Source organism: Ctenopharyngodon idella, chromosome 1 (assembly GCF_019924925.1).
Source record: "Ctenopharyngodon idella isolate HZGC_01 chromosome 1, HZGC01, whole genome shotgun sequence".
NCBI classification, from domain to species: domain Eukaryota; kingdom Metazoa; phylum Chordata; class Actinopteri; order Cypriniformes; family Xenocyprididae; genus Ctenopharyngodon; species Ctenopharyngodon idella.
This window is the reverse complement of record NC_067220.1, coordinates 19,235,093-19,379,271: the sequence shown is the minus strand read 5'-3', so window position 1 is coordinate 19,379,271 and position 144,179 is coordinate 19,235,093. Positions and strand designations below refer to the sequence as shown.

Genomic DNA, 144,179 nt, shown 5'->3' with positions numbered 1-144,179 from the left:
GCCCAATTAGCCATTTTCTCTCCCCGGTGTCATGTGACTCGTTAGTGTTAGCTCAGGTGTGAATGGGGAGCAGGTGTGTTAAATTTGGTGCACTCTCTCATATTGGTCACTGGAAGTTCAACATGGCACCTCATGGCAAAGAACTCTCTGAGGATCTGAAAAAAAGAACTGTTGCTCTACATAAAGATGGTGTAGGCTATAAGAAGATTGCCAAGACCCTGAAACTGAGCTGCAGCACGGTGGCCAAGACCATACAGCGGTTTAACAGGACAGGTTCCACTAAGAACAGGCCTCGCCATGGTCGGCCATAGAAGTTGAGTGCACATGCTCAGCGTCATATCCAGAGGTTGTGTTTGGGAAATAGACATATGAGTGCTGCCAGCATTGCTGCACAGGTTGAAGGGGTGGGGGGTCAGCCTGTCAGTGCTCAGACCATACGCCCCACACTGCATCAAATTGGTCGGCATGGCTGTCGTCCCTGAAGGAAACCTCTTCTAAAGATGATGCACAAGAAAGCACGCAAACAGTTTGCTGAAGACAAGCAGACTAAGGACATGGATTACTGGAACCATGTCCTGTGGTCTGATGAGACCAAGATAAACTTATTTGGTTCAGATGGTGTCAAGCGTGTGTGGCGGCAACCAGATGAGGAGTACAAAGACAAGTGTGTCTTGCCTACAGTCAAGCATGGTGGTGGGAGTGTCATGGTCTGGGGCTGCACGAGTGCTGCCGGCACTGGGAAGCTACAGTTCATTGAGGGAACCATGAATGCCAACATGTACTGTGACATACTGAAGCAGAGCATGATCCCCTCCATTCGGAGACTGGCCCGCAGGGCAGTATTCCAACATGATAACGACCCCAAACACACCTCCAAGATGACCACTGCCTTGCTAAAGAAGCTGAGGGTACCTAAACCCTATTGAGCATCTGTGGGGCATCCTCAAACAGAAGGTGGAGGAGCGCAAGGTCTCTAACATCCACCAGCTCTGTGATGTCGTCATGGAGGAGTGGAAGAGGACCCCAGTGGCAACCTGTGAAGCTCTGGTGAACTCCATGCCCAAGAGGGTTAAGGCAGCGCTGGAAAATAATGATGGCCACACAAAATATTGACACTTTGGGCCCAATTTGGACATTTTCACTTAGGGGCCCAAAGTGTCCATCAGTTGATCCCTTGAAAATCCTTCATTCCCATGGGCCCTTTGGAGTGGCCAGTTTTAAGCACTTCGGTTTAGAATGACCCTTCAATATGGCGGCCATGATTGTTTTCATTTTGAAGTGCCCTTCAGAGGGCGATATATCCCGTTTGGAACGCACCAAAAAGCATAAGGAGTTGTATGCTCTCCAAATGCTCTCGCGGTACTTTGATGTCATACGCCGATCGGTCTGCGCAGCGCTGATGCATCTCGAGCAAACCTAATAACTTCAGGATTACTAGAAGGCTACAGGCAGGTGAGTTTCATCAGGGTTTAAGCTAAACTCTGCAGGACAAAAGCCCTCCAGGACTGAGATTTTTTTAAGCCTTTATTTGTCTTACAAAAAGGCTGTTTGCAAACACATGGCTAAATTGTACAAGATGTTGCAATCACGTTCATTGTTGTAAAAAATATATCCAATCATATATTTAAGCAAAAGTAAAGAGCTTTATGGATATTGATTCAAGTTAAAAGTAGCTCATTAGAAAAAAAATACTTAAGTAAAAGTGTTAAAGTAGGCCTAACTGATATCAAAACTACTTAAGTATCAAAAGTGCATGATTTTGTTTATAAATAAGGCTATACAATGAGGTGGATTTTAAAGATTTATAGTTCATCTCAAAATTCTTATTCTTTTAAAAATAAAATTCTTTTATCAAAAACATGGAAAAATGTCATACCTATAGAACAGTCTGGCTAAATAGACCCTAATGCATTACAGTTTTATTTTTAAATAATTTGTGTGTGTGAATCAGGTTTTATATTATGGGGATCAAATTATATATGAACATTCTAAATGATCTAATTAAAAATCAGGAAGGTTTCTTCTGTGAGGTTTAGGGGAAGGGGTACATACCCAGTATAAAACAACGTCAGTGGAAAGTTCCCACAGTGAAAGAAAAACAAGTGCGTGTGTGCGCGCGTGTGTCGGAGCTAAAGTGGATTACTCTGTGGAGCCTCACATGAACCATATGGTGAGAGTAAAGTCATGTAAACAGATAAAGACCTTTGCTTCTGCTTCAAACTGCCTCTAACAGACACACATACAAGCACAGATGTTCATAAGAATAAAAAAAAATCCAATGGTGAACAATTAATAATAATAAATCACTGTTGTCATTTTATTTTATTTTATAATTTTCAAAATAACATGCATTTTATTTTAATTTTATTGTATTAAATTATGCTTTATCAGTGACAGCATTGCCTTGTAAATTATAACGATCGATGAAGCCTGAATTCAGTCAAAAAATGTCTGCTGATAGTAATATCATCAAACTACCACCAGATGGCAGCACACTCTTAACCATTAACACGTGGCTAAAATGGACTCTGAAACGGATGGAGTTTCATCAACAAACGTTGTCTAATTGTGTACTCGTGCTTTTAAGAATCAGGTGAGTGTGGTCTGGGGTAAAATTTGAATTCTGAGCATCACAAAATGGACCTCAGGTCAAATGTAAATCATCAAGAGGAAATGCATCAAGCTTTCTTGCTTTTTTTTGTTTTGTGTGTTTATATGTTAGTTTTTTTTTGTTTTTTTTTTAGCTGTATTGATTGGATTGTGTTTGTTCTATTGTCCTAGGTTTGAGGATTCTTCCTTTCTCTCTTACCATCATTCTTTCTAGGTAATTGCTCAGAGATAGCATTGTGATTTTAATTGTATTTTCCCTCTACACTAATAGGTCTCTTTTGATAGCTAGATTGGAGCCAACAGACCATTTTAGAAAAGGGTTTTTTTCTTCTTTTTTTAGTATCCCCTGATTACAATAATGCAGGGTCATAATAACCACTTGGGTTAACAGAAAACAACACAAAAAAACAAAGATATAAATAAACAGAAAAAAATACATTTAATTAAATTAATAAAAAATAAATTAAATAAAAACAGTACAAATAGTAAACCACCAAAGTCACATGATTTCAATAAACCAGGCTTCGATATAACTAGCTTACTTCAAAATGTAGTTACTGTATGTTACGCCATGTTAACCCATGAACCATTTTCTCTATATGATAATGTAGACATTTTTAATTACATATTTGTATAATAAAGAAGGAATAGCAGTTGTCTCTTATTAGCCTGATTAGCAAGCCCTCTAAACACAAAACAAGCCCTATAAATTAACAACAACAAATTAAGAACACCTATCATACAGACACTTAATGTTTAATGGTATTTGATTTGCGATTGCATTGAATAGATTACACTTTTAAGAAAACATTTGAAAATGGTTGGGCAGGTTCGTAAAAGGTATGTTTTGTGCACGTTTGGACTTTCAGTTGCATTTACACCGTTTTGACCAGCAGGTGCCGCCAGTGTGTGTTCGTTCCAGACAGACTCTCAGTGGTGGGGATTTTCCAATGTCTCTTTGTGCAGGTTATATCATTGCGGGAGTAGGTGGTGTCAAGTAACATTGAATCACTGACGAGTCATTGAATCATTGACTCAGCCATTTGTTTAATAACACTGAGTCATTCAGGAACGAATCACCACTGCTATAGTATATTATGCATGGAGACGTATCAGTTGAATACGCTTGGCTTTGTTTGGAACTATTTTTGTTGTTGGAGCAAAACTAGACAAAGTAATTGGCCTAAAATGTAAGTTACTCAATAATGACTTTTAAAGAGTTGTATGAAAACAATATCACACTTACAATCGTGCTCTTGGTCTGAATATCATTAGGACTGTGAATACAGCCAAATTACAACAGGACTTGTGATATTCCTATATAATAATCGCAGTTGTGTGTGTTTATATGCAGTGTCATGAGATTTAACATGTAGCTACATGTCATTGTTATAATGCTATATGTTATATATGTATGTAGCTGTAACAGTATCTGTAATAGTTCCTTTTCTTCATTCTGTCTTTCTTGTTTTCCTTTTCTCCCCCATCTCTCTATTTGTGTCTGTCTGTGTCTGGTTGTTTCATTAGTTTGTATTGATGAATGGATCAGGAGATTTAAGTGGATGAGTTGCATTGATCTGTGCAACACACACACACACACACACACACACGTCACCTCCATAAACTGCAGTTTCAGAGGAAAACAACCTCTCTGCTTTCCCCATCTCTCTCTGTCTCTCCTCTCCTCCTCCCTCCCATCCCTCTCTGAACACCTTTCTCTTTTTAATCATGATGATGATTACACTCTTTTTGTCTGCCAGTAAAAGCCTTTTATCACCGACCTCTCAGATAACTGGAAAGTCCCATTATTCCCACACAATCACACACGCAGTATTTCCAGGAAACACACACTGATTCTCTGCACACACCTGTTGTCATAGGTTTAGTTATTCTTTTGCTATGCCACATCCCTAATTCTTTTTTACATTCTTAATTAATGGATGAACCCAACTGACCGTAAAACAACATGTGCCTTTTGTCAAATGTGATATTATTTCAGATGATTACACACAATGATTTTGATTGCAAATTTGTTGGCAAAATTTTAAATTTAAAAATCGACTCGCTTTCATTTTTATTTTATTTCATGAGTTTGAATTTGAATTGACCACAATGCAGGATTTTGGATTGGAATTTGAATAAAAATGACTGGAAAAGAAAACTCTAAATAAATTCACACAACAGTGGACTAAAACCTTATATATAGAGGAAAAAATATTTAAATGTGTTAAAAAAATAAATAGGCTATTCACATATAATATCAAAATTTGGTGTAAATTATAAATGTTTGAAAATGGGTGTATTCTTACATTGTAGCCCACAAAAAGTGAATATATAAAATATGGAAGATTACAAGTTAAATACAAATTTAATTTGTAACTTTGTAAAAGCAATTATATGATTAGCTAATTATGGACAGATATATGGAATACATTTTTATAAATAGATGCATTTATAATAATGAATATTAATATCATGAACCAGAGTATGTTTGGAAATGAAGTGTAGATTTATAGCAGAAGCCGTCAGGTTTTGATTTTTCATCTGTTGGTATTTGATAGAATCCATGATACCATGTATCTGAACAAGATGTCCAGGACTTCCAGCAGAAAAATAGGCCCACAACATTAAAGATCTAGCAGTATATTTAACCGTGGGCATGGGGTACTTTTTATTCATGTGTGCACCAAACCCATCTGGTGGGTTTGCTGCCATAAAGCCCTTTTTTAGTTTCATCTGACCATGGAAGCCGGTCCTGTTTGAAGTTCCAGTCTTGTCTGACAACTGAATATTCCTTTCATCCAGTGGCTCAGTCTTTCTGATGTGTGCTTGATGCAATAAGGTTTGGTAAAAAACTAAAACATTACTGTTCATTTAATTTTTGAAATTCCGTAAGTATCAGTGAGGTGTGTGTCTGTCTATTTAAAGACTCAGAATTGGACAAAATGGCATCTGCTTGAAGTGTGCCATCAAGTAGTTACAAACTACAACTCTCCTCGGTCTTCTGTTTGCTCTGGTTGCTAAGCGATGCTGGAAATAGTTTATCACCCAATGCAATTCCATCTCCATCAGTTTTCTACTGGGAACTGTACATACACACATACACACAAATAGATCAATATGACCCCTAGGGAAGGTTAGAGACAGTGTTTTGCATTTACAGTAAAATCTGTGCTTGGGTGAAAACCCATTTAAAAACCGTTCTGATAAAAACTGCAGAGGGCAATAATAACAGAAACTATGAATCGATGAGCAGCAGAGAAGAGTCGTGTTTGCCATGTGCCTACTTCATTTTTAATGGGATTCTTAAACGCTGATATGAGCAGAAAAAAATCCGCTAGCTTGCTCCACACAAGATAAGGGAGGTGGAACAGTCATTGATCGAAGCTAATGATTTTCACATTAAATTGGAGGAAAGGACAGAGACAAAGAGTCAGAGAGAGAGAGTGAGAACGGGGGTGGGGGGAAATGTTTCTTCCTCTTCTAATCCTGCAGTTGAAATGACACAAAGATAAATCCAGCAGCAATGCTCAACAGTGCTCAGTTAGCTAACAACTCAGGCCTAGTAGGTAAAACAAAATACTTTACATTGCTTAATGTGAATGTGTAATTGTTAGTTTAAAGGGTTAATTCACCCAAAAATTAAAATAATGTCATTAATTGCTCACCCTCATGTCGTTCTACACCCGTAAGACCTTCGTTCATCTTCGGAACACAAATTAAGATATTTTTGATGAAATCCGATGACTCAGTGAGGCCTCTATTGCCAGCAATGTCACTGAACCTCTCAAGATCCAGAAAGGTACTAAAAACATATTTAAAACAGTTCTTGTGAGTTCTACCTTAATATTATAAAGTGACGAGAATACTTTTTGTGCGCCAAAACCCCCCCCCAAAATAACGACTTTTCAACAATATCTGGTGATGGCCGATTTCAAAACACTGCTTCAAAGCTTTTGTTTTGAATCAGTCATTCAGAGCGCAAAAAGTCACCTGATTTCAGCAGTTTGGCAGTTTGACCATTTATGAGTTTGATACGTGATCCGAACCACTGATTCGAAACAAAGGATTCGTTAAGCTTAGAAGCAGTGTTTTGAAATCGGCCATCACTAGATATTGTTGAAAAGTTGTTATTTTTGATGCACAAAAATTATTCTTGTTGCTTTATAATATTACGGTAGAACCACTGTAGTTGCATGAACTGTTTTAAATATGTTTTTAGTACCTTTATGAATCTTGAGAAGTTCGGTGACATTGCTGGCTCAGTGAGGCCTCTATTGCCATTGGATTTCATCAAAAATATCTTAATTTGTGTTCTGAAGATGAACAAAGGTCTTACGGGTGTGGAACAACATGAGGGTGAGTAATTAATGACATTATTTTTTTATTTTTGGGTGAACTAACCCTTTAAGGATCTTTTTAAACCTGTTATGAAAATTACTTGGTTTAACAACAAAACATTTTTAACGGTCTTAAAGGAATTGTTCACCCAATACGAAATATACAATATCAAAAATGGCACATTACACTGGGTGTGTAACTAGTAACCGAACACAACATTTCCTTTTTGAATTATAGACACAAATGTGTACTAGAAACAAGCTAATATCAAATAATATAAATAAACCAAAGCCTGTAGAACAGAAGTCATATGCACAACTTTTAGGATGCTTTTTTGTACTTTCTGGAGATTGACGATCCCTTATAAAAGCTAAAAAATGTTGATAATTTTACAGAAAATGACAAAAAATGCTACAGTAAAAAACTGTTTATTGGTTAACTGTAAAATACCATATACAGTGAAAAATGTAAAATGATTTAACATTGGTCTATAATGTGGTTTAATGTATTTTATGTTATTAAAATACTGTCCAATTCATGTAAGTAGAAACAAGTAAAAACTATGAAATACAGTACCATGTCATAGTTGTGTGCATCACAGATCATCACATAGGATTATATTTTCTTTAAAAGGTTTTGTTTCTTATTATTATTGTTATTAGTAATGCACATTATGGAGTTTTATGTTTTATTATATTAAACTCATCACTTTTAAAAGTAACTTTCCCCAACACTGGTTATCAGTACATTTTCAAGTGAAAAGCAGATTTTGATTAAAGTAAATTGGTATATTAACATTATGTTAATAAAGAAATATAAATATATAATATATACACAGACATGGACAAAATTGTTGGCACCCTTGATAAATATGATCAAAGATGATTGTAAAAATAAATCTGCATTGTTTATCCTTTTGATCTTTAATTCATAAAATTAGTAAAAAACTAACCTTTCATTGAAGGAAAAGAATTGAAAGTGGGGGGAAAATCACATTATGAAATAAATGTTTTTCTCCAAAACACGTTGGCCACAATTATTGGCACCCTTTTATTCAATACTTTTTGCAACCTCCTTTTGCCAAGATAACAGCTCTGAGTCTTCACCTATAATGCCTGATGAGTTTGGAGAACATCTGACAAGAGATCAGAGACCATTCCTTCATACAGAATCTCTCCAGATCCTTCAGATTCCCAGCTCCACGTTGGTGCTTCTTCTCTTCAGTTCACTCCACTCATTTTCTTTAGGGTTCAGGTCAGGGGACTGGGATGGCCATGGCAGAAGCTTCATTTTGTGCTCAGTGACACATTTTTTGTGTTGGTTTTAATGTTTGTTTTGGATCATTGTCCTGATGAAAGATCCAACCACGGCCCATTATTGGATTTCTAGCAGAAGCGGTCAGGTTTTAATTTTTTATCTGTTGGTATTTGATAGAATCCATGATACCATGTATCTGAACAAGATGTCCAGGACCTCCAGCAGAAAAATAGGCCCACAACATTAAAGATCCAGCAGTATATTTAACTGTGGGCATGGGGTACTTTTTATCCATGTGTGCACCAAACCCATCTGGTGGGTTTGCTGCCAAAAGGTCTTTTTTTTTAGTTTCATCTGACCATAGAAACCGGTCCTGTTTGAAGTTCCAGTCTGAATATGCTGGAGATTGTTTCTGGATGAGAGCAGAGGATTTTTCTTGAAACCCTCCTGAACAACTTGTGGGGATGTAGGTGCTGTTTGATAATTTTTTTTAGGCTTTCTGAGACTCAAGACTCAACAAATCTCTGCAATTCTCCAGCTGTGATCTTTGGAGAGTCTTTGTCCACTCAAACTTTCCTCCTCACCGTGCATTAGGACGATTTAGACACACGTCCTCTTCCAGGCAGATTTTCCAATAATTAAACGTGTATTGGAGAAAAACATTTATTTCATAATGTGATTTTTTTTCCCCTCACTTTTAATTCTTTTCCTTCAATTAAAGGTTAGATTTTTGCTAATTTTATGAATTAAAGATCAAAAGGATAAACAATGCAGACTTATTTTTACAGTCATCTTTGATCATATTTATCAAGGGTACCATATATATAATAAAATAAACAGGCACAAATATCCCATGCTGAAATACCTGAAACATTTTCAACATCTTTTAAACCATAAAATTAACAGGAGATATATATATTTCCCCCACATAAAAAAAAAATAGCATCCCGAACGACATGGGGGTGAGCAAATAGACCGATTTTTCATTTTTAAATTAACTATTCCCTAAACTACATTATATCTCATCTAAATGTCTTAAAGATATTCTGCAATAGCTTGATACAGCATATTTGGGCATTATTGTCTAAATTCAGGTTGTTCCTCATCAAACTGAACAGTCTGAACTGCAATGAAAAATTCATTTAGATCAAGGCCTTGTGTGTTTCCAGGGAAATTAAATAGGTCTTCATTCAACTAAAGCTTAAAAATGTTGCTATTCATTTTTAAAGAGGCTAAGGGTCAGTGCTGTATGTGTTGATGTGCATCTGGATGTTTTGTATTTCAAGCAGTTTCAGGCTGAAATGTTTCTCATCTGGCTAATTTGTAAGAGAATTTCAATCTGAATCCTCTGTCTCTGTGAGATTATGAGGAAAATTTATTTGGTAATCTTGAAAACATAAACCAATGATCCATGATCACCATCACCTGTAAGAATAGTTTGTTTATTGTTTTTTTACTACTTGCAAATCTTATAAGCTATACTCTATACTTTCCTCGCATTTAAACCAAACTATATTTGCATTCTGGATGCTTTGTGTTTGTGTGTGTGTGACTTCAATCCAAAGCCAGCAGTAGTGTGATTTTCTATGACAGGAAGGGGAAAAGCTGTTCAATGAAATTTTTGTTTATTCAGTTGGTTCCTAGTACAGAGCTACTGACAGACACACACTAATATACACACACGTTAACACAAAAACACTCTCACACATCCTTGCATTACACACACGCATAGTATGATATGCAAAACATATTTAATATGTGTTCAAGTAAGAGCTGCAACTGTTTCCAAGCCATTGGTTTGTCTTAGCATCTTATTTTTAATTGAATTTTAGATATGTATTTTAATTCAGTGAACTACAGTGTAAATTTGATCCAGACACACGCACATAAGTTGACAGGCACATGATTGTGTTTAAATGATTAAACAAGTGTTCAACCCCACAGATGCCCTATTTAATGTGTGTTGTGTGTGTGTTTGAGACTGTGTGTGTACAGATGAGAAATTGTGGCATATAAAATATTAAAATTGCATTTATACATAATGCAGCACGAACCAGACCAGGCACACCAGAATTCTCTCTCCATCTTTTTCTCTCTCTCTCTATCTCACACACACACACGCATATAGAATTACTGTACGAAAAACTCTGTTTTGGTCTGTGTAACTTTATTTGAGCAAATTATATGTATACTGTAAAAAACAAACAAACCAAAAAGTGTTATCTCTATGACAACAGCTTGACAACACTGATAAAGGTGGTTCCTTTGACCTCTGTAACTGATTATCATAAACTCATTCAACCAAATAACTTTTTTTTTTCTTCAGAAAACACCACAATGTCCATAGAAGTAAATTAATATTTTCATATGCACATTATGAAAACAAATCTGACAGAAAATGCAAAAGCACTGAGGGACGAGGAGAATAAGTGACAGCAGCAGCATCTATCATATGATTTGTCGTCTACAGTAACATATGCAAACTAACTAATCATGTCCACTTTCCCCTATAGACAAAAACAACAGAGAACGTGACGCAAAAACCTCTCGTTTTTTTAGATTCATATGGCAGTCAAGTTCTACATTCTAACACTAAATATCTCCTTCTCTCTTTTCCCCCAGACCTCTCTTCCACCCGTTCCTCCATGTTGCGTCAAAGGCACCTCATGCCCAAGGACTGCCGAAGTATTCACAAGATAAGTGTGTGTGTGTGTGCGCGTGTAAGCCTCTGTAAATATCATTACTCTGTCCTCTCGTAACATCGACTGCAGTCACATCTATTTTATTGTGTGTGTGACGTGTGGTCACTCCAGGCCGCGTCTTGGCCATTTCAAACAAGTTTGCTCTAGAATGTCCACTGTTACATATCAAATATTGATATAATTTGATAATTCATCTGTAGTTTTAAGTATTCATTCTGCTAATGAAGAAAAAAAATCTGACAAATCAATGTAGGCATGTGATTATGGCATTATGACATGTGATTATAACCGTTAATGTGGGACTAAATGTGTGAAAATCAACGTTAAGCTCTCATGACATGACTGTAAAATCACATCCTAGCAGGTGTAAAGAGTTACAGAGCGAGTTGCTCATAGAATCATGTAGTCAAGTGTGTGTATGCATGTATTTTGTATGTTTATTTGTGTGCATGTTTATAAGTGCAAACATTTAACCCTCATTAATCTCTCATCAAACCCGCTTATGAATTCCTGAACTTCTAGGACTGTCAATACACTTGTTCACTTTGGATGAATATAAGAAATATAACAAAAATGAAACATGGTTATTGAGTATTGGTATTAAGTTTGTACAAATGTTATACAGCACAAGGGGTAGATGAACCCTTTAGTAATGTTAGTACTGCACTCTGCCGAGGTCACCTAGAAACGTGCTTTAAGACCAAATGAAAGTCTGTTTTTTATTTGGTTCCTTCTTTTTAAATGTTTTAATATAATTAAAAAAACAACAACAAAAAAACGGATTATGACAGGTAACCATACTCATCATCAACTTGTTCATATTCATCATCATCATCTCCCATCTCCTCTTCATCATTTGCAACATCACCATCCTCATCGTCTGAGAGCAGAGAGTCACCACTGCCAAAATCTCCGGAAGACTCCGCGGCTGAAAGGAAAAACAGTAACTCTTTTGATTTCTTTAGCTCTTAAAATGAACACAGTTCATTGTTGTTTTTGAACTGTTGTTGACTTTTATTCAGCAAGGATGCATTTGATTGATCAAAAGTGAAAGTAAAAACATTTATAATGTTACAAAATATTTCTATTTCAAATAAATGCTGTTCTTTTGAACTCTGTTCATCAAAGAATCCTGAAGAATGACTGTTTCCACAAAAATCTTAAGCAGTACAACTGTTATCAACATTGATAATAATAAGAAATATTCTTGAGCAACAGCATATTAAAATGATTTCTGAAGGATCATGTGACACTGAAGACTGGAGTAATGCCTGTTGAAAATTCAGCTTTGACATCACAGGAATAAATTACATATTAAACTATTAAAATAGACAAGTTATTTTAAATTGTATTATTTTACAATATTACTGTTTTACTGTATTTTTGATCAAATACATGCAGCCTTGGAGAGCATAAGAGAATTCTTACAAAACATTAAAAAATCCTACAAACCACAAACTTTTAAATGGTAGTGTAGTAATAATGTCAAATGTTTTAATAATATTAAAGGGTTAGTTCACCCAAAAATGAAAATTATGTCATTAATTACTCACTCTCATGTCGTTCCACACCCATAAGACCTACATTAATCTTCGGAACACAAATTAAGATATTTTTGATCAAATCCGATGGCTCAGTGAGACTTGCATTGCCAGCAAGTTAACTTACACTTTCAGTGCCCAGAAACGTACTAAAAACATATTTAAAACAGTTCATGTGACTACAGTGGTTCAACCTTAATATTATAAAGCGACGAGAATACTTTTTGTGCACCAAAAAAACAAAATATCGACTTTTCAACAATATCTAGTGATGGGCGATTTCAAAACACTGCTTTGAATCTTTTGTTTCAAATCAGCGGTTCGGATTGCATCTCAAACTGCTGAAATCACGTGACTTTGGCGCTCCGAATTACTGATTCGAGACAAAAGATTCAAAGCAGTGTCTGTAGTCACATGAACTGTTTTAAATATGTTTTTAGTTCCTTTCTGGGCACTGAAAGTGTAAGTTAACTTGCTGGCTATAGAGACCTCACTGAGTCATCGGATTTCATCAAAAAGATCTTAATTTGTGTTCCGAAGATGAACGAAGGTCTTACGGGTGTAGAACGACATGAGGGTGAGTAATAAATTACATAATTTTCATTTTTGGGTGAACTAACCCTTTAATATAACCAATCAAAATTATCTAACAATATGCCATTTTCAATATTCTGTTTGTTTCATGAGGCAATATGTAATACTGCAAGAACAACAGCTGCGTCTGTAGCTACATCAGTATACGTTCTTGTGTTTCGTCTGCATAATTGATGTCAGACTTTTTTTTTTTTCAGCATCTCACATATGAGCTGAACAAAGGTGCAACTCTCATTCTTACAGAGCTCAAACTTTATTAATTAAAAAACATGACACATTTCGGCCATCCAAGGCCTTCATCAGCATTTTTCAGGATCTCATGCCATGAACACGCCATGTCAAGTTAAAAACTTGAAATCCAAGGACTCCATTTCGTTGCGTTTCATTTAATGTAACTATTATTGAACGCAAGAACTAATACTCTGAATATTTTCACAAATACTTGGTATAGTTTGATGGTCAGAATACTTGTATGCATTGTAAATTCCAGATTGTAAGATTTAAAAAAAAAAAAAATAGATACTATTTTGTGTCCACTGATTGTTTTCTAGTTTATTAGCTAATTTAAGGGTTAGTTCACCCAAAAATGAAATTTCTGTCATTAAGTACTCACCTTCATGTCGTTCCAAACCCGTAAGACCTTCGTTTATCTTCGGAACACAAATTAAGATATTTTTGATATATTTTTGATCCCCCATGGAAAGCAACACAATTACCACTTTCAAGGCCCAAAAAGGTAGTAAAGTCATCGTTAAATTAGTCCATGTGACTACAGTGGTTCAACCTTAATTTTATGAAGTGACAAGAATATTTTTTGTGCGCAAAAACAAAAAACAAAACAAAAATAATGACTTTATTCAACAATTTCTTCTCTTCCGTGTCAGTCTCCGACTCTTTTCACATTGTAAACACAGTGCAGCGCTTCCGGGTTCTATGTCAGAATGCCGTCTCATTATTGGCCGGCTCCTGCGTCAGAATCACACGCATGCAACATACTGCTCACGTGAACAGCGTCGGAGACTGACACGAAAGAGAAGAAATTGTTGAGTCATTATTTTTGTTGTTATTCAATTAAGGTTGAATCACTGTAGTCACGTGGACTATTTTAACGATGACTTTACTACCTTTCTTGACCTTGAAAGTTGTAATTGCATTGGGATCAGAAAGCTCTTGGATTTCATCAAAAATATGTTAAATTGTGTTCAGATGATGAATGAAGGTCTTACAGGTTTGGAACTAGATGAGGGTGAGTAATTAAAGAAAGAATTTAAATTTTTGGGTGAACTAACCCTTTAACTAGCCACTCCAGTTGGAAGGTTTAAAATGCGAAACGTAAAATGATTGGTTATCGTATCAGCCCAGAAATTCTATATCATTGCATCCCTATACTTTACATATTAAATGGATTACTAATTTGACTTTTTTCTCATTACTAGATAATGAATCTAAAGATGTGAGGTTACGTAGGCTTACCACAGTCAGCAGGCCCGTGGGTATGAGACCCTGCAACCTCGTTTCCATAGCGGTCGACACACCAGCACTGACCACTGCTACCATGACACTGGTGAGGCCTATAGAAGCCATCCTCATCACAGGAGGGGATGTATGGACCTACACAAACAACACACACACATTAGCATCAGTCCTAATGTCAGGAAACATTACATCAAAGACAAGATTATAGACAGCCACAGAGAGTGTCTCACAGCCACACTCACACAGATAGGGAGATGATATATTCAATGTCAGAGAACATAACTGTCACCTTCGAGAGCTTGCTCTCTCTCTCTGTCTCTCGCTCACATTCATTGCTTTTCAACTTCACAGCTTCTTGCTACAAAATCACCACAGTCAAGCTTTTTTTTTTTTTTTTTTTTTTTTATCTTTCTCTCTTTTTTTGTCTTTTTATAATTCAGTGCCGGAAGCCATAGAGCCGTCACTGTGCGTTCCACTCAGGGGAGAAACAGCAGTTAAAAATATCCTTTTTTTCATGTCCAATTTCCCCTCATCTCATTCCCCTGCTCAAATTAAACACGCGACCTTCAGAGAGAGGGAAAGAAACTCTGAGTGATTTCTAGCTTTAATAGAATTAATGTTGGCTTTCCTCTCGCTGTATGGCACCCTGGTTTTACTGTAACTGTGTTCAGGTTGTGATGACATTGAGATGGCTTTTAAATGCTAGTGCTTTATATATGAACATGGTATAAAATGCTGAGAAGAAGGTTTAAAATATTTGTAACTACTGGTGTTTACAGCTGTAAATCTGGAATAGATTTTAGTGTGTAATGCTACTGCACTTTGTGTTTCAATAAGGTATATCAAAAAAGGGAATAGACACAGTCTGTTTATTCAGGTGTAAATGACAATGATACAATTTTTTTTTTTTTACTACGTGTCATGCAATGCATCATTTAGCCACTATTCAGTTTGAATCGGTTTAAAATTTAAGATGCAAAATTACTTTTAAAAAGTATGCTGTAGACAAATGTAACTGTAATTTTTACAGAATTAGGTCAATAGTTTTTTTGATTTGGGTTATGAATGTGAAATACATTTATTATAGAAATAATAATAAATTATACAAAATTTAGAATATACAACATAAGATTGATGCATCAATCTAGCTAATATAGATGATAAAATTAGCCATGAAATTCTTACTCCAACTTCATTTATTCAGACAATTGAAAATGGTTATCAGTCAAGGCTGATAATCTCAAAATGGCCAAATACCTGATGTCAAAATATTGGTCTGTCACTAATCATGATTCTGCATTACAAACATGGACCCCTTTTTTCTGTCTTTGAGAAAGTTACATAAACGAAACACGAGAGAAAGGACTCACCCAGTAATTTCTTCCCAGCTTGCTGTTTGTGGATGATAGTGATCTCTGATTGGCAGGGAGCTTCTGAAACACATTGATTTCAGATCAGAAGTGAGAAAGAAACCTTCATCATTATTCCACTGGTAGAGAGATTTTAACTGCAGGCATTATATCATTTAGTATATAAATATCTCAGTACTACATTACCCCACTATGCAAAAGGGAGAATAAGTTTCATGATTGCTAGAATGTATTTCTGTCTTAACAGTTAATGAGACTTAATGTCCTAATTTTCTTTCTCAGATGAACACACCAGACTATACACAGGCTTGTATACAGTAAGGCTGTATATGGTAGTATTAGTAAGTGAGGATAGCAAAATAAAGTAAACTGTGACATATTATACCCAAAAATTCTTCATACAGTGGACTTCCAGTAAAATTGATAAAAATTTGTAAACAAAAATTATTCAGACACTTTGACCTGACCATGTTTTGCTTAAGTGTTATCTGACATAATTAAGATCATTTTTTTTCTGAAACAGTTTAACTCTGAGATCTTGTCATATTTTATTACCATTTCTTTTAAACTATAGTGAATGAACTGTATTAATGAATGAAATGTTCAAGGTGTCTGAATAAATTTTGGTGTGACTGTACAGTATATTAACATTCACAAGATAAATTAAAAATGTTAAATGTCATTAAAAGTTGTGTTATTTCATAACTAATTTCAACATATACAACTTTAATATAACATTACCCATATGCTCTGGAATACTTCATTCCCATTGGTAAATTATGGAATTGACTGGTGAAATATTTTTGTATAATGACCTCTAAACTATATTTGAGTGTTGTCCATGAAAACATACTGGTTCTACTTTCATGTCTGCTTTGCTTCAAGGTCCTTGATCTCTCTGTCAGGGTTTATTATGCCTTACGTAACTGTGCTATAATGTTCATGTGGTTAGTTCTATTAGGCAGTGTGCTTGTGCAGGTTTCTTAATAATACAGTAAATGAATAGACTTTTAGTTTTGACTGAGGGAAAGTCCTCTTTCTCAATTCTTGAAAGCATGTGGAAAAGTTTGTTTACAGGAAGTTTACTGTACCTTGATATCTCTGAAAGCAAGAACACCACTCCTGGCTAGAAACGAGCCTGTCTCTGTCTGGGTCACATGACCTGAGGAAGGCTTTAGTGCACACATCACTCTTCTCTGAGCTCAAGCTGGACAGCTCTGATTGGTCGAGTTGAAGGTCAAAATTTGTGTCCAGCCTGGAGAACATCCAGCCCAGAGAGTCCTTACAGAGGGGCACCTTACTCATGTCCACCTCTAAACAGACAGATAGAGAGGTTGTAGAAAGAAGTTTAATTTCATTTTATTTATTTTTTTTTGTCATAAGTTAGCAGTAATATTAGCCGTTTTGATGTGGTGTGTGTGTGTGTGTGTGTGTGTACTCACTCCTCTCTGGCTTCTGGAACTTGTATTTCTTGCTGGGATTGCCACTCTCATGAAGAACCGTGATCCACTCTCGTAATCTGCTGACCACTTCAGTCATCTCTGCATTACCACACTCTACACAGACAAACACATGCAGAACATCCATACATACATAAATTAAAAGACTTCAGTCGAACACAACAGTAAGGTTTCAGAAGTAAAGAGAAATCAGAAATCTGAGGTTAAAATATGCTTCTGTAGCAGTCACACTTCAGTAGGATTTTATTTTTAAAAGACTGTTTAGTTGCCTAATTTTCTGTGAAAGACTACACTAACCATAATCGTGAAGAAAACTCAACTAATCAGAGTATTTACTGTTAACATGGAAAGAGGAATAGTGCCAAAGGAGCTCAGCAGTGACTGTCCACTCCCATAAAGTTTTACAAATTACTTAAAACAAATTACATATATATTTGTGCAAGTGCTGTCAATTGATTGCATTTTTCAATCAAATTATTTGCAAACCTGCACATCAACAACTGATAGGCCCTAAACACAGGGGGCATATGATTTGAGTATACAAATGTTTTTTATGTGCATTTTAATTTAACTTAGAGTTAGATTATTTTAATATATTAATAATAATATATTAATTTAAATATTTTCAGTCATCCTGCAGCCTCCTTGGAAGTTTGCTGAGACCCCCTGGCTGAGAACCACTTTTATAAATTAACATTTTAAATGCATAGCCCTAATTTTTACATATTTTAATATTCTACAATAATTAAAATATTTTTTATAATTACACTCTTTTATAATTATACTCTCTAATGTCTTAATGTCTAATAGTCTGTAGATTTATGGTGACTTTGATTACATAATAATGGCAATACATGTAATAGTCAGTCAGTCAGTCGTGCTCTTTGTCAGATGTGAATTCTGATTACTGGATTAAACTTGGCCTAGTTTTCTTTTTTTAAAGGTTACTGGTTCTGCACACCATTAAAGCTTAACTGATTGATTGCCAATAAAAGATTATGCACAACACACCAGTTAGAAGATAGTTTAGAGATGCTTTGTACTGTAAATAAATGATAATTTTTAATCTATGTTCTGAATTAATTATTTTCCTTTGTTTGTTTAATAAAATTCTGATATTGTCCAAAACCCCACTTAGCTAAGGAATTTGCAAAAATTTGGAGCTTACTTTATACAGTATCTTACTGTCATTTATGGGCCTGTTTATACCTGGTCACTTCATGTGTTTTTTCTGATTGGATCAGACTGTGAAAAAAAGACCAGGTATAAATGACCCCGTGAAAAGCTTTTGAGATGGATTTAAATCCGATCACTCAGACCACTCCAGGAGGTGGTTTGAGATGCATTCCAGACAAAACTGGACAAGTGTAAATGCATCTGGTTGTTGAAGCCACGTATGTTAATTTCACTCCTTCCTAAATGGTAAAAAAAGAAAAGTGAGAACATTACTCCGTTTCTCCACCAGATGCGACGGGCGATACGACATGACAAAAGCAAATAGACCCAAATATAATCAGCTATCTACATCCGCTGTCTACACTGAATGCCCCCCGATGTCACACAACAAATTCCAGACATTAAATTGATGCCCTGTTCTATTTTTGACGTACTCCATGCGCTCGTGCTACTTCTGACATGAGGAACAAATAGATTAGCAATGGTCACTTTGTCGCATCCAGTGTAGACAGCCTCAAGCTGTTGTGGCGTGGTGTGGAACTGTCACTGTCCCGATCAAGCCAGTGCAGCATCATCATGGAAGTTTGTCATTTGCACGTTTTTAAGCCTTGCCAATTTAAACATGAAGCACAAGAAGACATGAAGGAGAATTCAATTTGGTTCCCGCTACTTATTTGAGAAGACTGCGAATACTGATTTGAGTTCTTTTTCACATCGTCTTGCGTTTGAATGGACAAACTCACACAAAATTTTCAAAATGATTAAAAATGAATGAATAATGAATAAATCTATATTTAATTTATACAGTCATGACTTACATTTGATTACTTTATTCAATTTCTAAACCTGAAAACTACTGTTAGACTGGCCTGAAAAGGCTGAAAAGCACTGTTTTATTTCATTTGTATCTTTGTTCAATTGTATTTATTTGTGCTATTGCTTGTAATTTGATTATTTGTTCTTGTTTTATTGCTCACTGTTTAAAATGCAGCATTAAAAGTTTGAATGGATTTGATCTTGAAATTAGCTGATGATAAATAAATTGCAGCTCTGTTGCTTTTCCTGATGTGAATTTGCATATAGCGAGGGAATTGAAGATCGGATTTATTAGTTTTGCGGAGGCACATTTATGTGACCAAGTGTAATGAAGTCTGGGACAAAAATGCATGAAGTGACCAGGTGTTAACATACCCTATAATTTGCTTGTGTCATTTGCAATTACACACATTTTTTTGTTTATTTATTTTTATTTAGAATCAAAGGATTCAAATGTGATTTATCACATTTGTTTATTTGATTCAAGGCTTAGAACTCTTTACTGAAAAGTCTTATAAAAAAAAAAAAAAAAAAAAAAAAAATCATGCTTGTGGAAAGCACCAGGCATTTAAACTATTTTAATGAATGGGAAAAATACCAGGGATACTGAAAAAGTGTGCATTATCTGTTGGACTCTGTTGGCTTATAAGAAATTTACAGTTTTTCTCAATCACTCAGTTCTTGAATGAGATTTTTTTTTCTCAAAATAGTAAGTTCAGATATCTGAACAATTTGTTTCTTTTTCACATCAGATTTGAATTTCTTATAGATTTAAGCAAATTGCATGTTATCACGTGTGCAAAAGAGCAATTGTCTGCAGTTTGCACAATAACTAAATGCACATGGCTTGATCAAAACTGATGAGTTGATTCTCAGTGCAATCACTTCACAATTTCTAAACATTCTTTCACCATGTGAGCCTTCACATGCAAAACGATCCATTCAGTTATCATAACCTGTCAGACATGAATATTCCATAAATATCTGACATGGAATGTTTGTAATGTCTGATAAATTGGCAAATGGCCTGCCATTGTAATGAAATGGGAATCAATTTTGAACATGGAGGAATGTCACAACCCTAGAGAGCAGCAGCTACAGCAGTACTGTATAAATACATTTGTATTTACATTCTTGTATAGTGTAGAAAGGAGTCAGTGTCAGCAAAAAAAAAAAACAAAAAAAAAAAGAGAAAAAACATGGAATTTGTATATAACAAATATTTCCATAAACATTTGACCAGTGTGGCTCACACGATGACAAAAACACTTTATTTTTAATGGCATTGGCCAATTTACTGACACAATAACTAGGTTTTGAAGCATAAATTAAATGTTTGGGGACATGCAATAGAGTTCTGATGTTCCAGCATACAGTTGTGACAATCGCACAAGTTTTTTGGCACATTTTTTGAAACACTCTTAACATTGTCTAAACTGTCAGTGTTTCAAAAAATGTGCCAAAGCGATTGAGGAAAAACTGTAAAGTATACATGTCTAGCTTTACTGATCCCAGTTAAACTTGATAAGTGTTTTCTTTAAGAATAGAAAAAATGTGCTGGTTATTAAGGCTCATCAATGAACTGGAGAGAGACTCAACAGCTCTCTCTTTTTTCTGCCCTTAAGGAAGGTACTTAAGTCCAGGTAACCCTCAAGGTGAGGGCAGTCCCTGCTATTATTGTCCTGTAGCAAGTACATACTGTCTGGTGACACTGCAGGCTACAAAACCAAATATTGGATAACATCAGCAATAACTGTGCCTGTGGGTGAGATTTGTACTTATCCAATGTATAAATAATTTCCAATTTACTTGATTGTATTTTCTGCATCCAGTGTATTTTGTTTTGATGTGTTCATTAGATTTAATAGTCTGTGTATTTTGTTTGGGGATGGTTTGGGGCATTTGATAAATGTAGTTTTGTTTTAGGTAATTAATGAGCGTAACTGATTGAATTCTTGTAGCTAATGCATCAGAAATCTGTGTTGATTGTTGATAAGATGCAGTACTGGAAAGAAAGATTGGCTGGGGCTTTGCATTCAGAAGCAGCTGCCAGGGGTTTTATTCAAGCTCTCTAATTTTGGATGTGTTCTTTTCCTATTCTTATGCAGTGATGAAATGTTTATAGAATTCAGCAGAGAGACACATCGGGCTGTGTTATGTTTCCTCTGACATTTTGTATAGATGTGTATACAGGGTGTGTAGCTTTTTTTGCTTGTTCTTTAATTTGCTGTGGATAATTAAAATCCAAAGTTTAACAGAGACTCGCTTGCTGTCCGGACGAGCCTTAAATGAAAAATACTCGCATGACTTTCTAGCATTCATCAACAGGGACATAACCATAAGATGGCACTTAATATAGTGCTTTATAGCGCTTATAACGCACGTCTCAAGTTTAGGATAATTTGGATCATGCACTTTTCCTACAGCAACTCATTCTGTGTCCTCCGTTATTTTTCAGATGCGTTTGCAACAACAAATTATATCGATATTAATGGTATTGTTCCATTCTATATCAATTTCGTTCCACACACACGGAAGTTCAACACATGCAGTGGTTAAAACAACGCTGCATTCATTCAGTACACATGCATGCCAAACCAAAAGACCAATACCGAAAATTTGCAGTACGTGTACCATTACACCCCTAAAAAACAATCAATGCTTATGGTTTAATATCTCCTGATGGCTAAAAAACAAGATTACAAATAAAAACTCAACAGACCAATACAAGCCCTTGTGGACACACAATTGACATGACAAACAGATTAAAGCAACAAGACTTTAACTACAACCCCCCCTCCAAGCACCAGGCCTGATGCATTTATTAAATTTGGAAACAGCAATTTGATAAAAGAGACAAATGTTCAATCTAACTTTAATACTAATAAAAGGAATAAACAATTCTTCCCACCAGTAACATAGTTCATTAGCCAAACTGTATGCTGTTGCCTAGCAACATAGCACATTAGTGTACAATCCATGGTGTGAGGGCGAGCATACAGAAGGTCATATAATGAGATTTTTAAAGACTAACCTATTAAATATGGTTAACCATTTCAATTAGGTCAAACAAAGACTAGCAGGAAGTAGACCATAGTAAACATAGTAAATATAGAGAATGGCTTCAAGGACCAGTTCTTCTGTGAAGAAAAAAAATCTGATTAAACTGAAAAAAAATTTAATCAAACTTATGATTTAAAAAAAATCACAAATCAGTCAAATAATTACGAAGCATACATGGAAGCAATTCCATTTTGATAAACAAAAAGCATTGATCCTTAAAAACGCACAAATCTTTATAGTTGAAATTTAGCTACTATACAAACCAAGTATGAGAGAAATTTAGCTCTACACAGACCTCTCAAATGTGTCAGATACAAATTACACTACTGTTCAAGAGTTTGGGTTGTTTTTTTGTTTTGTTTTTTACAAAAAAAAAAAAGAAACACCTTTTATGTTTTTTTTTTAAACAACATATCTTATGCCGACCAAGGCTGCATTTGTTTGATCAAAAATACAATAGATACGTTTTGGTTAAGACTGTAACCTTGGTTCCCTGAGAAGTAAACGAGTCGCTGCGGCAGAATGTTGACGCTATGGGAACGCTTCTGCGTGATTGTGTCTGAAGCACAAGTGCAATCACTCCAATCTCATTGGTGAAACATCATTCCGTGACAAACATAAGCACTTGAGATCCTGGCATGGACTCTGAATCCAGGCTGAAGAATCTGATAAAAGTGTACAGAGAGGCACCACCTGCCGCATCACAAACCTCTTGAAGGGAAACCCCTGACAACAAAGCCTTAGAGGCAGCCATACTTCTTGTAGAATGGGCTTTTATAAATAGAGGTGAAGGAAGGCCACGCGTCTAATAAGCCACAGAAATAGCCTCAATCCACTTGCTTATCCTTTGCTTAGATGCTGGGGAACCCCGTCTCGGTGAACCAAAGCATGCCAGCAACTGGTCAGTTTTACGCCACTAGGCAGAACGGTGGATGTACTGTAACAATCAAGCGCCCTAACTGGGCAAAGCAAGTTAAGCTTCTCTTGGTCTGCCATTTGAAAAGGAGGGCAAAAGGCCTCCAGAACAATAGAGTGTGCTACACTGGTAGACACCTTAAGCACATAACCCAGTCTAGGGTGTAGAAAAGCTTTTACCATGCCGGGAGCAAACTCTAGGCAGGAGGCGACAGACACAGAGCATTGAGAGTGAGGAATTTCTCTGAGACTGACTCTCAATAGGCTCAAAGGGTGCCATAGACAATCCCTCTAGAACTGGTTCCCAGCCTTTTTTTCCAGGAGAACCCTATTTTAACCTTCAAAATACTTAATGACAAACACACTTGCAGACATTTCATTAACTGACAGGGATTACAAAATCAGTTGTTAATTTTTTAATAAATGCAACAACAGCAGAAACATTAAAATAATAGCATTAACAACTACAGACAGTTTTGACTTACAACATAATGTTATCTACTAACATGTACTAAATGTTCAAATAATGTATTGACCAAAATATTTTAAAATAATTTTCTAATTATTTTAAGAAACCGGATGTCAAAATGATTATAGGTATTTTATCAGCTCAATGAATAATTCAAAATTTATTATTATATGAATTTATATTTTTTGAATACACATTTAATTTCCATTAACTGTTTTACAACAGCGCATAAAAATGTGGTCTGAGTTTCACAAACAAAAGTCGCAGACAGGCCGAATGAAAATGTAAATCCACTCTCTCTCAGTAGGTGGCGCTTATGAAACAGTAGAAATAGATCTGTTTCCCAGGTAACCTCTGTACACAAAGCAGCGCGGCACTTATAAACACTACAGGTGCGTCCCAATTCTTGTACTTATGCACTATTCTATGATGTTTTTAAGTACAAATAGTGCGAGTAGTGCGTTCACACAGAAAATTCCAAAAAGAAAAAGTACACTTTAAATACCCGGATGATGCACTAAATTAACGGAAAAAACGAAGTGTGGAATGTTGGACACTTCATGCACTCAACTGTCGCAGCTTTAATTACGTAGCGGAGGGAGAGGGGGCTATCAGACTCTGCTGTTAAATGACAAAATAACCTTATATAATTCGGGATGCAACTTACGTGTTACACGGAGGGAAGAAGAATGAAAATGCAATCGAAACTTTTCTCAAGGAACCGACCCTTCAGAGATACATTCATATAATTCATTCATACTTAATTCACATAATTTCCCTCAGCTCTCAGTTGTAAAGGATGTAAAACCTCTCACTTCTTTCCACCATTTTTTCAAACAAAATGAAACCTACTGCGTGCTGTGTCTTTGTGAGACTGTTGTTTACTTTGCTTAATACTGGACAGTATTTACCATAAGTTTTACAAATCCTGGCAATGAAATACAGTTTTAATGATGATTCAAATATATAACTAATAATAACCATTGGAAACTGCATCATGTTTTATCATCAAACTGGTAACCGTTTCATCCCTAAACCTCAAACTAGAGTGAGCTTGGCGACCCCTTGTAAATCTTACGAGGCCAAGATCCCCAGGTTGGGAAACACTGCTCTACAACAATGGCCAAATACCAAACTCTTGCATGACTTGCAGGCCTCAGCAACATAGCACCACGTAGGAAACAAGATACCAATGATCACTGCCCAAAGGTGCAGGGTAAGCAGCAGTGGCTGCCATGTAAACCTTTGGAGTGGAGGGGGTTAACCCAGCAGAAAAATTATCCTGAAGTAACTCCAGCACTGAACCAACAATGGCCGTTAACTGGGTCCAACTGGCATTCTCTGCACTATTAAATGAAGGCATACAGTTTCCTCAAGAAGGAAACCAACTCCACCGTTTGGTGGAGTCTCCATTCCCTGGGCCTCGGCCCCTGCCTTGACAGGATGTCTGCTTTCTGATTCATGTAATGAGATTTAAGATGATGTGCCAGTCTGCAAAGAGGGCAACCACAGACCTCTCTAGTGTATGTACGAGACTACCGATGTGTTGTCTGAACGGACAAGGACATGGTTGCCTCTGAGATCCGGGAGGAAGTATCTCAGTGCTAGAAATACAGCCATCGTCTCCAGGCAATTTATGTGCCATGAAAGATGATGACCTCTCCACAGACCTCACATCGAGTGGCCATCTAGGACCTGCCCCAGCCCATGAGCGAAGTGACTGTTATAAGCCTGGACCAAGAACCAAAGCTTCTTCCATATCACTAGGGTATGAAGGCATCTGCACGTAACTGATTATGCAAAATTGGTCTTGGTTTTGAGCCACCACTGCAATGGTCTCATGTACAGAAGGCCAAAAGGAATCATGTTGAATGCAGCTGCTGAGTCCCAACGGTCTCTGAAACTCTTACTGTGACGGATTGGCCTTGCCTAAGAGAATCGACTCAATACGAGCAGGAGACAGATGTGCTTGCATCATAGTCGAGTCCCATACCACCCCTAGAAAAGTAGTTCCCTGTAGTGGAGAAATCACACTCTTCTTGGAGTTCAGTCTTAACCCCAATGTAACAACTGAGAAAAATCAGACACAATTATTTGTTATATTTAACAAATAATGTTTAAAACTCACTCTGGGGTCTGTAGACCCATCCACCAAAAAGACTAACTTGGGCAAGGGAATCAGTAACCATGGATACTAACTGATAAGATGGTTTATTGCTGGCTTATTGCTCTGTAGCCACGTGGAAAAGCAGAGCCCATCGGAAAAACCCTTAGCCCTTTCAACAAACGTTCCTGCATTAATCTATAGACGAACTGATCTATTAATGAACATGCATCCCAGGACATTGTGTGTTTGATTATGGCTGTCTTGTGATGTGTCTTTTGTATGGTATTTTGTTTATGCATATTTTATGATGATAACCAATGGTTAATGTAACCTCACCTATACCAAGTTTGGAGTCTACAAGTTTGTATTTTGAAGATTTAAATGATTGCGTATATGATATGTCGATACCTGTGCAACATATCAGTATTACAAGAATCTTTAATAGTTTCTTCTTCAACAATCCAGGCAGTTACATATACAGATGCCCTGCTAGAAAGACAAACTCTCGTAAAACGGCCCCACAGATGAATTTCCCACTCGGATCTCATTGGTCAAGTCAACCCTAAGAGGTGTGACTTCTCCTAGACTTTAAAAGCCACTGTCAGTTTGACTCTCTAAAAGAGAGAGAAAACTCTTCCCCACTAAAAAACTAACCATGCAAGTTCGTCATCATTTCTTCACTCAACGCAGGAGGAATTGATTACAAATTCAGTACCATCGGATTGAACTCTCAGGACTTTCTACTGCAACAGTATATTCGGATGCTCTTCAAACAGCTGAGGCATAATGGTAGTATTGTACGATATACTAAATTGCTGCTAGTTAAGTTGTGAACCCCTTTGTTAACAAAGGAGCTTTGTAGTGAAAATCTCTTTCTTTCCTGATTATGACTCTTTTCCATAGCTTCATTTCCTGTTCCCACTTCTGGTTTCACTCTATCACTTTTCATTTTACCTATGTACGCATGATTTGTGTGTATGTATGTTTGTTAGTTTAGTTATGTGTTCATGATTTAGTTAATAAAACTTGTGCACAATACATATTTGGTTCTGACTCCCTGCCTGCAAATAAATTGTCACTTAAATGATTGATCTTGTTACATGCTCTAAGCGCTGTAAATGCTAAGAAAGAATTATTTTTCTGTGGCCATGAAAAATACCCTTCTCTTAGAATTAATTAATAATCGATACTGAGTGTTCACAGGATGAACTGATTGATTGATTGTAATGTGAATTACATGTAATGTATATTCCATAAATGTTAATCTGATTAACTGATTCAAATATTCATAATTAATCATAATAAGTTATGAATAATTTTTAATATTTCCCCTTTGAGCTAACTCGCTACACCAAGCACCTCATATGCGCGAGGATGACATCTCGAATCGCAAGGGGCGTGTGCCTGGCCACTCTTCTCGAAGAGGGCCAGGTGGGAGCGGAGCATCCTTAATGGCAGACTTCGCAGTGAACAGTCAGCTCCCAAGCAGACCACAGAAAGATCATGCATGTCTCTTCCCGTAATATAACATGGGGAGGGAGACACACAGTCTAAACTGCTGCTTATTTGCCATACTAGTTTCCTATGGGACAAACAACACAAAATAGAGTCAGATACACACAGAGCGCTTATTGAAGGCTTCAAAAGCTGACAATGTTTGGTCCGGGTATCCTTCATAGCTTCCGTGGTACGCCGTCAAGCATCACAGGATGTTTCGCCAGTGAGACTGCCATGATTTCACACAGAAATCAGTGATTTCACACACGCAATAACGCAGAAGCATTCCCATAGCGTCAGCATTCTGACGCAGTGTTGAGTTCCCTCAAAAGGGAAACAGTAAAATTGTGAAATATTATTGCAATTTAAAATAACTTAAAACAACTAATATATTTTCATATTTTATTTATTCCTGTGATAGCAAAGCTGAATTTTTGCTAAACAAATCATTTGCTGATTTGGTGCTTAAGTATTTCTTATTATCAGTGTTGAAAACAGTTGTGCAGCTTGATATTTTTGTGGAAACTGTGATATATTTTTTCAGGATAGATACTTTTATAAACAGAAATTTCATAAGAACAGCATTTATTTGAAACAGAAATCTTATTCAATCAATTTAATGTGTGTTTGCTGAATGAAAGCATTAATTTCTTGCTGACCTCAAACCTTTGAATGGTAGTGTATAAAGGAAGAGTTTTGTATTGCTGATATTTGGTAACTGGAAAAAACAACATTCATACTTCTCACACCTTCAAAAATCTATTATGCCTTTAGTTCCATGATCTTAAGTTTAGTTTAGCAAGTTTAGTTTTGCATTGCTTTGAGCTGTAAGGTATCATTGACAATCTTTTGATGGTGAAGGTGAGTGATTTCCTCTACAGCCTGAAGCAGAGCATCTGAAGACAGGACTTATGTTCATTGGGATAATGATGAAAACAAACATTATCATGCTGTCTTTCTCACACATATACGCATACACACACTGACAGAAACAATCTGGAACAGCAAACATTTAATAAGTTCCTAAGGGATTCAGCTTTGAGATTCTACACAAAATAAGACTAGTTTGGTGTAATGAAATCTCTTTGCTGCTCTTATTGCAGCTGAAAACATGCCAAGTACCCACCCTAGAGGGTACACATTCCTTTCCACAGCTACTGAGATAAAAGATTGGATTTATATATAGACTAATTTGGTTCATCTAGTAATGACATGAGATATTTATCATTACCATTTATGAGGGCTTAAGGGAGAAAAATCACATATTCATAATAGCATACTGCCATACTATACTTACTACGTAGTAGGGGTGTAACGGTTCTCGGTAAAAAATCAAACCATACCGTTCTCCACCCATGGTTCGGCACACACTTGCACCGCGGTTCATCTTAAATCTGACGACGCATCTATAATATGGTTTGTTGAAAATAACAATGCATAAAACAGACCAGCAGGCTTCAGGCTAATGTATGCGGTGATCAAAAAACATGGACAAAACGGTCTCTCATTGTAAACGTTGTTCAATAGGAGTGCTGTATGCTCTAAAGGCCAGTCATTTACACCGTCGTCACCCGGGTGTTGATATTGTGCGAGTGCAGGTGAGACCTGAACAGCACACATTGCTATCTGTGTTTAAACTAAACTCATTTAAGCCTTACCATTTTAAACATTGAAGTGTAAGCGCATGCTGTGAGAAGATTTGTGTGCGCACTCATCCGAAGCGTGCACATGGAAAGCCGCGTCTCAGACAGCGCTTAAATATTGAGTTCTCTCTCAAGTCTTGCTCTTGAACGGACAAATACAAGAAAATTACGTCAACATGTCCGTCTTGACGAGTATCCTAGCAAAAATAGTAGGTTATGTCATAAGTGAATGTAAACAGTCGAGAAAGACAACACTGTGTATCTGTATCAGTGTATAGGATCCGAGCAGTCTTAAAGTGACAGCAGCCTAATATTCCTGCTGTCTATGTTTTTAATGTTCATCAAACAAAAGACAAGGAAATTACTCACTGCTATTGACTGTATAGCTTTTGTAACTTTAATAATGATTAATCTTTAATTTCTACAGTGAAGATTATATGCAATGTTGTTTTACATTTGATTACTTCAATTTCTGTACCTGAAAACTACAGTTAGATACCTAAATAACCTGAAAAACAGTTTATTTTATTTGTATCTTTACTCTATTGTATTTATTTAGTGCTGTTGCTTGTAGTCTGATAATTTGTTCTTATTTTCATTATTTTTATTTGACAGTCATTTTTTTCTGTGACCCTAAAACTGTGATAAAAACCGAACTGTTAGTAATTTGAACCGTTACACCCCTACTATGTAGTATGTACTGTATATTGTGTCCAGTGTACAAATTGTATATATAGAATATCTGGATGACCAACTAAATTTGCTTAAATATGCATTATACAACAAATAGTGAATACTGTAAATTGTCTAGTGTGACGAATGGACCAGAAGTAATATCAGCTGTGATTTTGTAATCTCTCCTCGTTGACTAATTTTTCGACCAGACTGGTAAGACTGCAAGAATTTTTTTACACAAAATTGGATTTCCAAGCTGATAACTAAACACCACTGGCTGAAATAAGCAATTAAAGTAATGAGATCATGTGATCATAATGTAGCATATGGGCTAATGACAGTGTCCGGATTTATTAAATTATAGATCATCATTGACTTGAATACACCTTGTCTATGATGGGCATGTTTTTAATTTCTACATTAAAATTTATTTTGATATGTTTTGGGGGCATAACATGTAAAATGTAACAGTGACTCAACTGTCCTGATATATAAAAATATGAATAAAAATTCATTAAAAGAATACAATTTTTGAAAAGAAAACTTAAATAATCTTTCATTATTGTTTCATCAGTAAAGCAGGAAATTATGTCAAAGTCTGTAAAGGTCAATAAGGTTTGAGGGGAAAAATTTAATTTTTACTTGATGGTTACACCACATTACTTTTTTAGCGTCATTAAATTAATTTTCTTTAAAATGTTTTTCAAAATCAACATAAATTTAAACTATATATCTACTTTGCATGTGTTTTAAACTAGAATTTAAAAGATTCATTATGGATATTCTTATTAGTCATTGACCTATAAGTTTATCATCCATAATTCATATTAAATGCACTCTGTATACTGTACAGCATGGGATGGGCAGCTTCGGTCCTGGAGGGCCACTGCCCTGCAGAGTTCAGCTCAAACCCTGATTAAAAACTCACCTGCCTGTAGCTTTGTAGTAGTGCTGAAGACATTGATTGGCTTGTTCATGTGTGTTTGATTAGGGTTGGAGCTAAAATGCAGGACAGTGGCCCTCCAGGACCGAAGTTAACCATTCCTGCTGTATAGTATGCAATAATCAGTGCACATATTCCATTCCAAACAAAGACAGTGTTTGTGTGCAAGCCTAATAGAAATAAACTGCATTGATAAAGGGCATGTACCTCTCTTCTCTGCTGTATTTCCTGAAAGGCAGGGACACTGTCCTGGACACTTCACAGAAATCTGCTTCCCAGAGATGCAAGCTTGATATTCTAGTTTACACTACAACACACACAAACACAGGCACACACATAAAGCTCAGATTAGATAAGTAAAGTACATCGTTGATCAGGGATTAATCTCTTGGTTGAATACCTCTGTGACAGCATTATGAAAAGCAATTCAGACTGTATACACGTACAGAAAAACACACACAGTGGCAGCTCTCACAAACAGGTAGCATGTCTGTTACCTTGGTGGAGTAAGTGTGTCCATCTGTTCCACAAACAGGTGAAGGGTGCACAACTGGACATCTTTTGCATTTCAGCAGTGGTGAGTTCAAATTCATGTCCTTAAAACTGCACACAGAAAGAGAGATTGCTCTTCTAACACAATGAAGAAGCCAAACAATATTGCAGAAATGCAGCCTGTTTCTTCTACTATCCTCTACTGCACTGGTTCTGCACTGGTTTGCTTACCTCATTTAACATTGGAAACCCAGTGGTGACCCAATACAGTACAAAAAAGTAAACAAAAAATTCCCTAAAATCAATTGAAATTTATTTAGATTTAAAAGAACTGCATAGATCCAATAATATGCAACATTATATGACAGAATGAATTGGAAAATTGACAATTTTGCTTTAAAAAAAATTCTCTTTGATGGTTTCAAATAAACACACTATCGTCATTCTGGTCAACACAAATCATATTTATTCTCACTTTAAGTGAATATTTTCATAATTTATTTTCCCTTGCTTAGTTTTGTTCATGGGTTTTGAAGATGAGATGTTAAGAACCTCTACATGTTGGAATCTGCCTAATTGAATAAGAATGAATCGCTGGGTTGACAGCAAATGGATTTTTAAATTTGAAATTAGATTCCAGAGCCGTATTTGCCAATTCAGAATGATTAAATTTTTACATAATTTGATTTAATTAACAACATTTTTTGATTCAGTACTTTATTAAAATGCATTTATAGGATTCTTTGATTTGTCTAACTTCTACCAAGTAACAAATGAATGTGCGTCTAATAGTTTTATTGGCCTCTAATGCTGGGTACATGCTGCACGATTTTAGCCCCGTGAGTGACAATGTGAGTGACAATCGCATAGTGTGTATTATCAAAGACGTGATCTGACAGAAGCACTGTTGCATCGCTGTTACCTGTGAGATATTTAGCATAAATATCTGGACCATGTTGTGGACCATGGAATCAAAAAGGTTGAGAACCACTGCTCTAACTTTACCTTTGGATGGGTTGCACTTGCAGCCCACCAGTTGAGAATCCAATGTCGTTTTTTTTCCTACTTCTGTTATTTATTTTTCTCTCTTTCTGTTAATTTCTGTGATACTTTTCTTGAACAAAGGGAACTTTTCTCCCTTTGTCTGTTTCATTGGGCCATTAAAAAAACATTTGTGTTATGCTATCACCCCCAATTCACTAAATGATGAGTTTCATAACAACAATCATTGTTGACAACAGTAGCTTGTAAAATCCAGGTCAGTCTGTGCCTTATTTTCACCTCGGTCAAACACACACACACACACACACACACACTCTCTAATTCCCAGACTTTGGCAGGCAAGTTTGCCCAGTTAGTTCCAGGATAGGTTGACTGGGTAAGAACATAGAACAGCCCTTGTTTCTTCTCAAAAGATTTTTTTGCCATACTTAACATCAAACATGCAGGAAAATGTACCATGTAAAATCAATATGAATAAAATATCCCAAAATGCCAACAGCAAGTCCTTAACTGGATAAAATGGTAACTTACTGACATAGTCCATAATGAAATCAATTGCAGTTGTGACCTAAAATATTAGCACATTTCTTTTTCTAAATAAAACATCTTTTGTTATCCACATATGTGTTTGTTTAGCTTGAAGTGGAAAAAAATGCGGAATTATTACAAACTGAAAGCTGGATCATATTATTGGCACCATAGATTTAATATTTGGTGGAACAGCCATTGGACAGTTCCAAAGCCTCTAATGACATTCAGTGCATTTGTTAACAGTTTTTTCAAACTGCTGTTTTCAGATTTCTCCAATGGTTTTCAGTAGAAATTAGTTCTGGATTCACTGCTTTCCGCTGAGTGTTTTGTTTTCCACTCTTCCTGGGTGTTTTGTGAAGTGTTGATCTTCGAATGAGATGCAACTTTCTAATGCTCCAAAATGTGTATGTAATTCAAGATGTCATGCACTTATTCAAGCGTGGCAGCAAGTGTGCCAATCTTTTTGGCCACGTCTGTTGGCCACTGTTTTTACTACTGTTTCTGTAATGAGTCAGACCAAGCAGAGGACATTTACCTCATCCTGCGTTGACTGACACAGGTGGGTGTTTGGTAATCCTCAGCCACACACACTTTATGGCGGCCACATTTCATCTTGAGGCACGGATCTTTGGCAGGGTCCAGAGCTGAAACACATGCAAAAATAAACAAGTATATACATGTTTATGTATACAAACAATGAAAACAGATAAACATATTTGTGTCACATTTAGCTATATGCTTCACTAAGAATGAATTCACTAAGAATGAATTGTGCACACTGATTTGCACAAGCTGTATGCGTTGTTTCAGAACCCGAGTTACTAGAAATTAATTGTGTGTTTTGTGAACCAGGCGAAATCTATAATAAGGAGGTGTGGTTATACTAAAAACAATGACAATGACTTAAAGGGATAGTTCACCCAAAAATCATCATTTACTCACCTTCAAGTTGTTCCAAACCTACTATATATATACATATTTCAATTGTAGTATTTTAAAAAGGCATCTGAAATAATAAACTAAGTGCAATGTAGTGTTGTCAAAAATATATAATTTTCCATACATATCGATACTGAAATATCTGAAACGCTTCCAGGTGCGCTTTCTTGCTCTCTTATCTCTATGACAGCGATTTGACACACAAACCCTCCTTCCCTCACTCACTCGTTTCATTTGCTCTGGATGAATATTGTTGGTGTTACGTGGGATCGGCGAGGGATTACATGTATTGGCCATAATTTTACTCATTCCCGCAGATTTTGTGCTCACACACAAAGAGCACGCACCTAAAGCCGCCTCTCAGTACTAAATTGAGTTATTTTTCGCTGCTTATTTGTCAAAATGCTGGTCTTGGCGAGTATTCACGTAAACACAGTCAGTTATGTTTTAAGTGAAAGTAAACAGTAGAAAGAAAACGCATGCGTAACAGTAGAATTAAAAATATAAACCCATGACAACAAAGTTCTGTTTACGTAAATAATCCATTGTGTCATTGCATTCATGATCACACATACCACTGTAGAAGATGTGATTAAATATGTGAGATTGTGCACATAGTATACACAGCGCTGGTTCACGTTTATATCATTACAGTAGATGAAATATGTCCGTAAAACTTGAAACACGCTCGATGTGAACTGTGATCCGTGCTGCGAGTATTAAACTTATCGTGGTGTCCAGAGCAGAAAACACTATCATGCCTGTTCTGTGTGTACATGTAAAATGCTTTTTACAGACATATTTTCCTTATGTGTTGGTAGGTAGGTATTGTTTGTGTTTGTGTGTGTGTGTGTGTGTGTGTGTGTGTGTGTGTGTGTGTTATTCACTGAAACACAAATTTAGCTGTAGCGAAGTGACTTTGCGTAACCCACCTTTTCCCACTCTGCGACCCACAGTTTGAAAACCCCTGCTCTACAGTATGTCAATGTCAATGCCTTTACATTGTCTTTTTGACACTTCAAAAAGTTAATCATTTTCAATAGCGGGACAGAAATCTCTCAGGTTTAATTAAAAATGTCTTAACTTGTGTTTCGAAGATGAACTTGTGGGTTTGAAATGACATGAGGGTGAGCAGTTCTGTTTGGATGAACTAGCCTTTAAGGGTGAACTAGACTTTAAGCACTATTTTATCACATTTAGCACCTGGTTAAGCTGGATTGGTGGTGGTTAGTAAATAATGCGCAGGCTTTTGCACTGAAATACAGCATGCAAAAGTGGCGTAACTCTTTAGTGGATTTGCCCAGTGAATAGTAAATGCCCTTAACTAAGAAACCACTAAACTCCAAAAAAGTTGTTATCTGTCTGATTTCACTGTGTGTGTAAATAAGGATTCTATTTCTGTTACAGCCTAAAAATGGGGCAGAAGCTAATGCTCTGTGACGAAAAGATAGAGAAGGAAGGAAGAGTAGAAAAGGAGAGAGAGAAAGGATAAAAGACTTCTAATGCCATTAAGTACCTTTATAGTCCTAAGAGGCTCACGCACATGCACAGAGGAAGAAAGACAATATCTCACAAACATACTCATTCTTTACCTTCCCCTTGTCAAAGCACAAACACACACACACAGCCACACTTCGAACGCTCTCTGACCTCACATGGTAAGAGCCTTAGTCAAATCCTGCACAGGCTTTAGGGCTTATCCAATCCCAATCTCCTCAGCACCCTCTGAGTCCATTGTCTGTGGGTGTGTGTGAGTTTGTGTGTGTGTGTGTGTGTGTATGTCAAAATTTGTGATTGATTTGTGCATCATCATGTCTGAGTATGATCAGAATCCATTTTAAATTGCTCTACTTGCTCTTTTTGACTCACTCAATGCTCCATCAATAGTCATTTGCATAAATATCAAACTTGTGTGATGAATATTCAAGGGGCTTCTAATGACTTTCGAATATGCATAATCTCGTAAGATTTACTGCACACTGAGAGCTTGATGTGATAGAGTCTTAAAAAGCAGTTTTCTCATTTTCTCAGATGGATGTAGCGTGATGATATGGGTATTAGGCCACAGCATGTGACTGTGAATTCACACAACATATATGCCTGATTAACATCCACTCAACACTGATAACCAGCAAGACGCTATGGCTCAAAGGAGAAGAGATACAGATCTTTCCATTTCCAGTGACCTCAATGAAATGAGTAGCTTATAACATAAAACATTTTCATCATTAAGGCAATTCTTCTGCCATTTGTACTACTAATAAAACATAAAAAAAAAGTTGTGATGTTAGGATTTCATGGCTTTTTATGTTCTTACTGCCTATAAGCACAAATCCCATACATAAAGTATCCCTATACCACAGGACTGTTGAATCTTTTATACTGATTATTTGACAGACATGTATGTTATTTCTCAAATTAAAGTTTCAAAATATTGCATTAAAGAGCCATCTACTTTAGCAAAATATTTTATTTTTTATTTTTGGAAAAACTGTTCAAAAATTCAGGGTCTGTAAGATTTTTTTTTTAAAATGTTTTTGAAAGAAGACTCTAATGCTTACCAAGGCATGCTGAATGTATATTGTACATATACAATGTTGTATATGTACAACATTGTAATTTATTCCAGTAATGGAAAAGCTGAACTTTCAGCAGCCATTATGATTTTAAAGGGTTAGTTCACCCAAAATGAAAATTATGTCATTAATTGCTCACCCTCATGTCGTTCCACACCCATGAGACCTTCGTTCATCTTCTTAACACAAATTAAGATATTTCTGATGAAATTCGATTGCTCAGTGAGGCCTCCATTGACAGCAAGATAATTAACACTTTCAGATGCCCAGAAAGGTACTAAAAACATATTTAAAACAGTTCATGTGACTACAGTGGTTCTACCTTGATATTATAAAGCGACGAGAATACTTTTTGTGCACCAAAAAAACAAAATAACGACTTTTCAACAATATCTACTGATGGGCGATTTCAAAACACTGCTTTGAATCTTTTGTTTCGAATCAGTGGTTCGGAGCGCCAAAGTCATGTGATTTCAGCAGTTTGGCAGTTTGACACACGATCCGAACCGCTGATTCGAAACAAAAGATTCGAAGCAGTGTTTTGAAATCGCCCATCATTAGATATTGTTGAAAAGTCGTTATTTTGTTTTTTTGGCACACAAAAAGTATTCTTGTCGCTTTATAATATTAAGGTTGAACCCCTGTAGTCACATGAACTGTTAAATATGTTTTTAGTACCTTTCTAGGCACTGAAAATGTAAATTAACTAGCTGGCAATGGAAACCTCTCTGAGCCATCAGATTTCATCAAAAATATCTTTGTGTTCTGAAGATGAACGAAGGTCTTACGGGTGTAGAACGACATGAGGGTGAGTAATAAATGACATTATTTTCATTTTTGGGTGAACTAACTCTTTTATACTTTACAAACTTCTAATTCTATCCCCTAACCCTAAAATTAACCCTTACAAAAAATCATTATGCGTTTTTACATTTAGGGAAAAAAAACACATTATTTATGATTTATGAAATGTTTTCCTCATTGGGACCACAACTTTGGCCCTACAACTTCAAAAATTTCAGGTTTTACTAGCATAGGGAATTCCTGGACCAAACACACACACACACACACACACACACAGGCTTGTTTTGCTATCAAAGGGAGGACATTCGATAGGTGTAATGGTTTTTATTCTGTACAAACTGTACATTCTATCCCCCCACACTACCCCTACCCCTAAACCTACCCATCACAGAAAACATTCTGCATTTTTACATTTTTAATAAAACATGGTTTAGTATGTTTTTAAAGCTATTTTAAATATGAGGACACATGAAATGTCCTCATATTTCATGTTTACATCATAATACCAGTGTAATACCCATGTCATTACACGAATTTGTGTCCTCATTAATCACAAAAACAAGCACACACACACACACACACACACACACACACACACACAGAACCTTGTTACTCCAATAACTGCTTAGAAATAGCGAGGATTTGGGTGATGCTTTCAAACTAGTGATGTTAGAAAGAAGTTGTGCACACAAGGGCTTTTTTAAGACCAAAAAGTGTTTTTACATTTAGAAAAAAAAAAAAAAAAAAAAAACATTATTTAGTATGATTTATGAAATGTTTTCCTCATGGGGACCACAACTTTGGCCCTACAACTTCAAAAATTTCAGGTTTTACTAGCATAGGGAATTCCTGGACCAAACACACACACACACACACACACACACACACACACAGAGAAGCTTGTTACTCCAATAACTGCTTAGAAATAGCGAGGATTTGGGCGATGCTTTCAAACTAGTGATGTTAGAAAGAAGTTGTGCACACAAGAGCTTTTTTAAGACCAAAAAGTAGAATAACTGACTTTATTCTTTTGCACTTTTGAAAATTATTAATAATGAACACTCCCCTAATCCTTCACTTTTTAAACAAATAGTCCCGCCTCAAACTCACGCCATTGGTTAAGCAGTTGTTGCTGAGTCTGGCTGGTTAGGAGAAAGAATTTTACTAAAAAATGAAAAAACACACTTCAGTTTTAGAGTTTTCTTTGATCTTAAAAAAACAAAACAAAAAAACACAATGATGTTGCTATTTTTGGTTGATGGTCTTACCTTGATCGAATGGTTTTCCTGGACTCCATGTTCCTGGTTCCTAAAACAGAAGTTGATAAATCAACAGTCCGCATTTGTTTTCTTTTCTAAAATTGTATATGTTATTATACATAAAGTAATTTTTGCTATTTAAACTATGCAAGTACATATTATTATATTGCCTTGCTTGTAGTTACACATTCAGCTCAACATGTACTTACAAGCAGTTACATTCAGTGCATGTTGCATATATTATCATGCAACTACAGCAGTATTAAAGGACATAAAACTTAAACTTGGAAGGATTTCCTTTCAGACAAACAGGCAGATTAGCAAGACTCTGTTTCAATGGAATAACAAAGGCACAATCATACAAACCTCCACCTCCTGATTGTAGAGGAAGCATTGTGGAGAAAACAAATAAACATTAGACAGAACATTAAACACAGATCACTTCAACAAAACAACACAAAATGGATGCCATAAACAACAGAATATGCCATAAACACAGAAATAATAATGAAATGCATGTATGACTTGGCATTGTGCCTGTTTATACTGGACTGTTTGTTGTCTGTCACATTCAGTAATTGGTCCTCACTTGTATTCATGCTTAATTAATTAAGACAGTTAATATGTCAGTTTCCATCATAGGTCCACTGAAGACTGATAGCACCATATGGTTACACACACACCCACAGAAATGGATATGACATGGCAACAGTCTGGCCTTTTGCAATTTAACATTTTTGATGACTGCCATTTCTCTCTCCTTTCTCTAAGTGTATGTTTGCGTGTGTGGCATGCAAATGCATCTTGGGATAAACAACACCACATGAAATCCATTACAGAGTCTCCGTTGGTCATTCATATCCTTTCCCCTTCTTTCCCGCTCACAAAGAACTTTATCTCTCTCTCAGCCTCACTGTGTGTAAACACAGTCATTGTTCTTTTTCCTCTTGATTGTGCCGCTATTTGAGCAGCTAAATACAGTTGACACCCAATCTACACCTAGATCTCTCTTGATTTTGTGCAGTTGTTTTTCTGTCTGTCTTTCTTCTTGTACAGATTATTATGTTCATCTAAGACCTACATAGAGAATGTGAGGGAGCACAGGATAGAAATAGAATAGCCTCCATTATGTTACAAGCATCCTTTATATGAAAGTCATGTGATAGCATGACTGTGTGATAGAACGGGTCAACTGTGGTCCTCCTGTCTTGCTTGTACTGCTGATGCTTTAAACACTAACATTCACATACTTTCACCAGAAAAGAAAGTGACACAAAATTTCAATTTTGCTTGATCAATTTAGATATTGAAAATTATTAAAACTTTATTAAAAAAAAAAAAAAAAAAAAAAGAATGTTGTCTGTTAGGGGTGTATTCGTCCCAAACCATATGGTACGTACGTCACGGCTCAGTTCATGCAGTCACACTACAGTTGGTCACATTATATAAATAATTTGGGCTCTGTTGTTAATTGTAACCTTTAATATTATAGTAATGTCTAAGTAAGGGCTCCCTGTATATAGTTCACAGCATTAGCTAAGATAGATTTTTTAAATTTATTTTAATTATAATTGAATTTATTTAAATACAGAGACACATTTGTTCAAAAAAGTTTAATAACAAAAAAGCAATTTTATGTTTAGTTCCCCCCTGCTGTACCAAACCTGTACCGGACTGTGACTTCAGAACCGAACCGTCATGTTTGTGTACCGTTAAACCCCTATTGTCTATGCTGTTTATTTAATTTAGTACTAAATAAAAAGTATTATTTCATTTTGGTTATTACATTTTGTATGGCAGCAAAAACAAAAAAAACCAACAAAAAAAAACCTTAGGTTTCTGTTTGGTAAAAAGCCCCATAAATATATGTGGTAATATAGCATGTAATATATTATTAAAATATTAGGTCATATTTCTGATTCTGTATTAAAGTAAAGTTTGAATCGTACTCGGTCCTAATTAATCCTTTGCCTATATGAAATGAATTCAATTTAATAAGTCAGTTAAATGAAATCAACTCACTAAGAATTTAAGTGCAAAACAATTTTAATTAAATGTGTTTATTTATTTAAAGGTATATTTTTTTTAACGCTCAGTAGGAAACCATATACTGACAATCTTTATAGATAAAACGTTATCAAAATGATACCAGTTCACATGGATCCGCGGAAACAACTAATAATTCTGTATTATGCGGGCCAGATAAGTAATTTGTCACTTTGTAAAAAAGACTAAAGCTGGGGAAACACTTAACGACTAGCTAAAACATTCTCAACACACAAAGACTGTTTCCTTCGACTGAAGCAGATTTAAATACTTACACACGGAATTTAAACACCGACTGTAAACACAGACTGAACGCAACTGGCTTTGACTCGGCGTGTTTGGGCATGATCAGTCATAAGTATCAAATTACATTCATAATTGGCCTTACAATCGTTAAGTCAGCGTCTGCGCACATACGCATTCAAACGCGCATACCTATAGACTAAACATGTAAACGAACGACAAGAACGCATTAAAAATTTTCTGTTTTCAGTTAAAAATGTGTCATTTAAGCGGCCTCTGAGTTAATAATTAACGATTTTTACAACGGAAATCATTCAATCAAAAACTTACTTTAGCTCGATAACTTTTTCCTAGAGCTGCTGTAAAGCCAAAATAATCTTAATTTTCATATCACTGTGAAGCTGCTTTGAAACAATCTGTATTGTAAAAAGCGCTATATAAATGATGACTTGACTTGACCAAGTAAATATTTATTGGATATAATCCTGAATTGAACAGCATTCAAACTGTTTACATGTCATGTTACACTTTTTTCCTGGCCTGAGTAAATGTTTCAGTCACTTCTGATGAATGTATGTGAATTTGTGTGTGTGCGTGTGTGTGCGCGCGCGCTGCATGCTCCATTAAGCCAGAGCCTTTCTACAGCTCTGATATTGAGAGTAATCTGTGCTCCTCCATTGTCTGCTGCTACACATCCCTCACAATCAAGAGCAGGAACAGCCTCCAGACCATAGTAAACATCTGCTCTGAAATCACTGGAGTGGGTTTATGAAGTCTAGACACTATGAACAGCAGACCAGGAGAAGAGGCCCATTAAAGATGATAGCTCTGAGCTGTTACTAGAGATGCCCTCATAACACCAGACTACTTCAAAAGTTGACTATTAAGGTCAGATTGCAGATATTATTACCGTCTGCTATTTATAGCATGATAGTTTGTAAAATGTATTTATATTTTATTCAGATTATTGTGCATACTATGTTGCATGGTACATTCCATAATATATTTTTTATATATAAATCTTTTTCTTTAAAAGAATTAAAATATTATCATGACTAGATTCTGAAATATGAGAAGCACATTTTTAATAACAATTAGCTGGTCCTGGAAGACATTTTAAAGTAACAATCTCAGCTTATTGAATTCCCATTCTGTATTTACCTGTGCGCCCAGCGTCTGTTTGCCTGATCCTCCCTGTACCAGAACTAAATTGCTTTTCAGGGATTTATAAAGTCACATTATATTTTATTGTAAATGCATCTAAATCTATAGTGAATAATTTGAGTGTGCATTACCGATTGATTTCATTTAAATGTACTCTCTATCACCACAGTTCCAATGCTTCAAACACACATAAACAAACAGATTACCATAGACTGAGTACAATAAATCATGATTATTTCCACTATAATCACTTTAAAGGCATTTCTCCGCATACAGAGGGATTTCCTGGGGTATTATTAGAAGGATTTTAAGCATATGTTAAATGAATAACTAATAAAGAAACAGCACAACATTAATCTGTTAATATTAAGAGAAGTACAACAACAAAATCAATGACAGTGGACAGTAAGTACAGCAAAATCCCATTCTTATCATCACCACGCATATTTAGTATATTGAGGAGTAGGGCTGTGTGTGTGTGTGTGTGTGTGTGTGTGTGTGTGAGAGAGAGAGAGAGAGAGAGAGAGAGAGAGAGAGAGAGAGAGGGCGGCCAGCATGACAGCAAGGCGGCTGTTCTCTCATGCAGAAAGTGCCGGAAGCGTCTCACCCTTCTGACATCATTCATTCTTTATGACTCTCTGCCCCTCTCTCTCTCTTTTCCTCTCTCTGTCCAGTCTTTACCACATACACATTCACAAGGGCACCACAAACAGGCACATGCAACCATACAGAGAGAGCAGAAGCTTCATACAATCAGAACAGAATCTGTCCATGCCACTCTAACACCAGATGCTACGTGATATGAGCGATAAAAGCAAACTCTTCAGGGGCTTTCAAGCTGACAGCAATTTACAGTGACAAAGCGGCCTGAAGTCATTCATTTTTAAAGAGAGTTGACGATTTCCGGCAAGATGAGTGACAGCGACTGTTGCCAATGCTTTATGCAAATGAGAACCGATTTGAGCAACTCCCATTGGGAGTGCAGACTGTGATCACTGCTCAGTGCTCAGTTGAAGCTAATTTGAAATTGTAGCTTTTAAGTTTAGTCAGCTATTAATTAGACTACTATTTAGAGTATAGTTGAGCTACTCTTTTGAAAAAGTTGTTAGCTAACCACAAGCTCACAAAAAAAGTATCTATTGGTTTTCAACCAGGGGGTCAGGACTCGGGACCCACTAGGGGCCTTAGCACACTTCAAAGGAGGCCACAAGTTGGTTTAAATATATTAATAAATATATTAACATATATAAAATGCATCTATCTATTTTTTTTATTTACAGTCTGTCACTGCAAAGCTACTATTTAAAAAAAAAAACGACTCTCATGCAACAAAAAATGTAGCTAATATATTATCATGATTCTGATTCTAATCATACCTGCAGTCAATGAGAGATTTAGCCTAATCAGTGTGAACATTTAATTTTAAATCAGATATTTTCGTCCTGCTTTGTTGGGCTGCATAGCCCCACCCACCATAAAATCTCATTGGTGCAAAATAACTCCACATAACTTTACATTAAACATCAAATGTCTTCTGACCGGCTGTAATTGTGTCTTGTCACACAACAGTTTTGGTTTGCAAAGCAAGTTAAGTTCAGTTGACTTCATGATTAGTAGTGTTGTCAAAAGTATCGACTTGGATACCAAGTCGATACTGAAATTTTAAAAATATTACGCTTTGAGCGGATTCGTAAACACATCTGATTGGCCATTGTGTTCACACGCTCAACATACAGTATATGTCTGTGATTGGCTACAATGATTAACACACAGAAGTGTTTGAATTTGAAAGCGTTTTGAAAGGACCGGTCCACTGATGGACGCCTGCTTTCAAGCGCTCCCGTGTGTATCTGTGTGTACACGCGGTGAAGAGCGTCATTGATGGCTATTTACAACATGTTTTTGAAGCGTTGATCATTGTAGCCAATCACAGACATATATGTTGAGCATGTGAACACAATGGCCAATCAGAGGTGTTTACTAATTCGCTCAACAGCGCTCAAAGCGTCACATTTTTAAAATCTCAGTATCGACTTGGTATCGAAGTTTGTACTTTTGACAACACTAATGATTATTATCAGCTGTGTTAGATTTTGTTGAAGGAGAATGAATGTACAGCATTAACATCACTCAGACATAAGTTTGCCTGTGTTTGTGTGTCCACGTGGATTGTCCTAAGGACTATTTTCATAAACATGGCATAATTTCTCCTCTCTCTCTCTCTCCATTAGCTCAAGGCCTGGAGCAGACTGCCAACCTCCATTCCATTAAGAGGACAAAGAAAAGAGGGTGAATGAGAGAACAGAGCGATAGACAGAGACAAAGCTGCAAGGATGAAAGAAAGAAAGAAAGAAAGAAAGAACGAAAGAAAGAAATACAATTCAGAGTACAGAGTATGAATTGGTTATCTTCAGTTAATCTATATTCTTCAACACAATCTCTCCATAGGTTAGTACAGGAGCTTATGAGACCACAGTGGAATTCAGCATGAGTTACAATACAGAATGGATGAACAATGCACAAATGTCTAAAAAGCAAACACAGTTATTTGACCTTAGTGTAATATCTGTAAATTACATTTTCATTTTCTGTGATATTGTGTTGTCATTTCTCAATAATATTGGTAATGTCTTTGTGGGGAAGATCTAATAGTGATTTCCCAGGGGGACATTTTTATTGCAACATTCAAAATTGATCAACAGTCCTGCAAATGAATAAATAGGAATATTTACTATACTTTAAAGCTGTGATTCTCAATCCTTTGTACACTCAAAGGCCCCCCGTTTTCCAACACAATACCCAAAGCACCCCTACCCATTAACCATGATTAATTTTTGTGATTACAGACATTTCAGAAACTGTATATCCTTCAGTAAGAACAATATTCTATTTTATATAGAAGTAATTGGGGGGAGGGGAATATGATTGCAGTTCAAAATCTTGATTTTATGTTTTTTTTTTTTAGAATTTAGATTATTATTATTATTATTATTAGATTATTTTAATATATTATTAATGACTTAGTAATTTAAAGACTTTTAAGTCAACCTGCGGGCTCCCTTTTTCTGAGACCCCCTAGTTGGTCCCAGCCCCCTGCTTGAGAACCACTGCTTTAAAATTCTTTCATTAATACTATCATCTCACCATTATGTTGTTCCAAACTTGTTTGCTGATATTTTTTCAATGGCACATAAAAAGTTTTGGTAACACTTTATTTTACAGTGCCGTAGTTACACGTTACTTCATGTACTTACTATAGTAATAACAGTAAACTATACATAATTGCAAGTAACTAACCCTAAACCAAACCCTAACTGTAACTCTATAGTAAGTACATGTAGTTAATTAATAGTACTCAGTACTTACTTGAGTTATTACAATGTAACTACGGCACTGTAAAATAGTGTAACCAAAGTTTTTGGTCAATTTTAGTGTTTGACAGATGTGGTCACTATGAATTGTTGCTGTATGGAAATGTGTAAAGAATCTTCAAAGATTTTCCTTTTATGTTCCACATATTAAAAAAAAGCATATTATCTGGGAACAACATAGGGTGACTAAAATAATGACAAACATCTCATTTTTAAGTAAACTATTCTTTTTGTGTTTGAGGCCAAAAGTTCAAATCTTGGTTTACTGGAAATGTTATTGATAAACTTTGTCAGCAGAAGTAAATCAGTAACTGTGGCTTTTATTTTGGTATTTCACTAGCTATGTTAACAAGCAACCAAATAATCCATTAGTACTCGCCTCAATCAATCTGACTGAGCTCAATCAGAATGAAATTTCAATCAGATTGGATGGGGTGGTGTAGACCTAAAATAATCTGATCAATAGGAAAAAAAAATAAGCTTGTAAACACCTGAATCTGAATATTTTCTCTGTTGGATTTAAAAATACCTTGCATGCGCATTGCCGTATGTGTGTGTTTTACGTCTTACAAACATGCATATGTTTTTCTTTTACGTCTTACGAACTAGCAATTGGTGGAAAACTGATGCTGCATCCCAATTCGCCTATTTATACTATGCCCTAAAAGTATGTACTGTTTTTGTGAAGAAAAAGTACATACTTTTGAGTGAATAATGAGAATAGTAGGCAAGCTTTGGGACATACTACTTTATCATAATTGCATCTTTAACGGACGCTCTGTTGCTTAGTTACATGCATCCTGTCACCGTTTAAACTGCCCTGTCAATCATCTTGTCACAGTTAAAATCCTCCACATTCAATTTAATTTAATTTCCTACCGTTTCAGAGAGAAATCTGCCAGTCATGGGTCTTTCATGCTGAGAACTCTCCTCATGTTTGCATAATGATGCATTTAAAAGTTAATGACCAAACACATTGGTATAAAAGTTCACAATGCTGTTGCAGATTAAATATAATGTGGATAACATTGAATAAATATCTTTTCATCAGGTTAAATACTGATTATTAATCACTCAAACCCCTTTATCTAAACCACTCTGCTTAACCGTCAGTCTCGCACATCCGTCATGTTTGTAGTTTTTAACCGGAAAAACCGCTTCTAACCGGAAAAAGTAGACCATCCGGGTTTATTTGGAATACTCATTTCAACATACTACGATTTGAGATGCACTAATTCTAATTTCGAAAGCTATTTAGGATGGATAGTATGCGAATTGGGACTCAGCATGAATATTTACTAAATATTGCTAAAAATAAAAAAAAAACTCTTCACATACAGTATCATCTTTCTTTTTAGATATGTCAAAAATTACAGTTATACTCAAGGTAGCTCTGGTGACATTATCGTTGTGGCTTTATTCGATTCTGAATGCGGAAAACATGTAATGCACATGTAGACGAATATGTGAATCAGACTGCAAAGTTTAGGGTTAATATAAACAGAACTTTCAGAATCTGAAATTAGACTGGATACGTTCGGATTGATGAAAATTAGTGCATGTAAACATACTGAAACAAGCCATTTTTCTATTATCTTGAAGTGTTTCACACTGCAGCTTTTCCTTTTTGTAAGATCTAGTCCTTCTTGTCACTATGGTAGTTCCCAGATCTGTCCTTTATACTGAAGTCAAACACACGATCGTAGAATGGCTGTTTCTCATTCAAGCCTCCCACAAAGTCATGAAATTCTCCATACTCTTTTCTTACCTCCTCTGGCAGCATTAGCCTGAAGTTGATAGAGCGTTAAAAATGTCACTATAGCAGAGCTGACAGTGAAGTCAAGAGTATGTGTATGTGCGTGTGAGAGAGACAGAAGATGTTTGACACTGCAGGGGGATCACTGATGGCCATTTTCAGCCTGCCAATCTCACAAAGCCGCACACATACACACACTTCACCAAACAAAAGCTTGACAGCCCGTGCTTCCCGTACATGTTCAGCGTCTTAAAGCTTAAATGTGATTGGGGGGTCTGTGATTTTAGGGCTCAGCGTCTTTCAGTAATTGCTTTGCTGTAAGGGCCAGTTGATTACGGGAAAAAATCTTGTAGAGCCGTGTTTGCTGAACAACTAATCTGCATAAATCACTTTCTTTTTACTGATGGCCTGAAGTGTCACATGGAATGTCTAAATAATCTTTGATGTGCCTTTAGCTGTGAAGCTGGAAAGAAAAGAAGCAAGAGAGGGTTGATTGAGAGTGAGTTTTCAGTATGGGTACAAAGTGCATGTGTGCATGGACTGTAAAATAAAAAAGGGAATTACGTTTTATCCAGCACACGTCTTTCTGTGTCGCAGATTAAGAAATGTGAATTACTTTGACTTCTCAGTAAAATACAAAATTCCCTGTAAACTTGCCTAATAGAGTTACATGAACAAAAAGTTTAACATTGAGCAATGTTGCTGATTTGTTAAGAGCTCCCAGCATGCACTGCAGCATGAATTAGTTACATGGTTGCTGTTATAGGATTATTGTTTTAATGTTTGTTGACTTTATGCTGTTGTTTTTTTGTTTTTTTTTATACTGTGTGATGATGTCAATGGCTCATCTTTTTTACTTAATGATGTTTGTTGATCGTTATCAAGCTTTTTTCGTTGAGGTCCATGTTATGTAAGCAATAAGGTCCGAGAGGCTGTGCTGTGCCTGCAACCCCTTCAGCCGCGACTTATTCACGATACAGCACTAGCCTCGAGTACCTTATTGCTTTTATAAAACGGTTACCACACAATACAAATATTAAAGCCTAAAATATGTATCAATGCAACTTTCATGGAGTAAACTTTTACTAAAAGCCTTCCTTTCGCTGGAAAAAATAGTCCCTGACCGTGAACAGCAACAGAAGTTACATTATTACGCCATTAGATGGCGGCAAAGACTGTCTTTATGAGTTTGTCAGTCAGTAGCGAAGACTTTTATATTGAAAAGACTGAATTGTTGTGAACACGGAACAAGACGCAACTGACAAATGCTTTGACTAGCGACTGTCAGTCATGGGAAAACCCCTTAACTGGTAAAAGGACAAGATATCGCAGCGGACATTTAAACAGATTTTTTATTATGAACATAGGACTGACCTGAAGGAAATGCTAAATCTGAATGCAGGTAATAAACTCGCTCAATCGATCTCTTTCTCACAACACTCTTCTACTTAATACAGTAAGCTTCAATGAACAATATCAATTGAGAACAAACAGTTTATGTTGCTAAGAGTGGTTGCTAAGGGTGTTGTGTAGTGATACGCAGAAACGTTGGGTGAAGCGGTCATAGCCGTGTTTTATCGTGAATAAAACACAGCTACTGACCAATCAGAATCAAGGACAGGAACTAACCATTTTATTAGTAAAACTATTGTACATACAGTAATACAGTATCTTTGCTGTGCAAAAGGTTGTCTTCTTCAGAGACAAATATTCATTATAATTTGTTAAACAAGAACTATATTTTTATTGGCTGAATTAAACTTTTGGCATTTATTGAACAATAAAATTCAAATAGTTTGAAAGAAAGTAGTATCATGGGAACCTCAGTTATTAAAATGTCAATGAGTCATGTTTCCTTCATAGTTTTCCTTTTCTTAATGGTTGTTTTGTTAAAGTGTGTCTGTGTGGCCTTGATGTTCTTGATATTGAGATATTCATGCACTCAGTGTCATTGGTGTTATTGATTCTGCTAGTTTAGAAGTGTTAGTTTTACTGGTGTTCCCATTAAGTGGTACATCTAAATATTTGACTGAAACGAGAGAGTGATTACAGTAAGAGAAAGGAGAGAGAGATAGAATAATCTGGTAGGGAAACAGTTCTAATTTGTCATGCCCTGTGTGGGAGACCTACGCCACCCATGTGACTGTCTTAACTACATCCCTTACATAAACAACATTACCACAAATAGACACACATCGAGGAAATGGAAGTCCTCTGGTCCAGATGATGTCATTACACTGAGTGTACACTGTCAATTAACATCATGTTTATAAAGGACCTTGTTATTTGCCTCGACACACCTTGATTGTTGTTTTGATGTTGATGTGAATTCAAACAAGTTATCAGGGCTTCCAAGAGCTGTCACTTTTGATTTGCCAGTTACTGTGTACAGGTTTAAAATGGATATATATATTTTTATACTGTTTTATACATCTTTATTTTGGAGTTTTTTTTTTCATGTATTAATGACTTTGTGCTAACATAATATCAGAGTGATTTAGTGAAGATCCCTTGGGGAGGAAAAACTGTTTATTTATTGAATTCTACAACAGCCATGGCTACCTAAGGTCAGAGGAGGAGATTATCTTGGTCTAACACAATGTTTCCCCATCTTTTTTGTCTTATATTTGAATTGATGCAAAACCAGAAATGTGTTCCATCTAGGCTACATCATATTATACTGAATATCATTTAGTTGTTTACACAATTGTTAGGTCTGGTCCTTGAATTTAATTGGTCAAGCGATGTTTAAAGAGAGACCAGATTTTCTTGTTCTAGGGTGTTCTTACAATTGTGCAGGGAGAGGGAAAAGCGGAGCCAAGTGATTAGAGAACGCTTTGAGTGGGGAGCGGAAATCACATACACTATTCCAGACTGACTTTGAGTCTGTGCATTGCTTGACAACATGCAAAAGCCTTTTGCATTCTTTTGGAACTATTTTTGTTGAGAATAAAACATACAAGTTATTTTTTTCCTGAAAAGTTACTCAAGATCAACTTCTTGTTTATTATTGGTTGTATAAAAATCACAATCATGCAGTGGTTTTGAGTTTTAATAATAAAAAAAAGTTGACATTGACAGCCTAATATTTCTTACATTTTAATAATGTAAAAAAAAAAAATGTTCTATAGGTTTAACAAAGTAATAGATTCCCTAGTTCCCCCAGCAACCACGTTAAGCTCTCCTTGGGGTACTTGTACCCAGGATGAAAATCACTTCACTAACACATGCACGCACGCGCACACGCATCAAGCATCGCAACATCCGCAGGTGAAAGAAATACTTGTTATTGTTTGTAAGATACTCTCATTTTTGCTCTGTTTATTACAAACCAAGTGCTTAGTCTGACAGACACAAAGCTAATATAGATCAGACCTAATCTTAAGTGTATTAGCCAGTGGATGGTTAAAATAGCCGTACCAAAGCCCACTTAACGGCGCAGAAGTGACGCACTGAGTCTAATTGATTGGTGACTGTCTTCCGTAAAATACAGAATTAATAGGCTACCACACGGAGCCCTAAATACGGATTTGCGAAAGTCGAATTATGAAATCTCACGCTGCTTCTTCTTTCCTAAACATTTAGCATCTTTCCGTAAAAATACATTAAACACGGACTCGGACACATACAGTCCCAAATTACAGTCTGTCTCAAACCCGAGTGAGCTGCCTACCTAGTCAGCATCGATTCAAACGCGCTTACGGTATCCAAAAATGTCGTCTAGGTAGGCAGCTCAGTAGATTTAGCAAATGAGCCACTATTAGGAATCAGTAGAGCAGCACTCACATCTCTGAATTTGTCCCATCTCCCGGTCAACCATTTGTCGTCCAAAAAATTGCCGTTGTCGTTGCGGGCAGAAGCCCCGGCGATCAGCAGCGCGCACACACCGACCAGCACAAGCATCTGCATCGAGATAGATAGAGCAATCAACACACTACACTCCTATAAACACACCGACAGAAAAATACCGAATAACCGCTGCAATAATCCCGTATGCGTCACCTTCAAGAGGACAATGTGAGCGCTGTCATTGACTGAAGATCTCCGTGACGAGCCTCAACTGATCTTCACCAATCTCTCTCTCTCTCTCTCTCTCTCTCTCTCTCTCTCTCTCAAAAGCGTATGCTCGTGAAGGCGGACGTGGGCGCGCGCTATCTTCTTTAACATGGAGTCTTTTATTATTTTTTCGATATATAGGTTATGCGGACATCAGAATAAATAAGAACTATTACACATTAAATGTATTAAATAAATAAATACATAAATATTCAGCTTAAGTTAGCGCATTAAACTTTAATTGAACACAATTGCTCTGTTTTATGAATATTTTACTGTAGTGCAGAGGTGACTAAACTCACTAAGAAGGTCCAAAGATCAAACTTGATTGTGGAATGAAAGTAAATGCAGCATTATATTCAAATATATTTATAAATTTAAAAAATTAAATTCACTTATTCATACATATAGGCTACTGTATAAACACATACCCTAGAAGTCTTTAAAATCATAAGAAACACTACAAAAATAGCTATTGACCATTTACTCCTTTATTGCCCAGGACAAAAATATACAGTTTGTTTTCACACCTTTTGTGTGACCTTATGTTTGAATATTTGGCAGTATTTGATAGCAATATTTTTCAGCTCAAATAACACACACACACACACACACACACACACACACACACCCAAAAAGCTGCACTCCTGCTTTTTTCTTCTTTTTTTTTGCTCTTTTTTGAGGATGAGCTGTAATTAGAGTTTATGGCATCATCAGCATGCCACAGGATGCTGTTGATAACCATAGAAAATATAATAAAGCTTAAGTTGTTTTAAACCCAAAACAATCAACAAGCTTGAGACTTGAGGCACAATGGAGCTCCAAATACATAAATTGGCACCGCAACCACAAACAGTAGCAGGGATCACATGATCCTGATCCTGATGAAAAACTTCAGACTCAAATTAAATGTCACTTCTTCTTTTTAAAGTCACTTTGAATGAAAGTGCATGCCAGATGCATATGTAAATGTTTCCACTATACTTCCTACTTATTAGAGCCACTACTATCTCTTGTCATTATTTTTATACACTCACTCGCACCTTGGGATGCCCACCCATAGGTATATACGCTCCATGTTATGCCTAGATCCACCCCTGGCATTGTTCACCCACATCTGTGCCCTGTCTGCCATCACAAAGTCTCACTCAGCACTTGCTAAAACCAAATTCTCACTCATGCCCCATGTTTTTTGGGCAGCATGTTAAAGCTTTACTTCACTGTTTCTTCAGCTCTAATTCCTTTTAGCATCCCCTACTGTGGGATTTTTTTCCTAAAGAAGGAACAGCAATTAGTCCTTACTATTAATAGAACTTGTTTGTGGTTATTTGTGCAAATTAATAGGAAGCATATTGAAGTTAGGAATATTCAGCGTTCTTAAAATCTCATTAAATAATAGAGGGAAAAAAAGAGTCTTGCCTTAGTTCCAGGTTTACGGTTTATTCCTTACAGTATATCCTTAGTATCCTTTCCTTGTTACTGTTGTTATAAGGCATTTTCAGTTCCTTTTCTTTTTTTCTTCTTTGTTTTTCTATTTTCTGTAGAGCTGTAAATAAGTATAAATAAATAAATATATATATATATATATATATTTTTTTTTTTGATTTGTTAAAGAAAATATTTATATATTACTTACCCTTGATTGCCATTAAATTAAAGCTCTTCTTATGGATCCTATCAGTCTAAAAATGGTTAGGATACTGATACAGACCTCCAGTGTTTCCCAGCAGTTGGTTTTATGGTCAGACACTTGCAACTCAAACTGAGTTACGAGGTTTTGACCAGCGAATGACAGAGTCAGAGGTGTTTTGTCTGTCACTGAAACAGCCTGAGGCAGTAAGTGCATCGCATTGCGTTTTCATCATCGTACAGGATATAAAGTTTATTGTAGCTTATGGGTTCTCAGTTTTGTTGAAATGTCATGATATGTTGAAACGCTATGCACAGGATATCCGTATGCTTCAACTAGACCACAAAGACAAAGGCTATTCTCCACTCTTCAAATAGGCTACAAAAACGTTAGCCTTTATGGACATAGTGTTTCTTGTGTAAAGAACGCTGTACTTACGCAAACATTAGTCTAGTTCTTTATTTACCCTTGCAGTGCAAACAAGCAGAGATCTCCGACTCCAAAATAGAGGAGGGGCGGCGTTATGAGGTTTGACTGACGGTTTGAGGAGCCAATTGAGTTACGAGGTTTAGTCACAACCTCTTTTAACTGCTTTTTATTGGTTAAATATTTGTAAAACCCATATACAGACATAAAGGATGACCAATAGAATTAATTTTATGAAACAATGACGAAATATGGAGATATGAGGTTTCGTCCCGACGGCGCGATGATAGGCCTACAGTATATTCTTATTTATAGCATTTATTTTTTACATATTTTTTGGAATTTGATCATTTTACATGGCACACCTGACAACCTGTCAAGGCACACAGTAGTTTAGGAAACACTGCTCACAGCATACAGTCTTACATTTCCATAATTCTTAAGCATACAGTACAAGTTTTAGCTTTTCAATAAGCCTTGGGTCATAAGTCTGACTAAACATGCATTCACATATTCACAATGTCTAACACAATTTCCATCTATCTCTTCTCAGTTTCACTACTTAGGCCTGTTTCAAAGCGTCTGTGACCAACGGATGTTTGTTTCAGCACCCATATTAACAGGTTACACAGCATTCCCACTGCGCTTGTGAGCAGTGTTGCACCTCAGAAGCCTCCCTGGCGTGCCACTAAAAGTAGACTTTCCTGCTGTGCCTGTTTTTGGCTTTTGAAGAAAGATAAAAAGGTGCAAACTACTTATACCCACTGTATGAAAAAAGATGACTGAATCCAGATTCAAGCAGTTTATTGAACCACATACTGAAGTTTTAAAAAAAACATGCTTTTATATGCGTTTGTTTCCTCTCTGCTTTCAACTTTATAACACCTGCTGTCTCTTCTTTGGACACTGCAGGTAGTCACATTTACCTACTATTAAACAAATTTAAACTTAATATGAAATACTTTACTAAAATATATGTTGTGTAATATATCAAAGCAAAACAACTTAAATGATTCTGTTCATTAACTCAAAACCATTTAAAATGAATTGTGAGGACTTGTCACCCTGGTTCACATGATCATAAACAACAAAATTGCTTCCTTGAAGTGACCATCACTTGTGCCCTTTGCTAACGGACTTGAAAGACCCTTCGTAAAGGGATTCAGGTGTTCATTTCATCTGGAACGCCCCTACAAATGGCATCCCCTTCCCGAAGTGCCCTTCAAGAGCACAAAAACACCATTTGGAATTCGTCCATTGCAAGGCGTAATTTAAAATACGAGTAAAAATCGATACAGTAAATCTTTTCATATTAATATCGGACATTGTTTTTACAGACTTTTCTTAGGGTGCAGAAATCACTTTTTTCTGTATGTTTGTTTTTTCTCTTATGCTGCAGAAATCCTGTCAGTAAAGGCCCAATATGAAGCTGCTGTTGCAGTTTTTCTGCCGCTTTGCATTCATGCTGTTTGTGCGTGCATTATGAAACAAGCCTTAAAAGCAAACCAAAAGTGAAAATTGTGTCATTATATACATCCTCATGTCATTCCATATCTGACATTCTTTCTTCTGTGGAACACAAAAGAAGATTTTGAAGAATCTTGGTAACCAGTTTTGGTGACCTTTGACTTCCATTGTATGGAAAACAAAAAAAACAAAACAGTGAGCGCAGTATTTTCTTAGACTCTGTTGTCAGGATTTTAGGCGAGATTATTGGGCTAGTAAAATTGATTGGTGAACAGAGAACTGAGGTACATCTAACTAAGATTAATGAAATATTTAAAGTAGAAAAAATGGTCTAAAAGCTAGTAGGTCACCTGAATCCATGAGGGAGAGTGACATGGAACACGCTTTTAATGTGTGAGAACAATTTTTCTTAGAGAAGGAAAAAAAAAACAAAGGCCAGGTTTTGCGCCCTCTGCTGTTTGAGGGAGAAATCAAAACCTCTAGATAATGGCGTTTTTTTGAGTAATAGAGATAGAAAGTGACAATAATGACTTATATACCTTTTGTGTGCACAAAAACATAAAGCAATTAAATGCTGGATAAAAACAATTACATTCAAGTTTTACACACACACTTTGGACAAAAGACAAGTGTTCTGGTCATGGCGTGTTCTCTATTATTTAAAGCATGATTAAAAATGCAGCACTGGGCTCGAGATGTAGCAAAGAGTGATTTCCTTCTGGCCACACACAAACAACACCTCTGCTTTCACTCTCTCTTACCACCTTGTGTATTCGGGCAGGTGGGAAAAGGATGGTACCTTTTCTCAGTTTTTTTTTTGGAGGAGTTTTCAGAGGAAGCGGCTGATTTCATATCCAGTTCTTTGCTGAATTTGACTTCTTTCACTTGCCTCTAAACACTTTTTTCCCCCTAAAACATGTGTAAATTTATGCCTACATATATTTCTCTTAAAAATGATGTGAAAGTATGAACAGATGGCTCAGCAGACGAATCAAAAGAGGAAGTCTACACACACACTTAAAGAACAGGCCCACAAAATTTCTCTTTGTAGTATTTGCAATTAAAGTGACCAGATTTTGACTTTGGCATGTAAACTTGCAGACATATTTCATCAAATAGCGTTATAAAATCACATTATTAAAATATAAAATTCTTGTTTTGATTTCAAATATGACCTGTGTCTGAATGTGATCTATAATGGCTGATTTAACTTTGTGGACGAAGGAGAATTTCAGTATTTACAGTATTTACATTTACAGTATTTATCAGTAGTGGCAAAATCACTCTTTTCTGTTTTCGCATACTGTGCAAATAAATGCTTCTTTCGGATCATCATTGAAAAGCATTTTTGTGTTGGCATTGAAGTTGTTGTTATGGCAACTATTTACAAGCTAATTTGCTGAGAGTTGTTTTAGAAGGAAAGTATCAGCGACTTGCAATGGCGAATAAACTGCTTTCTTTGCATTAACATACTATTGAGAACCACAAATGTCATCGGAGATGATAGTTAGAAGGGCATTGATGATTTAAGCCAACAGCTGGAACTAGGACATATTAACATTTTTATTGAATTGACAGGGCACTGGGACACACCTTGTGAAACTGGGACAGCAGGGACATTATGGATATCTATATTTCTTTCTACGGTTAATGCATTTCATTGACAATACACATAAAAGACATTTTAAAAAGACACACACCCTGAAAAAAATAGTAACATCTAAATTAACTGGTTTTGTTCAAGTCAGAAATGTTATTTAAAGTCCCCCATGTAGTCAAAAATTTTATCCCTTAAAACTCATCTTTGATCACCAAAATTACATATTTAAACATTTTTTTTCCTTTGAAAAAAAAATTAATGCCTTAAAATAGCTTGAATGTAACTCTACACCCTTGCCTCATTTATTATACGCGGATCTATAAATATGATAATTAGCCCCGCCTCCACTCACTCGCACGAGCTCAGAGATCCACTCGGTCAACTTACTGAGGTAAACACTGCACAATGGCATCGCTTTATACAACGTCGGACACATAACGGTAATTAATATGATTAGCCTTTTGCTTGCTACGTTATCAAACAGCTAAAAATGTGTTGCTAATGTTACACAATCCATGTTCCCATTCTTCATCTGTGAGTCAGACAGCTGCCTTCTAAAAATCAGTATCCTTAGAAACGCTTTGAACAACTTGGAACGTGATGTGTTGATGTGATGTTTTAACTAGACTCATGGTTTGCTTTATTGCCAAAGGTGAAACTTGATTTGTAAGAGGGCAAAAAAGAAGAGGAGGGTATTTACAAAAGTGTCTTTGAGGATCACTAAATAATGAAAACCCCGTCATTATTTGCACCCTTGTGTCATTCCAAGCTGTTTCCCCCCCTCTGAAACACAAAAAGGAGGATTTTGAATCTCCATGCATGTGATTTCCATACAACCATCTAAAATCATTCATGATACTCATTATGCAAATATATGTACAGTAGCACATTCTGTACGGCTTGGGTTGGATGTAAAAACAGACAGTGTCAAACCTGCACCATAGGTGTCACACCTTTTACTTCACTTGAGAGCTGCATACAGTAATGATTTGCATGAATGATTTGATTTGAAGGTGAAAAATGACTCGTGCAAAGATATATGGATTTACAAGACAGCATGTGAGTTTGAAACAACACAAGGGTTCCTATAGCTCCAAAATAATGTCAGCAACATCAGGATTGCAGTTAATTTCCCAGGAAATACATGTTAAAAATGTAAACTGTGAAATCCCATATGAGTTGCATTGGGGGGAAAAAATTGTACTAAATGAACAAATGTAAGTAAATAATGGCAGAATCATTTTTGGCTCAACCATTCCTTTAAAATTGTAACAAAAGAAAAACATAAGAGGATGCAGAGGCAAAACAGAATAAAAGACATGCAGACAAAATGAGAAAGACAGGGGAAATAGAGAGCAAGTTTAGCCACCAGGCTCAACAGAGAGATTAAAGGCCTGAAGAGAAATGCATGATGGGTTATCTCAACGTAGAGGGCATTTTACGCATGACAAATTTGTCCTTGTGCACCTGCCCACAGAGAGAAAGAGAAGGAGAAAGTAAATGAATAAATCTTTAATTAAATCGAGTTTTCAGTGGACATGTTGTGCCTTAGGCACGACTGAGTATTAGGTGAAGTGTAACAATTTCACACTCACAGGTTATGGGTGGATGTGTGTGTGTGTAATGGTGCACAAATAGTGAAATGGTTCCATTAGAAACGATCGAAAACAAATACGTTCGTACACGGAAACAGGAAGGTGAGAGGTCAGATTAAAGAGAGTGAAATCTCAGGACGCCCATGTGTGCCTGTGTCCCTCATTATGTGAACAACATGAAAGGAAAAAAGAATCTTTTAGCAACTCTGCACTTCAGTTAACAAGTTATTATCAACACTCATTGTTCTCTAAGTGTGTGTGTGTGAGTGCAGGAGTGTGTGTGTTTGTGTACGAGTATATGGTTGTTCTCACGCAAAAGAAATTATGGTCAGTCCGTGCTGAAAGGCAGACATGATACTTTTAACGGTTTCTTTTAACTACTTTGATGTTAGGCCTGTGAAATATAGTTGAAATGTGTTAATCAAGTAGCAGGATTGCAAATTTAGTTTTAAATAAGCTACCACTCAGTAATTACTTACTAATTTGAGATGAAAGCTTAATTTGTAATTGTTGCAAAATACACAACCATTCAAAGTTTGGGGTCAGTAAGATTTTTAAAAAAAAGAAAAAAAGAAAGAAAAAAAAAAAAAAGAAATCAAAAATTTTAAAGGATTAGTTCACTTTCAAATGAAATTTTCCCAAGCTTAACTCACCCTTAAGCCATCCTAGTTGTATATGACTTTCTTCTTTCTGATTAACACAGTCTGAGATATATTAATAAATATCCTGACGCATCCGAGCTTTATAATGGCAGTGAGCCATACCAACGAGTATGAGCTGAAGAAAGTGTCTCCATCCACATCCATCCATCATAAACATATTCCACACGCTTCCGGGGGTTAATAAAGGCTTTCTGAAGCGAAGCGATGCGCTTGTGTAAAAAAAAAATCCGTATTTAACAAGTTATGAAGTAAAATATCTAGCTTCCGCCAGACCGCCTTCCGTATTCAACTTACGAAGCAAGTGTAAGGGACGCAACGTCAGTTATGTTTTTTTCGTAAGTTGAATACGGAAGGCGGTCTGGTGGAAGATAGATATTTTACTTCATAACTTGTTAAATATGGATTTTTTTTTTTTTTTTTTTTACACAAACACATAGTTTCAGAAGGCCTTTATTAACCCCCTGGAGCCATGTGGAGTACGTTTATGATGGATGGATGTGGATGGAGACACTTTCTTCAGCTCATACTCATTGGTCCCGCTCACTGCCATTATAAAGCTTGGATGTGTCAGGATATTTATTAATATTTCTGAGATTGTGTTCATCAGAAAGAAGAAAGTCATATACACCTAGGATGGCTTGAGGATGAGTAAAGCTTGGGGATATTTTTATTTGAAACTAATCCTTTAAATTGATCAAAAGTGACACTAAAGACATTTATAATTTTACAAAGGATTTCGGTTACACTTTATTTTAATGTGTCCCTGTTACAGTGTAATTATACATTTAAGTACTACTGAGTAATAATAATTAACTACATGTACTTACTATAGGGTTAGGGTAGGATTAGGGGTTGGTTTATGGTCAGTTGCATGTAATTATGCCTAATTTATAGTTAATAATATAGTAAATACATGTAATCTGTGTAACAAGGACACATTAAAATAAAGTGTTACCAGGATTTGTATTCCAAATAAATGCTGTTCATTTGAACAGATTATATTACCAAAAATGTATAATGTAATAGATTACTAATTACTAACTGTAATAGATTACTGACTACAGTTTTCCTCATGTAATTTGAATTCAGTAATGGACTACTAATCCCACTACTACTAAACTACCCAGTGTTTCAAAGTGTCCACAATAAAAATAGGACAAGCAGCTTTGAAACCATTTTAGCAGTAGTATTATTTTGTATTTAAAGCACAGTTATTCTGAATAGTAATAGTAATTTAAATAATTTTACACTAAATAGTAATTTAAATAAAACATTAAATCCAACAATGAAACGGGGTGTACTATTCAGCTTGGAAAATTAAACTGCTTAGTAATCTTTATGAATATGTCTCCCTCTGCTGGTTTGTCATAGACAGTACAGTGCAGTTATTAAATTTACCTCTGGATGACAGTATTGTATAGCAACCAACTAAACCTGATTTAGCTTTATAAGCTTGATATATAATTATCAATAGAATGCTGTATACATGTATCTGATACTCTTCAAATAATCTACTTTTTCCACTTAATGTCTGAGCTCAGTGAAAATGGACCCTCAGTAGTCTCATTATTTATGTAAGAGCTGTAACTAGTGGAAGGACATTCAAGTCTTGCACTTTCCAAATGCAATTTTAAAACATTCAGATACCATCATTTGTCTGGACTTCCTTTTATGTTAAATCAAACGCAACTGGATAATTCATCTATTAGACTGAGTTTCTCAGTCTCTCTCTCTCTGATACAAAGAACTGTCTAGCTGTTCTAAAATCTGCTATTAAAATGGTTCATTATAAAGTAAATTTAAATGCTGCACTGTAATTGACTGCAGACAAGGCCTCTGGTGCCTTTTGGTCTAGAATTATTTCAAATAATTTTTAAAATGTTTAAACGTTCCCATGGCTTACAATTAGTATTTTTATTTATTTATTTATTTAGGCTTTACTACAAAGGACATGCATAACAGCTCAGGTCATTACGTCATAATAATGCTGTTCATTTGTCAGACATTGACCAAAAAAACATCTACACTGTTAAGGGACATATGTGCATATACTATAAGTAACAAGTTATGTTGTCATGTTGCATATTCCTTACTCAGACACGATCACTTACATCATATAAAAAATTTATTTAAAAAATCACATTTTATGTTTTTTTTAAAAATGCATTATTATTTACATTGTTTTCTAATGGAATAATAACTTTTTTAGGGAGTAAATTATGGCATACTGAAAGGTAACAGGATAGACATATAATGGAAAGTCCTTTTAATAACCCTAAAATATAGTAAATATTGTTAAAAACTTAGAATATATATATATATATATATATATATATATATATATATATACATACAGTGCACAGCATAAATGAATACACCCCCTCTGAAACTTTTGAAAGACAGCAATTACTCAATTACTTAGAAGACGTGTTAGGGTTCTTTAGAGATATAATATTCCAGCAAGTCTGCTTAATCAATTACCAAAAAAGCATGTCAAAATTATTCAGGAAAATAAGATTTTCTTATCAAGGTGATAAAATGTTGTGTAGCAAAAATGAGTACACCCTCCTAAAAGTTATTAAATAAAACAAAATAAAAATTTTCTGGTGTAAGTTTAAGGCAATATTTGATCAACAGGTAAGTATGTTGAACCAAAACATTTAAAGAGAAGTCATTTCTTAACAATACTCTGGTCTCATGAGACCAAATCAATCATTTTGGATCTAACAGCATCCAAAATGTTATGGTGTTGCTAGAGGAGGAGTACAGTGAGAAGTGTCTGGTTCCCACAGTAAAGTTCAGTGGTAGTAAAGCTCTTATATAGGGATGTATGAGTGCTGAAGGTATGAGGGAGTTGTGCTTTATCAATGCTGTCATGAATTCCCACACCACTGTGTAATTTAATACACAAACTTGAAACAGAAGATGTTACCCTTTCCTCATTCCCTGCATTGTTGGGCATTTTTTCAACATGACAATGAGGATATGCATTCTCTCCCATTGCACTCAATCTTAACACTCTTGAGTGCCTCTGGGGGATTCTGTAGAGACGAGTTAAGCAACACTCCCCATTAAAGATCAGGGCATTTAAGGAGCTCATCATCCAGGAGTTAAACAGGACAGATGTGACAATTTGTCATGAACTTGTACACTCTGTGCCAAGAAGGGTCAGAGCAGTATACTTAAAATTTATGGAGGACATACTAAGTACTAGAATATTATACATTTGTTGAATTAAATCTAGGGTGTACTCATTTCTGCAATCCTTATTTTAAACAACATTGGCTAATTTACTTATTTTATGGCTATTAATGATGAAAGAAAATACATATTTTGTATTTGTTCAGAGGGGGTGTACTCATTTATGCTGTGCACTGTATAGTGGTGGTCAAAATTATTGGTACCCTTGGTAAATATGATCAAAGATGACTATAAAAATAAATCTGCATTGTTTATCCTTTTGATCTTTAATTCATAATTCATAATTACATTAGCAAAAATCTGGGGTATAAAAATCACATTATGAAAGAAATGTTTTTCTCCAAAACACGTTGGCCACAATTATTGGCACCCTAGAATTTTTATGAGTAAAATATCTCTGAAGTATATTCCCATTCATATTACTTTTTTTTTTTTTTTCTTTTTTTTTAGCACACCAGGGTGATCATGAACATGAAATTGTCCAGCCATGACTTCCTGTTCCTCAGGAGTACAAATATGTGTAAACACAAATGCCAAATTCCCTTAATCATTCATCACAATGAGAAAAACCAAAGAATATTCTGATGTGCAGCAAAAGATTGTTGAGCTTCACTTCACAAAGTGGCTGTAATAAAATAGCTGAAGCATTGAAAATCCCCATTTCCACTATCAGGGCAATAATTAAGAAGTTCCAATCAACTAAAGATATTACAAATCTGCCTGATGGATTTGGTGCACACATGGATAAAAAGTACCCCATGCCCACGGATAAATATACTGCTAGATCTTTAATGTTGTGGGCCTATTTTTCTGCTGGAGGTCCTGGACATCTTGTTCAGATACATGGTATCATGGATTCTATCAAATACCAGCAGATAAAAAATCAAAACCAGACCGCTTCTGCTAGAAATCTAATAATGGGCCGTGGTTGGATCTTCCATCAGGACAATGACCCAAAACAAACATCAAAACCAACACAAAAATGTGTCACAGAGCAGAAAATGAAGCTTCTGCCATGGCCATCCCAGTCCCCTGACCTGACCCCTAAAGAAAATGAGTGGAGTGAACTGAAGAGAAGAAGCACCAACATGGAGTTGGGAATCTGAAGGATCTGGAGAGATTCTGTATGAAGGAATGGTCTCTGATCTCTTGTCAGATGTTCTCCAAACTCATCAGGCATTATAGATGAAGACTCAGAGCTGTTATCTTGGGAAAAGGAGATTGCAAAAAGTATTGAATAAAAGGGTGCCAATAATTGTGGCCAATATATATATATTTATATATATATATATATATATATATATATATATATATATGTATGTATATATATATATATATATGTATGTATATATATATATATATACAGATTTATATGAAGGTTTTAATGATACTGGTTTTATGGTGGTTTAATGATGATTTTGTGTTTTCATAATGATGTAAGCAATAACAAATGGGAAATAAAGAACAGGATGCACTTACCTTAGTTTAGAAAACTTTTGATTATGGGATTCTTTGCATGCTAAAATGGGGGGAGGCCCTGTATCATACAGAATACGGAAGACTGTAAAATGACATAGTCATGAAGTCTAGAATAGAGATTACTATACCTTCAGTCCACTTCACCGATAATACAGTTGTCAAGCAACATCAAAAGTGAAGTCAGAGTGTGTATTTTGATAGCAATCCTTGACTCTGAAATCACTCACACTTTCCCCCCCTTGCATCCAAAATCACGAGTTTGGTGTTTATCCAACAACAATGGCAAGGTGAGCAAGTACTGATGATCCTGAGATTGTCTGCATGTGTTTTTCTGAATTTATGTTTACCCTGAAAATGACCACACTGATAAGAGGATATCAGTTGAGTTGTCCAGGAGTGTGTGAGATTGTGATATGTGAAATGAAAACAGTAATAGTAGGTTTATTGTGCCATTTTTCTGGTTGTGTCAGTGTGTCCTCCTTTCACTTTCTTGGTAGAGAACCCACAAGTATGTCTGCTTGTGGGTAAACAGTGACATTTTTTTTGTAAAGAGAAAGAGAAAAAAAAGGCTGACCATAAAAAAAGTAGAAAATTGTCCATTAATATAACAGTTAGTGTGACAATGGCATTTTAAAAGTGGTGATTTAGCAAAACAGCACTGGGACACTTCAACATTTATATCTCTGCTTGTCTGTGTTTGTTCCAGAAAGGCTGCAGTATTTGTGTTGCTTGGCGACATGCATAGGCTAAAATCTTACATAATTCATGGTCAGCTAGTCATTATTAATTTTAATAACTGGCTGACTGCACCACTTATTAAATGACTACTCAACGAATAAAAATGTGGACATGAAATCTAATTTGAGTTCATAATTTTATCTGTTTATTGTCTTAAAGCTTCCTCTAAGAAAAAAACCCTATATACCTATATACTGTATACCTATGTACATATAATCAAGGCCAACAGGTACAACTGGACCTTTGTCCTGGGTCCAGGCTTAAGGGGGGCCCGAACTACATTTCGGCAAAATAATCTATTTACATTTCTCTTGCTTATTTGTGTTTTATTTATTTTATTATATTCAGTAATGCTGTTGACAGTGAAGTGATTGTTACAATGATTTCTATTATTTGTTGCAAAATGTAAACTATATTATCGGACAGCGATATTTTAAAAGTTAAGATAAAGGCCTATAACCTGCATATATACACACTCATGTAAAACAATATATACTCTATAGCAAATCTTAGCTGCGTGATTGTTTATATCATTGAAAAAAATGGTTTTTTTTTAAGAACTGTTCACTGAAAAATGTCATTGCTGCAGTTTATATGCAACTTTATCAGCATACATACATACATACAGTGCACTCATGTAAAAAGATAGCGATTCTCAACTGCTTGATTTCTCCCAAAACGTAAAATATATTATTGCCCAGCTCTAATCTGATAAATGTGACTATAAGGAATGAAGATATTAAGATAGTGTAAACATGACCTTCTGTAAAGATGCTTTGAAACCACGTGTACTATGAAATGCTATACAAATAAATTTGACTTGACTTGACTGTACCGAATATCAGGTGACCGATTTAAGGTGCCATGTCATAATTACTGTAAATATTAGATGACAACTAAGCCTTTCTACTTGGTGCTGTTCATGTCCTCGGGCTCTGAGTTATAGCATAGAAGTTATGGCAACACTATTAATGCCAAAATGAATCTGTGTAATTCGTAATTTCGTTAGTCAAACCCACAATACAACAAGTAACAGTTGTTATGCAAATGCATTATCAATAATCTTTAGTTCCTAATTAATAAAGTTTATCTTATTTAGCAGGACTTTAAACAATACTTATCCAACTCTGGGTGCTATTAAACTGTATTGTATGTTTTTTATTTTTTTTGTATTAGTTAGACTAATATTGTATCTTATTTGACTAATATTGCATGTTTTGTTTTGTGCTGATGATTAATTGTCATACATTAACGATTTAATTCTGTTGTGTTCATGTCACTTACAGTGTAAGCCTAATATGTTATCTTTTTTTATTTATTATAATAATAAAATAATAATAATGCATAACCATGATTTACTTTAATGCTGTGAAAATTAATATAATATAATATAATATAATATAATATAATATAATAGTCACGATTACCTGTGTCTGTGTTCGTGGACTTTTATTTTGATATTCTTTTGTCTTGATATCAGAGATGAGAGGGTCTGTATCTCTTACCATTGGAGAAAGCGTAATGGCTAACTTATTCACGTGCGGCACCTCTCAGCCTAATGTAATGGCAGTGACATCAGTCGCAACATTCCCTAGTCTGCCTTCTCTTAAAAAAATACATATTTATCAAGCTAAAATCTACATATATTTCCCAACGAAAGTATTGTTTAGTGTAAAACATGCTGAAGATTAGCAAACAGGCTGTCGATTAATTAAATGATTAAAAGCTATTTCCCTACAAAAGCTGTTTAATCAGCATAGTGAAGCCTCTCATCCATTGTCTTACATCTCAAATAACTGTATTTAAATTGATTAAGCACGATCATACAATTAATCAATAATCATGACAGACCTAATTATGAGTTCTGCGTGGACCTGAATGCTTTTTACAAGTGGAAACTTGTAATTACGGTAATTCCGACAAGGCGTGAACACATCAAAACTAGCAACACAGATAAATTTATCTCCCTTTCTTTTACATTCTCTGAACCTCACACTGGACTTTGTGCAAAGCTGCCTCTAAATGTGATAACAGCGAAACGTTATCCTCTGTGGTGGCTGTTAATGATTAAGCAGCTTGTGTAAACCACTCTATCTCTCTATATTTCTCTCAAATATTTTCTCCTACCCATTTTCTTCTTACATTATCCATTTTTGTTTTGTAGTTCTTTATTAGACTTTTATTTACATACTAAACTGATCATATTTTATCTCTCTCTGTTTTTCTCTCCCCTGTGCTACAGTGTACTCTGCCAGCCAGCCCTCCTCTCTCTATCTCTCAGTATCAGTTGGTGATTAAGTATTGATATCAGTCTCAAGTGTCTCATATGATACCAGCCAAGCGACAGCGCACACACACACACACACACACACAAAATACTACCCTAACATACAGTAAATAAGTCCTGGTAAAGGTTCTACTACATGCATGAGAGTACAGGTATACGATTTAAATTACACTTATTTCTATTTGTAAATGTGATCAACAAATAATTCTGTGTATGAAGTCAGTTGCCTTCAAGTTCACACAGGTGCCCTAGCAGAGTCACTACGGGTGTAGTTCATTACGTTAACTATTAGACATGTTCCACAACATGGATGTGTATCATTCACTTGCTTATGCCTGATGTTAAACAAATTAAATAAAAATAAAAGTGCATAGCATACACCACCATTCAAAAGTAGTTTTTGTTCTAAAGAAATTAATAATCTTATTCAGCAATACATTAAATTGATCAAAAGTAACAGTACACATTGTTACAAAAACGGTATTTCAAATAAATGATGTTCTTTTAAACTTTCTATTTATCAAAGAATCCTTATAAAAATGTATCATGGTATCCACAAAAGTGATCTGTGTTTAAGTTTGTTTTGATTTTGACATTGTTCTCCCATTCTGTTTCCTGTGTTCTCTCTTGTTACTATGGTGATTCATTGCTTGATTCATTCCCCGCACCTGTTTCTCATTTCCTCTGATTAGTTATCCTGTGTATTTATAGCCCTGTGTTTGTTTCTTTCCTTGTCAGATCTTGGTCTGCCCTTTTCTGAAAGAGAGGTAACTTATACTCAGAGTCAGTTACCATTGTAAATTAAGTGCATTTTACTCAAGCAAAATGATCTGCCAGTGTGGTAATAAAAATAATCTTAATGCAAATGGAAAACAAGATTATTCGGAGTGTCTATTACTAAGTGTGAATTTACAGTAGCTCCACCCACCAATGTCACACAAGGTTAAAATCGATGTGCGATTAATGGCTTCAGTGGTGTAGGTAGTAGCGCGTTGTGACGTGATTGTGATTCGAATCCGCCTTTTGCCAAGCTCGCTTTTCTCCCTTTTCCCATCACATATCACAATAGAAAGGCATTTATTTTCAATAAAAATAAAGAAAATTTTCTAAAAGTGCAAGTAAATTGCCTTACGAGTGTTTAATAATGATAAAATCATTTACACTTTGTTATTATTTGTTAATGTACAGCAATACTGAGGTGCAAATAGTATCTGCCAGTATAAAGTATAAATAGCATCTAATTACTATTTACACTTATTGCAAAGAACTGCATGTGGGATACCATGAAAATGAATAGTAGTTCAATAACTTACCGTTCTGCCAGTTTTCACCTCGATATTATAAGTGATAAGAATTAAACTTGCATTGACTCGGAAGTAAAGATCCATCTTTTTGTTGGATGCTGTTGCCATGGTGAATCATAATATCGGAGTTCCATTGATAGCTTTTCATAGTCGTGGTGCACGCGCTTAACTCAGAGTCAATCTACTCATAGTTGATTGAACTAACTTAATTCAGCTATTCTGAAACAGAAAACTCTGAGTTTCCCATCTCAGAGTAAGTCAACTCAGAGTTCAAGTTTTAACTCAAAGTTGGTTGAACCTCCTTATTGAAACAGGCCCCAGGTCTTAAAAAAGTGGTTGTTTTGTTTCCAGATAACCTTTAGAAGTGTAATTTTGAGTTTATTTTGATTAAAGAATACTGCTTCCAAATAGATTCAGCACTTTTATTTCCATCTTTATTTCAACCCCTTGCTGACACTGAAGTTCAAACTGAGCATCAGAATGGGGAAGAAAGGTGATTTAAGTGGCATTGTTGTTGGTCTAAGTATTTCAGAAACTGCTGAACTCATGGTATTTTCATGCACAACCATCTCTAGGGTTTGCAGAGAATGTTCTGAAAAAGAGTGAGCAGCGGTTCTGTGGGAGAAAATGCCTTGTTGATGCCAGAGGTCAGAGGAGAATGGCCAGAGTGGTTTGAGCTGATAGAAAGGCTACTCAAGTAACTCAAAAAACTACTCGTTACAACCGAGGTCTTTAGAAGAGCACCTCTGAACGCACAACACGTCGAACCTTGAAGGAGGTGGGCTAGCCAAAGACCACACCGGGTGCCATTCCTGTCAGCTAAGAACAGGAAACTGAGCCTACAATTCGCACAAGCTCACCAAAACTGGACAATAGAAGATTGGAAAAACGTTGCCTGGTCTGATGAGTCTCGATTTCGGCTGCGACATTCAGATGGTAGGGTCAGAATTTGCCGTAAACAACACATGCCATGTCGCAGAAACTACATGCCGTAGGTGAAGCATGTACAGGCCCTTTTGCGCATCTCACCTGACTCAAACCCAACATAGCAGCTTTTATGTGTGCTTGTGAAGGCATCAACAGGTAAATGTAGGCTACTTTCAATAAATACTTGTCTATGTGTCATGAGAGTAAGCAACTGAGCATCTATAACACTGTCCATCAACGTATCTGCACCAGGTGCATTTTTGACATAAGCCACCCAACATACCTGGTTAAAAAAGTCACCGCTCGCCACTGGTATGTATGTATGTGTGTGTATATCTTATATTACTACCATATACTACTACCATACATATATGAAATTGATAGTTTCAGTAAATCTAAATCTTAAATACTACCGGCAGTCATGGCACTGAAAGTCTGTCTTTCTGTCTCTCTCTCTCTCTCTCTCTGTATGTCAGGCTTGTTTCAGTTCATTTCTCTCTTTCTTGTCTTCTTCTCTTTCTTTCTTAGACAGTTTTGAAGTAAATGTTTGTTTGAGGAAATTTGTGTTTGGACAGATTTAGAAGAAGATAAAAGTGGATCAGCATGTACTAAGCCAACCTGGAATTATCGTTGGATGGACAAGTAGAGATTACAGTACTTTGCTTTCTAGGTGTTGGCGAGACAATCCCAGGAAACCTTGAGAAACTTTGGATGTAATTGTCTGTGAATTACTGTTCCTAGTAGTAAACACCTACTATATCTGACTCATTCTGCTAATCTAACTTTGTTTTAAATATTGTGAATACTGTAAGTAGGGCACAAAGGGTTTGAACCAATCAATGATGACACTGAGCAATGGCATGCAAGGTAATTAGGTAAAAGACACTGAACTCAAAGAATTTGGCTGGTTAGCATGAGCCAGTTAGCCCCTGCTGGCAGATGCTGTAACTACACCATTCTAGGGGTACCTTGAGCATTCAAAAGTAGCCATATACATTTTGTCATTTCATGACATCATGACACTAAGATGAATGGAAATGCTAACAGTCTTTTGGTATTATAGATTTCCTTGAATGCCACACCCTCTACTAAGTACAACGAAAGAACACTGGAAATTCCAGTCTGGATTTATTTTACAAGCCAGGGAGTTCTTTGAGTTAAAGACTTAATTATCAAGGTGTATTAATAAGTTGTAACAAAGTTGACTTTTTTCTTCATTTAATTTAAAATAAATACTGTGGTGTTTTCTAGTATTCTGTGGTACATGTGTCAGAAACGAACTCCTAATAACTGAATTTCGAGAGTATTTTTATGAAGTCATATTTTTCTGTTCATATAAAAACGTACAGTATGTCATCCATTTCTCTCCAATACTTAAATTATATTGTTATTTACATTACTATATTAATTATTTTTTTATCATCAAAAACTACTTTATATTAGCTACACCTTAAACAACCACTGCCTTATGATAGTGAATGGAGGTATATGACAACTACAGCTCAGTGCAGTGTCTACAGAGGCATAAAACCATAATTAGGAGCAGCACTGCTGGGCTCAACTGTCACCACAGCTGAGTCCTTTAGCTTTCTAGGAATCATCATTTCTCAGAAACTCAGGTGGGAAGGTAACATTGTCTTCATTACTAAAATAGCCTAATTGTCAGGTATGGGTCCGTCACAGCAACTGACTCCAGCACACTGTAAATCATTGGCTACAGTATGCCCATTTCAATCAAGATTCAAGAAGCAGGCAGTCACAATAATCAGCAACTCCTTGCATAAGATCATTTGTCTGCTGGTACCTTCCAAGAATCTATTGAATATATAAGAATCTATTTTAAATACCTGTAGCATCTTTTTTTTTTTTCACTTTCAGTCACTTTTTAAACTTTATGTCTGATGGGTTGGGGTTCTGTATAACACCCAGAAAAACACCACAGAAACATGAGCGGCACCAACTGTAGAGAATCATCAATGATTCAAACACAATCATCATGGCTGTTCTATTTCTCTCGTTCTCTCTCTCACTAACACACGCACATAAACACAAAGGCGACATTGTCCTGTGCCCACCTTCATAAGAACTATGAACGTTTAGTGGAAAATTATTCTGTTTATTTGAAGAAAAGTTTTATTTTTGTGCTCTAGAAACTTGGTTTTTATGTAACACTTTATGTAATCTCATAAACATAAACTGTGTTTATGAGATTCCATTTAGATGTTTACTTAAGTTGTTATGACCTAGTGACATTTAACTGTTAGCACTTTACAGTAAGGTTTCATTTGTTAACATTAGTTAACTACATTAGTTACTTTTACAGCATTTGTTCTTCCAGTAGTTCATCTAAACAATACTAGGCCTAATACATTTTTAAGATCAAAAGTTCTATCTGGTAACATTAGTTAATACACTATTAACATTTTTATTAACAAACGTTAATAATAATAATAATAAACTGTAAAAATAACTGTAAAAATGCATTGCTCGTTGTTAGTTCATGTTAGTTAATGCATTAACTAATGAGTCCTTACTGTAAAGTATTACCAATTAACTTTTAACAAGTACTGTGAACTGCATCCTCATAACAGAACACTTAATTAATCCTCGAAATTATTATTATTTATTATTATTATATAACTTTAAACAACTATTACGCACTCAACAGACTTATTATTATTAGTGTTTATTGTCAAATTTACGTTAAAGGTAGAGTGATGTTATTATCTTCAGAAGTGGTCAATGATCTCTGTAAGTCTTTATCATCATATTTATAACAGCTCTGCCTAAACTGAAGCGCTGTAATAACGCTCCTCAAATGCAAATATACCTGTGTCGAAAAAGCAAACAACGCATCTGAGCTTCCCAGGGGATCTGGAAGGCCGAAGTCTATTGTTCTTGCGTTTTCAAGTGCCTTGACTCGACCACTCCCTGCGAGTTGAGGTTTCGTATATCCCGCCCTCCCTGGAGCCTGATACACAACGCCTCATCTCATAGCCACTGGGAAAACCACCTCGCCTGTTGTGGCAAACGGGCAGTTTTAACCGGCCAACACCATTTGTGGATTTATGTAAAAGCGTCAGAGGCTAAGGAGATTGAGGGAATTTCACATACATTAGGACACCGAATTTACCGGGTTCACCTGTACAGGTAAGCGGCGAAGGGCGGCGTTTCCGTTTAGAAACAGGTGTTAACGCGCAACATTCAGTTAGTGCGGGTAAATTAGCCTTCACTATTTACAGGAAGCTTACACTTAGGTGTGACCTTTGTGTTTTGTGTTGTTTTGTGGAGTTGCACGACATTTAAAAGTGCTCGCGCTGCTCCTGCATGTGACGTGTTTTGAAGTCTCGGAGTTAAATCGAAATTATTATTTTTTTTCATGATACTGTATCATGATATGATCGATTACCCGTCACATGACGTCTTTAAAATCGTTTCCTGAAGATTTAGAAACAAGTGAGCATTTGGGACGTGATCTAAAGATTTACCTGCTCACTTTTACCGGCCCACTTCATCAATATTTAACTGGCGAGCGATAGTTTAGCAGGGGGCATCTTGCAGTAAGACTGACATTCAACTCCTGCTTAACATCGATCTAAAAACCTACAATAAAGCGATAATGTTAATTATGATGAAATAAATATTCTTCTAGTCTTCGATGTGTTTTGTTGTAAAATGCTACTACTAGCCTACTACTAATAATAAAATAACGTTTCTGGATAAAGGTTGAAATACTTATGGTTTCTCAACGACGTGTTTTATAACCTGTGAGATGCCTTAATTCTTACGTAATGACATTCACAAAATAGACTAGATTATATAAAGTAACATAAGGTTAGCCTATAGGGGTCAATGTACAAGGTGAGATATACACACACAAAATAATTGGTCCTAAATGTCAAATCGTGTAACCAATAAAAAATACTAAAACACTTTACTGTCTCACCGTGCCTGAAATTGATAATAGATTCATTATAAAACATGTGTATTCAAATCATACATTTTTTTTTTTTTTTAATAACCTAATAGTTCCAGACCAAAAAACGTGCATGATCAACTTGGTGAATGCAATCATAACTGTGCTAATATTCTGCACAGTTTACAGTTTCTCTCTAAACATAATATGTGATTTACATTGTCCCCACTTCAGTGCTGGGGGAGTGTCCCATTTAATGTGTAATATGAAAACTTCCAGCACTTATGCAGCATTCATTCTCATTCATATTTTCCATCTTGTCAAAGCAGTATCATTTAAAGGGCATAGTAAATGTGTGAAGTGGGGGGAGGGAAGATCCTGTTAGGCCAGTTTAGGTCTGTTGCTATGAGCGTCTGTTGTTTGGACTTTACCTTACAGTCTGCTGTCCTGATGCCTGTGTGTATATTGTGCAATTCTAGTGAAAACCACTTGGATTGATCTGAAATGGTGTGATCGCAGAAGTTTTTTTTAATGATTTTGTTTAGGGCAGAGACTTTTTCTTCTTTAAGTCTCTGTGTTAGATATTATTTAAGTACACACCAATTTTATCTGATTTCCATGACATTTGCATTTACTGTCAGATAAAATCAGCTGTTTGTCATCTTGTAAGAAAAGAGGACATCTTTTCCTTAAAAAGGATGTGGTCTTGCGGGTTTTGCATTTCTTTGCATATTGAAAGTCCATTCGAACTCGCCGACCACACGCAAAGCATCCATTAGCCAATCACTTATTCTCACTAACGTCATTCTTTCCAGGTATGTAGTGTCTTTAGTGGGGTCTTCGATGGGGGTTTGTTGTCAACATTAAGCTCTGAAACTGAATTGTTAAGTTGCATGGTCTTTTTTACCATGTGAGGTCCTGGAATGTGGTTGTTACTGGTGTGTCAGTTTGTTTGTGGTGTGTCAGTTGTGTGACCCTAGTGGAACATTAGAGATTTCGATCAAGTTCATTTGTTGCCTAATTTACCAGAAAAAAGGCCTTGTCACGGTTATTCACCACTGTTCATTTGGTGAGTCCTGTACCTTTTGTCCAGGCTTATTGTATCAAAAATAAAACAAAATAAAAAGCACATAAAATATGATTTTTTAAAGCCTTGTTTGATAAATAAAATAAGCTTTTTTTTTCATGAGTGGGGAAATCCCCCATTCATGGTTAAAGAAACCCAGATAACCCCTAAGATGTATTCACTCTGATCACCTCATGCATGGATTTGCTCTTTGATTGATTGTCTGGGTATTCATTAGCCCTTATCAGGTAGCATAGTCGTCATAATGTGTCACCTGACTGTAACGCACGTGTGTTAATGTGACTTCAAGTCTCGAAGGCATGTAAAATGGCATGATGATATCATCAAGCCATACCTGCTTGTGTAAATAACCTTTCCCCCGACTCCTAGAAAGTTCATGTTTAAATGCTTAAATCTGACACATACACTATTTGAATGTAAAATGCAGTGTTTCTCTCAGAAATGTTACTGTTTCTGTTTATGAATAGATGAAGAAAGAGTTGGTTTGTTCTAAATCACAAATACCCTTCAGTATAATAATGTTTTCATAAAAGTATGCAGGTGTTAACCTGCTGTACATGACAAACAAATTCATATTAGTCTAAATTTTGGCAGTGACTTCAAAACCTGGGTTTTTTTTCACTTGTTATTAAGGACTTTGAAAGGCAGTTTTGAGATAGATCGATAACCAATATTTAATGTAATTACTTTTTTATTTTCATATTTTTTTTTTTAAAACATTTTGATCACAATTATAATGTAATAACAACAATATATTAACCAGTATTAGGGCATATTATGTTTTTATTATTGTAGTCCAATGATCATGCAGTTATTATGATGTCAAAAAGCAGTATCGTATTTGTCATGAAAGGGAATACTGGTTGATTTTGAATCCAGTTTAATAGTCGGTAGTGTAATCAAGAGAGTACACTTTTATCAAGTTTATTTTTATTTGGCAGCCTAGACAATGTGATCACATTATCAGCTTTATCGTTCATCTCAACGTTTTCCATGTGTTTAATAGCGAATGATTCTCCTTTCTTATGGGCAGGAAACCTGAACCATCCATTAGTAATACAAGCTATGACGTTGCTAGGGTACAGCTTGACTCTGGCAGGGTTGCCATGGCAACCGTCAACAGTCTGGTATAAAAAAGTTGTAATAGTGATAGCCCACCTGAAACTGAGAGAGCCAAATGGTGGAAGGGTCACGGTAGTAACAACAGCTGTCATTTAAAAGCAAGAGAAATGGGAAATATACCCCAACAGCTGGCTTATATGGCCGGGGAAACATACCCTCTGAAGTCTACTTGTTCGCACTGAAGCTTTACTGTGTCTGAAAACCTCTAAACACCTGTTTCTTACTTACAGGTAGGAGTTTCATAAATTTATTTTATTGTCTTATTATTTAAAGGAATAGTTCACCCAAAAATGAAAATTCTGTCATCATTTACTCCCCCTCATGTTGTTCCAAACCTGTATAAATTTATTTGTTCTGCTGAACACAAAGGAAGATATTTGGAAGAATGTTTGTAACCAACCAGATCTCGCCCCCCATTGACTACCATAGTCATTATATCTTCCTTTGTGTTCAGCAGAACAAAGAAATTTATACAGGTTTGGAACAACTTGAGGGGGAGTAAATGATGACAGAATTTTCATTTTTGGGTGAACTATCCCTTTAAGGACAATCATTCTGTATAATTTGGGAACAGAGCGGATTGTAAATCTTAAACACAACAGCAATATTCATAGCTTCCACTTTTACTGATAAGGACTATGCTTTTGTTTTTAGAGAAGATTTTTTCATGCAGCACACTGTTGATTTAGCTATCTAAGGATAGAGACTTTTGACTAACTTCATTTGAATGAACACCCAAATAAAAGTACAATAGTTTGAAAGGGTGCAGTTTATAAACCCAGATGACACAGGTCCTGTCCACAGAGATAAAATGGAGACTTCATTAACAGAATAAAAAGCCCTCTTTCTCATTACCTTTTGGTTCTCGCCTCTTGATTTACCTTTGTGTGTATTTTTGTCTTTCTTCCCTCACACAATCACATGCACCTGTTTATTGGATCCCCAGGCTCATGACCTGCTGTAGGTTCTGTTCTTTAATTAAGGTGTGAGACTAAAGAGAGGCTAAAGATGACAGATGAGAACCACCTTAGGGATTGTTTAAACCTATTATTAAAGTCTGGGGCTGTTAAGGCATGCAGACATTTCCTGAGAACCATTTTTACTGATTTATTGTATTTCTAAGGTTAAAATGACTTTGTTCTGACAGGCAACAAAAACAGAATTTTTGATGTGTCCAAAAATTATATACACTACCATTCAAAAGTTTGGGATTGGTAAGATTTTTAATGTTTCGTCTGCTCACCAAGGCTGCATTTATTTAATTAAAAATACAGTAAAAACAGTAATATAGTGAAATATTATTACAATTTAAAATAACTGTTTTCTATTTGAAAATATTTTAAAATGTAATTTATTCTTGTGTTGGCAAAGCTGAATTTTCAGCATCATTACTCCAGTCTTCAGTGTCACATGATCCTTCAGAAATCATTCTAATATGCTGAATTGGTGCTGTATTTTTCTTACCAATCTTACCGATCCCAAACTTTTGAATGGTGTGTGTGTATATATGTATGTGTATATATATATACATATATATATATATATATACATATATATACATACAGTATCTCACAGAAGTGAGTACACCCCTCACATTTTTGTAAATATTTTATTATATCTTTTCATGTGACAACACTGAAGAAATGACACTCTGCTACAATGTAAAGTAGTGAGTGTACAGCTTGTAAAACAGTGTAAATTTGCTGTCCCCTCAAAATAACTCAACACACAGCCATTAATGTCTAAACTCCTGGCCACAAAAGTGAGTACACCCCTAAGTGAAAATGTCCAAATTGGGCCCAGTGTGTCAATATTTTGTGTGGCCACCATTATTTTCCAGCACTGCCTTAACCCTCTTGGGCATGGAGTTCACCAGAGCTTCACAGGTTGCCACTGGAGTCCTCTTCCACTCCTCTATGACGACATCACGGAGCTGGTGGATGTTAGAGACCTTGCGCTCCTCCACCTTCCGTTTGAGGATGCCCCACAGATGCTCAATAGGGTTTAGATCTGGAGACATTCTTTAGCAAGGCAGTGGTCGTCTTGGAGGTGTGTTTGGGGTCGTTATCATGTTGGAATACTGCCCTGCTGCCCAGTCTCTGAAGGGAGGGGATCATGCTCTGCTTCAGTATGTCACAGTACATGTTGGCATTCATGGTTCCCTCAATGAACTGTAGCTCCCCAGTGCCGGCAGCACTCCTGCAGCCCCAGACCATGACTCTCCTACCACCATGCTTGACTGTAGGCAAGACACACTTGTCTTTGTACTCCTCACCTGGTTGCCGCCACACACGCTTGGCACCATCTGAACCAAATAAGTTTGGTCTCATCAGACCACAGGACATGGTTCCAGTAATCCATGTCCTTAGTCTGCTTGTCTTCAGCAAACTGTTTGCGGGCTTTCTTGTGCATCATCTTTAGAAGAGGCTTCCTTCTGGGACCAATTTGATGCAGTGTGCGGCGTATGGTCTGAGCACTGACAGGCTGACCCCCCATCCCTTCAACCTCTGCAGCAATGCTGGCAGCACTCATACGTCTATTTCCCAAACACAACCTCTGGATATGACGCTGAGCACGTGCACTCAACTTCTTTGGTCGACCATGGCGAGGCCTGTTCTGAGTGGAACCTGTCCTGTTAAACCGCTGTATGGTCTTGGCCACCGTGCTGCAGCTCAGTTTCAGGGTCTTGGCAATCTTCTTATAGCCTATGCCGTCTTTATGTAGAGCAACAATCCTTTTTTTCAGATCCTCAGAGAGTTCTTTGCCATGAGGTGCCACGTTGAACTTCCAGTGACCAGTATGAGAGAGTGAGAGCGATAACACCAAATTTAACACACCTGCTCCCCATTCACACCTGAGACCTTGTAACACTAACGAGTCACATGACACCGGGGAGAGAAAATGGCTAATTGATCCCAATTTGGACATTTTTACTTAGGGGTGTACTCACTTTTGTGGCCAGCGGTTTAGACATTAATGGCTGTGTGTTGAGTTATTTTGAGGGGACAGCAAATTTACACTGTTATACAAGCTGTACACTCACTACTTTACATTGTAGCAGAGTGTCATTTCTTCAGTGTTGTCACATGTCAAGATATAATAAAATATTTACAAAAATGTGAGGGGTGTACTCACTTCTGTAAGATACTGTATACACTTCGCAGTAATTTTTTGGTGATATAACATTAAGCAACATTGTGAATCATTTTATTTGGGCATTAATTATTCTTGAGAAACATGTAATTAGAATACACTTAGAGGTATGAAAGTTTTAAAGGGATAGTTCACGCGAAAATGAAAATTATCCCATAATTTACTCACCCTCAAACCATCTCAGGTGTATATGACTATCTTTTTTCATGTTCATGAGATTGTCAAGTTCCAGGCAGAAGGGTGACCTCTCACCTGACGTAGGAGTAGCGTAAGCTTAGGTGAGAATTGATGAATGCAGAAGCGCAGCGGATAGAGGAAAACAAAATGGCGGTCACGAATTAGAAGTCTAAAATGAGAAGTTTTAAAGAAAAATGTTGAAGGAATTTGATATAAAGGAAGAGGAGCAAAGTCATACGTCCCTCTCATGAACGTGTGTACAGCCGTTGCTGGAAGCCTGTGATTATAGTTTTAAATATGGATATTTTACTTACAATAACCCATCGCTTCGCTTCAGAAGGCATTTATTAACCCACTAGAGTTAGATTAGCTATTGCTCAATCTTAGTTAATGCATTAAATGGATTAAATAATGAGATCTTATTGTAAAGTGTTACCTGTTGTTCTTTATAGCCTAATTCTTTTGCACTTTAATCTGTTTGAAAATTTTACTTTATATATTTTTTGTGTATTGTATTATTGTATTTAAACATTCAGAGTTTTTTTTTGTTATTACAAAAGAGTTCTTAAACCTGTTATAGTATGACGACACTTTTTTTTGTAACTTATTTCAATATCGTGATAATACCATATACCGTGATAAAAGCTTCAGCAATTAATCGCAACACAAAAATGTGATACCGTCACATGCCTATTTGTGACCCTGGACCACAAAACCAGTCATAAGGGTCAATTGTTTGAAAATGGGATTTATACATCATCTGAAAGCTGAATAAATTAGCTTTCCATTGATGTATGGTTTGTTAGGATAGGACAATATTTGGCCGAGATAAAACTATTTGAAAATCTGGAATCTGAGGGTGCAAAAAATCAAAATATTGAGAAAATCGCCTTTAAAGTTGTCCAAATGAACTCCTTAGCAACGCATATCCACTCACAAAAATACATTTTTGATATATTTACGGTAGGAAATTTACAAAGTATCTTCATGGAACATGATCTTTACTTAACATCCTAATGATTTTTGGCATAAACGAAAAATCAATAATTTTGACCCATACATTGTATTGTTGGCTATTGCTACAAATATACCCGTGCGACTTATGACTGGTGTTGTTGTGGTACAGGGTCACGTTTAATAATTAGAGCCAGGATATTTTTTAGTATCACTCCGATTGTGTTCGGCTGAAAGAAGAAAGTCATATACACCTAGGATAGCTTGAGGGTGAGTAAATTATGGGATAGTTTTAATTTTTCGGTGAACTATTCCTCTAAAACAGAGATGTTTTAATGTCTCTGATTTAAACTTTAATAGCAAAAATAACGTTCCGTGATTCAGTTAAAACGATCTCTTTTAGTCAATCGATTCAAAAACTTTTGAACAGTAGTGTGTGTGTATATATATATATATATATATATATATATATATAAATGTTGTTCATTATTGTATATTGTTCTGCATGTAAATAAAAATTATGAAATATAATTCTTCCTTGTGTTCGTTTTGTTGAAAAGAGTGTGGGGAAACTTGCCTTGACTATTAACAGTTCTAAAGATCAAATTTGGAAAAACAAATAGGACTTGCAGTGAACCCATACATTTTTCAGTATAGTTGGGAACACAAGGAAGCTATTTTTTGTGAAATATGTATGTAAAGGTAAAGTGAATTATGTGTATGCTTACAGATAACACAATGAACCTTGGTCATTATAATAGAGAAAATAATCTACAGTGTCATAGGCCCACTCATACAACCTCAGTCATGACGCACATTTGCTATGACACACAGAGTACACAGTGGGTGTCCTGGTCATGCGGGTTGAATCGGTCTCTGGTTCTAAATGCTATCCATTTGATGATTTAGAAAATGTGCGTTTTTATGACTATGCGAAGGCTTTGTTATTGAGCTATGATTCAGGTGAATGGTCAGAGCTCATAAAATTTACAAACACAGTAAAATTAGCAACAATCATTAACAATTACAGTTTACAAAAACAATTATTTTTCAGCACTTCAGCTTTGGTTAACGCAACAGTACTTAATATGTGTCAGATTGCTATTTTGAGTAGTTAATTATGTAAACAATCTCTAGGTCATTCTGAGGCTACGCTAAAAAAATGATACTTTAAACTTAACTCAATTCAATTATGGATAGCGGTCCCACATAATGGAATCATGCTATCGCTACTCAAATACTTGTAATGATAATGTATGATGAACTTAATTGAATTGAGTAAACTTAAATTTAAATATACATGTCCAAATAACTTGTTTCAATCAAGTTCATCCTACCTGAAGTATTTGAGTAGAAATAACATCAGTCAATCAAATTCAATCACATGGAACCACTGTCAATGATTTAATTTAAAGTTAGATATATTGGAGTATAGCTGCTAATATTAACACATACTAACAAGCTTAACATAGCTTTCCTTTTTGGGTGTTGCATCATAATTACATCCATGGCATTCTCATAGCAGTGGCTTTATTAAATTATTTTATTAGAACAATTTAAGTTCTTGTTAGCAGGTCCCAACACATGCTCTACACTTCACCACAATGGTAACCCCCTAAAAACAGAAACTCTTTTAAATACCAGCATGATAGAACATTAACAAGTCTCTCCAGTTTATCATCTTGATTAAAAATGCATAGAATATCACTTTATTTGATCATTTACTCTCCCTATCCAGCATGACGGGTAGCGAAAAGCCTGTTCCTGTTTTCAGTGATGCTATTGAAACAACTAAAATCATTCATGTAGCCATTCATGTTAAACTTGATGAAATTAAGTTGTGAAAACATCTGGAAAGAATTGCGTCGAATTAACTTGTTTTAAGTAAATTGAACTAGCAGCGAAATTCATTTTTTATCTTTGAATTAGAAACAAGGGTGTTAAATCAAAATGAATTGTTTAAATAAAGTGAACAGTATCAAAATATAATTTTTTGAGTTTATGCTAACAGCTAACTGTTAGCTAACTGTACCATTAATCCCATTTGTTGTTTTGTGATAACAATTCCACTGCAATGCTAACAGAAGACCATAATGCACTTTCAGTTTGGACATAGAATTACTTAGCATTACTAATATTGTAACAGGCCTCAGTTATGCTTTCATGGATGCTAAGATGTTAAAACAGTGTACTTATTAATGTAGTTGCTCAGTAGGGTTAATAATAGACGAAAGAGTCACTAATAATGTTTTCTTTCTTTCTTTCTACAGTCATGAAGTCCTTTCTCCTGCTTGCCACATTAATGTGGTGTTTAGCGACAAATTTCTCCTGGGCAGCTAAGATAGTGGTAGTTCCTCCAATTATGTTTGAGAGCCACCTGTATATCTTTAAGACCCTGGCTTCTGCTCTCCACGCCGAGGGCCACGACACAGTTTTCCTGGTCTCCGAAGGTCGGGAGATCCCACCTTCCAACCATTATCGTCTCCAGCGCTACCCTGGAATCTTTAACAGCACCTCAGCCGACGACTTCCTCCAGTCAAAAGTTCACAACATCTTTTCGGGGCGTCTCACAGCACTGGAGCTTTTTGACATCCTGGACCACTATTCTCAAAACTGTGATGCCGTTGTTGGGAGTGCTTCTGTCATGGAGCAGCTAAAACATGAACATTTTGACCTCCTGCTCGTTGATCCCAATGAGATGTGTGGATTTGTCATAGCTCACATCCTGGGTGTCCAGTACGCAGTATTTAGCACAGGATTGTGGTACCCTGCTGAAGTTGGGGCACCAGCACCTCTGTCTTACGTCCCAGAATTTAACTCTCTACTAACGGACCGTATGTCATTGTTGCAACGGGTAGCTAACACAGCAGTGTACCTGGTTTCCAGGTTTGGTGTCCAGTTCCTGGTTCTACCCAAGTATGATCGCATCATGAGGAAGTACAACATCCAGCCATCGGTGTCCATGCATGATCTGGTTCAGAACAGTCGACTCTGGATGCTGTGTACTGACCTGGCACTGGAGTTCCCACGTCCCACTTTGCCACATGTTGTGTATGTAGGGGGCATCCTCACCAAACCCCCCAACCCCTTGCCACAGGTAAGAAACCACTGCTATTATATTTAACACATTCTCTAATCATTGCTATGTTACTCCTCCTACTCACTTTTAGGGATGCACAAGATATCGGTACCATAATAGGGTGGCCCAGTAGTGCACAGCACAACAAAAATTTAAAAAGCAAACATAAGTTAACACTCAGTGGAACCAAGTCTGACACAAGTCACAACACAATGGAAATGCTAGAGTACTACCACAACGCTAAATTAAGTCATCCATATCTATGGCACTGTTAGAGCTGAATGAGCCAAGCCACAATACTGAACTCCCCATATGGGCCAATTCACTCAAAGCTATTGTGCAGTCAGCCCATTTTATAGTGATATTTTTTGGCCACCATAGAGGGTGTGTTAATACTAACATTCTGGCTTTATACTAGAGGTGATGAGTTTTAGTTTTAGTTGTAGTATTTATGGACACTTGAATTGCTAGCATGAATGTCAGCTTTAACACTGAACACTATGATGGCTGAGAAAGGAACGTTTTGTTACAAAATGTATATACCTTTGGTGTGTTAACTTATGTTTGCTTTTTTAGTTTCATTGTGTTATGCACTGCTAAGCCACCTTAGCATTCACTGTCAGAGAAAATGTGCAAAAATTGCACCTTTAGGGCTACAACAGCTTGTCACTGGGGCAGTACCCTTAAAGTGTCATCTATGTATCATATGGCTGCTTTCCACCGAGCACTGCGGTTCAGTTCAGTACAGTACAGTATGATTTGGGACGGTAAACCCTAATCCAGCTTGTGTTTCTACCGCCAACAGTACCCTTGCTTGATAGGTGTGATGTATGCCGGAGAGTAGCGATCGACGTCATTCTCGCGTGAAGAAGAAAGTGACAGTAAACAACAATGGAGGACATACAGCAGCTTTGTTTGAGCAAAGGCTGAAGGCTGCAATGAAAAACAGCCGAAAAATATGTGTTAGCTGCATCTCATTTCGGAGGCTGCATCCTCCGGAGGTCACATTTGGAGGCTGCATATGTCATCGAGGATGTCTAATTTAAGAAAATTAACCGTAATAAAATTGACTGTTATTCCTCATGAGGTGTAAAATACTGTAATTTCTTTCTTACTTTGCAATCTAACGGTTACTTTTCTTAAACGAGACCGCCTCTATGTATGCAGCCTTCAAATGCGACCTCAAGAGAACGCAGCCTTCGAAACGAGACACAGCTATTGTGTTGCAACTGTATTGTGTTGTCATTCCCCTTGTAGCACGAGCAAGTGACGATTCTCTGTCAACCAATCAACGTTCTGCAGTGAGTCTAGCTGCACCCTTTTGGTACCAGTACTATTGGTACTATTGTGCTAGGTACCCCAACAGAAGGGTCCCAAAATGTGGTACAGTACGGTTCAGTATTTTGGTATCATTTACAACTTATGGAAAGTTGCAATGGAAACAGAAAATATTGCATACCGTACTGTACTGTACTGAACTGTACCGTTCGATGGAAATGAGCGAGGTCCATAGTCGTACCTTAAGGGTATATATTACCACTCTAAGGCAGTGGCATGGCCAGAATTTTATTTTTGTGGGGTCCCATCTTAAAATGAGGAGGCCACTTAAATATATTGGATATAAGTGACAGCAGCCTAATATTCCTGCTGCTGTCTGTATTTAATATTAATCAAACAACAAAAGACAAAGAAAAATCACTCACTACTCTTGATTAAATAACTTTTGTAACTTTAATAAGGAGTAATCTATATTTAATTTATACAGTGAAGACTATGTAGTGTTATTTTATTTCAGTTTCTGTATCTGACCTACTGTTGGACCTTCCTGAAAAACCTTAAAGCACTGTTTAATTAATTTGTCTTTTTTCTAGCCTATTGTTTTTATTTGTGCTATTTGTTACAATTTGTTTAGTTGTTCTTATTGTATTACTGACTGTTCACTTGTCTTTAATAATGTTTGACCTTTATATTAGGCTAAGTAGTTTTTGCTGTGGTACCCGAATTGGAAGAATGAATTGTGATTTCACTGGTCTCTAAAATTTTGGTGTCATGAGCTTATTTAGAGTTACATGGGTCAAAAACACTGAAAACAATAACATACAAATATTAATAATAAATAACTTATTTAATAAATCACCTAAACTATAGCATATAGCTCAGTGGCTGTACCTTTTACATGACAAGGCTTCGAGAGCGATTATTAAAGATAAAATCCACTAATTCCTGTTCGAAAGACAACAGGGAAAGATTATTTAAATGCAAAGTTGTTGTGGATGATCTCAAATTTGATTTGACTCTTGAGAAAATTCTTTCAACACATCAAGAAGTCAGGCGGTGATCATTATCTTTTACAGTCTAGAGACTCATGTTTGGGAAGACATCAGGTGTCCAAAACTTCTATGAGGGAAAAGACAGAACAGTGACCATCTTCTGTTTTCCAACGCAGAAGTAGAAAGAAAATGTGTTGTTCCTGCTTCTTCAAATGAAACACCATAGTGTTCACATGGCATCCTCAGTAGCTCGGCTTTAAAAAGAAAAAAAATAAAGAAATCAGAACACCAGGCAAACATGCAGCTACTGCACTCATTAATCCCTATTGATTTAGTCCTGGAAAGGTAAAGTAGGCTCAAATGTAGATGCCATTTTTTCTCCTACTAGTTCACATTCTAAATGGCAAGCTTATAAACAGTATATTTGTATCAATTTGAATACCAACATGTGTTTGTCTGCTCCACAATCAACTGTTTTGACTCTTGTGTTCATGAATGCCAAGAAAATGACGTCATGAAATGGGGATCAACTGACGCAGGAACCTCATTTTCATTTGATCTTCAGCCTCACAAATGCCACAACCCACTCACTCTAACAAGTGACCTAGGTCCACCTTCCATTTTAATATTCATTAGGCCTGATGTGGTGAAAATGTGCAATATGCAAATGGCGCTATATAAACATTAAGAAAATATCCAGTGTATTTAAGTCGTTATTATCTCTGTGTTCAGTCTGATTTCACTCAGAATTATATGAAGTTTTGATCTTGCTATAAGGACGTTATGCTCACAAAGGCCATTCTTATCAGTGCGGGTGATTGCGCGGAGCTGTCCATTGAATAGGAGTGGGGGGTTCTGAACCTAAGCTTGCACTTTTGGAATACCAAGCGCCCAAATGGCCTCATTGTATGCTGTGGAGCCATAATGCAAATAGCGTGTTTGTCAGTGCAGAGTGTGTGAGTAAATGTGCCCATTGTCGGGTGTGTATGAAGGACACTGAGACCAGTGTGTGAGGAGCGGACAGTCAGTGCCAGGCCAATGCAGGCTGTTCAGCTGCAGCTGGACTGCTTCAGACAGCAAGAAAGCAGTTCTTACACAAAACCCCGCTCATTCTGAGCCTATGCTAACTGCTAACACGAAAGGCTAACACTCTCATTAGTACTATATTTCTTTCTGCTAAAAATTGCACTACATTGTCAACAATGCACTTTTTGCTTACCATAATGCACTTTCAGTTTGAAAATTGCATTGCTAATATTGTAATAGGCCTCAGTCAAGCTTTCATAGATGCTAACATGCTAACACAAAGCCTTACTCATTCAAAAAATGCCAGATAAAAATCTGATATTAAAGCAATGTTTAATATAAAAATCAAAAGCTAAATCCTAAAATATGAACGAACACTTTTACAGCTCTTACATGTTACTCATAATAATTTAACTTAATTTGAGCTGTAAATTTGTTTAAATTTGTGTGTGTTTGTGTTTGAGAATAGGTTTTCTAAGTGGATGAACTTCTGGTTATGTTTGCTCTGTGTAAACAGTGCTTTACAGATAGTAACTCCATGTCCTTTTTATGGTAACTTTTGGCACATATTGTGTGAAATTTACTAGGTTACTGACATGATGTCATCATTAGGTTCACAAAGTTAAAAGATTAAATACATCTGTACATAAACAGTCTCAGTAAATATTCCCATTCGTAAATTACCATAACTCTTAAGCATTCATCATATGAAGTCTTTTTTGTCATTTTTCCACTTTGATGTTTAATATTAGCCATACAGTGTTTTCTTTTAGGCTTAACTTTGTGGTAATGTTCTGCTTTAGGTGGTTTATATAACAGTTATCTTTATTTTGTTTTGTTAATGTGTATGCTAACTACATGTAGCCTATATGTAATTAAGTTCTTTTAGTAAATTTCATATGCTTCCATTTTGACTTACTCAGTGTTGTTTATTAAAGCAGAATAAAGTCATTCTGCACTTTATATGCTCCAGATTGCTCTCTGTGGATGTGCCAATGGTTTAATAAATCTAAAATGTATTTGACACACCTGGTCTAAAGTCTAGCTTAAGAAAGACACTGCCATGTGTACACCATGTTTTATTCTATTTTCCATAGTAGTGACATAACCATTGGTGCTATTTGAAAATGCCATTTCTCTGTGGTTGACAAAACAGGTTTTGAGAAATCTTAATAATGAATATTTCAGGTTGAGGGATTCCTAAACATGCAGTATGTCTATGGCAAAGGTAAAGTAGCTTGAGACATGTCCACACCTTAAAACCATTTCATATTATGAACAAAATGTTTTCACTTGTTTAGAATTGAAAGTTATAAGTAATGTCTTTAAGCCTTGGACAAACTAGGTTGCAATGTGCTGGTGAACACTGATACTGAATTTCTACCAATCAGGAAATTACTTTTGTCGATGTACGTTAACAATGTCACTTTGACATTTAAGTCATTGAAAACACTTAGTCATTTAAAATTATGGTTTAGTGTCAAATTAAACCATTTAATTGATATGCTACCACATGAACATCTACCATGAAACATATGCAATCCTTTGAAATGTTTGGTCTGGCTTTTGATTTCCATTTAATGATGAATTGCTGTGTCTTGCGAATATAGTCAGCACAAATTTCATAGATGGACTGTTGAACTGTGTTATATTCGATCTGTGTGTACAGGAGTTTGAAGCCTGGGTGAAGGATACAGATGAACATGGTTTCGTGGTGGTGTCGTTTGGTGCAGGAGTGAAGTATCTGTCAGATGACATTGCTCAGAAACTTGCAGGAGCCTTGAGCCGTCTACCCCAGAGAGTCATCTGGAGGTACTGCCATTCATTCCTTCATTCATGAGATCGGTGAACCATTTTTACCAACAGATCAGATCACCTGCGTATCATTCCATTAAAGTTTTTTCTATCACAAAGTATCCATTGGCAACTGATATGGTGGCGGGCCACTGATAAGCCTGTGGCTACAACTATCTATTTTGTTTTCCATTTCCAAACCAGTAAACCCTCATTCAAAATGATCTGATGGTTTGTTGGACTTTCTAATGGTTTCGAAATGCAAAACTTCATGAATTCATTTCGCACTAAAAGATTGTCATATAGTATGTACAGACTCTCTTGTTATACTGAGAGAGTTGTCAATAATTAGAAATAATCTCAGTGTGTTTGTTTTTTTGAAGAAGTAACTATATCTCCAAATTGGAGACACCAATAAATCCTTCAAATCTACTTCCACCAACAAATCTTCTTCCTTAGTTGGAGGTGGAGGGACACTTCATCCTTCGAGATGTAGTGGTAGTTCACAGGTCATAATCCAGTGAAATTAAAATCTTAAAAAGACAATCTGTAAAAGATTATGTAATCATTACTCTGATCATAATTTTATATTGTGGTATGTTGTGTTTAAGACTTTCAGAAATACACATTCATTACAATGGGCTCAGAGACAAATGGTCTCTAAAATGGTATACAAATTGCCTTTGAAACTCTCACCTTAAATTATATAGGAATTGTGTTTAATAGGGGTAGTTCACCCAAAAATCACACTTCTGTCATTATTTACTCATGTTATGAACCTATATGACTTGGAATTTTTAAAGATTTGTACTGGTTCCTTTTTTAATTACAATGAATGGGGACTATCTAAAAGTAGTTCATATTATGTGCTGTATTTCAAGTCATCTAAAGTCATATGATAGTTTTGTGTGAGGAATAGACCAAAATTCAACTTTGCTATGAATATAGAACCACTTTAATGATACTGTAATTATGATAATTTTGCAACCTTTTTGAAGCTTGAAAGCCTCAGTCCCCATGAGTAATAATGGCATGGAAAAGAGCAACCAGCACACATTTCCTGCCATGAAAGAAATTTTTTAATATATATATTAGCTAGTGGAAAAGTGTAAACTTTCAATATCTCATTGAGGGAATTTTGTTTCTTTATGCCTACATTTAAAAAAAAAAAACTTTTTATAGTTCTTTCCTCTTTATCTTTTCCTAATTGCTTATAAATAGCAGCACCTTTTGTTGTCATAGGCATTCATATTGTCATGACTCCTGTAGTCATGCCATATAATCTCAGTTGCTTTCTTGTGTTCAAGCAAATGTGCCATGGCAAGACTTTACTAACGAGGATGCTGTTGGGAGTAGAAATGCCCAGGGAACACACGCATACCAGCTAAATACAATGTACAGATAGACAAACACACTCCAGTAATCCACAAAAATATACCACTGTTGTTACGTCATGAACATATGGTCTGAGCTCTCTCTCTCTGACATGTGCATACGTTTTAGTAATGGTAATTAGAGTCACTGACTGCTGTCAGGTTTCTTGGTAACTGTAGAATATTTGTCATTAGGTTTGGCACATAATGGCCTGTAGGCTATGTGCGTTTGGCTACCAGTGACAGAGAAGACATATCCCGGAGCTTTACTAAGTCTTAAGCCAGACTTTAAAGCAAAGGCTTCATGTAATCTTCACTGAAGAACTATTGTTGTTGGTTTAATTAGTCATTTAGCAGATATCCAAAGACTTACAGTATTTATTTCTTAAAGCTAACATGAAATTACAGTTGACCAGGCTATTTAATTTCTCAAAACACATACCTTTCAAAAGTTGATTTGGGGTCTGTAAGATTTTTTTTAATGGTTTTGAAAGAATTCTTTATGCTATCTAGAATCTACAATACTATCTACAATACTATCTAGGTTAGCTGATTACCTTAGAAGTCCACAGATCGTCGTCAGTTCGTACTGCCATTAACACTTTCTCCGTTAAGCGAATGCAATGAGACCTGTTTTTCTGTTTGTTCATGTGACTTTCAGCATAACATTTCTTATCACAAAAATTTCTTATTATTATCAGTGGTGAAAACAGTTGTGCTGCTTTATATTTTTCTGGAAACCATGATACTTTTTTTCAAGATTCTTTGATGAATAGAAAATAGGAAAAAATCCTTTGTTTTAAATATAAATCTTTTGTAACATTATAAATGTCTGTCACTTTTCATCAATTAAATGCATCCTTGCTGAAAAAAACTTATTAAATGTCTTTTAAAAAAAAACTTACTGACCCCAAATTTTGAACAGTAGTGTGTTCCTGGTGTTCTTGAGCACAATTCATCAGTGCGTGTTGTTCTAAAGAATAAATGTTTGTCGTCGTAATCTGAAATTAATTTCCTTTTCCACTGATGTCACCTAGGCCATGTGGTCAGCAAAAACTGCTAACCAATAGCATTATACTGTAGATATTTTTGCCATTGTTTTAGGTGACTGTTGTAGGAAAAGCAGCCTTTCTATACTTTTATACCAATTGTTACCACAGTAATTGACTTCAACTTTCAGGTCCCATCCTACATAGTTTTTGCTCTTTGAATATTCAGTTTTATTTGGAAATCTGTCACTTTACATAGTCAAATGGTTTTGAATACAGTTTCATGTTGCATTCAGTGACATGCTCAAAAGTATAATGGTTATTGTTCTTGTTTAAATATTTTTAAATATGGCATGCATTACTGTACTTTGTAGCCTTTATAAGCTCTGAAGGAAGCTGTGGGGTTGATTGGTGCTGGTTGATCATCTTTCATCTTTAGCTTTTTATTTGCCTTCTGAATGTAAGCTTTGTTATTAAACTAATCTATGCATGCAAAATATTTGGTCTCTGTCTCTCTCATACTCTATGTCTCTAATGTAATTTTTTCCAGTATACCTCAGTTCCCTGATCTCACAGTGTATCTGTGATGATTTGAATAACTAACAAATTCTTCATTCTTGTCAGCTGACAATTGTCTCATTCACTAGCCCTAGATGACCTAAAAGGTTTTTAATGTTTTAAAAAATGAGCTACCTGTATCTTACCGAATTTAATCTCTCTGTAGGTTCTCCGGAGTTCCTCCCCCCAATCTTGGCAACAATACTAAACTAGTGGACTGGATGCCACAGAACGACCTGTTGGGTAAGTATACATCCTATCTCTCACTTAATAAAATTACATTTGAATTACATTGCATGTTCCCTCTGCATTGTAAAAACAAAGGAATTTTTGTTCCAGTCTTCCATACACTACTATTTTTTAAAAGACATTAATACTTCAAATAAATTCAGCTAGGATACATTAAATTGATTAAAAGTGACACTTTTTCATTTCACAAAGTATTGTATTTCAAGTAAATGCTGTGCTTTTGAACTTTCTGTTCATTAAAGAATCCTCAAAAAATATTAATATTTAATATTAAAATATTTGTAAAGAAATGTTTGTTGACCACCAAATATGCATATTAGAATGATTTCTGAAGGATCACGTGACACTGAAGACTGGAGTAATGGCTGCTGAAAATTCAGCTTTGCCATCACAGGAATAAATTACGTTTTTTTTTTTTATTAACAGTTATTTTAAATTATAATAATATTTCAAAATATCCCTGTTTTCCTGTAAATCAGGAAGTCCAAATCAAAAGATTTCATAACCATCTTCAAAAATCTTACAAAACTTTTATGCAGTTTTGCTTCTCAAGTAAAAGATACCTTGTTTTAAGGCTGTTTAGAGATTTATAATGGAAAGCTTAATTAGAAAATTATTTTTATTAGTGTGTGTGTAAGGGAGAGAGAGAGCTCATCCTCCTCACTGCTCTTTTCTGCATCTCTTTGGATAATGTCTCTGTTGTATCAGAGGACACAAAGCCTGCGTGTTTGTTTGTGTGAATGATTTTCTGTCTCATTGTGCACCATGGGCTTGAGGTCACAGAAGACCTTTCTGTCTCCATCATTCTGTCTTTTCTCTCTTTCTCTCAATGTCTTTCTGCTGTCCGCCACACTTCCTGTTCTCTGAATGACCTAGTTGATACATCCTGTGCTTTGGTCTTCCATTAGTCTGGTCTGCTCATTCGACTAGAGATAACAACAAGAAAAAAGTCTGATACACAAAGTCGATAGACAGGATGAACCCAAGGCATTTCTTCTCTGAGGACCCTCAGCAGTTTAACACAAACACTTACTTGTTTGAGGTTCAGCTGGACTGAACTTCAAGATCAGTGACCCATGGTCAAAACTGTCACAGTAAACAGCAACGATTTAACTTTCATTTAAATCAGAGCCTGAAATGCACTTACACACACTGTATTCAGCTTTATTCATAAAATGAAACAGTCCTGCTTCATGTCAGTACCAGTGAGAAAGTGATACACACCCATCCTATCCGTGAGAAACCTCGGACAAATTTACAAAAAAAGTATGCAAATGTCCCTTTGATTTTCCTATGTGTCATTTAAATGTATTTTTAAAGAGATATGAGAGTACTAGATGAGCTAATGTACAACCAGCGACTCTGAAAGGGTCAATAAATCTCTTTGTTCATTGTGACTCATTCAGAGGAAGAAGTGTTAGCATGCACAGGGAGGAACGAGTGTAAAGGCCAGGACTGGTTCATGTTCAGACAGAAGCAACTGAATGAAAAACTGCTTACTATTAGATCAAGCTTGTTAACTTTTATTTTTATTAGAATTATGGCACTTTTATTTTATAGTTTTGGGAATTTGGTGAGGCACACATCACTATTACTGTTCCCTGAATACAAAACCCTCAATATTGATTTTGGGTGTGTAACTCATCTCACACTGTTTATGCATTATACGTGAATTATACATCTAATCACTTATCAATGACAGGTGTGCCTTTACTTTTCTAAGCAATCAGACTGACAAATGATAAAATGGGAAAATCAGTTACTTAGAGTTAAAATGAAGGAGACAGAATATCATAAGGTGATCATTATGGGCCAATAACCACCCAGAACACCCTAGGTTGTGCCACCAAGACAAAGACCACTCGCATTTTCTTCTGAAAAAGTAAAATCTACTTTTCATAGTGGTATTTTTCATATAAAATAACATAGTTTGTATAAAACCATGTTGTTACCATGGTAAAGAGGATCCATCTATCCAGTAACCCTGTTGTTACTATGGTCCCACTCAAAATACCACAGTTAAATGACGAGTGCAATGCAGAAACTATGGTAAATGTTCAGGGATTCATAGTATTTGTATGTAAATTGCACATTTTTCAATATAATTGTATTTTTTTTTCTCTCTCACATTGTATCTGTTGTTCACCCACAGGACAGACAAGCACACGGGCCTTCTTGAGCCACGGGGGCTTAAACAGCATCTATGAGGCCATGTATCACGGTGTGCCCGTGGTGGGTGTTCCGCTGTTTGGAGATCACTATGACACCATGACACGAGTTCAGGCCAAAGGCATGGGCATAATGCTTGAGTGGAAAAGGATGAGTGAGGATGACCTTTATACTGCCATGGTTAATGTCATTACAGACAAAAGGTAATTCGTGTGTGTATAAAATGCCTGTATAAAATGAATAAAGTGCATTTTTAAGTACTCACACACACTATCTGCAGTCATTGTACAATGTCTGTCAAAAAACAGGTAATACAAACCCAAACCCACACACACAGCCAGATTAATCTTTAATGACTGTGGAATTGGGGTTACTTAAGTTTAACGATAAACAAGACCTGTTGAAGACCCTGCAATGGTGTCAATATTTTCAGATCCATAGTGTTTTAACAAATCCAATGGAGCCAAAGAGGAACATAGTCTAAAAATAGGTTCTAGAGACTGAATTTTAGAGCTTTCAGTTGTATTAAAGGTGCAATATGTAGAATTTTCTGTCCGCTAGAGGCCTATTCAAAACAGAGGCCTATTCAAAATAAATTTTCGCTGTTAGAGGTCGCCTATTCAAAACAAAGGCGTAGCTTGATGACACCAAGTTTGAGCGCGGAATCTTGGGACACGTGGTCTTCACCTCACAGCCGGGGGATAATAATCGGGATAGGACTCGGGAAGAAATCATGTTCATGGATGCGATTGTTAACGTTACTGTAGTATGAAGCAGAGCAGGGCCGAGTGTTGTGGGAGCTGAACGAGGCCGCTGGAGCGATTGTTAACGAGACACGAATGCAACACACCGCGAGCAGCGAAACTTTTATAATGCCACAGTTGCCGGCGCTGCTTCCGCTTTTCTGGTCATGAGTATGAGGTAACACAGCTCTGTTTATCATATTAGATACATTTGAATGTGTTGAAAATGATGTTATAACATTACTCTGTGTGTTCACTCGGTGGCTGCTGTGAGACACGATTTTAGAATATCATATTAAATGCTGGATGGCTTGTGTTGATAAATGGCATGCAATTAATTTCAAAACGTATTGTATGATGGAGAAAATTCTGTTTTACTGTTACTAAAAATAAAGCTGCATCTGATTATGCTATGTTAGCCTAAAGCAATAAGACTAAACGTGTTGAGCTATAGAACAATAATTAGTTTTCTGTCTATAAATATATCAAAACAGTTGTTCCCTTGTCTATTAAAACATGCAATATATTAAAGCGTCTTTGGTGTTTCAATGGTTTCTACAAAATAAAACCAGAAACCGAGGGTAACGCGGATATGACGCAATTGACAGGCGACTCCTCACACGTCCCGGAGCCTTGGCTAAAATTGCAATTTTCTCACGATTTACAAATAGTTGGAAACATTTGGAATATTGTAAATACTCAAGTGAACAAAATATATAACACTGGCCTAGTGGTTTTTGGATATTTTACTGCAAAATTCTTACATATTGCACCTTTAAAGAGATCTATTTAAAGAGTTCACCCCAAAATGAAAACTCTGTCATTATTTACTCACCCTTATATTGTTCAAAATCTGTATGACTTTCTTTCTTGCTTGAAACACAAAAAATAGATGATACATTTAGCAAATAGATAATTAGAAAATAGAGAAATAGATTTAGCAGAATTTCCAAGATGTTTTTTCCATAAAATGAAAGAGGATGGCGACTGCACCATTTACTTCCACTGTATGGAAAATACCTTTTTTATTAGGATTTATTATTAACTAATAGATCTGAATTGCATTCACAAAAGGTGAAGATCAGATTTGTTCAAGTTGCTTGCTGATTGTGTTCATAGAACTTCAAACCTGAAGAATTATATATGTTTAGGAAGAGAAACTATGGTACAGTGCCATCTTGTGGTCAAGATCAACATCCTGTTGGTGATGTACTTGTTCTGAAACCTCTCCATCTCTCTTTCTGTTAAGGTATCGTGAGCGAGCACAGTTGCTGTCTCAGATTCATAAAGATCAGCCTGGTCATCCAGTGAGTCGGGCGGTTTACTGGATTAGCTATATACTCCGTCACCGTGGCGCCGATCACCTCCGCTCTGCAGTCTACGAGATCCCCACCTATCAGTACTTCTTATTAGACGTCGCCGTGGTGATAGGAGTGTGCCTGCTTCTCCTTGGCTACTGCCTATACCGAATAGGCAAGTGCATCAAATCACGCATGGGGCGCGGTTCATCTCCAGTGGAGAAGGTGAACGGACACTGTCATAATGGAATTCCAAATGGCAAGCACAAAAAAAATGGCCATGTTAGAAGTACAGAGAAGAAACTAAAGTAAAGCACTAGGAGAAGTCAACACTAACGCTTTACTAAAGAGAGGAATTAACTACTCTTCACTCAGAGCAGGGCCTATCCAGGAAATAAGTACATGGGTCAATAAAGAAACAAACCAACCATTATAACAATGAACTGTAAGTAGGAAGCCAAAGTAAGGAAGAATGGAAGGAAACCAGAAAACATAAATGGAAAACTCCTGAAGATGTTTTTTTCCCATTGAATGGAGTTAATGTTCAGTTGTTCATTGGTCCTGAATGTTGATTTTATCCTTGTGGAAAAAGCAATGGTTCTGAAGTTTAGAAATTTGTGGTTTTAACAAGAAGCTATTATGGGGCATCAGGTTTCACTACATCCAAATACATCAAAGTTCTCTATCTATTTATAGAAATTTCATACTTTTTGCACACAGAGCACTGTTGGCTGTTGTGTATTGAATTTAGTTTATGTTCTATATTTATGTCTCACGCACTCCGCCCCTACTTCATTTTCATTTTTTCAGCAATGTTAATTCTTGGACATTAGCAAGCTAGCATATTTGCTAGTGTTTATGTTGCCAGCCTTGCCTTAATCTTTAACTATGTCTAGCATGTTTTGCTAACTTACAACCTCAGCTAATGCTGCTAGTTGCTACGTTGCTAGCTAGCTATGCAAAATGCTAGAGCCTTTGTTGAGGATAGTTAAACCTCAAATCTTGCTTCCATTTACAATAATTTGGGATTTGGAGGCAGTATACTGGTATACTAACATTCTTAGAGCATCACTACATCACTACTTACCACTTTTCCCCTTTTGTTTTGTTGTTCTCATCTAGTGTCATTTAATGAATTGATAGCACAACTTTAGTTTCTCTTCAGAAGGGTGCAGATCATGTGTAAAACCCCTTCACACAGTCCTCTTGTTGGGTTCAAATGAGCAAAATGATACTTTTTATTTCAATTAAGCCATTTACCCATACTATTCTGCTGCTTCATGGATGTTTAGGTTTTTAAGTCATGCACTCAGTTCATCTTTACTGTATAGTTTCTTTCATTAAGCAAATCATGCTTAGGAGGAACATAATTTTGTTTTTAAACAGAGGAGGGGGTATACAGTAGTTTGTATGTGTGAGTGCCTGTGTGTCATAAAATGTCCCAAACAAACTACATTTTTATTAGAACGCGTATCAGTCTAGTGTTGTTATCAAAGCAAAAAACCGTTTGCTTGCATGTTCCCACAGATCAATAGGCCTAGAGTGACCTGGAGGATTTTGGTACTGTAATTAACATATCCCATGGTGCTCTATTGCTTCTTTTCATCAACTGACGTTCTATGAAAGGCAATATTTTTTTGGTAACATTTCAATCTAACATTTAGTTGTGCAACTTTTAAAAATATGTTTTGAAGTGGCAATAAACAGAACTTCTGCAAATTATTTGTGCGTTAAAGTGCATTCTCACCCTCAGAGGTTTTTTTTTTTTTTTTTTTTAAATGCCACTGGACAACTTGTTATAAAATCACATGCTGGTTTTACAACTCAATGTCAGACTGAACTGTTGCCAGTAATAGTCTTATTTTAGAAATGTATAATTGTTTTAAATGCACCGCAACATTTGAAACGCACTTGATTTATCAAAATACAAAGTGGTATGTACGTTACAGTGAAGCTTTTATGAATGACTATGAAATTGTGGACATATTTAAGCCAGTAGGCATAGTTATTTGCATTATGTGGAGATTATAACGGTTGTCAGTTCTTGAAAAGTGTTGTATAATACATTAGAACTGCAGTTCTACCACTGTTCAGATAAACCATATTTTTCCCAGATCACCAAACACCATCACGGGCAAATCACCCTAAGAACTCTAAGAATCAACCAAAATAACTGAAATGAAGAATTACTGGAGTCATAAAAATTGGAAACTGTTTTTACCATGAGGTTTAAAGCATTTCTTCAGCCAAGCACTGTTTTAGACTGTCCATACTTGAAAATACACTGGCTGCAAATGCATCCGAGCTATGACTGGTGAAACAGTGACGCACTCTCGCACAATTTGAACATTATAATTATTTTGTAGTTGTTTGTTTTATATGATTTTCAGTATTAATATTAGATGGTTAACAACAGAGGAAAAAGCTGCAGAAGGGCTCTAACACTAAAGGCTGTGTGTGTATGTGTGAGTGGTTATAGATAGTGTTTTTGTATGTGAAACATGTATGCATGTACATTTGAATGTGGTTGCTCGAGCCTATTTGTGCCCAGCTTTCACTTTATATACTGATAATTTAAGACCAATGTTCCAGTTCACTTCGAGTACATCAATGCCTTTCTTTGTCACTTGTAGCCTGTTTCCTGATCGAGTCCTTGTAGAATTAGTTGTTAAAAGCTGCTTGCAGGAGTTTTTTTTTTTTCATAATGACTTCACGTGTGTCTGTGTTATCATGTACATAAAAAGACAAACAAAAACACTAATGCTAAATAAACATTAAAAATTTTGTTTGCTTATTCTTGTCATCTGATGATTCTCTCTTGATTGTGATGTACACAGATAAGAAAAGATGTTGCCACCCGTAACACCAATGGAAATTCAGCGAGTTAGTCTGAAAGTCACAGGGCACATACGTGGTGTTAAGTTCCACCGTCCTAAAGTCTCGGTTTTTCCCATGACCTCATTGATACTTGTGTCTAAATGATAATCCTTATAATGCAAAATGTTCTTGAATGTGCGTTCGGTGCTATCAGGTTGATATGCTTTGCTCACTACCGCTATCCTGTGAAAATGGTAAAGCACTTTGAATTTTTTTCAAACCGATGTTTTTTCCTCCATTGTTTTTCATAATGATTTTTTTACTTTATTTTTTATTTTACAATACGTTTTGCATTAAAAAGACAGCAGTGTATTTTCCCGATTTCTTAGTTAACAGATGACTGCGGTGGGAGATGAGGGAGTGTAAAAGTACACGCCAGTTGGTCGGCAGGTATCAGGTGTTGTCCTTATGTTTTGAGCACTGTCACACTAGATGGGTGTGTATCCTGAAAATACTCTCTCTGTGTGTGTATGTGTTGATTAAGAGATAAACTGACACTTTATCCCATCTTTCTCTTATTCACTGAGAGTTTAGCATACATTGTGTGTGTCTTAGTATGCATGTTTGTGTATTAAGACACAAGTGTATTAAGATACATGTTTAGTGCAAATCTGTTTTTTTCTGGTTTCACAATTCATTGAAAAATCGTGCCTGTGGCGACATTTCTGCAAAATGATATTACACTGCTTCTTGCACATTTCGGAACATTTTCAAAGTGAAATATCCGATGAGTGGTGCTAAAAGCATGTCCAGTTTTATTTTAAAAATTAATGTGAAACTAACAACATTTATTACGTTGGTTGTTATACTATCACGGCAGTTCATAAATTAAATGCTATCAGGTTTGAAAATAATGTATAGGGGTGCACATAGCTATTTTGGTCTGGTTCTCAAGGGAGCACCTGGAGATGTTGCTTGGTACTCACACTTTACGCAACACACTTCTCCTAAAGGCTGTCCTCATCACTTTCCTCCTGACTGCTCTCCTCACTATCTTCTTTTCTCTCGAACATGGTAGACGATGAAAATGATAATTTTTTTTATTTTTTATTTAACTAACATTAATGACACAGACAACAGCAAAGGCTGCTGTCACTTTAAGAAGGAAAGCATGGACCAAATATCTGACACGCATCTGGTTTCTTTCTCAACTGTTTCTTTCTCAACACTTATGACATAACCGAGAGAATACTTGCCGAGACAGGTATTTTGACATAATTGTGTGTGTATGTGTCCATTCAAGCACAAGTAAACGCAAAAGAGGAATTAATTCGGTGTTCGAGCGCTGTCTCTCTCTCTGCGTGCGCGCATTTCTGGTGTGTGAGGCTGTGCGCACAGATAACAGCTCGCAAGTCCCGATTTTTGCCTCTTCTTCTGCTTTTAAAATCGTTTGAATGTGTTAACTGGCGAGACAAAACACGTCCAGATGATCAACTTTCACTCGATGATGGTTAAATTTAGCAGTTAAAACTCGAATCACATGCGCGTTTAACCGTTGGACCACGGATTAACTGCGATCTGTTACACACCTAATAATTAAAGAACACACTTATCATCATGATTGCTATCTTACTAGAAATGGAGAAAAATCCTACTCCAGTAAGTAAACGTGTCCCTGTGAACTGGTCCTCAAAAATTTTGGTACTCAAAAGCGCTTCCTTCCGTGTTTTCTGGCGTACCCCTGATAATGTACCACCTGCATTAAATCCTACCCTAAACCTAACCAATAGTGTTAATGTGAGATTAAAATGCATTTTAGCTTGCTTCTACAAGTTTTTGAGCTCTTTTATTGTTACATACAAAGTTCTGGAATGAAACTCTAGATGGGCAGGCTAATAGGTCCTTTAACTCAACCTGCTCATAATCACATCATTATCTATAGGACACAGCTGATTGGTTCCTGCTGTATCAGTAGCCAATGAGCTTGAATGCTCAAACTAAAATACATGGGTAGCATTTGCCTTAGCAGTGCAGCACGCTTTCAGAAACTCTCCACCTTCCCCAGCTCCACCTGTATAGATCTGTTACGGGTAATTCATGTACGCAATATTGTACCACAGCAGCGTGTCGTGTATGTTTTAGCAGTAGCAAGTCCCGTACTTGCTCTGCTGCAGCAGCAATAAAGCAGCAGCAGCGTAGCAGATCTATTCTGTCAAGACCAAACATATCAACATTGTCATACCCATTACCATGCCAAACACTCCGAGAGTTGTCATGACAGAACAGTGTTTTACGAGACTCGGACACAACGCTGTACCAGGTTAGCTACCAAGCAAGTCAGAAAAGCCATACATATGGAGCTGGTTATGTTATGTAAATGTCAAAATGTACTAGTTTACATAGCATGCACTATGGAAAAGTTTTTATTAATCAATATTCTGCCCCTACAATCATAATGAAACAAAGAATCATACGAACAGGAATAAAATTTGTTGTTTTACTGCCATTATTGTTCATTTCAGCTGGAAATTGCAGTGAATTGTATGTTTTAGAGGAGAGTGCTTCTGGCAACATGGAGCATGATAAGAAGATTCAGATGTGATGCTCTTAGCTGTTTTGGAAGCTTCCTCATTGTCTCCTCAGTGTGTTCAGAGAATTGATATGTCCTTCATGGTGGCAGACTTAAATCGATTTCCAGGTCAGAGGCCGAAAATGGAGGAGCAAGGAAACAAGCTTCAATTAGAGTTCTGAGAAACACACCTTCTTCATTGCAGAAAGGTGCCCCAAATTAAGCTGACAGGCTAATGATGTCCCAACCCTAACCTGACCTGATCAGCCTGTCAGGCACAAAGCAGGGCACCTTGCATGCTTTTTGAGCCAATTACTGAGCAGTAAATTTAATGAGACTTAAGAGTCAAGGGGAAATGACATGACAACACTGCCTGGCTGATGGTGCCACAAGAACATGCGGTCTCAAATCCTTCACTACTGACCATGACAAGCCTAAAAAGTCCATAGTTCCCTAAAAACTATAAAATAGTCAAATATTACCTATATATACAGCAAGTAATCACAGCCATGCTGATATAAAGCCATATAACAGACAGATATTGCTTTTATAAAAAAAAAAAAAAAAGAAGAGGAAGAAGAAGCAGGGACCTTGGACATGGCATCTTTCTTTTGTAGTTAGTACAAATGTCTCTTTAGTGTTGTAAGTTATTGTAACTGTGACCTTAATTGTCTAATGCCCGTAAAGGGTTAGGACTGTTCCACAGGTGCAAGTTGTTTATAGTTCACTGAACAAGCATGAAAAACATTGTTTAAACCTTTTCCAATAATCCTTTAAGATATGTAAAGTTTATTTTGATCTTTAAAATAAAGTATTTTTAATACAGTTTTTTTTATTTATTTTTTATAAATTATATATAGGCAGGGACTCTACAAGACCCCTGAAGGTGTCCTGTATCTGGCACCAAGATGCTAGCAGCAGATCCTTAAAATCCTGTAGGTTGCGAGGTGGAGCTGCTGTGGATCGAACTTCTTGGTCCACCACATCTCACAGATCTAGGCAATTTGCAGGGCAACACCTTGAACTTTTCATGTTTCTCAAACCATTCCTAAACAATATGTGCAGTGCAGGGTGCATTATCCTGCTGAAAGAGGCCACTTCCACCAGGCAACACCATTGTCAAGAAGTGGTGTATCTGGTCAGCAACACATATCAAATTTACGTCCACACGAATAGCTGGACCCATTGCCATCACTTCACCAGGTAAATGGCACACAAGTACATAGCCGTCTATGTGATGTAAAAGAAAATGTGACTCATCAGACCAGGCGACCTTCTTCCACTGCTCCAAAGTCCAGTACCTACGCTCACGTATTTATTCACTTTCGACAATGGTCAGGGGTCATCATAAGCACTCTGCTTAGTCTGCGCCTGTGCTGCAGAGTATGATGCATTGTGAGTAATGACACATTCCTCCCATAACCATCATTAAAAATTTGTGTGACTTGTGCCACAGTAGACCTTCTGTTGGCTCGGACAAGACGGGATAGCTTTCATTGCCCGCGCGCATCGATGAGTCTAAGGCACCCAGCACCCTGTCGCCGGGTTGTGGTTTGTCCTCGGACCGCTGTTGGTAAATTCTCACTACTGCTGACAGGAGCAATCCACAAGTCTTGCCAATACAGAGATATTCTGACCCAGTTGCCTTGCCATAACAATTTGGTCAAGGTCGGCTCATCAGTGTGTGTGTGTGTGTGTGTGTGTGTGTATAATTCACAGTGTAATGCATAATTAAAAAATAAATACTGAAAATTCCTTCATTTTAAAGTGCCCCTATTATGGATTTTTTAAAATGACCTTTCATGTAGTGTGTAACATAGCTCTAAGTGAATGAAAACATCCTGCAAAGTTTTAAATCTGAAAGTGCACCGTATATAAAGTTATTGTCTCTCAAAAGTAAGAGTCGACTCTGAGTCAATTAAACGAGTCGTTTGTAAAACGAATCCCAAGCCGTTTCGTTGTGACGTCAAAACGAAACATTAGCATATTGCCCGCCCACTTATTGCACGTGCAGACACCAGGGAAAACTTGAAACCGCTCAAACACTGCTAATACGTGAAGAATCATGGTTAATAAATGGTTAAAGTTCATCTTTACAACCATACCACAGCAGTATAGCCCAAACCTTGTGTTGTGTTCCCGTCATTTTACTGACGACTGCTTCTTCAACCTAAATGCGTTCAACGAGGGATTCGCAAGCCGGTTGTTATCGAAGGATGGGTCTGTACCCAATTTATCTGGACCAGCATCTTCCTCCTCCGAATAACAACCTGTAAGCATGATGAATAATTGTTGCTGTTATGTTCTCTGTAGCATGCACAATATGTATTTAGTTGTGTGTGTTGTGTACGCTCCGCGCAGCTTGTAGGTCTCCGGCTAACCAGCTAACACTCGCAATTGTCTAGAAATGTGTCAAAAGTTTGTTGTTGTAATTACTTGGACTTATGATAAAGAACAGAGCAATACGTTGGTGTACAACTGCAGTGCTTTATCAATACGTTTCTGTGTTGGGCTAAGGCATATACCATGACTGTTTGGGTGTTTACCACCGAGCTGTAGGCTAGGTTCGCTAACATAAACACAAAACAACTTATTTCCTCTCTGAGTCTTTATTTTTAGAACAGAGCGGAGCACCATCATTATTATAATACAATGTAAGTGATGCAAGCACTATATACTGTACTCCGTGTTAACCAGCAGAAGTCATCTGACCAATTACCGCAGATTAGCGTCACGCAAACGAGGGGTTTGGAAATCGTTTGGAATTGTTGAGCGAATCCTTTGGGAGTCGTTGAGCAAATAAGGTAAAAATAAATGCATATTATAAGACAAAAGAGTTTTTTGACATTGCATGGTTGTAAAAATGTTGTTGGGGACTCCCAAAACAAAAATAGGAACCTTTCAAATGCCATAATAGGGACACAGTAAATTGGTCCAATGTTTACAGACTTTTTTCAGTCCTATGTTTACAGACCTAGAGTGAATCTTTATGCTCTGTAAAACAAGGAGTTCTATAACAGAGAAAAGCTATTCATTAGCATTTCCATTCATCTTGATTACAGTTGCTTGGCTGCTGTAAATGCCATGTGACTGATCATAAATGTCATGTGACTGATCATAAATGCCATGTGACTGATCACTCTGGAGCTGCAGGAAAATGGTGCCATGACATCACTGATTGGCTGATGGCACCACAAGAGTTCAGAGCCCAAAAGCAATAGCAACTATTCAGCAGAAGAACTTTGCACTTCTATGAGCTCTTCAAAAATTATTGAATTACAATTTAGTGAGATATTTACTGTTAATATGTTGCTTGCAAAAACAACAACAAAACTAATTGTCAGAATACATGGCCAGTTTTGAATGGCAACAAAGAATTATGTTTTTGCAGACAGATGGTGTAATTACATCAATCCGCAGTGGCTAATGGGGACATGCTAACATGCCAAACCTAGACCCTTTGCTGTAAATACCAAAAAACAAGCCAGTCAGAAAATATCCGAATACAGAATGTGCTCTGTCTTTTGTATGTTCAGGCTGACATAGATTACAGCTCCTTTAATATGATCTGATTAGATTAAAAATCCTAATCACAAGGTGACTTTTTTAGATGATTACAGCCATATATATATATATATATATATATATATATATATATATATATATATATATATATATATATTAGGAGTGACTCCTAGTATTTTTAATTTTTTTTGTTATTAGGGGAGGTGGGGGTCCGGGTCCTATAGGAACTCTATGTGGTAGTAGTATTTCGTTACGAACAGCAGGTGGCACTGTTAACTTATAAATGCAACAGACCATTAGAATTACAGTAAAACTCACCTGCATAACACAGTGTACTGTACAGTAAGATGAAGCCAGACGCTTATCTTCTGTTTCAGTTCTGGTGCCCTGTTCTCCATTCATTAACTCTCATAACTGCATCTCATGTCCTCACTGATGAATTAGTGAAGGGCAGCCTTTCTGATGTAAACCTCAGCAATACTGCGAATGAGTGTGTGTGGAAAAAAATACTACTACTATTTTGCTGTGCATTTAGATGACGCTGCTTTATTTCAGCTGATAGACCTTTTGCTGTAATCATCCAAAAGAGTCACCCTGTGATTACACCAGTGACTCAAGGTTGAGTCAAACAGCCTACAGGAGGGGGGAAGAGTTAATAAAATATGCAACACGCATGCACACGAAATTGCTCTCACTATCAATTATACACCATATAATTTATAAATATAACACAATATAGTGGCAAAGACATCACACTGATAAAACTGTTCCTCAGTTGTAACATGCATGTTTGTTAATTCAATCTTGGTGAGGTCTTTGACATTTGCTATTGTTTTTATAATGAGCTAATTATATTTTCTATTCCCTAACCCCTAAGGCCAAAATCATGTACCTAAATGAAAATATAAATGTAAACATGCTTCACGCAAACACGTGAACTCAAGTGCAATGCACACAGAGTCTGGCCCGGGACTCCGGTTGAATATTTGACGTGTTCTTTTGTGTTGATCCAGCGGTAACAAACCTCATTGCTCAAGGGGGCGATAGAGTTAAATTGAAATGACACTGACATTAAACCGGATGCGGCCGAAACTTGGCCAAATCTCGCGGTTCGTTTGAATAGCTATTTGACGTGGCGTCTTGCGTTGGTCTGGCGGTAACAAACATCAAATGTCTGACATGAAATTGGATGTGTTATTGTTCAGGTAGGTTGCTATAAATTTAAGTCAATTCACCTTTATATACAATACACATTGTTTTAAAGCACCTTCACATAAATAAACAGGAAAATAACAATGATGCAAACTTCATCAAATACGAGACACTGAACACAGTGTAGCTAAACTAACTAGCTCAGCAATATTCTCTTCAAATTGATGCTCTGCCATGACATTAGTCGACCTGAAAGAGAAAACTGAGTAAAGGCCCATTCACACCAGGAATGAATGGTATTGATGCTGAATGGTAATGATAACAATAATAAAAATGATAAAGATATTGTTTAAAAAAGTCGTTCTAAATTTGAAAAAAACAAAAAAAAAACAAAAACAAACAAGTCCACACCACAACTATAACGATAATGCCACAGACGAACGATATAATTGGAATATCATTAGGAAAGACCAGAGCCGTTGAAAAACATATTTAACGGCTCTGGGAAAGACATTGTTAAAATAGTCCATGTGACTACAGTGGTGCAACCTTAAAGGGTTAATTCACCCAAAAATGAAAGTTATCCCGTGATTTACTCACCCTCAAGCCATCATAGGTATATATGACTATCTTCGTTCACACAAACACAATCGGAGATATATTTAAAAAAATATTTTCTCCTCCAAGCTTTATAATGGTTGTAAATTGGGGGGCCACATTTTGAAGCCAAAAAAAGAAAAAAGCATCCATCCATAATAAATGTAATCCATACGACTCCGGTTTATAAAGGCCTTCTGAAGTGAAGTGATGCGTTTTTGTAAGAAAAATATCCATATTTAAAACCTGTATTAACTATAATAGCTAGCTTGCGGCAGATGGCCATACGCAACGATTTGCGGCGGAAGAGTATCCTCTGACCTGATGTAATGAAGTGCAGAGGTTAGAGCAAAACGAAACACTGGTCACGAATTAGAAGTCTAAAACGATAATTTTTAAAAAGAAATGTCAGAGGGTTTCTAAATAAGAGAAGAGGAGCTTGAGTTTGTTGTACAGCCCTATTTTTTTGAAATGCAAAGGCGTCTAAGCTTATGATACTCCTACATCCTGCATCATACATCGCGTCTGGGGTTACTCATTTGGCACAGGTCGACTTGCGCAGTATGCGTACGGTCATCTGCTGGAAAGTAATTATTTGAATTTATAAAGTTTTAAATGTGGATATATTTCTTACAAAAATGCATTGCTTTGCATCAGAAGGCCTTTATTAACCCCCTGGAGCCATATGGATTACTTTTATTATGGATGGATGCATTTTTTTTTTTTTTTTGGCTTCAAAATGTGAAGTGTGTGAAATGTTTAGCTCTGTTACAGAATTTGAAAGCACAGGATTGTGGGATATCATAGGCAGGGTTACACCTATGCTGCCTTCAAAAATCGATCAGATGAAGGTGTCTGGATGATTGGATTTGGACATGCCTTGTTGCCTTCCTACCTCCATATGCAGCCTGCGGAGGCAGCATTTTTCAGCTTTCAGGACACACACAGCCTTTGTTTGGGACCTAAATCTAATTCTGCCTTCAAGTATACCAGAGAAACTTGTACCTCTAAGACATTCGTTGTTACGACATATTGCGCAATCAAATCAGAAACAGAAGGAGGCTGAATAAAATACTTATATTGTGAATTATCACTTATTTATACATGGCAGGCTATCAAAACTAAAGTTACATAAAACAATCCGTGGAAGTTGAGTGATAAACGTTGTTTATCATCAGCTCTTCTGTATCATGCTTTTTAAAATGACTGAAATACAGCATGTAAGATTAAAATAACTTAAAATCATTCATTATAATGCACTACAGACTTTTTGTTCACTGATCTCTATATATATAGATTATAGATATATATCATCCACAACCCTTTCATGCATAATGCATATAAGTCACTACAGTGGACAGCTATTCCAAAAGCATTTTCTTGCATATGCATGGTTTTGATGGCATAGTTGCACATCAACCTCTACAGTGGACCCTAGTGCATTATCCTATACATTGCCACCAAGTGGCAAGCCGTTTTATGTAAATTTTTCTTCCTTCCTTTAATGCATTACTTGTTAGATCAAAAAGTAATCTGATTACGTAATGCACGTTACTTGTAATGCATTACTTTACTCGTAACATCAAAAAAGTAATCTGATTACGTAATGTACGTTACTTGTAATGCGTTACTATACTCCTTAGATCAAAAAGTAATCTGATTATGTTATGCATGTTACTTGTAATGCATTACCCCAACACTGTTACTTTACTTCTTACATCAAAAAGTAATCTAATTGTCTTATGTATGTTACTTGTAATGCTTTACTTTACTCCTTAATCAAAAAGTAATCTGATTACGTTATGCGTGTTACTTGTAATGCGTTACTATATTCCTTAGATCAAAAAGTAATCTGATTATGTTATGCATGTTACTTGTAATGCATTACCCCAACACTGCTCATTTCAGATGAGACTGAAAACACCTGATTGCTAGGTTTTCTCAGAGGAGAGCTATGTTAGAAATGTGTCTGTCTTGAACATAATCACAACTATCATCTAATAAGGGTAAATCGACATACTCTGATACACTGGAGGGAGCATCTGAGTTGGGTTTCCACAGTTTTAACTTGACAGATTGTAGAGATCTCTAATATCAGAACATTAGGACGTGATTCCATCAAAGATACGCAAAGTTCGACTTGTATGAAGTTGAATTGCATTTGCAATATTTTGCATTCATATTTTATTGTATATATTTTATAGTTTTCACATGATTTTATAGAATTTTATTGATTGGTTTGTTAAATACACACAATATTGCTGTGTTATTACTGTATTATATTTAATACAGTATCTCTTCAGTTTAAACCATAAACGAATGCTGTCCAACTCAAGTGGACATCTTGAAATCTCTTTAAAAATTACATTTCAAATCTTGTTTTGCATGCCTTAAGAACAGTAAAAAAACACATAGGAAAAAATCCTGACTGAGGTTATCATAATTCATGCATGAAAGAGATCAGCATTTCTGCTGTTTCAAATCGACACTCACAACTTGTGTATAATCTAAAATTCTGAGTTTTCTACTCATAAATACGACTTGGCTCTGTCATTTACATGCTCGGAATTTGTAATTAAAAATCCACTTGAAGGACACGTAACACTCACACAAACTTATCTGCATTTAATTATTTAGCAAAGTTTTTGGTTTAACTTTCCTTTTGGGTATATTTGTGGGAAATTGCAATTACCTATTTAAATATATTGAATTTACCTAAACAAACCAACATAGATCGTCACAACTGAGTCATAGTCAACTCGTCATCAAAGTCAGGTGTGTGTGTGGGTGTACATGATTTATATTTACAGGTTGTGTAGATTGAAGATTAAATTCTTCATTTCCAGCAGTAGTCGTCTTAGTGAGATTTAGCACCGAAAACAGCTTAGACATGACATGCACGTACACATATACACACACACACACACACACACACACACACACACACACACACACACACACACTCAGGAATCATCTCTGGGAGGTTTAACGCTGAAATGAGCTGGAACTACACCAGGCGACACACACACTTACACACACAAAAGAGAGTTGGAAGAGAACCAGTGGACATGGTCAGCCAACTGTTGTCCTGGCTCTGATTATACCAGCCTCAATTCTGCAGGCTTTTCTGTCCCTTCTCTGTCATCTCATGCAGGGTATAGTGACCTCATCAAGACAAATCGTTTATTTGGGGTGTGGATATTTCAGCACAATGACAAAGATGGAGAGAGAAAGAAAGGACAGGATACTGTTCAATAAAATTGGAGTGAGGGGCAAAACACTGGTGTGAAGACACACACAAAAAAACATAATGCAACTGCAAAAGGATTTACTCCTTTTTCCATCCACTGCTTGTGCACTATTGTTAGTGTAGCACATTTGGTGAACAGTGATAGCTTATAACTGTTGTTTAAAATAATGTTCTGGGTTCTGTACAAGCTAAGCTCCTTCAACTGCATCTGTGTTATAAAGAAAATAATTTTCACTAGTTTTTACAAGCAAAAATTGTTTAATCGTCTATGTCTATATGGGGCATGACATTCTGGAGGGTTTAAAACAGAAATAATTAAATTATGAAAATTTCATTATAATGTTAAAGCATGCATATTAATCCCTTTCTACAAAATACTGTAGTTGTTATTGAGCAGTGCAGTTATTTAAATCATGCTTTAGTGGTGGAGTTACTTTTCTAGGTATATGAATATCTGGTTATGCATTACCAAGTCTCATGTTCACATGTATAATTTTAGGTCTTGTTAGGTCTATATTTTGAAATATTATTACAAATTTAAAATACCTGTTTTCCATTTTAATATTTTTTAAAATGTAATTTATTCCTGTGATGGCAAAGCTGAATTTTCAGCAACATTACTCCAGTCTTCAGCATCACATGATACTTAAGATATCATTCTAATATGCTGATTTGGTGCTCAAGTAGCATCTCTTTTTATTATCAATGTTTAAAACAGTTGTGCTGCTTAATATTTTCAAATTCAAACACTTTCATGATTATTTGATGAATAAAAAGTTCAATTTTTTTTTTTATAATTTAAATGTCTTTCCACTTTTGATCTTTTTTCAGTTACACTCATGGTTATAGATTTAGGGGTTGGGTAATAGGATTTTAAATGAGCAAATGTGTACGATTTCTTGTACAAATTATTACGACTTCTCATGAGACCGGTTTAGTCATGATAAGAAGCCAAATTATTCACCTAATTTATATGTACAGTAAATCAGGGGCAGATAAACCTAGGGATAAATTTGTACTAAAGTGTGTGAATTACATGTCTGTTTTATTTCCAGGTGTCCTCATAAGGCAAGAGTCGTGAGTCATTCTCTCTCTGCTGACCAGAGGCCATACTGATGGGCTGATGATAAAGTCTGGAGGTGTCTGGAGAGGAGAGGTGACTGCTGGATATGACCTCTCTCTCTTACTCTTTCTCTCTTCCTATCTCTCTCACACTCACACTCTGTCTTGCTCTCCTTTAGTGGCTGGCACGAGGGAGGTTTGATTTTATCTCACCACCTCTATCAACCCTTGCTTTGGGCTCTCTCAGCTGAAAGGTTCACATGTTATCTCTCCTCTAGCTCATCTCTTGACCTCCATCAGCCTAACAGCATGTCTTGTCTCCTTTCTCTCTCTTATCTCGAAAAGAAATGAAGTTTTTAGATTAGTTCAGAACTGATCTTAACCTACTCATTTACATGGATTGTTGATGTTGATATGAGACTAGTCTCTTGTAGCAAGGTCTTTGACTTGACGGCATAAGGTCTGGTCCCTGCTGCACCTTATTATGGCCAAGAAATGGCCACTTAGACAGGAAGAGACCATGTGATTGCCATGTTAACTAGTCAATTATAACTGCATCCTGCTGGCTTCCAAAAAAAAAAAAAATCTATACGCTTTCAGTATTTCTTGTATCCCTCCCTGTTCTAGCCATAGACTGTAAAAAAAAATATGGATGACGCATCTTCACTCTCTTCCATTGTAGATAAGTGAAGCCGCCAATGTCCAAATATGGCGCTGACATCTTGGAGCCTGAGTCTGCATAGTAGTGAGCGTGAAGTTGAGCTGTGGTATCAAGGCCCCACCCACACTCCCGCAGAATCGGTTAGTACAGTTTATTGCAGAACAACTAATTATGTCTGTGTGAAATAAACAGTTATAGGAATGTAGAAATTAAAGTTGAAGCTCCAATATCCTCCTGAAAAAAAGTCTGTTGGTGCCTCAGTGACAACTTCGCTCAGAGAAGCTATCAATCTCAGCTGTCAATCATGACATCAAACCCTCATTTTTATAGCATCAAATAACTAACTAAACTTGAATTTATTTAAAAAAAAATGAACACTTGAACTTACATCAATGTAATTAAAAACTACATAAAATGACAGAAACATATTTGGAAAAAAATTATTTGAAGTGAAATATGATTGTTTAGTTTGTCTCGCGTCTCATTAGATTACACAGAGAGGGCAGAGTTTGTGACCTATACTGCATACAGCCACCTGGGGGCGATCGAAATGTTCTGGCTTCACTTTTCAGGACTTGTGCGGTACACTTGGGTCTAGCTTGTACTATTCTGTACAATGTTTAAATTGTTATTGCCTCCTTAAGATTGATTGCTTGTTGTATTCCTCATTTGTAAGTTGTTTTGGATAAACGCATCTGAAAAATGAATAAATGTAAATGCAATCACATTTTTTTTTTTACTTGCCATTTAAGGCCCATTTATCTGAAATAGACCGTGTCATAATAATAGACTGTTTTTTTTTTTTTTTTTTTTTTTTTTTTACATTTAATTGAATTTAATTTCAGAAAAATGGTTTAAAATATGTTGCCTTTCTTCCTAATTTGCAAGTTGTTTTAGATAAAAATGTTTGATAAATGAATAAATGTTAATGTAAATGCAATCACATTTTTTACTTGCCGTTTTAGGCCCATTTTTCTGAAATTATCATAATAATAGACAAGCATTAGTTTTTTTTTTTTTAATTCAGAAAAATGTTTGAAAATGTGTTGCTTTTTTGTCTTAAAAATTGTAATTATCCCCTTACATTACTGACTTGTACAACAATCAGATTTTTAATGTGACAAATTTACCAAACAGATTTGAAAGTCATGGTGGTGAATGAACGTACGTATGAAAAGCGATCAGTTTAAACGTCAAACTGTCTTTTACTCCCTCTGATGTGTCTTCATCTCCAGCTTTCTCAAATGTCAGCATGCTCAACATGAATCATCTTTCTTTTACCCCTACACTTTTTCCTTTTCCCTCCCTTTTACTGTCATTGCCTATTTGTCTTTTGTCTTGTAAGACATTGTGATGCAGCCCTCTGATTTGTGCCTGACATGTTCCCTTTATCTTTCTCTTTTTTAATTCTCAGTAATTCAAATCAGTATTTTCTCCCCTGTTCCTGTGCTCTCTCGTCTCATCTCCTCTAATCAGCATTTTTGTTGCTCTAAAAAAGACAAGGAATTTTCTCACCCTTGACGATAGTCTAACTCCTCTTCTCCATCATTGTCGGTGTGTTCCAACATTGAGCCAGCATTTGATAGATGTTTCTCTTCCAACCTTTTCTGTGACGCTGTTTAAACCCTGCTTTGAGAGCCGTTCCTCATTTGTCACTGAGTGTGAGATGTCCTTTTAAAGTATATGGGACTGAGGACAGATTCATGCTGCCATAATCCTGGTCCTCCACCCGAAGACAAGCCTCATTTCTGAGATGATGCCAGGCAGCCATTTTGGGAACAAAACATGTCCATAAGTGAAAAGTAATGCTATCCATATTCCATAGCTCTAGTGCTGAGATCAGAACAGAAGATAAGAGGAAATGGCTCCAAATTAACCTTGAATAACCTTATCATATTCTCACTAAATTGTGTCTTTAACTTGAGAGCAGTCTAAGTGGGTTGTGAGTGTATCCCTCAGGCTTTAGTTTCAGTATGCTAATTCTATGGGCCGAATCCACGGGCCTATGTGTGTCCTGAATCTGACTTTGTAAGGTTCCAATTTTTAACCTTCTAATGTTGCCATTTTGAAAATTCAAACTCAGAACTGCAGAAGTGCATTTAAAGGGGTGGTAGTACTATTTTGAATCGTGTACTGTTTATTGCCATTTAACGCTGCATGGGCTTTTTCACCAAAGAGGCAAAAGTAATGTTTTGAAATATGACAAAATGTAGAGTGTAAATCACTCATTTTTATGAAGTAACATCAATTAAGAGGAGGAAGTGCCTCCATCTTGCTGTGATTGGCTAATTAATCTGTCAATGTGATAATGCGATAATGTGATAATAATATCTTGTTCGCACTGTTTTGCCTGAATGGGTCAAACTGATGCAAATAGACAGACTAACTACAAAGTAAACGGCACTCCCACTTAGACATTATCACTTCTAGTCTCATCTGAATGGAAATGTGAAGATCTAAAAGCAACTTTTTTTTTTTTTAGCAAGCACTAAGCTCTTTTAAATTACAGGTGTACCTTTTGCCTGCCGCCATCATTACATAATTTTACTTTTATTAATTTAGCAGTCACTTTTATCCAATGCGACTTACAAATGAGGATCATTGCAAAGCAATTTATCATTAGAGCCAAGAATATATGTATGCTGTACACAATGCCTAGTTTCAAGTATTAGCTAGATTAGTACACAAGCTAGAGCAGATGAGAAAAAGAAAAAGAAAACATTTAAAAAAAAAAAAAAAAAAAAAAATTAGGAGTTATTATTGTTGTGTCCGCAAAAGAGGTGTCTCCAGCTGTTTTTTGCAGCGTTTACATAGTACTTGATGATTAGTGGAAATTGGAAAAGATAACTTTTAATAATAATAGCTGTAATATAAATGCAATTATTGTGGTCTTAGTTTTTGTTGATAGTGTTAGGTAAAATGTTACATATGCTTTAACTGATGTAAACCCCTCATTTGTACTGATTGCCATATGTTCAGTATACAATATGTCTGAAACATACTGTAACAAAACCACCTTTTAATGGACTTTTAAACAGCACATTTCAATTGGTTTGACAGGGATTGGTAATGGATTAATCTGGACGAAATTGTTCATTTGAATCGCCTTGTTTTGTATTATTATAACTGGTTGCATACTTATTGATGCTGGTTTTGGTCAAAATATCCAAGATGCACTATGAAGTTGCTGTCTGTTTAAGTTTCAAACTTGTGGAAACTTACTATTGCTTTTGGCTGAAAATGATGCATTATTTATTTAAATAAGTATATTTGTTTTTGAGCACCTCATTTGCCTAACAGTTTCTCTCTGATTGATTGACAGTTGTGTTTCCAAACCAGCCACATCATCAGAAGTGTCACAGTCAATTTCGTCCCCTATCAGTTCACCTTGAGTGAAGAGACAATAGAACTCTGGGTAATGGTTCCAGAACTGGAGAGCAATATTATAGAATATTACAAATTCACTTTAGAATCTGTTTGACTGATTCTTTCATTTGCATCATAATAGCAGAGCCACTGGTCATGCATGGTTCCTTGCTCTAATAGGGGACAATTTTGCCAGAATGGGAACGAGGTATTCTGGCAACAATTACTGCCTCACTTCATGACGATGAATATAAATGAAACTGTAGCGTGGCAGAAATATAGTATTGATGCTACTCCCTGCCCACAGGATGGTAGTTTCATATTTTCTGTAGGTTTGACCTTTGCCCGTGATGATTCACATGTGATTACATGGTAAAATTAGGAAAAGGAAAACAGTTGAAGTGGGTGGGGCCTAAAGATTTTAAGGCTACAGATATTTTAGAAAAAGATATGTATACAGAATTCTTGATTTTTATTTTATATTTATTTATTTACTTATTTATTTGGAGGTGGTGCCAGTTCTAGTCCTGAATCACTTTGTACCTACAGTACTGATCAAAAGTTACTATTTTTATACTATTTTTAATGTTTTTGAAAGAAGTCTCTTATGCTCATCAAGCCTGCATTTATTTGATCAAAAATACAGAAAAAACTGTAATATTGTGAGATATCAATGATTTTTTATTTTAATATACTTTAAAATCTAATTTATTTTTGTGATGCAAAGCTGAATTTTCATCAGCCATTACTCCAGTCTTCAGTGTTACATAATCCTTCAGAAATCATTCTGTTATGCTGATTTGATACTCCATTATTATCAATGTTGGAAACAGTTGTGCTGCCTAATATTTTTTGGAACCTGTTACTTTTTTCAAGATTCATTGATGAATAAAAGTTAAAAAGAACAGCATTTATTCCAAATATAAATCTTTTCTAATAATATAAGCCTTTATTATCACTTTTTTTTTTTTATCAATTTGACACATCCTTTTTATTCATCAAACAAATATATATATATATATATATATATATATATATATATTACAGTCAAACCAAAATTTATTCAGACACCTTGAACATTTCATTCATTATTCGAGTTTATTCACTATAGTTTAAAAAAATGGTAATAAAATATGACACGATCTGTGTTAAACTGTGTCAGAAAAAAATAATCTTAATTATGTCAGATAACACTTAAGCAAAACATGGTCAGGTCAAAGTGTCTGAATAATTTTTTGTCCCAAATTTTTATCAGTTTTACTGGTAGTCCACTGTATGAAGAATTTTTGTGTATAATATGTCACATATGTATATATAATATAATATGTATATATAATATACAAAATGGTAATGTGATAGTGGTAATGCGCTTGTTTTACACACAAGGGGACCCGAGTTCAAATCTTGACTTAATATATATTGTATTTTTAATAAGCCAAGCAAACCTGTAACCAGACTGAACATGACAGCCAGGTCATAATGCATATTCGTACTATGGAAAAGAACAACTTTGACATTTTGAAAGAAGGATATAGCATAAATACATGTGCTTCATGTGATAACATCTAAATTAACAGAACAACAATATTATTTAGAAATGCAATTACAGGTTACCATTTTTTAGATGATGACAACACTTTGTTTTAAGCAAAGGATCTGTGGTAAAGTGTTTTTCTTGTTTTGTTTTTTTTTTAAATCAAATTTTATTTGATTAATGATTTGATTGGATGGTTTAAAAAACATTTTATCTTCAGTATTTGTTCAACATTATTATCAAAGATACAAATACTTTTTTGCATTCAAAATCCACTTGGCTCGAAAATCTGAGGGGTACTTTACTTGTAGAATAAATGCGCAGGTTTTAAAGTGGAATTAAACAGTGTCACTTTGCCTAAATGGGCCTATACCGTACAATCTCAGCTATTACTGTGGGAACATACAGTTTGCACTGAAACTGGGAGTAATTTAACCCACTTTAAATCTGAAACTCTTTAAACACTTCCAGAATTTCTCTGCACTTCTCTGACAGCCAATCCCAGAGAGGGAGAGTAAGCAGGAGGAACAGAAAGAATGAGACTGATAGAAAATGTGCAATATGGGGAAAAAAATAAATGCAGCAAGGGAAGCATAAGAGAGGCACAACATGTTTTCAAGTGCTTAGCCTCTGACATCCCCCAGCTGAGGATGCCATGTCAGTCATATTCTTAAAGAGCAGTGTGGGTATGACTGTAGTGGTAGTTCATAGTCTATTAATGTTTAATATGTACATGCAACGTCTGACATTACAGCTGATTACTGAAATATTAAAAACAGATCATTTATTTTTAAATCTGTAACAAGTTAAAAATGCAGTTCACCTGGTCTCGGGTTAATGCATGTATCCTGCATTCAAGATTGCATAATTTTATAAATGTGAATAAAACCTGTCTCCTTATTATTTTTATTATAGACAAATTATAGAAATTGAGTTACGCTCCAAGAAAAGGTCAGTTAAAAAATAAGATGCTCTCAGTAGGTTCAAATCAATGCTGGAGACAAGAAAAAAAAAAAAGGAAAAAGGGCAACACATTAAAAGAATAAAATCTCTCTTTTAAGCTTGCCTCAGATAACTCCTGATCTGCTGGCTCACTGGTGTTGATATTTGTCATAAAACAGTGATTGCATTTGCGGTGCGCCGGGCACACAGTAAGCAATAATATTTACAGCCCTCTGTAGTCTATTAAAGGAACAGCCTTGGAGGATAAGGGCACGCAAGCAATCAATAACCCGGATGAGGCTGGGATCCGATTGGCTGTAAAACAGGCTAAACAAAACATTAAACACAAAGACAAATAAGCTGCATAAGAGATGTATAAAGTTCTCGCCTGGTTTTAATGCTGTAAAAATGTGCTCTACAGTGTATTACATCACAAAATCATTTTATTCATCAGTATTTTTAGTCTTGTTTTCCAGTAAACGTATCCAAACAAGAAAAAAGCAATAAATAATTTAGAAGCAAAATCGCACATTAAGACTTCTCTTATATAAGAATTATATAAGAATTATAAGAATTATATATTTCTGAGAATAAAATATAAAGTTTAAAATTTAAGTTAAAGGGGACCTATTATGCCACTTTTCACAAGATGTAATATAAGTCTCTGGTGTCCCCAGAATGTGCCTGTGAAGTTTCAGCTCAAAATACCCCACAGATCATTTATTATAGCTTGTCAAATTTGCCCCTATTTGGGCGTGAGCAAAAACACTCCATTTTTGTGTGTCCCTTTAAATACAAATGAGATGCTGTCCCCCGCCTTCCAGAAGAGGGACGGAGTTTAACAGCTCACACTTCGGTAGCTCAACAACAACAACAACAAAGCTGGAGATTCTCACGCAGCCAAAATGACGATCTTCAGCAACGGTGTTCAGCCTTACATTGTTTAAACCGGAGTCAGAAACTGTGAAGGGGAAACTCAGGAAGAACTTTTGGAGCTTTTAGAAGTTTTAGAATGCAACTGGACATTTCTGAATAGTTAGTTGATAAATTTATGTAGTTGCTGTGGAGTTGATTCAACTCATCGACTAGCATGTGCCCCCATGTTAAAGGGTTAGTTCACCCAAAAATGAAAATTCTGTCATTTATTACTCACCCTCATGCCGTTCCACACCCGTAAGACCTTCGTTAATCTTCGGAACGCAAATTGAGATATTTTTGTTGAAATCCGATGGCTCCGTGAGGCCTACATAGGGAGCAATGACATTTCCTCTCTCAAGATCCATAAAGGTACTAAAAACATATTTAAATCAGTTCATGTGAGTACAGTGGTTTAATATTAATATTATAAAGCGACGAGAATATTTTTGGTGCGCCAAAAAAAACAAAATAACGACTTATATAGTGATGGCCGATTTCAAAACACTGCTTCATGAAGCTTCGGAGCATAATGAATCAGTGTGTTGAATCAGCGGTTCGGAGCACAAAAGTCATGTGATTTCAGCAGTTTGGTGGTTTGACACGCGATCCAAATCATGATTCGATACGCTGATTCATTATGCTCCGAAGCTTTTTTTTTTTGGCGCACCAAAAATATTCTCGTCGCTTTATAATATTAATATTGAACCACTGTACTCACATGAACCGATTTAAATATGTTTTTAGTACCTTTATGGATTTTGAGAGAGGAAATGTCATTGCTCCCTATGTAGGCCTCACGGAGCCATCGGATTTCAACAAAAATATCTCAATTTGTGTTCCGAAGATTAACAAAGGTCTTACGGGTGTGGAACGGCATGAGGGTGAGTAATAAATTACATTATTTTCATTTTTGGGTGAACTAACCCTTTAATCTTTTGTGTAAATCCAGCATTGAATTGGCCCTAGTTTTTGAAGCAGTCTGGCGTAAAGTGACGGCATGGCAACAACGCTATACAACAACTCTTCCTCTTCTCTAAAGCAGCCCAAAATGGCCTCACCCCCTTTGTTGTGTTCCCGGATGCAGGGTTTATGTAAATTTTGGTGTTTGTGAGCATGCTTTGCTCGAACTTTTGCCATGGCGTTAGAACTGGTACTGATGTCATTTGCGAGAACAAAATGGCGGCACTGTGGGTGGAAACGTACAGATTAAGGGGCGGTAATATAATAAGATCCCCTTCCTACATAACTAGGGAAATGAAATCTGAGCGGCTTGTTTTTTCAAATGCTTGCAGAGAAAGGCTTACCAAAACAAAGTTACTGGGTTGTCCTTTTTCATGTTTTTTAGGTGGGTAGATGCAGATTGTAGCACTTAAAAATGGAAAAAGTCAGAATTTCATGATATGTCCCCTTTAAGTAAAAATTTAACCCTCAGTTTTACAGACAAGGCTAGTCCTAGACTAAAATGCATGTTTAAGCTGTTTTTAACTGAAACTGGGAACTTTTGCCCCCATAAAATAAGTTAATAGGGTCCAATATTATTATCCTGTATTGAACCCTAATGACCCTATGTACAAAAACATTTGATATACTGTACATTCTTCACAATATAGTCTCTTGTGTTTCACAGAAAACACAAAGTCATACAGGTTTGAAACAACATGAAGGGGAGTAAATGATAACACAATTTCTTTTTTTTCCTTTTCTTTCTTTCTTTTTTGTTTTTTAATTTTTGGGTGATCTCTTTGCTGGTCACCCTGAAATGAAATTTCTGTCTTCCAGTATAGCACATGGATCATATGGACTGCTTTGTAATACTTTTATTGTGTTTTTCCAAGCTCCAATTCCTATTTATTGTTACTTCATGGAAAAAAGCAACTCGCACATTTTTCAGATTTTTTTCCCCCCTTTTGTGTTCCTTGGAAGAAAGAAAGTCATATGAGTTTGGAATTTAATTAAAGGTGCAGTGTGTAAATTTTAGCGGCATCTAGTGGTGAGGTTGTGAACTGCAACCAACGTCAGCTCACCCCTCCCTTTCGAAGCAAAATAGAGAAGCTACGGAGGCCGTCTGGCCGACACAAGTCAAAGATGTTGTCGTCTGAGACAGCAGATAGCCAGTCAAGCAATGAGGTTTCTTCTTCTAACAAAGAAAAGTCTCTGCTTCTAATAAACCAGACGATGACTACTACTACTACTACTACTACTTTGTGCGTATTCAACGTAGTGATAATGCAAGCTGCCTCTAAAAACGCAAACGATTTAGAAGAAGAAGAACATAGTGATGAAACAGGCTCTGCAGAGTGTTTGTCCGTTTAGGGCTACTGTAGAAACATGCCGGCTCAAAATGGCGACTTGACATGGAGGGGGGACGACTTGATATGGAAATGAGATGGAAATGGCTCATTCTAAGGTAATTATGTAAGGACTTTATACACCACTGAAAACATAGTTATGTATATTATATTGCATTTCTGTCAATACACCCTCCCAAATTTTACACATTGCACCTTTAATTTAGGATATATTATTTCCTGAAAGTCTTATCGTCCGAGAATTTGCTTCTCATGTAAATTTATCATTTTGGATGTTGAGACATTTTTACTGGAGAAAAAAGATATTTTTTTTCTAAAAACTTTTCTACCCCATGTGCAAAAATATGCATCATGAATCGTGAATCATGAACCAAATTTACCCTTCAAATGTGATGTCCCACTTAACTAATTGTGTCATCTGGTCATTTTACATAATCAGAAATCATCAATGATGAAAGTCTGGAGCATCTGTCTCTGTTATAATGAATGACCAGTAACCATGCCTGAGATCACATTCTGTTTGGTTAGAAGTCTTCAAAGAGCTCTGTCTCTAGACAGATTTTTTTTTTTTTTTTTTGGGTCAGGCATCCAGCACACAGCTCTTGGGCTGTTGCTGCTAAAGCCCACTGATGGGCTGCTCATGTGGTTGTCATGTTTGAGGGTCAGTGAGTGTCAATGATTTTTTGCAGCAGTCTGTCCACCAAACAGATGGCACTCAAATATGCGTGTTTAAGTGCTACTTCCGCGTGTGTGTGCTTAGTAGCCTGTCTGGATATCTGATAGACAGAGGCACTGCACTCCACAAACACTGATATTAAACTATTGATCCATCTGTCACATCAGGTCATAAATAATGTGTGTGTGTGCTGTGGCTGTGCAGAAAAGTCAGCGGTTTGTTCCAGGGTGTATGTGTGAAATTAATGTGTGTTCTTGGAGGTGAAGGCTAAGACAGGAGCTGCATTGATCGAAGGAGAGAGGGGAGGCTACAAGGGAAAGATGGCTGCGGCTACTGGAACCTTGTCACAGTGACACACACACACTCACACAGATTAATCTTGTTATGGACAAAGCAACTATACACACACACACACACACACACACACACTCCCACACACAAACTCTAATTCAAAGACAAACAAAGCAGTGCTTCCAAAGACAAAGAGTACAAATCGAAAACAAACAAACAAGAAATCCTGCCATAACCCTCAGTTGAACAAATGCGCTCACGGAAACCTGTTTATCTTCAATAAACAACAATCGTGTCCTTCCTGTATAAAGCGCAAACAAAGAATGTCCTCCATGGCCACTATGTACAAACAAGACATGGTCATACAGAGAGAGAGAAAAAAAATGTTGACAAGTAAATAAAGAAAACTCCGTAACACAGATGGACTCTTGCCCAACTACACACTGGCACATGTACCAACCTACATTTAATTGAAGGACAATATGCTTAGTCGGCTACAGATATATTAGTAATGCTCAAGGAGAAGGAAGAATTACAATGATGTGACTTTAATAACATGATAACTGTTTGGGCAGTAGCTTCATTTCTCAGTAGGTGTTAGCACTTCTATTGATCTATATTGATTTAGTAGCAGGATAGCATTAACTCTCTCTATAATGTTACATTTTCATAATATTTCAGCAATCAAGTTGTGTATCCAATATTTTCAGTTGACTTTAGAATTAGAACTAGCTACTGTATGTCTGATTCATGAATGAATAACTATTTTGAGTTGGGTTAGCAAACGGGTTAGCAAACAGTAGCTTAGATGTTGCAGGCTACCTTTTTTTTTTTTTTTTTTTTTTTTGGAAGCCGATGATATCAGGCCATTTTATTTATTGATTTATTTTGCAGAAACCATGGAAACAGCAAAGACGTTTTAATATATTACAGGTTTTATTAGACAAGGGAACAACTGTTTGGTTACATTTATAGACAGAAAACGAATGATTGTTATATAGCCCAACATGTTTAGTCTTAGTGTTTAAATCTAGTTTTCTTGATTTTTCCATGAGTACCATGCTTTACCATGCCTCAGAGAAAAACACTATTTTGTCAAGTAGCTAACATAGCATAATCAGATGCAGCTTTATTTTAGTAACAGTATAATACAGCATTTTCATCATACAATACGTTTGTATTTAGTTGCATGCCATTTATCAGCACAAGACATCCAGCATTTATTAATATGATATTCTAAAATCGATCAAGCTTACTGCAGTGTGCATCAAGTGTCTCACAGCGTTCGCTCAGCAGCAACACACTCAAATGTATCTAATATGATAAAACAGCGCCGTGTTACCTCATACGTTTGACCGGAAGAAGCGGAAGCGGCGACTGCGGCATAATAAAAGTTCTGCTGCTCGCGAGGCCTGTGTTGCGTTCGTCTCTCTCATTAGCAGTCGCTCCAGCGGCCTCGTTCAGCTCCAGCATAACTCGGCCCCGCTCTGCTACATACTACGGTAATGTTAATAATCTCATCCATGAACATGATTTCTGCCCGAGTCCCATCCCAATTCTTTTCCACCGGCTGTGAAATAAAGACGCCATCTCCCTAGATTCCGAGCTCAAACTCTGCGTCATCAAGCTACGTCTTTGTTTTCAATAGGCGACCTCTAGCAGCGAAATTTTACATACTGTGCCTTTAACAATTTTAGGCAAGTTCATTTCAGTTAACATGAAAATTTTGATGTCATTTTTTTAATGGAAAAAAAAAAAACATTGCTTGATTTCATCTATCCAAAAGCAAAGACAAATATTGACTTTTTACTTTTAAATAATTACAATTAATTATTGATATGTTTTACCTTCACTCAAGTACATTTTTGTTTAGATACTTTGTCATTTACTTATATATATTATTATATATTTTATAATATTTTGAATATATTCAGTACATACCAAGTAATAGTAATTTCTCTGTGCTTTTCACACTCCTGTGTTTAACTGAAGCAGTGCAAAAAAGCCAATCCGTGAATAGGAATGAACTGTGTATGACTGAATGATTGCCGTTTTGCCTACTGTTCAGCCAGAAGAGAACATGACTGAAGTCTGCCACTGTTGCGTCTGCCTTGAGAATGAATGCTTGTTATTAAATGTGTTTCTCTCGTTTGACAACTTTGCTCCTCTTTAAGGCAGAATGAGTTTTGAGATTGGAAACGGTGCAGTGTTTGGCTCTGCTGAAATCCTGGATTTGGATAATTTTGTGCACGACAGTGCAGGATTGGAGCAATAACATTGTGTTTTGGGATTATGTTGGTATTGGGATTTCTTCCTTATAGGATTTGCCAACATCTGTTCCAGTGTTCCCACTTAAATTTAGGAAAACAGCAGCCTGCAAATTTAAAAAACAAAACCCTGCTGCCATTGTATTTAAGTGTGTGTGTGTGTGTGTTTCTTTAACAAAAAAGGGTCTGTGTGTAAAGGGATATTGTGTATGTGTTTACAATAGTATGAAACAGAGATTGTGTGTGCATGTGTGAATGTATTTGTGTGTGTGCAAATACACCCTCTCCTGAACCATAGGGAAAAATGGGTGGATTAACCTAAATGGAAATTCTCTGTTCCGTGTGGCTCTCAAGGCTCTGGCTGCGTACAGGGGCCCTTATCTAAAGCAGGTTTTAGAGGGAGTAGATTCTTTTATTAGGGCCTTATTTCTGTCTCGCTATCGTTATTCCACAAATTCATACGTCAGAACAGGTCTATTCAACTCTCTGCGTCTCATGGGGCACGGGCATGACAGCAACACTCTGAGAAAGCCTCAGGAGTGGATTATTATTTTACAGAGTATTGTACAGGCTGAGGGAGCTTTTTAAAGATGCTCAACAGGGAGTAGAGTGGTCATGCTTGGAAGTTTAGATCCAAGTTAAATTAGCTTTAATGGAAAGACATTTCTGTGGCTGTGAGTGTGTGTTGTTGCATTAGAAAGGGAGGGATGTGTGTGCATGAGTCTTTGTATTCTCTTTAAAACCACTGAAAGTAGTAATTACCTTTTTTTTTTTTTTTTTTAACCCATTAATAATTATTCTTAATAAATGTGGACTGGTGGTTACATGAAATCCTTTCAAAAGGATATTTTTTTTTAGATCTCTATTAATTTGTTCAGAAATGGCTTAAAAATTCCTTTCTTATGTTTAATAGCTTGAATACACCTTTTCTATAATGAGCATATTTTAATTTTTTTAATTAAAATATTTTGAATTTTCTTTGGAAGAAAAAAAATATCAATATGATACAACAGTCCTGAAATTATAATAAAGAAGTAAAATTCTAAAATGCGGCAATTCTTGCAAAGGTAGTTTGAAATAATCTTTTAAAAGTATTTATTGAAAAAAAAAAAGTGAAGCAGTTTTGTTAAAATATAATAAATATTTGAAAAAAAAAAACTTCATCTGGCAAAAAAGTCAAGTAATGCATCCAGCATGCCGAAACAAGTAGGAGGAAAGTAGAAAACATAAAACATGTAAAATTATTGTAAAATATATACTTCTCTTAAAAAAAATTAAGATGTGACCCTACAGAGGACAAGCGGTTTTGGATGGATGGATGGATGGATGATTAAAATGTATATTTGCACATTTATTCAAGTTGTAACAAAAAATAGGTATTTTCTTGATGCTTTACCAAATGACATTGTAGAGGCATTGAATTGAAACTTTTGTAGATAGCCATATGAAATGAATGTGAATGCAAAGAATACATTTCAAAGAACTCAGTACGTGTTTAAAATTAGATTTTTAAATTAAAATACATTTCTTGCAGTGTAAGAAATCAGTGTCTGTGCAACCCTTGCTGAGATTGAGTAAGAACAAGCTAAACTTCCACTGTCCAAATTAATGGCACCCCAGCAAAGCTAAATAAAGACTCATTGATATTATAGCTCTCACAGCCAACTGAATCCATAGATGTCACAACAGACCTGAGGTGTCATTAGCCATGGTGCTAACAACGACAACAGTGCCTAGAGAGTAATAAATCACCAGCAACTAATAAGCTATAAAACTTCAAATTAAGGTCTTAAGCTATTATGATTTGCTCCAAACATGTATTTATTTTTAGAGTTGTGATGTTTAACATTGGTACAAATACACTGGGAAAACTAGCACTTACTGTGTTTACAGGCCCTAATATCATAAAGTCTTGATCAGAATTATTGACACCATTTGTAAATATGAACAAAGAAGCATGTGAAAATAAATCTACATTGCTAATACTTTTAAGGAATCTCATTATGAAATAAATGTTTTTTTTTCTCTAATATACATTGGCCACAATTAATAGCACCCTTTGATTCAATACTTTTTGTAGCCTCCTTTTGTCAAAGATAACAGCTCTGAGTCTGATGAGTTTGGAGAACATCTGACAAGAGATCAGAGACCATTCCTCCATATAGAATTTCTCCAGATCCTTCAGTGTCCCAAGTTTATACAATAGGGTTCAGGCCAGGGGACTGATTTTGATGTTTGTTTTGGATCATTGTCCTGATGGAAGATCCAACCACGGCCCATTATAAGATTCAAGTTTTTATTTTTTTTTTATTTTTTTTTATTTATTTTTTTTATCTGTTTGTATTTGACAGAATCCACAATGCCATGTATCTGAACAAGATGTCCAGGACCTCAGACAGAAAAATAGGCCCATAACATTAAAGATCCAGCAGTATATTTAATTGTACACATGGGGTACTTTTTTATCCCTATGTGCATCAAACCCATCTGGTGGGTTTGCTGCCAAAAATTAAATTAAATTAAAATTTAATTTTTATTTTATTTATTTATATATTTTTTTTTTTTAAACTTTCATCTGACCATAGAACCTGGTCCGCGTTTGAAGTTCCAGTCTTGTCTGACAACTGATTATGACTTTGTTTTTGGAGGAGAGCAGAGGATTTTTTTGAAACCCTCCCAACTTGTGGTGATGTAGGTGCTGTTTATTTATTTATTTATTTTTTTTTTTTTTTTTTGAGGCTTTCTGACCCCAAGACTCAACTATTTTCTGCAATTCTCCAGCTGTGATACTTGGAGAGTCTTTGGCCACTTGATCTTCCTTGCCGTGCATTAAGACAATAGACACACGTCCTCTTCCAAGCAGATTTGTAACATTTCCTGTTCACTGAAACTTCTTAATTATTGCCCTGATGGTGGAAATGGGGATTTTCAATGCTTAAGCTTTTACAGCCACTTTCTTACAGCCACTTTCTATTTTGTGAAGCTCAGCAATCTTTTGCAGCACATCAGAACTATATTCTTTGGTTTTACTTATTGTGATGGATGATTGAGGGAATTTTGGCCTTTGTGTTACCTCATATTTATATTCCTGTGAAACAGTAAATTATTGCTAGATAATTTCATGCTCCTAGTCCCCCATGTGTGTTAAAAATTGTAAATATGAAGGGTAATATACTTCAGAAATATTATTTTACTCAAAAGAATTTCTAGGGCTATCCAATAATTGTCACCAATGTGTATTTATTTCATATTTCAACATTTATTTCATAATGTGACCCCCCCACATCCATTAGTTTTACTTCAATGTAAGGTTAGATTTTTGTGAATGTGTTTTAATGAAAGATCAAAAGGATAAACAATGCAGATTTATTTTCACAGCCTTTTTTGATCATATTTATCAAGGGTGCCAATAATTCTGACCACGGCTGTACATTTATGTGGATGCTTTTTAGAGCTAATATATGCAGCAATAATGGTGCGATTTTCTGCATGGCTACCAGAGTCACCGTCAGTGTTGTCGGTTAACGGAGAGTCAGGCCATTAATGCGGCAAGATGTGGAGGTTAAATACACTCATCTATTCACCTGCCGTCACTGGTTCTGTTCCGCTTTGATGAGCATCGGCGCAAATAATTAGCCGGAGCACGGCACAGAGCTTGCGCTAAATTAATTCTCTAAACAAACAATGGCAACGCAGACACCCCCCCCCCCCCCACCCACAGGGAGGAAAGAATACTAATCTTGAAATGTGTGTGTGCCAGAGAGAGTGTATGTGAGTGTATGTGCTTAACCTATGTGTGTGTGTGTATAGGAGTAAAAAAGAAACAGTTTTGTTTGTTGATGTTAAGTCACTCACAATGATCCCCATTTAGCCTTGACATAAAACACACACACATGCCACTCTATGCTCCGTTCCTCTCATTAGCCACCTTTGACACAGCAGGAAACAAAATGATTATTACCAGAAGACAGATTAACTATTGCTAAATCCTTGCATTTGAAATTATAAAAACACAATATGTCATACATAAAGTCAAGATCTCTGTGTGGATCAGAATGGGAAACAAGGCAAGAATCTGAGTTCCCTGCAATTAGAAATATTTTTGATATTTGTCTTTTCGTACCTTAAAGCAGTGCAAAAGAAGAAAGAAAACATGCAGGAGTGACATGTAAATTAAATAACTGATGACAATTATTTTATTTTTGAGTGAACTATAACTTAGCACCTTCATTTCATTCTGATTTTTTTTTCTTTCTTAACGTAGTGCACTAAAGATGAATTTTTGAAGAACATCCAGGCCACTCTTTTTAATATAATAAAAGTAAATGATGTTCAAGCTTCAAAAAGCACACAAAAGCATCATAAAAGTGTTTCATACAACTTGTGCACTATGTGTATGTATATATGTGTGTATGTATGTATGTGTAAATACAGTGTGTGTGTGTGTGTGTGTATATACAGTATATATAATATATTATAATAATATATAATATATTAAATTTTCTTCTTTTTCCTTTTTATTTTAATTCCCCTGAGATCATACTATAGTTTTGTGTAATGAGCAGACAAAATTTGGTAATGTTCTTCAGAAGGTTTTTAACTTTTGTGACCGGATCACTGAGTCAAGTGAACTCCGGAACAAATAATTTCAGGCTGGTTTTATGAACTGGATAAAATGATTAATTGAAAAGATACCACTCCAAAAAAAAAAAAAAACATTAATTCGCAAATTGGACATCTCTATCTGATGAACTCTCATGAAACAAGAAGGGCTATGGCAAAGGTCTAGATTTTCATTGAATAATACATTCATTTTAGTCTGTTCCTTAAACAAAGCTATAGCCTTCAGAAGAGTTGAAATATAGCGCATACACAATATATATCACTTTGTAAGTCATTTTCTAGTTCTTTTTTATTAATTTTACTTATTCACATATTAAAAATGGTGATATGGTGGGTAAATATTTTGGGATCTATTTGTAATGGATATATTTTTACATGTATGTTTTCTCTTAGAGAAATTTATTTTGATGGGGTGATCTGGCTCCCGTATGCCAGGCCGAGACCTGAGAGTGTGAGGGAAAGAAAAAAGGGATGGAAAGGCGATACGAGGACGTCACATTGTGAATGACTGCGAAAAAGTTGCGGTCCAACAGCAGACTGAAGACAGCAGTGCACGGTCAGCTTAAGTTTTGTGATTTTAAATATATTTTTACGTTATGGCGTGAAGAAAATGTAGTTTAATGCAGAAGTTTTATTGATTACATCAGAAGTCAGACGTTGTTAGAGATTGTGGGTATGAAAGTGTCACTGAAGTCATGAGTTTAAGCCAGAACACTGTTATTTCTGATGTGATTCCGAATGTAAGCACTTTTTGAGAGTTTTGCTGTGTTTTTCAAGTCATTTGCAGATTGTAGATCATGAGGTTATTTTTTACTTTTGAGTTGCTTGAGGACACTTATTAAAGGGATAGTTTACCCAAAAATGAAAATTCTATTATTATTTACTTACCCTCAAGTAGTTCCAAACCTGTATAAATTTCTTTGTTCTGCTGAACACAAAGGAAGATTTTTTGGAAGAATGTCAGTAACCAAACAGATCTTGCCCCCCCATTGACTACCATAGTATTTATTTTTCCTACTATGGTAGTTAATGGTGGGCGAGATCTGTTTGGTTACTGACATTCTTCCAAATATCTTCCTTTTGCGTTCCTCAGAACAAAGAAATTCATACAGGTTTAGAACTACTTGAGGGTGAGTAAATAATGACAGAATTTTCATTTTTGGGTGAACTATCCCTTTAATTCGCAAGTGAATTTTTGTGAGCAAGAGATGATATCTTGCAGACTCATCCCAGTTTCCTGTTATTCATCTAAATTCATCTAATGCCATCTCAAGTCAAGTTGATTCACAAGAGTCATTTGAATTGGGTTATTTAAGTTTATTGAGCCTTTTTTGCACAACTCAAATATTCATTTGAGTCAACAGAGGTTGTTTATGTAAACAAATTACCTTTTTCAGTTCATGTTTTATTGTTTTCATATTGAAATCTCATATTGGTGTAAACTCATATCTGAAGAGTGATTAACAAGAATTAAAAACTGTTGAACCTTTGAAAGTTCATTGACGTTTAAGAGAAGGTACTGTTTTTCTTTATTAATTTTAATTCATTTGAGAACAAAACTCAAATTCATACAAAAGAAACAGTATGGTAAGAGAAAACATACACACGTTTGTGTGTACTGAGACTAAATGTACTGGGGTGGGGACCAAGATCCTTTGGCTTCCAAGGCCCTGCCCCAAATGGCACCTAAGTTCTCGCAGTCTTCACACTTTCATGACATAATGCCACTTTGACTGTTGGGTAAAAGTATGCTCTGGAGTTTACCACAGTGCAGGCTTGGTAAAAATGTGCATCAAGGGTGCATATCGGCCGAAGTGTTCACAAGCACTAAAATCTAAAATGACAAACAGGACACCCTATGGTCTCGTGGACTTCACAATCATGGGCACACGATGGCTGTTGTGAGTCCACTAGACCGTAAGTGCATATGAAGTGTGCCATTTGGGACGGGACCCAAGTCTTCCAAGGTAGCATTGGAATTCCCCTATAGGTGGGACCTAACGTCTCATATCATTTTTAACATCTCATATCAATTATCACTCTATATGACCAGAAAATTGAAAGAGTGTCATGCTATAATTATTTGGGTTTTTTATTAGATGAAAAGCTCACATTTAAACTCCATGTAGATAACCTGGTAAAAAAGCTGTGAGTTAAACTGGGTTTTTATTATAGAAATAAGGCTTGTTTTAATTTAAAAGTAAGAAAGGAACTTGTTGCTTCTACCTTTTTATCTGTTATAGACTATGGAGATATTCTGTACATGCATGCAAGTCTGTTTTATGCTCACTGGATTCGATCTACCATTCTGCTTTATGCTTTGTTACTAAAGCTAAGTATTCTACACATCATTGTAGTTTGTACAGTTTATCAGGTTGGCCTCCACTCTCAATGCGTAGACAGCATCACTGGCTTATTTTTTATTTACAAGGCAGTGATAGGATTGTTGCCTTCTTATTTATCAGTTTTCTCTTTGGTAGAAAACAATAGATACAATCTTAGGTCAAAAAATAGCATTCTTTTTACTATACCTGCTGTAAAATCTGAATTTGTTAAAATTGCCTTCTGTTACAATGCCCCTTCAACCTGGAATGCTTTGCAGAAACAGTTGAAGCTAGGCACTATTATCCCTCTTAATGGTTTTAAATTATATGTCACAGAAACCTTCAACTATAAGTGTGATTGTATATAGGCTGCTGTTCTGTTTGTTTTCTGCCTGTCCTGGTTATGTTATTGTGTCATATTTTGTTTATTGTTGTATTTAACTTTTGTCCTTGTTAGGTGTTGTTGTATGGTTTATGGGGTGCTGATATATTTTTTAAGTGCTGCCTTTCTTGGCCAGGGATCATTTGAAAAAGAGACTATAGTCTCAATATGACTTCCCCTGGTTAAATAAAGGAATAATAATAATCATCATCCATTTAAACAAAAGGGATAGAGCACAAGAACAAAAGAGCACAAAGACATACAGTGCAGTATATATTTTCAAAATCCCTGAATATCCATTTGCATTGTTTAATTTACCAGATGACAAGGGAGTGGAGAGGAGGTGAAATGAGAGGCTGGTTAAAGCAGAAGTCAGATCTATCAGCAGCCTGGGTCTGGTGTCATTCTCACACAGAGGGGAATGCAAGGGTGTCAACTTATTACCAGGTGCTAGACAGACACCATGAGAGAATGTACCTGCATGACAGGGATGGAGGGGAAAGAGGGAGAAAAAAAGAGAAAGGTTTAGAGAGAATCATGCTCATTTCATGAAATGTTTCCTTAAACTCTAATTTAAATCTTTAATAGTTTATATTTATCCTTTCTGTGTTTGTATATTTTTTGAACTGCAGTGCTTCATGGATGTCCATCACTGGCAATGTTAGATATTTCTTGAAGAGTTTTAACTTATTGAGTCTCTTTATCACATCAAAGAGCTACTTTAATACAAATGGCCCTTTAGTGTTGCCATGGGCAACTGTCTATGCGGATTCTTGCCAGAAATCTGTAATGAATAAGAAACTAATACTTAGATGAGCAAAACGTTTAATTTTATCATTTTCGCATAGGCTTTTGAGATTGTCAGTTGTTGTCTTTTAGTGTTCTCTCTGTTGACTTAGATTCTATACAAATCGAGCACTAAATAATCTTACAAATAGTATTAAAAATGGTGTGACATTTAATCATCTATTATGCAAATAATAGTAATGTTGTATTATGTTTATATATTCTGATTTGATGGCCTTTACTTTCATGGATGCTGATCATGACCTGAGCAAAATTCTGTCAGGAGTGTGAAGAGAATGAGATGGCAAGGGCAGCTTAATTTTTGACACAATGACATTTGCCAACATTTGCTTTCCAAGAAAGGTGTTGGCAAGCTGGAGACTAAATTAAGAAATCAGAGATAAATAGCATCAAGTCTGAATCACACCTCTCCTCTGCAGTACCAGAAATATAAATAGATTTTCAAAATCTTCATATAAAATGTTTGTGTGTCAAATATTTTAGACACTTGAGACTGTGTATTCTGCAAAACTGCGCATTATAACTTTGTATACAACAGATTAATCTTTAAGCTAAAGGCAAGACTTTGAAAATAGTGAGGAAATTAATATCCTTTCTTGTTTTTAATGGAAATTCACTGGTCTAAAAAGTTGACTTTACATGGACCAAAAAGCAGCAGCAATAATAATAATAATACAATTTTTATTATTAATATTTAGTAATATTTAATTGTGTGTACTTAGGATCATTAAAATGTTGGCTATGAAATCAGCCCTAGCAAAAGTTATTTACAATGTCATTTCCACCAATCATTTCCATCACAGAATGTTATTAAACAAAATGCTTCATTTAAGATGTGATAAATGGCACTGCGATGGATTAAATGTTCATGACTTTCCCAAAATGGCGTGATTATCTTGTGATTCATGGACTGTCTCTGTTCAATGTCCACTGTTGGACATTGTTAGTAATCTAATTAAACCAGTTAAAGTGTGAAAAGTGTTTTAGGGGAGTTTATTTTCTAGACGTCCAAAGGGCCAAAAGTGCCAATACAGTACCCGTATAATATTTATTATTATATTTATATTTTTATTGCAGCATTATTATTTTGACAGATATTTTACCAAAATGGTAACTGACTTGCATCCTTTTGGTTTGCAGTACACCGGTACCTGCCTTAAAGGGTTAGTTCACCCAAAAATGAAAATTATCCCATGATTTACTCACCCTCAAGCCATCCTAGGTGTGTATGACTATCTTCTTTCAGATGAACACAATCCGAGATATATTTAAAAATATCCTTAGTCCTCCAAGGTTTATATTGTTTGGGAATGGGGGGGTGGCGTTTTGAAGTCAAAAATAATGCATCCATCCATAAAAAAAGTAATCTATTCGACTCCAGTGGGTTAATAAAGGCCTTCTGAAGGGAAGCGATGCATTTTTGTAAGAAAAATATCCATATTTAAAACTTTATAAATTCAAATAACTAGCTTCTGGCGGGCGACCGTACACAAAACGCGCAAGTCGGTGTGCAAGCTTCGCCTTTTGTTTAACATTAGTTTATTTATTTATTTTTGGTTTATATCTATATTGTATATTGTGTCTATGTATTTGAAACATCTGAATGGACTGATAAAGGTAGCTGTAAAGTATTTTTGTTGAAGTACAATGTCGTTTTGACCATAATAATGTACCAAATCTAACTCGCATAAATATTACAGTAGTATAAAAAAATACTATACATACATTTATAGGTAAAATCGAACTCTGAGCCTCCTGTACCCATTCTGTGACGCCAAACTTCCCTGTGCAAAGGATCATGGGGGCCCGAAGTGTCCATCAGTTGTACCTTTTGAAATCCTTCATTCCGAATGGCCCTTTGATGTGGCCAGTTTTGAGCACTTCGGTTTGGAACGACCCTTCAATATGGCGGCCATGATTGTTTTCACTCCGAAGTGCCCTTCGGAGGGCGATAAATCCCGTTTGGAACGCACCGATTGTGACACTTTGAGCGCTGTTGAGCAGATTCGTAAACACCTCTGATTGGCCATTGTGCTCACATGCTCAACATACAGTATGTCTGTGATTGGCTACAGTGATCAACGCACGTGTGTATCTGTGTAAGCGCTCTGTGAAGAGCGTCATTGATGTCTATTTACAACATGTTTTGAAGCTTTGATCATTATAGCCAATCACATACATATCTGATGAGCGCATGAATCAGAGGCGCTCAAAGCGTCACAGTTTTAAAATTGCAGTACTGACTTGATATCAAAGTCGGTACTGGTACTTTTGACAACACTACTTCAGGAGCTTCTTTCATTTAAATAGTTTTAGTAGTTACTCTAGAGCAGTGGTTCCCAATCCTGGTCTTGGAGGCACCCCAACACTGCACATTTTGCATGTCTCCTTAATCAAACACACCTGATCCAGGTCATCAGCTCATTAGTAGAGACTCCAAGACCTGAAAAGGGTGTGTCAGAGAAAGGAGACATGCAAAATGTGCAGTGTTGGGGTGCCTCCAGGATTGGGAACCACTGCTCTAGAGCAGTTGTGTCTAACTCGATTTTAGCTCCAACCCAAATCAAACGCACCTGAACCAGCTAATCATGGTGTTCAAGGCTACTTGATAATTACAGACAGGTGTGTTGGAGCAGGGTTGGAACTAAAATCTGCAGGATGGTAGCCCTAGCATCAAACAAAACAAACAAACCCAAAACATGTTTGCCTTCAAAACTAAGAAAGGAAGAGAGGTTTGATTTAACTCATGTATTTCTAATCTATGTCTGTTGGCATTGTTTTGTATCAGGGATGTCAAATAGTTGAAAAGGACAGCAAAATAGCTACAAGGTTAAACATAAAGGTCTCTCTTTTCATCTTGGTTAAGATGGACCTCCAGAGTCTGTAGTGTTATTTTACCAAATCATTTTTATACCACCATATTTACACTGCATTCTGTACTCTTCCATGGCTTTCTTTTTTTAGGGGAGTTCAGCAGTGCCTAAGCGTCTCAAGAAGTGATCTTCTCTGGGGATTTAGACTATTTGAAAATATCAGTTTGTTCCAGCACCTTTTTTGGTCCTGCTATTTCATTCCACATTCCACTTGTGTTCTTAGCCTAAATGGAAAGCAAAAACACAAACCTAAAAATCATTATTATTAAATTATTCCACCCAAAATGATTATATTCCATCACCCTTCTCTCTCTATCTTTTCTTCACCCGAGATGAAAACACTCTCCGTACAAAAAGTTTGTTTTGCTGTTTTAATGGCTAATGCACAAATTCATGATGTCATAAATCGATTGCCCTGGCTCTCTCTATACTTCGCAGATTAAACAGAAGGCCAGATTGAATCAGTCTATTGCATGCTTTTAATAAGCATAACATCCATATAAATCTAAATTTGAACATCATGAAAAAAAAAAAAAGTCATGCAATGAGACCAGAGAGTATGAAGTCGGGCACGACAGATTGTCTGAAATGAAATGAAAGGAGGGAGGGTGAATGAAAGGGGTGAGGGCTAACTGGGTGAGTGTTACAGGGCACGGTACTGCACAGAAGTATGAAATATAGATTTCTAATCATTTTGAAGGCTATGGTAAAATGAGTGGGTGGAAAATACCTAATTTGGAAAATGAGTTTGCATTAAAGGAGAAGACCTGAAGTGACAGCCGAGCCCTCCTCTCAACGCAATGGGAGTTTTAAAAACATTTTCAAGCATGAAATATTAAACCTGAGTAAATTTACCTTGTCATTGATTTTTCCAGACTGTTCTTTCCTCTGAGCTTGAGGTTTGGGCTTCCTGGCAGTTGGAATCGTAAATTGTAAAAAGCTGTGCATTTCACCATCTTCATATGTCTAGTCTTTCCTCTATTGACAAGCTGCCAAATATGGCCGCCAAGACTGATGCAGTGTCACCTTGTAAGCAAATCACCTGCGCCACAGATGTCACTCCTGTTAAATGGGGTTATTTTGTGTGTGTGCGCGTGTTCGGAAGGATGTCATACAGCGTTTTTTTTTTTTAATGTTCTCAAATCAAACTTGCTTTCTCTCTGCTGAGAAAATCTATGGTGTATTCGTAGCTGAAGGAGGCTTGTTATAACAGGGTGGGTTCCTCTTGTGTTCATTTAAAAGCACTCTGTTTGGAACACTCTCTCCTTCGCTGTAAACGTGGGCAAAAGACAGGTTGTCAAAATGTCAGATTCACATCATTTGAGTCAGAATTTGCCTGCTGATGCGTTGCTCAATTTAACTGTCAGCATTAGGTCACACCCTAAAGGTCAAAACAACACACAGTATAGCCATCAGAAAATATCTGCTAGAATCACAACTAGATTGAAAATCTGACATGTGCAGTTTTATAGGATGATTATAAGTATTTAAGATCTCAAATAATTAATACATTATTCAATTCACATTTAGCACTTTTCACAATACATATCATTTCAAAGCAGCTTTGCAGAAAATGCATGTCAACATTACGATTAAAAGCAATCTGTCATCAGATGTGACTGTGTCCAAATTATGTAATTTCAGAAATGTACATATACAAATCACACAGTTAGCTAACAACATATTAATTTAAGCAATGCATTAATTTAAGGCAGAAACAATGAGCTCACTGAAGTAATGAATACATGTTAACAATGATCAGGATATATAGCAAAATTTGGAATGGTGCATGTTAATCCAGAGTATGCGTCATCTGAAGTCCTCGCAGAGGTTGGGGTCAGGTGTTGAGGCATCTTCATAAGAGGCTGGATCCAAACTGGAGCTGATGTACTCTCTAGTCACCTCAGGATGGGAATCCTGAGATAAAACAGAAAAGCAAATGGAGAATAATTAGTGTAGCTGCTGTTCATAACATTAAGTGAAGATAATCATGTGCATTTGATCTGATATAACTTGAATACAAGGATATGAGATGCATTATGTGAATGTTTGGCCAAAGAGATGTCTTTAATCTAGATTTAAACTGGGTCTAGATTAAAGTCTGAGCCCCGAACATTATCAGGAAGGCTATTCCAGAGTTTAGGAGCCAAATGTGAAAACGTTCTCCCTCCTTTAGTGGACTTAGATATCCTTGGTACTACCAAAAGTCCAGAGTTTTGTGATCTTAAAGAACGTAATGGATTGTAGGGCAATAGAAGATTGGTTAAATACACAGGAGCTAAACCATTTAGGGCCTTATAGGTCAGTAGCAATACTTTATAATTAATAACTTTATAATTAATTGATAATTAAAGCTGCAAGCAGTGATGAAAGGGCCCTCACACCCATGTCACCGCCACCCGGTGGCTTTAGGAAAACAGAGCATGAATGGGCCATGTGCATTTAAGTATATAAATATAGGAGGACTGCGTCAGTCATTTGTATTTGCCACACTTCCTGCTACCAGCTGATGGTGATATGACTATAACAAAATTTTGGCGTGTAGATGTCTTCAGGCCAGGGCACTAATCAAACATGTGAAGTTTGAGGCAGATTGGACATTGTATGCCTGAGTTACAACAACTTCTGTTTTCATGACGATTATATTTAAGTATGTTGCTAGTAGTGCATCATAGTGTTAAACATGTCACTTCCTGTTGCCAGTAGGTGGTGCTATTACTATGCTAAAGTAATTACATTTTTTCTTATAATATTACCAAGTGGCAGCATATATATTGAAAATAGCAGAGGGCCTAACACAGATCCTTGTGGCACTCCATAATTTACTGACGTTATTAGATTTTTTTAAATAGACAAAATGGTAACCGTCTGATAGGTACGATCTAAATCACCTGAATGCCTGTCCCTGAATACCAGTGTAATTTTATAGTCGTCTAAAAGTATTCTATGATCTATAGTGTCGAACGCAGCACTGAGATCAAGTATAACTAGTATTGAGATACAACCTTGGTCAGAAGCTAAAAGTAAGTCATTTGTATCTGTGCTATGATGAGGCCTGAATCCTGACTGAAATTTTTCATAGATATCATTTCTTTGCAAGAAGAAGCACAGTTGGGCCAACACAACTTTTTCTAGTATTATAGACATAAATGAAAGATTTGAAATAGGTCTGTAATTTGCTAATACATTTGGATCTAATGAGAGGCTTAATAACTGCCAGCTTGAACGGTCTTGGGACATGACCTAGAGATGAAGACGAGTTAATAATATTGAGAAGAGGCTCTTCTGCAATGGGTAACAACTCCTTCAGTAGTTTAGTGGGTATTGGATCTAATAAATGATACATTTATTTAGCTCTTTCTGTCCTACAGTTGTAAAGCACTGCAATTGTTTTACAATTGCAACAACGACGTCAAAGGTTGTACATTTACAACTGTATTTCTGATGCTTTCGATTCTCTCAGTGAAGAAATTCATAAAGTCATTACTACTAAGCTGTAAATGGAATATTTTGTTCTGGTGATATCTGTTTATTTGTTAATCTAGCCACTGTACTAAACAAGAACCTTGGATTGTTTTGGTTATTTTCTATGAGTTTGAGGAGATGCTCGGCCCTGGCTGCTTTTAGAGCTTTTTTATAATGGGAAGTGCTGTCTTTCCATGCAATTCTAAAGACCTCTAAACGACTTTGTCTCAATTTTTGCTCTAGATTACAAGTTTCTCTCTTGATAGTGTGGGCAATACTGTTGTACCATGGTGCAGTACTTTTCTCTAACCTTTTTTTTAATCTGATGGGTGCAACAGTTTCTAATGTACTCGAGAAAATGGTGCCCATACTGCTAGAGATTTTCACAAGTTCATTTGTGTGTTTGGGTACAGGTTATTTGTAAATCTATCTATAGTTGTTGGGAGAGTTGTTCTACCTAGCCGATAATGCGGCACAATATGGCAAATTTCAGCAGTACGCAGTATGCACGTTACAAGGTAGTGATCAGTGACATCACTTTGCGGTAGAATTTCTATATCAGAAAGATTGGTTCAATGTCTCTTCCTGAGGAATGATGTCATTAAAAACCTAGATACAGTTAGAGGGAATTGATGGAAAATAAAGCTGAGGACACAAGAAAAAAGATTTTCCAATTAAAATATTTATAAGAAATCATCTAATTTTGTGATTGGAGGGAAATGGATAAATACATGGAATATTTCATATAGACATTTCCAGTTTTTCTTTAGTTAGTGTGCAGAACTCAAGGACAGAAAAAATAGCCGCATCCAGTAGTGAAATGATTTTTAAAGTCAATTTATCTGCATTTACAATCACTATGTTCACTTAATTGTGATAAAAGAAAACTGATTTCAATCTTAAAAATGTATTTGATGAGATATTGAAATTGATTTTCTGTCAGAGTAAACATGCTCAGTTGCATCACACACAATCCACAATCCAAAAATCATTTACAGAATGGGGACTGCTGCTATGCTATGAGGTCTGTCACATGTTTCATCTGTTTTTCTGTTCAATATCTGAGACCACATCCACACGAAGCCAGAGCTTTCCCTATTCGATTTTTTTTTTTTTTCCCTAGTTCTAAAATAAAAATTCCTTAAACACGGCCTCGTCTCAAGTAATATCTGCGTACACACGGAACCACTGAAACCGACTCAAATCGATGTAGTATACATGCCAGACCAGTATGTGGCGCTGTAATTCTGCCACAGAGATACACTAAGAATGGAAAAGAAGACTTAAACCTTGCGCGCTGTATACAAACTTTAGTAAAGCTTAGTGATAAAGCTTTACTTTAGTAAAGCTAATAGGCTCAGTAGCTTCTGCAGCATGAACACAACCATTGTTGTTGTCGTTGCTGTTACGTGACGTAGTGGTGTCTGACTAGTGTAGAGACGTGGGTGATGACATCATCGTTTCACAAAATACACAGATTGGCTACACACACGAAAACACAAGGCTGTCGTTTTCAGATTAATCCACTCTGGGACCCAGTTTCAAAAAACAGCGGTTTCATGCTCCCAAAATAGATTAGTTCTCCTCTTGTTCTCTGCCTGTTTGTGTCCTAGATTACAGATTGATTAGAGTCCTCAGTTCAGGTGTGTCTTGTTAATTAGCTCCTTTGTTTTCTGTGCATATAAGCCCTCAGTTTCTGTCTGTTCCTTGTCTTGCATTATTTCAGTTCTTTGTGATATGTGGTTGTACATTTTCTTGTTTAAGTATTAGATTAAAGTCTCCTTTAGCATCTCCTTCATTGTGCACTTGATTACAGCCACCTAATCCGTGAAAATACCATTAGGAAGTATAAAGTTACAAATCATCTTTAATTTGTGAATAAACACCTGGTTTGCCTCTGTGCTAAATAATTATTCTTACATCTATACTAGCAGGTATTTGTATAGGAAACATTAAATAGTTAGAGCATTATTAGGTAAAGAGTTCACCACTGCTTTGAGGTTTAAGTTAATCAAGCCAGTGAAATTACTAACTAAAATGGTTTAAATGGTTTCTCCTAGAAGTTGGATATTCCTGAAGGTGCAGAAGAGAGGCCCCCCAGCTCTGACCCAATTTGACTGACTGTTCTGATTGTCCATTCAATTGTAACATCAGCTCACAGTAAAAACAAAACACTGCAAATGGAGGGTTCAAAAGTGAATAGATTTTAATTTTAACAGTCACTCGTGCATTTTCTGTAATTTGGATACTTGTCATTTAGCCAACTGTATCGCAAAAAGGGATAATGAATAATGTGTTTCAATGGCATTAGTATCTCGATCAGGTCGATTCTTTCACTGAAGCTGAAAATGATTGTGGTTGCTAATGTGATTCGGCCTTGAGTTGCTGGAGGCCTGACTGATTTAAACTGGAGTTATTTTACTGCTGGTGGAGCTAAAGTGTCTATTTTTATATAGGAAGTGTTTATTTTTACACAGCTGTTGGTTTTAATTATAGTGTGTTTGTTTTGTCATTTCTGTTTATTCACCATTTCATCATGTCACGTTTATTCATTTTAACCCATTTACTCTAAAAATGTGAATTAAAATGTCAAACCGTTTTAGTCAATAGAAAAATAAATAGTAAATAAATGTATTAGTAAATAAAAAATTTGAACAATGTAAGAAATCGACAGTTTTATCATGTATGAAACATACACTTTCGTTCAAAAGTTAGGGGTCAGTAAAATGGTAATATTGTGAAATATTATTAAAATAACTGTTTTCTATTTCAATATACTGTATGTAATGTAAATTATTCCTGTGATGGCTAAGCTAAAATTTAAGCCGCAATTGCTCCAATCTTCAGTGTCACATGATCCTTCAGAAATTATTACAATATGCTGAAAGTTACATTTGAAGTTACAAGGTACATTTATTATTGTTGTTATTATTATTATCAATGATGAAAGCAGTTGTGCTGCTTAATATTTTTGTGGAAACCATAATGCTGTCACAGACATGCCAGGCTCTCCCTCCACACACAAGCTTTGTCTCATTTCGAAGGCTGTGTCCTCCAGAGGTCATATTTGTTGGCCATATACTTTATCAAGGATGTCTCATTTCATAAAAGTAACCATTTTAAATTTGACTGCTATTCCTTGTGAAGCGTAAATTTTTATATATATATTTTTTCATGATTTTGGAATGTAATAGTTACTTTATTGAAATGAGGCAGCCTCAATGACGTATGCAGCTGACAAATGTGACCTCTGGAGGATGCAGCCTTCGAAATGAGACACAGAGTGAATTCCAATCTGCGTTTAAGTGCCCTTGAAGAGCACTCTGGGAACACCTGAATCCCTTCACGAAGGGCCTTTCCTTCATAAGCCACTTCCCTTCATAAGCCATTTGGAATACAGACTACTTACCTGCGTCCTAGCGTTGTTAGATCTTCTCTCCAGCAATCTCCAGTTGCCCTTACCTGTTCTCCAGCATCCCTTACCTGTTCTCCAGTGATCTCCTGTTTACCTCACCTGTACTCTAATGAAGATTCTGGTAATCTCCCTGTTCTCAAGCGATCTCCTAAACTCCTTACCTGTGTTCCAGTGATTTCCTGTAAACCTCTACCCATGCTCCAGTGATCTTTGTTCGCCATTACCCAGACTCCCAACTCCCCACCGTTCTGTTTCATAATGAATTCAAGTAACCCACATCACCTCACCTACCTGCCACACTCACCTACACCCAAGATACTCGCCTGGAATCACTGTATCCCCCTCCGTTGTCTACATCATTTCTGAACGGTCAATACCAGTATCCATATCTTCAGTTTGCCTACTCATACTCACCTGTGCTGCTGTTGTTCTTCTGTGTTGTGGTCCTAGAGATGCATCCACACCATTTCCCCACTCAAAAATGTCTTTTGTTTTCTGGGAGAGCAATGCAGTGGGTGCAAACAATCTGGCAGCAACATGGACCGATGTTTCATTACTTTGAGAGCTTCATCACCCACTTCAAGGAAGTCTTTGACTGAGCAGTTGACCTACTCCCCAGTGAGTGACCTGTGGGAAAGTCTACCCACTATCCATTCCAGAATAAAAAGACCATGGAGGAGTACATTGAGGAGGCTTAACCCTTAGGTGCTCTTCAGTCACTTTTGACCAAAAATTTTTCTGTTTTGAAATGTTAAAAATCGCAGCTTCATCGGAATGGTACGAAACTTGGTGACTTTTATGGCATTTGGAATGTGAACACAAAAAAATGAGGATATGATTCGAGCATGCTAAGTGGTCGTAAAAAAAATAGTCACACTTGTTGTCTTCGGTCAAAAGTGACCGACCATAGGAAATGAATGGGAAATCGACAAAAACACAAAAGTTTGGAGAATCTACAAATCGGCCACAATTTTGAAAAAAAGTACACAGCAGTAAAGGGGTGATACTCTAAAACATCAAGAGTGTGATATAGACGCACCCACTCACACACACACATGCGCACACACACACACTATACACACACACTTATGAACTGTGCACTTGGAAGTACAGGCTTGTTCCTTCGCATCGTTCTGAGGTTTTTTTTTTTTTGCAGGAGCTCTGTGTCAAGAGCATAAAAAGTAAAAAAAAAAAAAAAAAAAAAAAAAAACGTGGCACGTGGCATTTTTTATGAATTCTCTTTCTAACACAATGTTTAGGTTTGACTGTAATCATAATGCAAAAACTAACACTTCAAATCAATATTTCTTACAAAAATATATCTAAAACTTGATAAGAAACAGTCTTTGAGAATGTCTAAATATATATTCATATCCTCAACCTAAAAAAATTAGGTAAATATGTCCAAAAACAACTAGGGAATTCACAAGCCTCTCCATAGAGAGCTGTACAAGTATCTACTGGTTACACCATGGTATTACATTTTTTTTTTATACTCTCACTAGATGGCGCTAAACAATTAAAAAAAAAAATTTTTTTTAAAGGCCTAGACTCTATTTTAATCTGAAATACTGCATTAATTGAAAAATAGTGAAAAAATATTAGAATTTTTTTTTTTGGTATTTTCAATGGGAAACATTGATCATAATTATTGCATAAATATTAATTAGTATCATGAAATTCTCTCAAAATACAAAAAAAAAACAGTAAAAATATTATTGAACAAAAATAAATTACATTGGTTTTGCTGAGGGAGAAAAAAAAATTGAATTTTAGGGGTCCGGTCACTTTTGACGGCGAAGAGCACAAGTGTGACTCCCAAACGAGGAGCACCAAAGGGTTAAACAAGGCTATATTGGTCGCTTCATGCCCCCTTGCTGCTTCAAGCTTTTTCTTCATTGCGAAGAAGGATGGAGGCTTGAGGTCCTACACTGACTAGCGTTCCCTCAACAAAATCACTGTCAAGTTCTGGTATCCTGTTCCTCTCATCCAGTCTAACACATAGGATTCTAACACAGTTTGTTGGGAGAATGGGTTTGCCGAATTGTTCATTAAATATAATTGTGTCTGATTGGTCCAGCCATTACGCCGCTTTTGTGACCCTTACCAGCCACTTATGAGTACCAGGTCATACCATACAGCCTGTTCAATGCTCCTTCTGTATTCCAAGGGTTTATGAATGAGGTATTCTGGGAGAACCTCCATCGCTTTGTTCTCAGCTACATCAATGATATCCTGGTGTACTCAAAGATTGATGCCTCAACAAATGGCACAGGAGCTGTTCTCTCTCAGCAGCAGGGTAAACCTTCAAGACTCTTTCCATGTGCTGTTTTTTTCCCAAAAGCTCTCACTAGCAGAACTACAACATCAGCAAGAGAGAGCTATTATCTATCACACTGGCTTTAGAAGAGTGGCGGCATATACTGGAAGTGGCCCAGGATCTATTTATGGTGTTAACTAACCACCATAGCCTTGAGTATCTTCAGATGGCTTGTCAGCTTAAATCCCCGCCAAGTACAATGGGCTCTCTTCTTGAATCTCCTATCATCCAGGGGGCCAAAAATGTCAAAGCAGATACTCTCTCACCTCCATTCTACGAGGAATCTCAAGATGAAACCGAATCCATTCTTCCGCCTAACGTCATTGTCAGCTGACAGAGGGTGCCAGTTATCTCCTATGTTTGGAATGCCTTCTTTTCACTGCTGGGTCTCTGTCAGCCTCTCTTCTAGACATTCTGGTCATTGGCACCAGAACTGCTGGAGTCGAGTCCTGTCCTGGGCCTTGTACACACAGAACTCCCTCCGGCAACCTTCCACCAAACTCATTCCCTTCCAGTGTGAACTTGTCTACCAACCGCCTCTGTTCCCATGGTCTGGCGAAGACCTCTGATGTCCAATCTGTCAACCATTGCTTCAGAGAGAGCAAAAGGGTCTGGAACTTAGCTCATCAACACTTGCAATGGGCAGTGCGGTCGGCAAAAGAGCCACACTGATGCACAGAGATCTCCAACACCCACCTACCAATCCAGGCAAAGTGTTGCTCTCATCCAAGGACATCCAGCTGCTCCTCACTTGCAAATAGGTAAGTCCCCATTATATTAGACCTTGAACGGCCAACATACAACAGACAAACCATCACATACCAGCTCCAGCTCCCTCCACAATACTCATCCCACCATCTCATGTGTCATTCCTGAAGCCTTACCAGCCTCCTCTCGCCTCTCACTCCACAGAGCCTTAGAACCCCCCTGCCGCTCATCCTGGAAGATGGGCCTACTTACATGATCAGCAAGATCCTGGACTCCCGACACCCCAGGGGTCGTCTCGAGTACCTGATGGAATGGGAAGAATATGGATACCTCAGGACGACATCCTAAATCCAACCTTGCTTACTACCTTCCACAAAAACTATCCTCATCAACCAGCTCCACGTGGATGGGGTCGGCCATGGCGTCAGGGGTTTTGGCTCTTAGGAGCAGCCCGGGGAGGGGGGTAAATGTCACAGACATACCAGGCTTTCCCTCCACATACAGACCTCACTCTCTCCCAAATTCTAATCACCTGCACCTGCAACTCATCACTACGCCAGTCAGCTCCCCTTCATAAGCCACTTTCACTCCTCAGTCATTGTCTGGTCTCCCTTGGAATACAGACTACTTACCTGTGTCATAGCATTACTAAATTTACAGTACCTGCCTCGTCTCCTGCAATCCCTAGAGCCCCTTACCTGTTCTCCAATGATCTCTTGTTTACCTCACCTGTACTCTAATGAAGTTTTTGATACTCTCCTAAACTCTTTACCTGTGCTCCAGCGATCACTGTTCACCATTACCCGGACTCCAATACCCCACCACTCTTCAACATAAGGAATTCAAGTAACCCATATCACCTCACCTACCTGCCACACTCACCTGAACCCAAGACACTCACTTGCAATCCCTGTATCCTCCTCTGTTGTCTGCATCATCTCAGAACGGTCAATACCAGTATCCATATCCTCAGTTTGCCTACTTGTGCTCACCTGTGCTGCTGCTGTTCTTCTGTGTTGTTTTAATAATCAAAAGTCTTTGGGGGGGAAAAAAAAAATCTTACTGACCTGATCTTTTGAACAGTAAAGTAAATTGAATTATCAACATAAAATACAACAGATGAAAACTGTGCTTGTAAAAAGTCAAAGTTCTTGGTTTC

General features: G+C 36.3%; 2 protein-coding genes and 1 long non-coding RNA gene across 5 annotated transcripts; 2 read left to right on the top strand and 1 right to left on the bottom strand.

Moving 5' to 3' along the window:
- Window positions 1-10,354: 10,354 nt before the first annotated feature.
- Window positions 10,355-50,979, bottom strand: spock3 (SPARC (osteonectin), cwcv and kazal like domains proteoglycan 3). Of its 3 annotated transcripts, XM_051901365.1 has the most exons (11): window positions 50,841-50,979; window positions 50,625-50,741; window positions 38,268-38,307; window positions 33,216-33,324; window positions 31,153-31,258; window positions 30,863-30,962; window positions 17,334-17,447; window positions 16,983-17,204; window positions 15,892-15,954; window positions 14,519-14,656; window positions 10,355-11,838 (listed from the first exon to the last, which is right to left on the bottom strand). In XM_051901365.1, exons 2-11 carry the CDS (start codon window positions 50,739-50,741, stop codon window positions 11,693-11,695), a joined length of 1,155 nt encoding a protein of 384 aa, XP_051757325.1. In that variant the 5' UTR covers window positions 50,841-50,979; the 3' UTR covers window positions 10,355-11,692. The 3 variants fall into 3 exon arrangements, with proteins under 3 accessions (XP_051757325.1, XP_051757314.1, XP_051757321.1); XM_051901354.1 differs by lacking the exon at window positions 50,841-50,979 and having other exon boundaries at window positions 50,625-50,747; XM_051901361.1 differs by lacking the exon at window positions 50,841-50,979 and having other exon boundaries at window positions 15,892-15,951; window positions 50,625-50,747.
- A 20,194-nt stretch (window positions 50,980-71,173) lies between these two features.
- On the top strand, window positions 71,174-96,951 carry ugt8 (UDP glycosyltransferase 8). Its single transcript, XM_051905231.1, has 6 exons — window positions 71,174-71,360; window positions 80,890-81,716; window positions 86,664-86,806; window positions 89,875-89,951; window positions 92,110-92,329; window positions 94,119-96,951. The coding sequence occupies exons 2-6, from the start codon at window positions 80,892-80,894 to the stop codon at window positions 94,477-94,479; spliced, it is 1,626 nt and encodes a 541-aa protein (XP_051761191.1). The 5' UTR covers window positions 71,174-71,360; window positions 80,890-80,891; the 3' UTR covers window positions 94,480-96,951.
- A 7,164-nt stretch (window positions 96,952-104,115) lies between these two features.
- Window positions 104,116-127,579, top strand: LOC127521443 (uncharacterized). Its single transcript, XR_007932359.1, has 4 exons — window positions 104,116-104,283; window positions 109,133-109,233; window positions 109,822-109,940; window positions 127,120-127,579. It is a non-coding gene; the product is annotated as an uncharacterized LOC127521443 (long non-coding RNA).
- The last annotated feature ends 16,600 nt before the right edge of the window (window positions 127,580-144,179 follow it).

Coding starts and splice junctions, on each gene's coding strand:
- spock3 (XM_051901354.1), bottom strand. CDS start 50,747: ATGCAGATGCTTGTGCTGGTCGGTGTGTGCGCGCTGCTGATCGCCGGG. Junction 17,448..30,862: donor AAATACAGCAGAGAAGAGAG/GTACATGCCCTT, acceptor TTGTCTGTGTAG/AGTGTGGTAATGCAGAGATG. Junction 15,955..16,982: donor TTGCTTTCAGAGATATCAAG/GTACAGTAAACT, acceptor AATGTGTTTCAG/AAGCTCCCTGCCAATCAGAG.
- ugt8 (XM_051905231.1), top strand. CDS start 80,892: ATGAAGTCCTTTCTCCTGCTTGCCACATTAATGTGGTGTTTAGCGACA. Junction 89,952..92,109: donor GCCACAGAACGACCTGTTGG/GTAAGTATACAT, acceptor GTTCACCCACAG/GACAGACAAGCACACGGGCC. Junction 92,330..94,118: donor AATGTCATTACAGACAAAAG/GTAATTCGTGTG, acceptor CTTTCTGTTAAG/GTATCGTGAGCGAGCACAGT.